This window comes from Ostrea edulis, chromosome 4 (assembly GCF_947568905.1).
Source record: "Ostrea edulis chromosome 4, xbOstEdul1.1, whole genome shotgun sequence".
Classification (NCBI taxonomy): Eukaryota; Metazoa; Mollusca; class Bivalvia; order Ostreida; family Ostreidae; genus Ostrea; species Ostrea edulis.
In genome coordinates, this window is record NC_079167.1 from 22,548,154 (window position 1) to 22,667,813 (window position 119,660).

The 119,660-nt window shown below is 35.5% G+C and overlaps 6 protein-coding genes across 12 annotated transcripts in view; 1 reads left to right on the forward strand and 5 right to left on the reverse strand.

Annotated features, from left to right (window-relative positions):
- The window catches only part of LOC125670054 (low-density lipoprotein receptor-related protein 4-like), a 42,878-nt gene extending 39,641 nt beyond the window's left edge, over positions 1–3,237 (reverse strand). Inside the window, exons 1-2 of one of the 2 annotated variants that reach the window (XM_048904976.2) lie at positions 3,054–3,237; positions 2,724–2,858 (exon numbers count right to left, since the gene is read on the reverse strand). In XM_048904976.2, coding sequence (XP_048760933.2) covers positions 2,724–2,858; positions 3,054–3,135 — 217 coding nt within the window. In that variant the 5' untranslated portion in view covers positions 3,136–3,237. The remainder of the gene's footprint in view (positions 1–2,723; positions 2,859–3,053) is intronic. The other variant, XM_056162245.1, reaches the window with a different exon arrangement.
- A 19,918-nt stretch (positions 3,238–23,155) lies between these two features.
- Positions 23,156–51,592, reverse strand: LOC125670062 (eukaryotic peptide chain release factor GTP-binding subunit ERF3A-like). Of its 2 annotated transcripts, none has more exons than XM_048904996.2 (14): positions 51,260–51,592; positions 43,634–43,720; positions 38,163–38,306; positions 37,462–37,495; positions 36,147–36,224; positions 35,627–35,807; positions 35,290–35,444; positions 33,152–33,298; positions 32,469–32,562; positions 31,989–32,069; positions 30,405–30,506; positions 29,599–29,670; positions 24,563–24,824; positions 23,156–24,272 (listed from the first exon to the last, which is right to left on the reverse strand). In XM_048904996.2, the coding sequence occupies exons 1-14, from the start codon at positions 51,444–51,446 to the stop codon at positions 24,229–24,231; spliced, it is 1,668 nt and encodes a 555-aa protein (XP_048760953.1). In that variant the 5' UTR covers positions 51,447–51,592; the 3' UTR covers positions 23,156–24,228. The 2 variants fall into 2 exon arrangements, with proteins under 2 accessions (XP_048760953.1, XP_048760954.1); XM_048904997.2 differs by having other exon boundaries at positions 51,272–51,590.
- Positions 51,593–55,096: 3,504 nt separating this feature from the next.
- LOC125670069 (luc7-like protein 3) lies at positions 55,097–70,572 on the forward strand. Of its 5 annotated transcripts, XR_007368107.2 has the most exons (12): positions 55,106–55,242; positions 58,947–59,013; positions 60,043–60,082; positions 60,382–60,520; positions 60,615–60,692; positions 63,224–63,319; positions 65,426–65,596; positions 67,759–68,000; positions 68,157–68,467; positions 68,556–69,124; positions 69,780–69,878; positions 70,412–70,572. XR_007368107.2 is itself a non-coding variant. In XM_048905006.2 (11 exons), the coding sequence occupies exons 1-10, from the start codon at positions 55,138–55,140 to the stop codon at positions 68,666–68,668; spliced, it is 1,362 nt and encodes a 453-aa protein (XP_048760963.1). In that variant the 5' UTR covers positions 55,103–55,137; the 3' UTR covers positions 68,669–68,710; positions 70,412–70,572. The 5 variants fall into 5 exon arrangements, 2 of the variants coding, with proteins under 2 accessions (XP_048760962.1, XP_048760963.1); XM_048905006.2 differs by lacking the exon at positions 69,780–69,878 and having other exon boundaries at positions 55,103–55,242; positions 68,556–68,710; XR_007368105.2 differs by having other exon boundaries at positions 68,556–69,878.
- A 3,826-nt stretch (positions 70,573–74,398) lies between these two features.
- LOC130053765 (uncharacterized) lies at positions 74,399–75,178 on the reverse strand. The gene has a single exon (XM_056161321.1). The coding sequence runs from the start codon at positions 75,176–75,178 to the stop codon at positions 74,399–74,401; it is 780 nt and encodes a 259-aa protein (XP_056017296.1).
- Positions 75,179–75,702: 524 nt separating this feature from the next.
- On the reverse strand, positions 75,703–77,211 carry LOC125670068 (uncharacterized). Its single transcript, XM_056161322.1, has one exon. The coding sequence runs from the start codon at positions 77,209–77,211 to the stop codon at positions 75,703–75,705; it is 1,509 nt and encodes a 502-aa protein (XP_056017297.1).
- A 4,106-nt stretch (positions 77,212–81,317) lies between these two features.
- On the reverse strand, positions 81,318–88,461 carry LOC125670053 (protein PFC0760c-like). Its single transcript, XM_048904975.2, has 3 exons — positions 88,429–88,461; positions 88,159–88,229; positions 81,318–84,556 (listed from the first exon to the last, which is right to left on the reverse strand). The coding sequence occupies exons 2-3, from the start codon at positions 88,217–88,219 to the stop codon at positions 81,456–81,458; spliced, it is 3,162 nt and encodes a 1,053-aa protein (XP_048760932.2). The 5' UTR covers positions 88,220–88,229; positions 88,429–88,461; the 3' UTR covers positions 81,318–81,455.
- Between the last annotated feature and the right edge of the window lie 31,199 nt (positions 88,462–119,660).

The window sequence follows — 119,660 nt, forward strand, 5'->3', positions numbered from 1 at the left end:
ATGACAAGGTGTGATATTAAGTAACTTGATATCCCATCAATTTTCAGATATCACGAGTAAGCAAGTCAGCTACTTATAGCTTTTGATTCCTGACAACCTGAAATTTCAAGTTTTTCATATTAAATATCTTAAGAATCTCCTTGTTTGTATTAAATATCTGACTAATTTACAACTGTCCATGTGACCTTATGTTACCTGGAATCAAAAGGTATAAGTAGCTGACTTCCTTAAACGTGATATCTGAAACTTGATGGCATAATAAGATACGTATTATCACTCCTTGTCATATGTGAGATGGTAAATTAATGATATATCTAATACAAACGCAGAGTTCCTTACGATGTGTAGGGAAAACTTAATATTAGTCAGGTATCTAATACAAATACAGAGTTCTTTAAGATATTTATGAAAAACTTGAAATTTCAGGCTACCTAGAATCAAATGGTATAAGTAGCCGACTTCCTTAAACGTGATATCTGAAAATTGATGGCATATCAAAATACCTAATATCACATCTTGTCATGCGTGCATTGGTAAATTGATCAGATATCTAAAACAAAGACGAAGCTCCTTAAAATATTTTCTAAAAACTTGAAATTTCAGGTTACCTGCAATCAAACTGTACAAGTAGCCGACTTCCTTAAGCGTGATATCTGAAAATTGATGACATATCACGATACACAATATCACTACTCGCCATACGTATCGTTGGAAGTTAGTTAAATATATGATATAAACACGGAGTTCCTTAAGGTATTCATACGGATCTTGAAATTTCATTGTACCGATAATCAAAATGTATAAGTAACTGATTTCCTAAAGAGCGATATCTGAAAATTCGTGGCGTACCAAAACACCATCTATCACTTCTTGTCATATGTATAGTCGTAAATTCGTCAGATATCTAATACAAACATAAAGTCAAACATAAAGTTTCTTACGGTATTCACACTTATGTTGAAATTTCAGGGTAACTCCAATCAAATTGTAAAAGTAGCAGATATCTCAAAATGGATGGTATATCAAATGATTGAAGGTCTGAATTCAATCTATATCACTTTTAAAGTAAACACTCAGTTGAAAAAGTTTATTCGTATTTTGCATTGCAACGTTATGTAATTGGGGATAATTGAGCATGAAATTTCATACGACTCCTCGTCCTCTTTAGAAATAAATCTGATAGATAATAATTTTCAAACTCATTAACCGTTATCTGGTAGCGAGCTATCAGTAATTATAACTTTTATATGTTGTAGTAGCTGGCTACGAGTAGCTACCTTTTCTTACTTTTAGTAACTGGCTACTAGTAGCTAACTTTTCCTGGTTCAAGTAGCTGGCTACTAGTAGCCAACTTTTCTTATTTTAAGTAGCCAGTTACTAGTAGCTGGTTACTAGTAGCCAACTTTACCGATCTCCCCTAAATACCTATTATGACAATTTCCCACTTTCTAATCCCTGTGTATAAATATAGTGCGCAAGCGCTAATTGCTAGTCATTTTTGAGTTGCATGTCAACGAAAATCCAAATCCTCCCTCCCCTTCCCATTTTTCTAAGCATACATGCATATCATCGTTGTTGTGTTTTTGCTGTCTCTCTTTGTGTATTTTCAGATCCGTTTTGTCAACGTGACTCGACTCTCCGCATTCACGAAGCGTCATGGTTCTACGAATTTACGAGGTAATAGACAATCGATGAATTTTGCCAAGCCTGCCACAGATTTTGTTGCAGTCCAGGTCCGTGGCCAATATTGGGCTTATTGACATTCAATGATTGATTGATTGATTGACAGATTGAAATGATTGATTGACACATTGGTGGATTGAAATATTGAGTGAATTATTGATTGATTGCAACATTTGTGGATTGAAATACTGATTGATTGAAAATATTGAGTGAATTATTGATTGATTGACACATTGGTGGATTGAAGTATTGATTGATTGATTGAAAATATTGAATGAATTATTGATTGATATATTGATTGATTGACACATTGATGGATTGAAATATTGATTGATTGATAATATTGAGTGAATTATTGATTGATTGACTCAAACATGCATGGACTATTGATGCTACAATATAACTATCCAAAAGTCGTTGTAGATCATGGATTTCATTACAGAGTGTATTTGATATACATACTGATGTTTTGTATTGATATGAACAATGTCGTTGAATTGGAAATATGTTTTTATTAAGTAAAGCCATGACGAAGACTGCCAATACGTGTTATCGTTCTGTTCTATTGAAATAATAAGTGGCGACCGCCAAATTCTATACCCTGGCACCTATCGGCTTCCTTAGGTTTCAGCAAGCCGATGATTGGTTATACAACCTCGTCCGATACCTTCGCTTCCTATTTTGAAATGCACACCTTCGCTTCCTATTTTGAAATGCACACATCTGCATGTTTCATTTTATTTGACCATTTACAATGATATATAGACAGGAAGAGTTGATCATTTCTGTATAAATATAAGAAAAGACGAGACTGAATACATGAAATCAGAGTCTGAGGTTAAAATCTTAAGCTTGAAGCATTTTCGCGTCATGATTCAAAGTGACTTGTCTGACGCACAGGGGCTAAGGGATTTATGGTATTTTTATGGTATATTTATGGTATCGCAGAGTTCGGGCCCAAAACGGGTTTAGCCCCTGTGGTCTGACGTACGGTATCAACTAAATCTGATACATGCAAGAAAAGAAATGAATTCATTTACGACAATTTGCTTCATCTGTTTTATCATCCTCATCTATACAATCGTAGTCTCCGTCACATCTCCAACTCATTGGGATACATCGCCTCATGCATTTGAACTGGTTTTCTTCGCACACAAGGGGTGGTTCAGATTCCGCTGGTTTTCAGATGCAAAATAAAAAAAATTACATATGAAATGTAAATATATAAAACAATGGAGAATAACGAAAAGTCAATTAAACATCTGTGATATTTTGAACATTATCTGACGAGTTATTTTACAAAACATGATACCGGCCAGTGCATGACCGGCGTGGTTACACATAGTATATTCTATAGTATCAAATATTACCTGTATTGGAATACTGAAAGTTTCCTAGCCATATGAACGTATGAAGAAGTATTAATGGAAAGTTGAACAAGTTCTTCATCATGGAACAAACTGTATAACCCTCCCCGTTTAGTCAAAAGAAAAACACTACTGAATGTGTATCTGCCAACCTCGCACGATACAGACAAATTAAAGAAAAGAGTATCTACTTTGGATGATGTCAAAGTTCACCCTTTCCCAGCCCTGAAAAAAAGTCAACGCAGAGAAAACGATTAGTTTAGAAAACCCCGAGCTGCAGAAAAGTTAGTGGGATTACTACTGAATGCTGAACCACCAGAGAAGCATCCCTGTTCAAGTTTCTCTATATCAAGTTTTAAGAAATCCAAGAGGTTTGTACTGCTCTTTATTAAGAGAAATTGTGCAACATTAATCTTAAAAAGGCCCGATTGATATCCTCATCCACATATATCTGAGCAGTGTATGCACTTTACAATGGTGTTCATGTGACACTAAATTGATAATAGATTATCATATATCAGAGAATTTAAACTTTGAACTCATGGTTCAGGCTCATAGGAAATATGAAGCGGTTAGAGTGGGGCCTATATATAACATCGGGTGATCTATCCCTGCGGATTTAGACTAGGATTTGTAATAATCATTAACATCGGGTGATGTATCCCTGCGGATCTAAACTAGGATTTGTAATAATCATTAACATCGGGTGATCTATCCCTGCGGATCTAGACTAGCATTTGTAATAATCATTAACATCGGGTGATCTATCCCTGCGGATCTAGACTAGCATTTGTAATAATCATTAACATCGGGTGATCTATCCCTGCGGATCTAGACTAGCATTTGTAATAATCATTAACATCGGGTGATCTATCCCTGCGGATCTAGACTAGCATTTGTAATAATCATTCATCCAAGCTCCATACAGATGGTTCATTCACTTCCAAATAAATTTCAAATCTTATTACAGAACTCTCATTTATCTTTGCTCCAACTCAGAGGTGTACATTTTTCACTCATATTTCTACTTACTTAGGGATAGTTTTATTTCTACTTACTTAGCGATAGTTTCCGGTGCAGGATGTCAGATTCTTCACCAGACTCTCTGCCCTCTTCCCATGTTCTTATCGCCACTTCACGGCTTAAATGCCGTAGGGATCCGGGTTATAATAGGTCCTCAAGTACGGGGAACTGTGTCAAACGCCTTCTGATAGTCCATGTGTATGCATTCTATGGTCCCCTTTATCCAGTGAGTGTGCCCACTTGTCTAACAATTACAACAGTTGTAACGTTGTTGATCTGCCGGAGATGTAGAGAAAAGTTTGTTACCAGTCCGCCTGTTTCTTATTTCTTATATATGGCAGTTATCTGTGCTTGTTTCCAGTCATTTGGTAGTAAAGTCCGTTCCTCCGTGGATTGGTCAGATAGAATTGACAGTGGTACACTGATGGGCTTTCACGAAGTCTGATTTTAATTAGATTGATGGTTTTTTAATAAATATTTCTCTTAGAAATGGTGGATGTAATTCGTCGAGTCCTGGAGATTTTTCTATGTTTATTGTGTCCTATTTTATGTTCATCTTTAACATTCAATTCTTTAAGAGTCGATGTATCTCCTTCTCCCTCACAAACACACTTTTGAAAAATTTATCTTGGATCTCTGAATTTTCTTGATCATCATGTTTGGAGGTGGGGTTGTCTTAATAGTTCGCCGATTCCATCGTTTACTCTTCCCTTTGAGTTTATGTACATTGTATTTCCATACATTGCTATCGGGTTTCCTTTTGCATTCTGTGATAAACTCTTTTCATATTCTTTTCTTTTTAGCTCTTCTGAGCCGAAGGCTCAAAGAGCTAATCATATGGCCATATGTCTGCCGTGCGGTGTGCGTCAACTTTTTGGAAAAAGGGCTATATCTCAAGAACCCCTTGGCCAATTTTTGTCAAATTTGTCACAGGGTATCCTTGGCCCAAGGGCATTCATTTGTAAATGGAAACAAAAGTAGTGGTTGCTAAAAAATCTTGTTCTCAAAAACCACTGGGCAAATTATCACCAAACTTATGGATAAGGATGAGGATAGATTGTAAATTACAAATTGTTCAAGGCATCATCCTGGGGCAAAGGGTGTGGTCTCAAGGTCACTTCAAAGTTGACCTTAAATTATGTTTTGTTAAAACTTTGATATTTTGCTTAGTATAAGGACTAGGATCATCAAATTTTATCAGTTGATGCATCTTAGGACCTAATATCATGTTGTTTCAAAAGTAAGTCATGGTGACCTACTTTTTGAATTTCACAGGTAATTGTTATTAAATGGATTTTGATGCATATCTTGGACACTTTTGATCCTATGATCATCAAAAGTTGTCAGTTGATGGATCATAGAACCTTGAACTGAGTCATGTGAAAAGTATGTCACCATGACCTACTTTCTGAATTTTATGGCTAATCATTTATGAATATATTTCAGGTTGTTATTTCAGATACCGAGAGGTTTAGAATCATCAAACCTTGTAAGTTGATGCGTCTAGAGGCCTCGAAACATATTTATGCTAAAAAGGAAATTACCTACGTTTTGAATTTTGCAGACATTCAAATTTCACATTTTCAATTTTAGATGCATATTTTGGACACTATGAAAACTAGGATCATCAAACTTTGTCAGTTGATGCATCTTGAGACTTCATAGTTTGTTGACCAAAAAGTAGGTCAGCGTGACCTACTTTTGGAATTTGACGGCTATATTTGAATATTTCAGTTACTATTTGACTTACTATCATTAAACTTTGTCAGTTGATGGGTCTTGAGTCTTCAGAGTGAGTCGACCAAAAAGTAGGTCACTCTGACCTACTTTTGGAATTTGACGCTTATATCTGAATATTTCAGATACTATTTGACTTCAATTATCAAACTTTGTCAGTTGATGCATCTTGAGTCTTTGGAGTGTGTCGACCAAAAAGTAGGTCACTGTGGCCTTCTTTTGGAATTTGACGGCTATATTTGAATACTATTTGACTTGTCAGTTGATGCATCTTGAGTCTTCAGTGTGTCGACCAAAAGTAGGTCACTGTGACCTACTTTTGGACAGTTTCATTTAAATTTTCAGGTACTGTTTGACTTAACATCATCAAACTTTGTTAATTGATGAATCTTGGTTAGTGAGAATTTTTGCCTGTTCTACAATGTATCAGAAGAGCGATTCTAGGCCCATGGGCCTCTTGTTAATTTTTATTCTAATTATTTTTCTTTTTACTGCGTCAGATTTTCTTTCTTTATACATATTTTATTTAACATATATACACAGATTTATAACAATGACTGATCTGCTTATAGTGATCAGTTATCGACTGGTATGCAGTGAAAATTCATTTCAGCCAGGTAAGAACTAATTTCCTTTTTAGCATAATACGTCTGCAATTCTCTTCTTCTGCTGCTTGAAATCTTGTGTTTTTGAAATTTTCAGCGATATTTTGGTAATATTATAGGTAGTCTGGCAGTAGTATAGGTAGTCTGGCAGTAGTATAGGTAGTCTGGCAGTAGTATAGGTAATCTGGCAGTAGTATAGGTAGTCTGACAGTATTATAGGTAGTCTGGCAGTATTATAGGTATAGGTAGTCTGGCAGTATTATAGGTAGTCTGGCAGTATTATAGGTAGTCTGATAGTATTAAAGGTAGTCTGGCAGTATTATAGGTAGTTTGACAGTATTAAAGGTAGTCTGGCAGTATTATAGGTAGTCTGGCAGTAATGGCATGATATAATGATAGTTAATCAACATGATTAATGAAGTATAGAGATACTGTCTGATTGAAGACCTGGAGTAAAGAGCCAGAAAATGGATGATCCATTCCTATATTCCTGAAAAAGAGGACGGATACCACAATATTGATAATAAATTATAGTCAATTCAAGAAGAAAAGATGTAAAAAAAAAAAAAAAAAATGCAAAAATTATAATTCATGTATTTGTTAGAAAAATACCATTCACCGCATATATATTCCTTGAACTTATTCAGGAATGCATATACACTGTAGTAAGTATACGTTGGTAAACTTTTCTCCTTGCTTCGCTCGGCACCAAATCAAGTGGCGAGAGAAAAGTTTAACAACATACTTAGTACATGTTTCACAAGAGTACTTCAATTCCCTGGTTTACAATATAGCAGTGTGAATAACTTATAAATTTTATTAAAATTGTATAATAAAATTCTACTAAAAACATATGCCAAAAACGATGGCAAGCAGCTTTGATTTCATTTAAAGGGACATGGACATGATTTGAGCTGAAAATTTTCAAATTTTATTTCTCTATTTTTATTGTTTACAATGCTTAACTAAAGTATTTCTTATGGTCAACTAAAATTTGAATATCCAGAGCTCACAATTCTTTGTTAAGTAAATAATAGAAAATGGCATGTTTAAAACAAAATGGGATGTACTCAACACTAGAAACTATTTACTTATGTTCAGATTTAACAAAAAACATGACACGAGCCTTGTTTACATAACAACAAATTGTGAGCACTGTATCTCCCATGTACCCCGACAACTGACATTCGAATGTTTGCTGACTATTAGAAATACCTTAGTTAAATATTCTAAACATTGAAAATGGAAAAATAAAATTTTCAGCTCAAAGCGTGTCCATGTCCCTTTAAAGCCTCCTCACATATGTTCGTATCTATGTGTATGTGAGCTTTTGTGTCTGTTGCGATTAGTTTTGTTTGTCAGAAAATTTTCAGCATGTTCAAAATTTTGTGCCGTATAACTATTCCGTCTATCATTCGTTAAAATTCGTTTCAATACGTTAACCAATCGGAAAGTCTTCGTAAAGCGTTCGTCAACTGGCGTTTGAGATCGTACCTTTCATCAAATTTGCATATTGTGATCAGCTGATTTGCATATCAAGCAAAAGAGAACGATCAAAAGACGGATCTTTGCCATAGTTTACGAACTGTAAGGAATATTAGCGTGTTGTAACAGAATAAATCCGACGCATGATAGTGAGAGGGTTTCTTGTCGCTTTGTGAGACAACACACTCGGTACAGAGAGCTCTTGGAGCCAGGCCGGAAGTTAGCTGCAACTCTTACGTCACCTGGTTTCTGGTCCTAAGTACTCAGACCTGCAGTACTGAGAAAACCCTCTCTGTAGTGGTCAGAGAAGAATGTTATGCTATAAACCAGGAATAGGTTGTTGAGGTTATGACAGGGGTAAACCAGGAATAGGTTGTTGAGGTTATGACAGGGGTAAACCAGGAATAGGTTGTTGAGGTTATGACAGGGGTAAACCAGGAATAGGTTGTTGAGGTTATGACAGGGGTTGTCATTATCTAAAGAATGGAACCAGCTGTCTGATGGATTCTTCAAGAAATGGAACTTTCCAAATTGTGTTGGTGCCATTGACGGCAAACACACAGGCATCAGAAAGCCTGCTAGCTCTGGTTCCTTATATTATGCATATGATTATAAATGACTCTCCAGCATCATCTTACTTGCCAATGTGACTCGAACTACAAGGTCGTGTGGAGTGACCTAGGTAGTGAGTATAAGTCTACATAACTTTGCATTTGATATAGTACATGATATTCATTTATTGCTATTTTCAAAACATTTATATGTTTGTATACCGATATTTGTATTTGCAGGGTATAGTTCAACTGGAGATGCCAGGATCTATAATGCATCAGAACTCCTGGAGATGATGCAGGATGATTCCATTGGATTTCCAAACACACATCCCTTTCCTACTGACAACGTCGATATGCCCTTTTTCTTGGCTGGAGATAACGCATTCAGTCTCAGTGAGAACATGCAGAAACCCTATGGACATAAAGTCCTGACCAGAAAGGAAAGGATTCTAAACTACCGCTTATCCAAAGTTAGTTAAATAGCGCCCGGTAACGGTCAGATGCAGAAATACCTTTTCGGAAATATCCGGATGCAAGCGCAAATATCCGAAAAAGTTTGGCATAATTTCTTACCTTTGCGCTCCTTATCGCTAACGGAAATAACGAATATTGTTTAAGGGATTTAACGCATTCTTGCGAATTACAGTAACCATTCGTCACACTTCGTAAATCATTCGTTACACTTCGTAAATCATTCGCAACAAATCTTTCCCCTAGGTTTATCTTTCGTCATATTTTAAAACGATGCAACAAATTCTCAAACAATTCGCTCAGATTTTGCTAGAATAAACAAATTTATCCTATTCGTCAGGCTTCATTTAATGAATTCGCCTATGTGTAAGGAGGCTTTTATATTTTTCATCAACGCATCGTGAATTCCATTTTTGGTTTCTGATCAATTCATTGTAACCCTTCTGTATTTTTTATCCTTTAATCAAAATCATCAGAATTCATCTTGATTGGTACAATTTTATACTGGCTGGTTTTGATAATTAGTACCCCAAGGGAAGTTTACATGTATTCAACAGCCAGATTATGGTCTATGGTGAGTAGTTTTCAAGCATAATTATGGGTTTTTTCTACACATTCACAACATCTTGATTCACGTTTAAAGACCATTTGACAAAAAAACTTACGACTTACGACCAACTTTACATACTAGAATTCTCCCGTTTATTGTAAGATAAATCCGTGAAAACATAATGTTGAAAATTAAGTTTCAAAAACGTTTTAATTCCCTCATTTAAACTAATAAGTGTGTAATACAATTTAATTTTGTAAAACGGGCCCAGGGGTTTATCATCTCTATTTAGTAACCTTTTGAACATTAGTGAGGATTTATTTTCGGGCATGATAGAAAAGGCATGCGTTTCCTTCGTTGAATGAGATATATAACTATTATAAATATACCTAACACTGAACACCTATACAATTTTATACTGGTCATGTAAACCACTCGCAACTTCTCGGGTTGTTTTTCGGATTGCCGGAAAGGCCCGATAATGTGCGATTGCTTGTAGATCTGTAAATTTACAATTTTGGTAAAGGATTACCTGTTTTTCTGAATATCCATTCAGTTTCAATTTAGTATCAAAAGCACTAAAGAAAATGTTATCCAAGTGTTTTACACATAAACACAATATACCAAGTTTGGCTCCGCCCTGGGGTCACAACCTCTACCCCGGGGATCATGAAATTACAATTTTGGTACATGCCTTCCTGCTCTACATAACTGCATTTAGTTTTTCTTAAACATGTACAGTTGTAGAGAAGTGGTTCACAACTTCATTATTCATAATATATACACAGTTTTCATCAAATCTGTTAATCAGTGTAGGCAGGTATATTGTAGACAAATCATGTCTACAGCTGTACTTTGTGGTGGGTATAATTATATACGAGGACACCTGCTTATCTGAGTCGTTATATCTACTCTTGTGGTTCACAAGAAACTAGAAATATGTCCATAGGACATGAATGCCCCGCCCAATGGGACATTTGTAATGCAATATGAAAACAAGAGGCCCATGGGCCACACCACTCACCTTGGCCCATATAAAAAAAATCAATATATGCACCCAGGGGTGCTTAAGTCGAGTTGCATGGGATACATTGTAAAGTCAGGAATGATGTGGCATATTTATAATTGTGAAGAACTAATTTCAGTTTTAAACTTTTCGAGTTACTGTCCAGAAACCATATTTGTCTGAAGTTTTCAATCTATTTTCGGTCACTGTGACCTTGACCGTTGACCTTTTTCCTCCAAAATCAATAGGGACCTTGCTTTGCTGGTATCCAACAATATATCCAAGTTTCATTTGATTCAAATTAAAAAAAAATTGAGTTATCCTCCGGAAACCAAATTTTTTTGGAATTTTAAATCTATTTTCGGTCACTGTGACCTTGACCTTTGACCCATTTTCTCCAAAATCAATAGGGGTCTTCCTTACCTGGTACCCAACAATATATCAAAGTTTCATTGGATTAAATCGTAAACTTTTTGAGTTATCATCCGGAAACCAATTGTTGATGCCTAACCGCCCACCCGCCCGCCCGCATCACCAAACCAATAGCCGAGTTCAATACGGAAGTTCCAAGTTCCCCAAGAGTTATTTCCCTTTGTCGAACTCTTCCGTAAATTATGACGTAAAATATGATGACAGTGGGTACATTTGCTAATTACTATCGTTGTATTATCTCTTAAAAGATGATATCCAGAGTTTCTGAGACCATCCTATCTCAGGGAAAAGGCAACTTTAGTGAGTTTATGAGTATTGGATAACAAAATAGCTCAAACAACTATTGTTAATTGCCATCTTTCTTTGATAAAAGCGTCACTCATGTAGAAGAGGAAACGAATAATGATTCAGTAGTCAATTTGATGATCTTATTCAAACAAATTATGCTTGATATGGCCAGAATATGCATACCAGTGATTGATATAAACAAAAGTTACGCTTTTATTACATTAATCGTACGTAATCGTTATGTACAATGCCAGTCTACAATATAATGTATACATTGTGTACCCACCATACGTCATAAAATGCGAAAGAGTTCGACAAAGGGAAATAACTTTTGGGTAACTCGGAACTTGCGTATTTCGTTGCAACTCAGCTAAAAATTTCCTTATATATTCACATGTAAATTTTTTATCCTTTATTGTGGCCCCATCCTAACCCCGTGGGCCATGATTTTTACAAACATGAATCTGCACTATGTCAGAAAGCTGCTATGTAAATTTGAACTTGTCTGGACTAGCGGTTCTTGAGAAGGTTTTATAAAGAATTTTCCTATATTTTTGTATGTAAAAATTTGATCCCCTATTGTGGCCCCACTCTATCTTCAGGGACCATGATTTTGATAAATTTGAATCTGCACTATGTCAAGAAGCTTCCATGTAAATTTTAGCTTTTCTGGCAGATTGATTCTTTCAAAAAAGATTTTTAAATGACCCTACCCTATTTTTGCGATTATCTCCCTTTTGAAGGGAACATAGCCCTTCATTTGAATCCCCTTCTTCCAAGGACGATTTGTATTAAATTTGATTGAAACTAGTCTGCCTGTTCTGGAGAAGATTTTTGAAATTTGTCAATGTATTTTCACTATTTTGCTATTATCTCCCCTTGGAGAAGGACATTGCCCTTTATTTGAACAATCTTGAATCCCCTTCATCCAAGGAATCGGATGCTTTGTGCCAAGTTTGATTGAAATTAACCAGGTGGTTCTGAAGAAGATGAAAATGGGAAAAATTTACAACAACAATGGAAAGTTTTGATAAGTAAGCTCACTTCTGAGATTCACAATGGAAAAAAGGTTGAATTTTTTCATTTTGTGGAAAAGATTTTAAAAGATAATGAGCCTTTTTCATAAAGAAAATTATGCAGATTAAGCAAGACCATAAGGAGCGATTTCAGGGGAAATATCTTCATATAAAAAACTTTATAGCTTTTCAATGGAGAGAGAAAGTTGCTGCACACTCTTTCATTCATCTTATCAATGAAATGCAGTGCTTTCACAATAGGGAATTCACTTTGTTGTGTTAGTATCAGGGTTTAAATCTTCAGTGCACTTAGTCTGGTGTGGTGCTAGCCTTTATACAGGTAAATCAAGAGTTGTGTTCAAGTCATATCACAAATGTACACATGTATAAAGAGAACCTTTGGAACACTATTAACTCTATTAGCTAAATTGCTACATGGATGAAAAGAGGAGGATATGTACAACAATATTTTGAAATTGAAAATTTTCAAACTTACTTCATTTAGTCAAAAAAATGCAGTTTTAGTAGAAAGTAATCTGAAAACAAGAGTACCGCAAACGGTACATAATACGCCCGTGAAATGCTTACATAGGGTGTTTTTCTTGTGCTATAATTTGTATAACTTTGCTTCAGGTATTATCAGCCATCATGAGGCTGTGACAAACTTCCATATGAACAAAGGGTCTTAACTTAAAAATCTAGATTTCCTCAAAATGGACCAAGTTCAACAACCTGTAATTTTTTCAAAAATGAAAGAAATTCAAAATCCTTCCCCAGATGCACATCTTCAAAACCCATACAAACACTCCACAAAATAAGATGGTCCTCACTTGAAAACTGTGGGAGGAGTAGGGTGGACAAATTATGTACCCTCCATATAATAATTATTTCCAAACTAGAGCAAACTCGTTGCAAAGCAACGAGAGGTCTTCCGTCGGAGCTGTGTGACATAAAAACCTTGAACTTGACCATATGTCCTTGGGTCAGGTCCTAATGCAGCCTCAGTTAACATGAAAATCTGTTGTATGAAATCTAAATGTTTCTTCATTACTTGATATGGCCAGGACAGGGTTTGTATTTTTCATTGAAATGAAGCTATAAAGGTGTACTATAAATTTTTATCGTAAGGTGTTTAATAAATTTATGCTACTCAAGTACGTGCGTGTATGATCTCATTCCACGAATCAGTCTTTTGAGGCGCGCGTGTATGTGGGATTAAATTCTTTCAGCATTTAACTTTTAAGTCCCAATAATGAAGAAAAAATTACTATTTAAATTTATGAAATTTATGGCTCAGGACATACAATAAAAGTTTATAACTGTTACCAATATTTTATCATACAACAAAATTATGATAGCATAATATTCAGACTGAAGAGAATAATTCATCGAGTTTGAATTATTTATACATACAAATCAAATAAATTGCTCTCAAATCTTGAATATTTTATTAAACTTTAATATCTATCTGCGAAAATATATGTAGGTATATTATGTACACAGAAGTCGCGTATGAATTTCACGCCAGGGGCACGTGCCGAAGTTACATAATTTGGACCAGGAGTTCTGAATCAATGTTTAATCAAAGTCATTGTTTTTAAACAATAAAACAACAAATCATTTGAAATGAGACTGGTCGGCCATGGGTTTCTGAATATTCTATACGCATGTTTAGATTTGGTTTAATCATGATTATAAACTATTGATTTCAAAACATGCTCAGAAATAATTCGTTATGTTTGTAAAATGTATCCATTTTCTTTTTCACAACGAAGAATTTGAGTAAAGTTTGTGTGTTCAGTAATCACAGATCGCTAGTCCAGCAGCGATGAATCTCCGATATTAAACATACATTCAATTAGACATGATTGAGAAACAAACTGTATATTAAATTGATTTTAAAATTGATGCCTGACTCAATGCTCTAGAGTTTTGAATTTAAAACAAATCAAACATAAGACCAGGGACGTATAAACAAGTATATACATCCCCGGAAAGACTGAATTATTCAAAAAATCGAATATGATAAAAAACATAACATTCTGTGTTATATCTAGGACGACAATGTTTACTTTGTGAACATGCCCTGGTTCACACGCGATGGTTCCTCGAGGCGGTTACGTAATTGTAAACAAAAATAAACCCCGCGGTGTATGTAAGATGAGTGTAGTTAATGACCGAGTTATTCTATGCTTGAAGGTTTGTTTCTTCAATTAAATATATCGTTGTTTTAATAACAAACGTAGAAGAGATAACCTTTTCCTCTTTTTTTCTTTGGAACGATTGTTTATATTAAAGCTACTAAATAATAAAAAAAGAAAGTTATCAATAGATGATTTTTAAAGGAACCATAGATCACGTTAAAACCTTATTTTAAAAGAATATTAGCATTTCATGAAGTCAGATTTATCAATTAAAACAAGTTTATTTAAGTTATACGCATATTTCTCCCTTCACCTACCTAATGATACGGTTACCTGTTTGCGGGTCAAGCTTTTTACTCATATATAACACAATACTCGAGCAAAATATTATGTTTTTGAGATCAATAAGATGTTAAAGAACAACTTTTCCAGCGAAAGCCTTATCGAAATATTTACTGTTTTTGAGTTATAAAGCAAAAACTTTGAAGATCCCCAGATCCCTAATTTAAGGGGCCAGTCCCTGTTTAGGGATATCAAAAGAAAGCTCTTAACATTTTGCACAACTTTTGTTCTACACGTCTTAACAAAATGTTTTTAGTTTAAAAGATACAAAGGAAAATATGTGTAATTTTTTTGCTCCTTTAGGCTTCCTAATTTTTTAACCCTGTCAACCACCATTTCGAACGCTGTAATCAAAAAACAAAAAACGATGTGCACAACTACAATGCTCCTACTTTTCATTTTCAATGCATTTTCTGCTCAAGCTTATACAGTCTCGGAGCCTTTGTCTGGAAACCAAAGCCCCTAAAATTTCATTCAAAGGGGAATAACTCGTGAACAGAAGGGAATTTCTGAAAGTAGTACATAATTTTAAAATTGTCCTGTAAAGTTTATAAACCGTGAAAATTTGAGCAAAATCCATGCAGAAATGAGCGAGATATGAAGCTTCAAAGTTAGCGTCTAGGAAAAAGAAGAAAAAAAAGAATAATAAGAATAATCTTAACCAGCACAATCAGTAGAAGGTCTTCCGTTGTTACGGAAAACCTTAATAAAGGGGCAAAACTCCTGGATAAAAAGGTCGAAATGGATCAAAATTGCAGTATGATCTAGAGTGACCCACAAAGAAGCTACACAGCAAGTTTCAGCATGATATGTAAAAGGGAAATGAAATCATAAAGAGAAAACCCCGAACGGATGGACGGACAGACGGACGTACAGACATCGCTGTACCATAATACGTCCCGTCTAAAGACGGGCGTATAAAAATGTAAAACATCTGCTGGACTCGAACCCGCAATCTACAGTTCAGTAGTTGACGTGCTAACCTACTGAGCTATAGGCATTAAACTTTGAAATGAATAGACAACTATTGCTGATATTTATATTTTCCTCCATGTTTTAAAAGGAAGTCAGCCATTATGATGACGTAGAGTACCTCTTTAATAGTTAAATCTCAGTTGTTTACAAGCCATATCACACATAAATAACAAGAGACTCATGGGCCACATCACTCACTTGAGTCGCCTTGGCCCATATCTAAAGATTTTCCCTACATATTCCCATGTAAAACTTTGATCCCGAATGTGGCCCCAACCTACCCTCTGGGGGCATGGATTTTACAAACTTGAATCTGCACTATGTCAGGAAGCTTTCATGTAAATGGAAACTTCTCTGGACCAGTGGTTCTTAAGATTAAAAAAAAAATTCCCTATATATTTGTATGTTAAATTTTGATACCCAAATGTGGTCCCATCCTACCCCTGCGACCGTGATGTTAACAAACTGAATCTGCACTATGTGAGAAAGCTTTCATTTAAATGTAAACTTCTCTGGCCCAATGGTTCTTGAAAAGATTTTCCCTATATATATTTGTATGTCAAACTTTGATCACATATTCCCAACCTTCCCCTAGGAGTCATGATTTCAACAAACTTGAATCTGCACTATGTCAGAAAGCTTTCATGCAAATTTCTACTTTCCTGGCTCCGTGGTTTTTGAGAAGAAGATTTTTAAAAATTAATTTTCCTTTCTATTTGTATGTAAAACTTTGATCCCCTACCCCGGGGGCCGTTGTATTAACAAACTTGAATCTGCACTTCAAAAGTATAGGAAAAATAAGATTTTTTCCTCAGTAGGACAAAAATAGGATTTTTAAAATGAAAATAGGACCTTAATTTATAGGACAAATGTGTTAACAATAGTTATAAGAATTTGACAGACTCCACCTCCCCTCATGTCTCTCCACCTTCACTCCTTACTTGAAAATTTAAAATAATTGAATTTCTAAACTTACTGGTATGGTGTTTAGCTCTATCAATGGAAGGTACGGACTTTTCAAGTCATCAAAATTGTGTGTTACATGTATCATTTTTGCAATTGGTTGTTGTCCAATTGAACATGTTTAACTCCTTGATAACTATCATTCCAATTCTTCTCAAATTTGGTATGAAGCATATTTGGTTCAGGGGGGCATAAATTTTAAATTTCAAGATTCCTACATCCCTGGGGCCTTAGGGGCAGGGTAAAAACTGCCAAAAATTTACCAATTTTCAAAAATCTTCCTCTCTACAACCGCACATGTGCTAGAAAAGTGATGTAGAGCAGGAAGGCTACTACCAAAATTGTCACTTTCATGAACCCCGGGGTAGAGGTTCTGACCCCAGGGTTGGGCCAAACTTAGTGTATAGTGGATATGTGTAAAACACTAAAGTAAAATCTTCTTTAGTGCTATTGAAACTAAATGGATATTTTAAAAGAACAGGTAGTCCTTTACCAAAACTGTAAATTTGAGGACCCCAGGGGTAGGGGTATTGGTATCAGGTTGGGTCCCTGGGGCCTTAGGGGTGGGCAAAAACTGTTTTTCATCAATATAGGCACTTTAGTTTTAAGAACATGTCATCTTGTTTTATTAGGCTGCTAATAGATATGTAGATCAGGACTTCTTGGCACTATAGTGATACTTTTAACTAATACCCATGTGACCAATAAGGCCTGTGGGCCTCTTGTTAATTTTACAAAATCAAAGCAAAAGGTTGGCATAGCATTTAAACAATAACTTTCACAAGAATAAATGCACAATTTCATTTCCCTGCTCATAAACATACTTATAAAAATATACATATATCATAATAGCCAATTTTTATAGGTACATGTATTAGTGGTGTTCCAATCATCGATTATAATCGAAAATCAGTCGATTGTTGGCAAATTCTAAGCGCTCGATTATGAAAATTTTATTCCAATTAATCGGTTTTTAGATTTTGTTTTCTGAAGGACTGTAGGATTTGAAGAATATTCCTGCCATGACCTATTTATTAACCTAAAAGTTTTGTTTATTGTAATGACCGCCATGAAAGTATTCATACCCGAGAAAATCGTATTGACTTTTATAAATGTAATTAAAGGATATTAAGATAGTAAATGAATAAGAAATACAAACAGAAAATATTCATTCACACTATCTCAGCACAGAAACAACAAATATAAACATAGATAATATATATTTACACTTTTTCAGTAGTTCAATGACTTGTATTATAAAATTTCTCTATGTCCGATTATAATCGATAATTAGTTAGGTACGGTAAACCAATCATCGATTATGAAATTCTCACCGATTCCCATCACTAACATGTATTTTATAAGGACAAAAATCCCAGATATATGACTTTATAAGACATGATAATTTTCTATAGGATTTACAGGACACCCGTGACCCATGCTTCTCTGGCGCCATGGTTCTGGAGAAGATTTTCCCTATATATTTGTATGTAAAACTTTGATCCCCTATTGTGGGGGCCACCCTACCCCCGGGGGCCATGGTTTTAATACTTAAATATTCACTATTTCAGAAAGCTTTCATGCAAATATAAACTTTTCTGGTCCAGTGCTTCATGAGAAGATTTTCCCCTATATATTTCTATGTAAAACTTTGATACTCTATTGTGGCCCCATCCTACCCCCGGGGGCCATTTTAACAAACTTAAATCTGCACCATGTCAGAAAGCGTTCATATAAATTTGTACTTTCCTGGCCCAGTGGTTCTTGAGAAGATTTTGCCTATAATATATACATGTAAATCTTTGATCCCCTATTGTGGCGCCACACTACCCCCGGGGGCTACGGTTTTAACAAAATTGAATCTGTCCTATGTCAGGAACCTTTCATATAAGTTCAGCTCTTCTGGCCCAGTGGTTCTTGAGAAGACTTTTAAATGACCCCACCTTATTTTTGCGATTACTCCTCCCCCATGAAGGGGGCATGACCTTTCAATTGAATAAGCTTGAAAGCCCTTCACCCAAAGATGGTTTTTTTTTTGGTTATGTTTGGTTGAAATTGGCTCAGTGGTTCTGGAGAAAAAATGTGAAGTTTACAGACGGACAACAGACAGACAACAGATGATCAGAAAAGCTCACTTGAGCTGTGAGCTTAAAAGGAAAACCATTCAAACACTTTCTTCATAAAATCTAATGCACTAATTATATGGCAAAGTGAAGTGTTTTAATAAAAATTGTCACCTTTTCTCAAAATGTTTTTATCTTTAAACTTTTTGACTGAAGTATCTCCCATTCATTTCTCTCTACATATTATTCAAAAAGATAAATAGCAATTTTGCATTGGTTAAATGTTGCCTTGCTATCAAAATGAAGGTTATCATTATTCAAAATTACTTTTAACAAAAGAAAGAAAAAATGCTGATACTCATTTATATACATAGATATAATAAATTGACATGACAAAAACCAATCTAATTAGAATTAGACTTGTATATCCGCTCCTCTACTATATGCCCCGGCCATATTCAGAAAGGGGCAAAAAAAAATTCGTCAATTGCTTCGGAACTGGGCTAACCATCAAATAGGAAATAGTGAGGTCAAGGTAAAACAAATAATGCCACCATTGAATAGCTTCCACTAATATGTATAAGTGTAAGTTTTTATAAAAAATATTGTCAATAGTTGCTTTAAAACTGAGCTAAACACCAACTATGGAAAAGTGAGGTCAAGGTCAAAAGCAAATGTCAAGATAAAAAAATATTGATGCAGTTGAATAGATGATACCAATATGCATCAGTATACAAGGTTTGATGAAAATATCTTGAATAGTTTCTTTGAAACTGAGCTAAATATTATTAAGTGTGACAGACGGATTGATTGATTGATTTGATGTTTACCGCCACACTCAACAGTTTAGGCGGAAGGATCGAAGACAATAACAATCACTATATACCCTCACCATATGGCATAAAAAGTGCACCGCCACGGCACATGATACGCCCGTCACATATCGTTAACAGTATAGATTGTACCCATTAAAACATTTTTTTTTATATCACCTTAATTAAATGTCACAGTGACCTTAAAGTAGGATGCGACACACCTTCTACTTAAGATGCATTAGTTGACCAATTTTGGTGATTCTAGGTCTAATAGTTTTCAAGTTATGAGCCGGACAAGTTTTTGCCATATATGGCCATATCTTCTTAATGAAAAGTCACAGTGACCTGGTTTTAATGTGCGACACACCTTCTACCCAAGATTATCTACAGACAAAGTTTGATGATTCCAGGCCTTGTAGTATTTAAGTTACGGGTCGGACACGAAAAAGCTAACAGACGGACGGACAGACGGATATCTTCTTAATGAAAAGTCACAGTGACCTGGTTTTAATGTGCGACACACCTTCTACCCAAGATTATCTACAGACAAAGTTTGATGATTCCAGGCCTTGTAGTATTTAAGTTACGGGTCGGACACGAAAAAGCTAACAGACGGACGGACAGACGGATATCTTCTTAATGAAAAGTCACAGTGACCTGGTTTTAATGTGCGACACACCTTCTATCCAAGATGTATCTACAGACAAAGTTTGATGATTCTAGGCCTTGTAGTATTTAAGTTACGGGTCGGACACGAAAAAGCTAACAGACGGACGGACAGACAGACAGACGGACGGACATGAACGCCATACCATAATACGTCCCGTCTTAAGACGGGTGTATAAAAAGCTCTTCCATCATGTATTAACGAACTTGAATCCTTATAGTTTGCAAGTTTCATCTTTTTCTGGTTTCTTTCCATCTTTTAAATACACCCCACCCTACTTTTACTATTTGTTACTTATCTCCCCTTTTAAAAGGCTTACTAGTAGTACTAATTCATTTGAACAAAGTTGAATACCCTCTTAAACAGGGATGCTTTGTAGGAAAGTTGGTTGACAATGACCCAGTGGTTCTTCAAGGAAATCAAAAATACTTCAGGGTATGAACTGCACAGATGCACACCTTCCAACACACTTCATGTACAACTATAAATGGATCCATCTTGAGGATTGCTACACCAGAAAAATTTGACATGGGTGAAAAGTGAGGGATATGCAGTGGCGTAGCTTCCATTGAGGCAACCGAGGCACCTGCCTCGGTAAAAAAACCCACCTTTTACGTTGTTAAAATGTCGATAGCTTCTGGGGGGCTGCGCCCTCCAGACCCCCTGCCTCGGTAATATTCGAACCCAAGCTACGCCTATGATATGTACAATATTATTTTGAAATTGAAAACTATTTCAACAAAAAATGCAGTTAAATAGTAGAAACCAATAAGGAAAAAAATTAAAACCCCTGCTGTACTTAAACCAGTGATCTATAGTTCAGCAGTTGATGTGCTAAGCTACTCAATGATATTTGAAATGAATATACAAATATTGCTGATATTTATATTTTCATCCACGCTTTAAAAGGATGTCAGCCATTTTGATGATGTAGAGTATATCCTTAATTAAGGTCTTCCGTAACAACGGAAGACCTACTGATTGTGCTGGTTAAGATTATTCCCCACCCTAGACGCAAACTTTGAAGCTTCATATCTCGCTCATTTCTGCATGGATTTAACTCAAATTTTCACGGTTTATAAACTTTACAGGACAATTTTAAAATCATGTACTACATTTCAGAAATTCCCTTTTGTTCACGAGTTATTCCCCTTTGAATGAGAATTTAGGGGCTTTGGTTTCCAGACAAAGGCTCCGAGACTATAAGCTTGAGCAGAAAATGCATTGAAAATGAAAAGTAGGAGCATTGTAGTTGTGCACATCGTTTTTTGATTACAGCGTTCGAAATGGTGGTTGACAGGGTTAAAAAATTAGGACGCCTAAAGAAGCAAAAAATTACACGTATTTTCCTTTGTATCTTTTAAACTAAAAACATTTTGTTAAGACATGTAGAACAAAAGTTGTGCAAAATGTTAAGAGCTTTCTTTTGATATCCCTAAACAGGGGCTGGCCCCTTAAATTAGGGATCTGGGGATCTTCAAAGTTTTCGCTTTATAACTCAAAAACGGCAAATATTTCGATAAGGCTTTCGCTGGAAAAGTTGTTCTTTAACCTTATTGATCTCATAAACATAATATTTTGCTCGAGTATTGTGTTATATATGAGTAAAAAGCTTGACCCGCAAACAGGTAACCGTATCATTAGGTAGGTGAAGGGAGAAATATGCGTATAACTTAAATAAACTTGCTTTAATTGATAAATCTGACTTCATGAAATGCTAATATTCTTTTAAAATAAGGTTTTAACGTGATCTATGGTTCCTTTAAAAATCATCTATTGATAACTTTCTTTTTTTTATTATTTAGTAGCTTTAATATAAACAATCGTTCCAAAGAAAAAAAGAGGAAAAGGTTATCTCATCTACATTTGTTATTAAAACGATATATCTAATAACAAACCTTCAAGCATAGAATAACTCGGTCATTAACTACACTCATCTTACATACACCGCGGGTTTTGTTTTTGTTTACAATTATGTAACCGCCTCGAGGAACCATCGCGTGTGAACCAGGGCATGTACACAAAGTAAACATTGTCGTCCTAAATATAACACAAAATGTTATGTTTTTTATCATATTCGATTTTTTGAATAATTCAGTCTTTCTGGGGATGTATATACTTGTTTATACGTCCCTGGTCTAATGTTTGATTTGTTTTAAATTCCAAATTCTAGAGCATTGAGTCAGGCATCAATTTTAAAATCTGCAATTTAATATACAGTTCGTTTCTCAATCATGTCTAATTGAATGCGTGTTTAATATCGGAGATTCATCGCTGCTGTACTAGCGATCTGTAATTTCACACTACTTTAACTGAATCATGGTCACATTGTCAAGTTCACTTTTTAGAAAATACAAACCCTGTCCTGGCCATATCAAGTAATGAAGAACATTTAGATTTCATACTTACAACAGATTTTCATGTTAACTGAGGCTGCATTAGGACCTGACCCAGGACATATGGTCAAGTTCAAGGTTTTTATGTCACACAGCTCCAACGGAAGATCTCTGGTTGCTTTGCAACGAGCTTTGTTCTAGTTTTCAAAGGAATTCTCCATTTTATCCTGACATCAGAGTACCATAAAGATTCTCATGACTTCTAAGTAAATGAATAAGCATTTTAACTGCTCTATCTAAAATAACAGCATCAGAGTTTTAGAAACAATGACACCAAGTTTGGTTTTAATTGTGGTGTCAAAGTACACTTACATGTCCATTGGTCCTCGACCACATTTTACAAAAGAACTGACGACTTAGAGCAAAATCTTCTTTTTTCTATTAATGTTGATTAAATTGTGAATTTAATGAGAATGAGCAGAATTAAATTATGTAATTTTATAAAAGTACAATCTCACAAAATTTATTAAGTTGACGAGTTTTGGAACTATGCAACATTTTTAGCCTTTTAATAGTCACAAAATTCTTTTGTAAAACAGGGACTAGGAAAGCTAAAAAGAACAGCATCACTGGTAAGATTCATATGATTTAATCTTAAATAATATACTTATTTCTGTAAAATTCAAGGTGTCAAATTTCTTCAGCACATTTTGCATATAATACATACAGTGACATAGAGAATGATTTCACAGTGTATAAATACAGTACTCATTACTGTAAACCAAACATGTCATTTTTATTTCATGCTTGAGAAATAAAGAATTCAGTTAACCTTCCTAACCATTTCATGAAATGTCATCGTGAATTAATAAAACAGCAATGAAGAGTAAACCATTTTACTTCAAATTAAGCAGTCGCTATCAACAATCTACATCGAAGACTTTAAAATTTCACAATAGATAAGTCAACAACAAAAAAAAAAAAAAAAAAAAAATAATTAAAAAAAAAACACCAATATTCTGTATCATACAAAAAATGAAGGGCGATTTCTAATGTATTTCAGTGAAATGTAATTTGGCATATAAGAAAAAAAAAAATCACAAATCGATCAATTGAATACGTTTCAAACTGACTGTTTTCATATTTAAAATATACAAGTACCCTACACAGTAGTGAAGTTTTATTAGACCATTTAATTTGTTTTACCTAACTGGCAACCATTTCTGTTGTTTCTATAGCAATACCATCCCCTGTGCTAGAATAGACTCTGCATTCATTCTTGTTACTTGCATGCATATCAAAATCTACTACAACCATTTTGATATGTACCACTTAGCAGTAACTTGAAAAGCAAAGACAAATTTTGACATAGTGATTCAATTTTGTAGCAAAATTTTACTTTTACAACTGGCACAAAACCTACATGATCAAAAATTTTCCAAATGATTTTCGCACATTGCATAGTTAAAAAAAAATCTAGAAGCATACTTTATAAAACAATTACTGTTTTAAAAAACCAAACATACACATAATGAAGCACCTTTGCCATAAACCTCCAGAGAGCAGAAATGATCTGCACAATATGTTGCCAGGTTCAAATGATCAATATTCTTTGGAATTTTTATGAACAGACAGGTTTCTGTTGAGCTTGAAAGCAAAACTACATCTGCATTCCAATTTAATCCTCATGAGTGATGCCTTTATGTCTAATCACGGATCTTTAGGACTTTTCCTATTGCAATCGTTTTTCCTGTAATAAAAAGATGATGATAATGATGATAATAGTAACGAGATCTACCCGAGTCATTTGATAAAAGTAAAAGCTCCACATACACTTTTACAATGCACAGAACAGAAATAAGAATGTCCATTATCTTTTCATCTCAATTATGACTTTAATGAGTAGGAAACGATCCAGTATTTTATCTCGATTATGACTTTACAGAGTAGGAAATGATCCAGTATTTTATCTTGATTATGACTTTACAGAGTAGGAAATGATCCCGTATTTTATTGGTTAAACACAGGATAACTCCTTACCTTCATCTCGTAATGTGAATCGTCCCATCTGTGGGAAATCTTTGAATGTCTCTAAACAGATCATTCCTCCGTGGACTTCTATTCGAGCTATTGCGGCCTGATCTTGTTTAACAAATCGGGGTTTAAGTTGGACTTTTTCACCAGACTTTCTGTCTATGATACACAGTAGGGTCTTGATTGTTACTTCTTCCGCACATGCATGAATGTGTAGAATAGCACTATAACCCGCACATATAATGGACTTGTGTTCCAGTATCACAATCTACAAAGAAAATGTGAATCAAATGACAGAGCAAAACCAGCATTAATGTTCTACAACATCGTGAAGGATTCCTGAATATATCACATTAACGTTCTACAACATCATCAATGATTCCTGAATATATCACATTAATGTTCTACAACATCATCAATGATTCCTGAATATATCACATCAACGTTCTACTACATCATCAATGATTCCTGAATATATCACATTAATGTTCTACAACATCGTCAAGGATTCCTGAATATATATCATATTAATGTTTTCTGAATCCACAACATTAATATTTTCTAAATCTACAACATTAATGATTTCCGAATATATTACATCGATGTTTTCTGAATCCACAACATTAATATTTTCTAAATCTACTACATTAAAGCTGTATGACCCGACGTTCATGCATTATTTTTGTACATAATTACTTTAAAGCAGATTAATTACTTTATAAAGTTATTAACTTTCCCTTAATTACATGCTTGAAAACATCTGCATGTAAAAGAAAACAGTGCGAATATTATTTCGAAAGTAAATATAGTGGCTACATATATAAATCATCCCATAATACACGTCTATAAATAGACCCACACGCGTCAGGGGAATCCCAACATGATGTATTAACTATTACGCAACTGTCTAGTTTTAAGGCTGAAAGAGCGTAAAACAACGAATTACTAAGAGGTATTTGATATTTTTATATCTATTAAACTTATGGTACGGCACTGTTATAACAAAATACACAGCTTTACCACAGATAAAACCAGCGATGATCTGAAAGTTTGAACTGGTCACGTGACTGTCACTTGAAATGGCAGAGTGACGCGGTTATTTGTAAACATCGATTTAAAATCAAATTATTTGGGTTAAAACAGGTGAAATAATTTATGATATGTCGTACAGTCTCATAACTACATACGTGCGATGATTTAATAGCGTTTTTATGAGATGGAAAAAATATTGTAATTCGGACCATACAGCTTTAATGATTTCCGAATATATTACATTGATGTTTTCTGAATCCACAACATTAATATTTTCTAAATCTACAACATTAATGATTTCCAAATATATTACATCGATGTTTTCTGAATCCACAACATTAATATTTTCTAAATCTACATTAATGATTCCTGAATATATTAGAATGTTTTCTGAGTCCACAACATTAATATTTTCTAAATCTACAACATTCATGATTCCTGAATATATTAGAATGTTTTCTGAATCCACAACATTAATATTTTCTAAATCTACAACATTAATATTTTCTGGATACATTACATTAATGTTTTCTAAATCCACAACTATGGCACGCCAAATTCACAAAAATGAGCTAAACATAGTTTCACAGTTGATAAACTAGGTTTATCGACTGTAAACTATAGTTTACGGACCGTAAACTATATTTAACGACGTTAATCTATATTTCACATCTGTAAACCATAGTTAACAGATAATCTATGTTTCACAAGCGTAAACTATAATTAACAATGAAAACAATCATTAGCGATTGCAAAACAGTTTATCTGATAAATACGGTTTCACGATTGTAAACTAGTTTATAAGTCATAGTTTATCTGATAAATATAGTATCACAATTTGTGAAACTAGAATTAACAATTGTGAACTATAGTTAACGAATGTAAATTATAGTTTACAAATGTGAATCTAAATAGAAGAGACACAAATCAGATAGATCACATCACTATAAATGGCAGATGGAGACATTCATTGTTAGACGTAAAGACAAGGAGAGGTGAAGACTTCGGGAGTGATCATCACCTAGTTGTCAGTAAAGTGAGGTTAAAACTCAAGAAGCCTGCAAAAAAACAAAGCAGTAGAAAGACGTTCAATATACAAAGACTGAAAGAAAAGGACATCCAAATGAAATTTAAAATAGAACTGAGAAATAGATTTGAGGCATTAGATTGTATAGACAGAACTGAGAACAACACAGGAGAAAACAGAGAACATGAATGGAATGTCATTAAAGACATTTATCAGAAAACATCTGAGTCAGTGTTAGGTGTAAAAGATCCCAAAAGGAAAGAATGGATTAGCGACAATACATGGAATACAATCGAAGAGAGGAAAAAGCTAAAAATGAAGATGATGCATACAAAGTCTAGTAGATTAAAGGAAAAAATACAAAGTGACTATTCGGCAAAAGACAAGGAAGTTAAAACTAAGACTAAACTTGATAAGAGGAAATATATAGATGACCTAAGTAACGAGGCAGAGGCAGCTGCACTTTGGGGCGACCTTAGTATGCTGTACAGAATAAATAGAAAGTTGTGTGGTAAACATCAAAATACAGATAAACCAGTCAAGGACAAGGAAGGAAATGTCATAACATCTCAAGCAAAGCAACTGGAAAGATGGGCAGAACACTTTAAGGAGACATTGAATAAAGTAAATAACTGTGAGGCATTGAACATCCAACCTTTTGGCGAGTCTCTTAATATCGACCTATCAGACATCTCCATAGATGAAATCAAAAGAGCCATTAAGAAATTAAAGAACGGGAAGTCCCCTGGAATAGATTCAATTTGTGCTGAAGTACTTAAAGTAAATGTAGAGTTTACAGCAACTATTATACACCAACTGTTCAATAAGATCTGGAACAATGAAAACATTCCGGAGGACTGGACAAAAGGCATCATCATAAAACTGCCCAAAAAAGGAGACCTAACAATATGCGACAATTGGAGAGGTATAACATTGTTATCCATACCAAGTAAAGTATTCCTTAGAATATTGTTAAATAGAATAAATGACTTAATCGACAAGAAATTGAGGGAAGAACAGTCTGGATTTAGACGAAACAGAGGATGTATTGACCATATATTTACAATCAGAAATATCATCGAACAAAGCTTAGAATGGCAAAGCAAAATCATCTTCAATTTCGTAGACTTCAAAAAAGCATTTGACAGCATTGATAGACATTACATGTGGAAAATACTTTCAGCATATGGACTACCAGACAAAATAGTAGCACTTGTCAAAGCATTTTACAACAACTATGAATGCTGTGTTATCCACAACGGAGAACAATCTGATTGGTTTAATGTACACACTGGAGTGAGACAAGGCTGTATTATATCTCCTCTTCTCTTTATCACGGATATAGATTGGTGTATGAGATCTACCCTCGGAAATGAAAATACTGGAATAAGATGGACATTGGAATCATTTCTCGAAGACCTTGATTTTGCCGATGATGTATGTCTTATCTCTAGCAACAAACAACAAATGCAAAGAAAGACAGCACGACTAGAAACAACTGCACAGTCTATTGGTTTGGACATAAATGCAACGAAGACAAAAGTATTGGCGATAAACAATACCTGTAATACACCCATAAGAATCCAGGATCATGACATCGAAGAAATAGACAACTTTACATACTTAGGTGCCATCATAAGTAAGGACAATGGAACATCTAAAGACATAACATCGAGAATTAGCAAGGCAAGATCAGCTTTTTGTCAGTTAAGACCTTTATGGAGATCTGGAAAAGTTTCCCTTAAAACTAAAGTAAAGATCTATAGCAGTAATGTCAAGTCCATATTACTTTATGGAGCAGAGTGCTGGAAACTCGTTCAGAGCGACCTTAAGAAGCTGTCATCCTTCCATAACACCTGCCTTAGGAGAATCTGCAAAATCTATTGGCCGAAAAAGATCTCTAATAAAGACCTATGGAGTAAGACATCTCAAAAGAGCATCCAATTAGAAATTAAACAACGCAGATGGAGGTGGCTAGGGCACGCCATGAGAATGAACAAAGCATGCCCAGCAAATGTCGCTCTCAGATGGACTCCTGAAGGGAAAAGAAAGAGGGGAAGACCAAAAGAAACCTGGCGAAGAATGATAGATGGAGAGTTGAAAGAGATGGGACTGACCTGGAAAGAAGCGGAAAAGAAGGCAAGAGACAGACAAGTGTGGCGGGAGCTGATTTCAGCCTTATGTGCAGACATGCACGAAGAGGACTAAGTAAGTAAGTAAATGTGAATCTGTATTTATCAGCAAAATCTATTGTTAACATTTATTTAAAGACAGATAAACTTGGATTAGCATTTGTAAACTATAGTTTACAACCGTTAAATATAGTTTTACGGATGAAAACTATAGTTAACGAATCGTTAACTATAGTTTACAGTTCATAAATTATAGTTTACAGTCGATAAACCTATTTTATCAACTGTGAAACTATGTTTAGCTCATTTTTGTGAATTTGGCGTGCCATACACAACATTAATGTTTTCTGAATCCACATAAATGATACTGGTCATGGTAGCTCAATGCTAGAATGTTTGCTTCATAACGGGAAGGTCTCGAGTTTGTGCCCCACTTGTACCATGACCACATCAAATCTAAGACGTAAACATAGGTAATGATTGCTTCTTCATCAAATGTTTGGCATTTAAAAGTGAGAATCATGGGTCTTTAAGATATGACCTTAAAATTGAAGGTCTCGTGTCGCGGCAGGCGTTGGCACATTAAAGAACCCTCACTGTTACGGCCCTGAGCGCTAAGCATACAATTTGTGGTACTTCACCTTCAGCTGATGATGTCTCAATATGAGTGATAAATTCTCAACGGGACGTAAAACAAACAAACACATGGAAGATTGTCAATTTACCAGTCGATGGCTTGGCTCACCAGTTAAAAAAAACACCCAATATTCATGGATTTCATGAGACGTTGACATGTATATTTCTCTGGACAGCAATGTCTATTGCAATCACATGCATGTAAATGTCCTTACCTGAGCATCAAAAGTTCTAGCTGTGTGGCATACGCTGTTTGATGGGCACAATACAAATCCAGGCGATACGTCCTGCAAGAAGAGCGTGTTATCAACAAAATGGCTCAATATTAGGGCTGTCATGGTTCAGGCATTTCTCAGTTCGGTTCAGGAAATAAAACTTTGGTGTTCGGTTTTTTCGGTTCGGTTTCATTTTGTGTGATGAAATTAAATAACTTAATGAATTCAAGAATAATGAGGACCCTAAGTTATTTTTTTCTGTATATCTTTAACACAAATGTTGCCAATCACTCCCACACTCTCGATTTCTTCGCCATGTTTCGTCTGTCAGTCTATCTTCGATATTACGTTAAATTTCATTGGTCAAACTATCAGTGATATAAATAAGAAACCAATCATAGCACGCGTAGCAATCAAAATGTGATATTTTAAAACATAAAAAACGAACTGAAATCCAGAAATTACAAACCGAACCGCAAGTGTTTGAGCTGAGGTTAACCGATTTTTCGGTTAACCGTGACAGCACTACTCAATATCAACAATTGTAATGTCCACAACAACTAAAATACATGTACAAGCTATTTTCTTTCTTGATATAAACAAAAGGCATACTATTCACAAATTTTATCATATTGAATGTAGGAGGAATAGGCATGTTCTTCATATGCATCTGATGGAGAGAGTTTGCATGATCTGGGAAAATAAGCTGTACATCATAGCACAGAACTGAAAACTAATTACAGACAGGGTCTTTCCAGCCTAAATTCTCTTCATCTCCAGCTTAGACTGGTTCTATCTAATGTTACCTCTTCTTCCACTCCTGTAACTTTAAGTTTGAGATTCTCGCCCGGATTTGCTGTTTCTACTTCAATTTCATCCGAGAAAATCTGCATGATTTTGACAGTAGCCTGTGGGATAAAAAGACAGAATTAAATGAAAGATCAAATCCCAAACTCCCACAAAAGATCAACGCGAGCACTGGAAACAGTACATGATAATCCCTATGCGGGTGTTTTTCTTTAGCCATGAGTTGTAGAACTTTACTTAAATTCCTAAATATATGTGAAGAATTTAATTGCGCATAATTAAGCAAGTAGCACCACACGCTGAATAAAATTTGATAGTCATTTTATTCTTATAATGCTGAAATACATGTTGAAACTGTTGATCGATGGACCACACACGAATTCATGATCATGATTTGACATCCATGAGGCATTTCACGATATTAAGTATTCATGTAAAATAAGGAAATCTTTGGTAATTAAGGTAGTATCAGCCATCATCAAGCTGCGATATACTTTCTTTTACATCCTAAGAATAAAAGATTCTACCTTAAAACTGTGACCGGAGGTAGATAGACAAACCAAGAGCTCTGTGTAAAATACTTCCAAAAAATTGACAAGAATTCAACAACCTGTAATTTTTTCAAACATCTCAAAAAGTTAGAAAATACTGTTGACATCTTTGATTTTGTGTCGGATTAAATTTAGACCTCATGTTCACTACATACACAATGAAATTTTTTCCCAACGAAATAAAATAGATCTACAGTACTTGTGAATCAAAATCCATGCAATATGCATATCTTCAATTTCTTTACAATGGTCTCACATGTAGCTAGAAAACTGTGAGGAGTTTAAAGTATCTCCTCAAAACCAACTAAGGTCAAAAACTTGTTTTTCCCCCTTCAAATATTGAAGAAACTCTTGCCACATGCACATCTTCAATACCCATACAAACACAATGTAAAATAAGGTCCTCACTTGAAAACTGTGGGAGGAGTTAGCTAGACAAAGTAGGTACATACCCTCCATATAACATTAATTTTCAAATAAAGTGGCAAAACTCCTGCAAGAGAAGTCAAAATGGATCAAAATTCCACCATGATTTAGAGTGAACCACAAAGAAGCTACACAGCAAGTTTTAGCTTAATATTTGATAAAGAAATAAAAATAGAAACAGAACACACCAAAAAAAACCCCAGACAGATGTACAGACATTGCTATACCATAATATGCCCGATCTAAACAGGGACATATAAAAATGTAATTTAGATGCAGCATCTACATGTAAATAAATGTCATCTTAAGCATAGTTTGTCATGGAGACAAAATGTAGGTCTAAATTAGAGAGACTACCCACTAATCTACACAATTTGTATTCCACTCCTGATAAAGGCGAGAACAGATCTTATCATCTAAACACTGTCCTTAACAAGAGTCACTGAAGCGCGAGATGGTGGGCAGAGTCACCGAAGTGCGTAATGATGGGCAGATGCAGCATCGTAAGTAACAGACAGAAGAATATAGCACTTCCAGTACTCCTCTCCCAACCTTGTAGTAAGGAGCATAAACAAACACATAGTTCACTTCTACAGCACTTCTTACTCTGTTTGGCATAAGCACGAATGTCTGGTTCCGTAATATGCACCCCGACTCCAACTTCCCCAGCAGCATAATACCCATGTCCTAGAAAACAAAAGTGAGTAGCATTTCAGCACTTACTGTAGATTATTAAATTTTGTGAAAGCTCAATAATAGTGGATGCCATGGTTACTCCTATCCCCCGAAATTTCAAACCAAGCAACAAGATACAAAAAATATTTTATGTCTCAATGTATAGAAACCATATTCACACAATAAAATCTCTCTCCCCCCCCCCCCCCCCCCCCCCCCCCCCCCCCAATAACACAGTAAAATCTCAACAATCCACAAAACTTAAGCCTTATGAACTTTAAAAGATTCCACTTTAATCAAAAGTAAGCAGCATATCACTTGCTTGATTCTTTCCATTTTATCCTTAAAATTATTTTCAAACTTGTATTTTGAAGCATTGCCAAGCCAGACATTTCTCGTTGAAGCTATTACCTTGTATCTATCTACTATAGGCATACGGACAGGTAAATCCATGGATCTGTTGAACGAGGGCATTGTGTCGAGGTAGGTAATCAATGATGGTCCTCTGCAAGAATAGAACTACTCTCTGTAAAAATCCTGTCATACACATTTCAAGCTAAGTAAAATAAATTCTATATATACTGTATGTGTAGCTGCCAAATCTGTATTCAATTTTCACAATCAGTTACCAATAGAGTAATGTATTAAAAAATTGTTTATGTCCATACAGAGTGTATAAAATTCCACAACCATTCAAAACTTTAAATTCTGGGCTTTGCTTTGCAATCTCACGTGATCTTGATACTGATGTATGCTGATGGAGAATTTGTGTCAAACCCAAGTCTTCCACATAGCACTCATGAGCCAGTGGGATTGTCAGAATAAACACTATCAAAGTTCAGTCAGAATAAACACTACCAAAGTTCAGGGCCTACCATGATCTAATCGAAGTAATACATTTATTGCCTAATGGTCCTAAACTTACCTGTACCATGATCTTACCAGTGACACAGACTTACTGCCTAATGGTCCTAAACTTACCTGTACCATGATCTTACCAGTGACACAGACTTACTGCCTAATGGTTCTGAACTTACCTGTAACATGATCTTACCGGTGTCATAAGACATACTACCTAATGGTCCTGAACTTACCTGTACCATGGACACATAGATTCCTCAGGTATATCTTTCAGGAATGCCCCATTTAACCCGGAGACAGGTATGAAAAAAATCTCTGTTTTTGGATTGAAGCCACATTTTTTAAGGTATGGCAGCAACTTCTCCTTGCATTCTGTGTATCTGAAGGAACATGTGTATTGATTAGATCAACATTGGTCATATCAAATGTTAAATATAATCTGTATATCTGTAGGAATGTGTGCATTGATTAGATCAACATTGGTAATATGAAATGTTAGATATAATCTGTTTTTGTTAAAAACAAATGTTTCTCCAGCTTCCTAAATTGAAAGTGTTCTAAATTACAACCCCCTCCTCTTAGTGCAAGATGATGTTCTGAACTCATATCCAGAATAGAGTAATCTGTTCCTTGATTTTATTCAATTTGACATTCATAGTACAGATACATCATATCTGAGCATTAATGCTGACAACATGATGCATTGTAATGGACATACAGTTCTTTTCTGAACATCTATGTCACAGCTTGTGTGAATTAGGCCAATATAGTTTGTCTGGAATTGCTGCCCACCTCATTAAAATTATCCCTGCTGGGAAAATTTTATTGACAAAATTATTTATATATATATATTTTGTTTCATTGGTAAAAAAAAAGTTTATAATTTTGTTGTATCGACAAATTACTCATCTTTCAAATATCGGGTTTGACATCCAGTCGGATAAATAAAACGCTTTTTCTTGCAATCTGTAATAAGGCATTTAGAAGATTGTCGTTGACAAGCAGTAGCGACCAAAATGTCAGAGCGAAGTATAAAGCATCCCACTAATGAGCCAAACATTCCTTTGTCTGTTTTTATACACATATATGAGGTGAAAATCAGCAATATAATTTACAGTTTAGTCTTCAAAGTACTTTGAAAGAGATCGCGAGTGAATTGAAAAACTCTGATATGTCAGATGACATGGGCAATATCGGCCAAAGTTACATGGATCTGACGTGTTTGAATTTGAATTGCACTATGCACATAGAGTTTGCATACTATTGCTGACACTGCTAAATACATAAAAGATTTATGCTTTTACTGTGCATCAGCTGATGCCAGTTCCAAAGGACCAAAATTTATTACAGAAAATCTGTGGGGTTCTCCCAGTCCGTGCTGATTGTTTTGTCAAAAAGGGCCAGATATTTTTAAAGAGAAATCTTCTAAAATAGACTGAAGAAATTATTGATAGGAACTGTCACCTTTGTCAGAGTTTTGAAGTAATTTTTTGGGGCTTGATTGTTTCCGAATTAAACAGACAAAATATCTGAAAAACAAATCTGTTTACTGTTTTATGTTGTGATTTTTATCATTAATTCTAAATCCCTCCCTCCCTCCTGGGTCTGAAATCTCCCAAGTGGCAATTCCAAACAAACATTTTTTTAAGGATGGCCTAATGACAGGATTTTGACCTCTCGTAACTAGACTTTGGAATGGCACAAATTTGAGCTCTATTTCAGAAATGTCTTTCATCTCAGCAGCCATATCTCAGAAATACTTAATGATTCAAATCTAACAAATACAATATCTTTGGCATCAACACAACATAAAATGTTTACATATCTAATACAGTAAAATATGTTAATGACGAACATGCTTTTAACACATAAACACTTCTGGTTAAGTAAGATTTTTCCCCTACGCAAGGAAAATACCAAAAATTTTATTGGATGAAAGGTAAAGATAACAAACAGTGAGAAATCTCATAACTTATAAGGAATATAAGATAGAGTGTTGGGCAAACACGGACCCATGGACACACCAGAGGTGGGATCAGGTGCCTAGGAGGAGCAAGCATCCCCTGTCGACCAGTCACACCTGCTGTGAGCCCTATGTCTTCATCAGGTAAACGGAGTGATCTGTAGTCAAAATAAGTGTACCAAGAACGACCTAACAATCGATATGAAATACGTCAGACAGCATTTGACCCAATGAAAGGTTGCATTGGATAAGATGAACTGTTTTTCTTCGACCCTGAAGGTTCATTACAACTGTTTTACTGTAAATGGTTTGAAGGTAAATTTTTCCATGTGCCTATAATTTTTCTAAGACATGAAAGTAAATGCAAATATAGCTTTAAATAAAACTGACTTATGCAGGCATTCTCACCTTTCTTCTGACCACAGCACAGTGGGGTCATCCATTTTGTTGATGACAACAATCAAGTGTTTGACTCCAGCAGTTTTCACTAACATAGCATGCTCTCTGGTCTGTCCCCCTCTTTCAAAACCTGTCTCAAACTCTCCTTTTCGAGCGGATATAACCTGTGATAACAACACTGATATGACACATTCCTACACTATCAGTGTCTGTTAAAACGGTGCGACACCATAAGAAGATTGGTGTGAAAGATGTGCATGATTACAAACTTTCTGACATATACACCTTTGATATACCTAGACATCGATCTCTGAACTACAACACTACATGCTCTGTGTCTACCTACCAGGACGGCTAAATCAGCTTGTGATGCGCCACCTATCATGTTAGGTACAAAGCTTTTGTGTCCCGGGGCATCCAGGATTGTGAAATGCCTATTTTCTGTTTCAAAGAATGCTCTGCCAACTTCCACTGTTTTGCCTTTCTCTCTCTCCTCCAAGTTTGTGTCTAATGCCCATGACAAATACCTGTAAATAACCCGTTCATTTATCACATACACAGGTTTAACTTCTACATGTAAATGCGTTATTCAACATGGAATCATATTTGTGGTACAAATTTTTGTAGCGTGTGAAAATGACAAGTGTATGCTCAAAGGGAATTGATTTCAATTAGTCAGTTACAAGATTGTGGGTCCAAATGCTCCCCCAACCCGTTTAATGTTCTGATTGTTTGCTTCTCATCAGATGTGTGAGCTTTATCGTATTTAATATCCAATGATAAACATCTTGCCACACTCTTTATATAGCTGGAATTTTTCTCTCTCTCTCCCCCCCCCCCCCCCCCCCCCCCAGAAGTTTACCTACCATGTTTCTCTGTTTTTCTCCTTGGCCTCCCTTTCATATTTTTCTAGTGTCCTTTTGTCAACCATACCTGTCAGATACCTGAAATGCAGAATTAAACAGATTTTGTGAACCACAATTACCCAAGTTACAAGCACAGCCAATGGTAGTGAAAAACAATTACCTAAATTATCGTACAGCCAATGGTCTAAACCATTGTACAGCCAATGGTAGTGATACACAATGACCTTTAAACTATTGTACAGCCAATGGCAGTGATAGCCGAATACCCGAGCTATAGAGCAACTTATGGTAGTGATATTCTATTACATGAATCATTGGAAAGACCTGATTATAGCCCTCTCACCACCAATTTCAAAGTTATAAACAAATTCCAAGTGTTAGAAAACTTCCTCAATTCTAAGGTTACAGATTTATCAAACACCATGGTTCTTTTACAGAGGTCTAATAAGGCCAATTCAATTTAATTAGTAGATTATCATCCAGGGTCACCAAAAAGTATAGGGCGGGTGGGAGGATTTTATTTTTAATTCTTATTTTTGAGAAAAATATTTATGACAGACGAGTTTTTGTCAACAGAAGTGCTTCATTTAATGCCAGATGGATATCAATCTATGCTTATTTCACAGACGAATTCCAGGTTAAGCTTAATTTAAAACACAGAAAGATACCAAACTTCTTCAAGACTGCAAGAAACCATATTCTTCATGTGACTTTTCCAATCTCTACCCAGAGTTGTCGTTCCTTGCTCGTATAAGGAACGATAACTCTGGGTAAAGATTGATGGCTTTTCATGTTCCTATACCGGAAATGTAAACAACAAGTGTAAATACCGGAGTTGGACATGAAAATTTTCCGGAAATCTCAAGTTTCGCAAAATAATTTTTTTTGGGACGGGCCGAATTTTGAGGGGCGGGCGGGGATGATAATCAATTAAGTTGAATTGGCCTAACAAGGATCACACTCCCTAAATATCAGTTTCCTCACAAATCAAAACTTATGCCCATTTTTAAAATTATATGCCTGAGGAAGATAGGACAAAGACTATACAGGTGACTCTCGATGGCTCCAACTTTGATCTCTCGAAGTTCTCGGTCTCTCGAAGTGAAATCATGGTCCTGATTTTCCTCTCTATATAATAAAGCCAATTTACTATCGATCCCTTGAACATTTGATCTCTCAAAGTTTTATCAAGGTCCCTTGAATTTCAAGTTATTGAGAGTCACCTGTAAGTCCTCATACATTTTATTACAGTGGGTAATAAAAGCAATATTTCAGATTAATACATGAAGCAACCACAACCTGCAGGAATACTCACATGATGTGTCCCCCAATAGTGGACTTTCCCGCATCTACAAAAGATAAAATACAACCACTGGTTATCATATTCAATGAGGACTAATTTTCGTAAATTTCAAGGGTACCACTAAATCCATTGCAAAAATAGATCTATTTAAAACTGTAAAATCCTGGTTATCCACAGAAAAAAAACTGGCATCAAATATTGAAATAATTCCTTTGTATTGTTTTATTGATTGATTGTATCTTGCGTAACGTCTCGATCAAGAATTTTTCACATGCGGGGCGAACACTCTAACCTATCAGCCTCCTCGGCAGTTTGTATTGTTTGAACTGTACATACAGCAAAACATGGTTACAACATGCTTAATATAATGAATTCATGCTTACAGTGACGTGATTTTTATTCCCTGTAGACTTTTAACATATTATAATCTTACTGAATACGACAAATTACATAAAATTTACAATGAATCCCCAGTTTCATCCCCAGTACTTTGCTATAAACTTTTTTTTTTTTTTTACTGTACTGCAATATGAAATTTATTTAAGTTTGTGTATATACCATCTTCTTATGGTCCCTTGGATTAACAGGTTTTTGAGAGCCATTAACATACCACTCACATTGTGATGAGATCCACTGAGAGTGGAAGCCTGTATCAAAATTTTAGTGTAATGGTCTCATGATTACGGGACTGTTTTATTACTCTGGATACGCACCAACATGACCTATGAAGACTACATTGACATGTTCTTTCTTAGACCCAGAATCATCCGAGACATTGACAGGGGCGGTCTCCTCTTCTTCATCCAGTTCCATTTCATTGTCCTGCACGGCTTCATCCTCCCACTTCTCCAACTCTTCTGTAATTTTAAATACATATCTAGAAATGCTTGTCATGTAAAATGGGATCAGTAATTGATACCAGTGGTCTCTATAAATTTATATGCACTAAATTTCAGGAATTATGGTGTTATCATGATTGTGGGATACTGTCAATTATATTTCATTCGTGAGAACATCATTTACATGTAATTTTGCGAAACTAGCCATTCATGAAAATTACATTTTTGTGAATACTAGAGAAATAAATTAACGATTCACAAAAGTTATGTCTTGTGAATAAATACACCATTGCATCCACACAAAAATAAGGTCTCGCGAAATGGACATGATTTACGGTATAATGATGCTGATCAAATGACATTGTCATCCATGTTGAACAAGAGTCTCATGGGTCACACTACTCACCCAAGTAATAATTATTACAAGAATGATTACTCCAGTATTACAGCAACCAATGATCTTGGAACTTTATAAATGACCATCTGGTCATAAGCTACCACTGTGCTAGTATAAGCAGCTTTCAAATGTCTCTCCATTACAAAGTTATAGTTTGGACAAAATATTTCTTACCATTGACCTGGAGAAATATGACCATCTAATGTCTCTCTGTTACAAATCTACACCCCAGAAGAAAATAGTGGGAGGGAGGGACCGACAGACATGGTAATTCCTGTTCAAACTTGATTTAACTGTCGAAGATAAAATTATATGGGTCGATCATTGTTCAAAATTAGCATCGGTCCGTCGGCCCTGCACCGACGTACCTATCGAAGGACTCGCGAATAATATGACTAAATGGGTCCTTATAATTTTGGGCCAACGAGGTTGCCGGGAATAAAACTTTAAAACGTGCGTTGGTTTATGCATTTAGATTACCTACTTTATATTTATCCAGCATTTTGATTGGATTTGTTGAAATAAATGAACCAATGAGCATCTTTAAAAGAAATTACGTATGAGATTAGTAAAACTAGTTAATTGTATCATGATAGAATCAATCGTGCTTTTCATACATATATATCTAAACAGTATTTTAAATTAAAATCTAATTAATTTTAAACAATTCATGACCATTTAAAACTCTGTTGTGTCACTTATAATGTTTGACTGCTTCATACTGTAAATGCTTGTGAGTTGTGACAGACACACTTCATGAAATGAACTTATTTTACCCAATCTGGTACAGAAAACAATGGCGTTTTTAAAAATAAAAATAAAAATGTGATGGGTAATTTGGGGCCTAAATTGCCTTGGAAGGACTCATGTAGACCCTTTTGCTGTGGGTCCTTTGGTCCTATTGGAAATAATTTTGAATTTCAAACACTGGGGTCGATCATGTATAAGTTTCAACGACAAAGCTCAACATAACATGCTCAAATAGCCCAGGTATACAATTTTTTTTTTTTTTTTTTAAAATGAATAGTTGATGCCAGAACATTATTCACCATATCATAAATCAACTTCTGACTTCCTTGAAACTCCGCTAAAAAGAGGTAAGCTAAAATTTGGAAGGCCATCTTTTGATTTGCAAATATGGAACACTGTGCGATATGCACATAAATTATTCTGGTGGTACAAGAAGAGCATCACCTGCATACTGTAAGTACATAACTCCAGCATTCTGTCTTTCTCAACATTTGTTTTTCACTGTTTTAATTAATATTCATTCTAAAATCAATTAATGTGAGAAATTGTCCTTTTGTTTTAAAGTTTTTTACTTTGCATGTTTTTTAAAATGTTATTTCATTAAATGATCAAAATAAAGAGTTAATTCTCCACCTCTTCTTCTTTGAAGGGGGGCATAAATATCAAAGTCTTACCTCCTTTGCTTTTAAAGATATAGTTTTTGAAAAGTAGGTCAAAGGTCATTAGGTCAAGTCTTAGTACCAAATAAAGGCCTGGTCATGAGGAATCTATATATATATGTGAAATATCCAAATAGTTATTCAGACTTCCGATCCCAATTACAAAATTTTACTGGATGCCCAATTTTTTTCCACTCGCAAAAATGCGACTTAGATATAATCTCTAGTCGCAAAGTCGATTTTCTGATCGCAAATGCGACCGTTTTACTCACAACTTGGAGCACTGATATGTGAAATATCCAAGCCCTTTCCCCCTTGGTTCAAAAGATATAACCAAGGTCAAAGTATTTCCCTTCATGTGTGATGCTGCCTTGACCATCACAAGGGTCACAACATCAGCTCTGAGGACATTTGTCCCAACGAGCTAAAAATACCCGTGTCAATAGTAATTAAGACCTGTGAAATCTGTCATTTAATTGCTTGGTGTGCAGAAATGCCAGATATCCATTATCCATGGCCTATCTTTTGTGTATTGATTTTTACAATTTGTACACATGCATATGGAATGTATTTTGTAGTAAATTATTAAACATCTGCAACCTAGCAACACCACAGTATATTCTTCAGAAGACAAGGCCATGCACCGATTCAGAGGCAGATACAAAGACAGGATACAAAGACAGACTTGAGAGGGATGACAAAAAATTACCTATAAACATGATAAAAATTCCATAAGAAGGACATCATTAATTTATAACATGCAATACAACAATACCCAGAGTCATTACAAGATATTGAATAGTTGAACTGTCTTTTGTGAATGTTAACTCTAACCTCAAACATCTTTTTGACTAACCAATCTTTTTAATTTCATCAGCAAACAAATGATTCATAAAATCAGAACCATTCTATTAGTACAGAAATGATTCATATAAGCAGAACCGTTCTACGACAGTACTGAACCAGAACCATCGCATTAGTACCGAAATGTAAAACCAGAACTGTAGGGGTGAAACGATGCATCGTGACGTGGCCGAATCGCGATATAGAGGTCTCGATTCCATGTTCGATTTATTCCGGGTCTGTTTCAGTTCCATACGGTTCTAGAATCATAGCATACATTGTTTTTGATAACATGGTTTCTGATTGGCCAATGGAATTGAAAATTGCCCAATCAACGTACGAGTAAACTTTGCTGTACCAAAATGGACACAGTCGAGTTGAAAAATGCACCCCCAATGTATAAATCCTGGGTATGGTAAGAGTTCGGCTTTAGGACAAGTGATAAGAGTGTTGCTTTATGTTAAATGCTTTTATATTATGTAGAATTTATTTGCAGAGAGCAATAAATACAATAAACATAAAAAATCTAAGCATAATAAAGAATTTGGAACATGCTATTGCATCGAATCAAAAATCATCGAATCGAGACTAAAGTATCAAAAATTGAATCGAATCAAGAAGGTACTGTATCATTTCACCCCTACAGAACTGTTCTATAATAGTACTGAACCAGAATCATCGCATTAGTACCGCAATGTAAAACCAGAATTGTTCTACAAGAGTACTGAACCAGAACCATCGCATTAGTACCACAATGTAAAACCAGAACTGTTCTACAATAGTACTGAACCAGAACCATTGCATTTACAGTACTGCAGCAATTTTTTTCCTTATATAACGGGTACCAATACATGGTACCATTCCCAATGCCAAAAACCATTGATTTTTCCCAATTTTGAGACTAAAAATTCCCAATTGACTTGCCGAAAAATAGATCGCTGACATCGTAATTTACTAAGTCTGAAACTTTGTACAAGTTAACTAAAATGTCCACTTCCGGTACTAAATCGAAAGTACAGATCATGGCAGTGCGCGTGTTTTGTAGAACTACGACGATTTTAAAACGAGCCTATGACGATTCCTTATGTCTCACAAGAGCAAATATTAGCGTAAAAGAGTTTGTAAAGAGATGACTACTTCTTGTTCTTTTTTCTTTTCTTTTAGTTGAAATCAATTGCCGATACATTGGTAGAAAATTCCCAATTTGTTCGATTTTGACGCTATTTTTCCCAATTGAATGGGTACCGGTACCAGTTTGCAGAAAAAAATTGCTGTACCGAAATGTAAAACCAGAACTGTTCTATAATAGTACTGAACCAGAACCATCGCATTAGTACCGAAATGTAAAACCAGAACTGTTCTATAACAGTACTGAACCAGAACCATCGCATTAGTACCGAAATGTAAAACCAGAACTGTTCTATAATAGTACATAAATATAAAACAAGAACCATCCTACATTAGTATAGAACTAGAGATTGTTTTTATGAAAAACAAATTTATGTCTCCCCAGCTTCCCAAATTGGAAGTGATCCAAATGAAACTTCCTCCCCTTAATGTACTGCATGGTATGGAGGAGAAAGCATAAGATGGAACAGAGACACTATGAACTCCGATAAGCTACATAGGAGAAGTCTCCACAAACTATTTTACACCCTCAACCCCTCAGATTGACGAAAATTTTAAGGACAACAATTGAATCCTCCTGTCCCTGCAATATGCAAATCTGCAAATGACACTGAAGTATCGTACAAAATTTCAAGTCTATCGGATAAGCCATATCGCCGGAGAAGCGTTTACCAGCTATTTTAACATCCTCCACCCCTCTTTGATCCACTATAACTTTTAGGCTCCTGTCCCACCAATATGCACATCTACAAATGGCAATGAAGCATTGTACAAAGTTTCAAGTCTATCTGATAAGCCATATAGGTGGAGAAGTGTTCACAAGCTATTTTACATCCTCCACCTCTCTTAGATCCACTATAACTTTTAGGAAAATAATTGGATCCTCCTGTCCCACCAATATGCACATCTACAAATGGCAATGAAGCATTGTACACAGTTTGAAGTCTATCCGATAAGCCATATAGGAGGAGAAGCATTCACAAGATTTTGCAATGGACAGACAGTACACAAAAACAATGTCTCCCTCTGAAAGAAGGGAGACATTAGTGATGGGCTATCAGTTTAAAATCATAATCAATAATCGTTTTGTAATCAGGAGTAGAAAACTGATCAATTTTCGATTAATATTGTTTTCTAAATTTAAAATATTTTTCATTCAATAATATTTGCACCACCATTAGTTCGAAATATCTTACGTTTTCCTGACTTTCTTTTTATTTTGATATTTACTGTGCCAGGAAAACTTCAGAACTGGCACCATTACGTAAACTGGAAATTTGGAGCTGAAGGCGACATTCTCAAGTCGATTTTAAATACTTGTGAGCCGAATTCAATATTAAACTCATAACTAATCAATAAAACGATGCTTCTTGTACTTACTAATATCTATTAAAAGAAAATATCACTCCAAAATTCGATAACAGAAGCACACATTTGTAGTCAACCGATTTATCACTATCATTTGAGTAAACAAGTCACGTGACTCAAAACAAAGCTCAACAGTTTATTAAAATGTTTTCAAGAGACTGCTTATGTGATAAAAGAAGCCATAAAATCATTATACTGACCCATTTCTGTTTCAGCAGTTTGTGACTTTTCTTCTTGTGGTGGTGGTTCATCACTGTTGGGTGTCTCTTCTGCAGGAGGAACTGCAGCTAAAAGTGTAAGCAAAAAATCAGCTACCAGGGTTTTATCCAGCTTCTAAATGTTACTACCCTTTTAACATTTAATGGAAATTTTAAAAAATGCCATCATGGACTTCCAGGGTAGGGGACGGTGCCTGGGGTCATCTTCAGATTACAATATCTTGAAACAGGCATATTAATTGATTGATTACAGTGATTGGGATAAGCAAATTGCTAAGTGTGACAATGACACGTTACCAGCTAGAGTCAATGTGACATTTCTAAAATGAATGCGCCATATTGAAATTTTTATGCAACATTTTAAAATGATGAATCTGAGAGATCAGTAAATTATGATCTAAACACTACTGACAGACAGTATTGCCATAGGTAACTTTATATAGTTTTATTATTTGTGTTAAATTTACGTTTTGCTAAATTCAGGATTCTCATCGTGATTGTCTGTTTTGACGTGTCCGCGTCATCGTTTCCTTCTGCTCCTACAGTGTCTACTGCCAGTATTGACTTATCATTCAGGTGAAAATTAAAGTCAGTTTGCCCTTCGTCATGCTTAAGAATTTTTATTATGTGGCATCTCCTGTCCATGTGCATTAAAATTGCAATTTAACAGTATTAACCAATCAGATAACTTTTTACTATTTGATAGACACTGGCCAGTCTGGGAAATCTAAGTCATACTTGCGCTTAAAAGAACGTAAAGTTGTACTATTACTAAAGCATTAACAGCGATGAAGATTTTTTAAACACTTAATCGATATAGATTAAGTGGGGGATTAGCTCAAAAGTTGAAAAATTCGTAGATCTACGAAGTCAGTGGGGAAAAGCTTAAATTAGATATAAAATGGATGATATGCGCCACAACGGCGCAGTGTTTCAATATTCTGTGCGCCATTTTTTGATTTAATGCAACTATGGTGCAGGGAGCGTGCTTATCCCAATCACTGTGATTACTGATTCTTATCCACATTGTAAAACCTTGGATGATTACAGAAAATTGCTTAGCATATATAAAATTGATTTTAGCATTAAAATTTATCACAATTTTGTTTAGTTTGTACAACTGGGCCCGGTTTTTCGAAAGCTGGTTAACTTTAACACCGTGTTAACTCTGTGTTAACTTCTGTGTTAAAGTTAACCATGTGATTAACTGTTTTTCAAAATGCGAGTTTGCGTTAACACGGTGTTAACGGTGTGTTAACTTTAATACACCTCCAGTACCTGTGTTAAGTCTGAACACAGTAGTTAAAAATGGCCGCCGACTTCATTTTCTGTCCGCCTCAGACCAAAAATCATGAAAATCTGAAAGGTTTAGACATTCTGAGGTGTGTATTGATGCTGAACTCTGACGGTGTGTTGTTTATGTTGTCATAAATTGATATTTTCGTCAAATCTGATGAAATTTACCCAAGAGACACAGCTAATGGAAAAAACTAGTACAGTTGGATGATGGTGTTACACTTTTCTGTCAGTGGCAATATCTTGCACGCATCTATAGATACTTTTGGCAGAAACTTTCAATAAGGGGGGGGGGGGGGGGGGGGTGTCAATAAAACTCGTATTATATTCACTTATATGAAATCCTGTAACAGGACCCATGCTTAAGATTATAATTTTACCTAATTTTGGCTTCCAAATGTCAAAGTGTATGTAGGCCCTTAGTTCATGATGATAATCTCCATTGAAACACCTACTTTAAAAACACTATCGTCTGCACTGGCCTTGACCTTTTGAAAATCCCTTGTATCATTTACAACTGATTCAAATGAAGATTTGCATACATGAAACGTACATACATGTATTTTCTTTTTGAAGGCTATCTAATATGAACAGTATTCAAGTCAGGCTAATACAGAATAGTTGTTAACACAAACTTAGGAAGAAGAGTTTTTCATTGTTGATATTCCAGATTAATCTCCCTTAGTAGAAATGGAGTGGTGGATCAAGTGTTATATTTAAAATAAAAAGAATATTAAAATAAATAAATGCATAATAAGAACATTGATATAAAATGCTATAGATATGTATATGAACATACTATCATAAGGTAAATTTATTTATCATTTTCTTCATGAATATCTTTAACTGTTTTGGGGAAAATAAGACTTTTAAAGAGTATTAAAAAAAAAGAAGTTAGATTTTCTTAGAAATTTAGAATTTTTTATAGGCTAGCATCGTCGTTAAACCCCTCCCATAAATGTTGTCCAATTATGAATCAAACAATATAGAAAACCACATGTTTTATTTCCTAGTCCAAAACATGTAGCACCTCACCCCCTTATTTCTGACAACATACGTTTACTGTTATTTTTACATGCAAAGTCTGACACCCCCCTTCCCCGCTTTTTCATATCATAGCACTAGTGATTGGTAGTTGAAATGTAAGCTTGAACTGATAAGCTTTTACTGATAAAGGATGAAACCGACCCCCTCCACCATCACGCAACTTAGGATTTTAGGTTCGGCTCGTACAGAACAACTCATTTTAGGGGGGGGGGGGGGGTGTATAAATTATTTTGTTTTGACTTGTCAAGTATTTTCAGACAATTGTGAAGTCAAATTGTTCGACTCCCTATAAACCCCCACTTTGATAAACTATGCAATGAGCCTGCTTTCTACAGCATAAGCGCCGTTTTTCTCAACTAGGCTTCTAAAGGCCTAGTATATATCATTATATCCAATACCTCTATGATTATTCAAATTGAATAGACTAATAAATGCATTTATACAAGTATAAGTGCATGGCTCACAGTCACTGTCATGTATTTTGAAACAAAACAATACATGAACATTTCATCAGCTATCTCCCACAAACAAGACTTTTATTTACTCCTGCATTCTTATTGTTTACATAGGAAGTACATGTGCATTATGGGTAATCAAATGATTAGCAAGTGGTTAACTCGGTAAACACAGTGTTAACTAATCAATGTGTCAAATTGATTTCGAAAAACAGAATTTAACCATGGTGTTAGCTAATCACTTGGTTAGGAGTTAACACTGCGTTAAACTTAACCACTGTGTTAAAGTTAACCAGCTTTCGAAAAACCGGGCCCTGAAGGGAAATTTTTATCCATGAAAGGGAAAATATTCATTTGTTGTCAAAAGGGAAGGGTACCTTTTACTGGTAGCAAAAATAATCTAAATTAATCACTGAGCACCAACACAGCCTTCTTTCCAAGTAAGAAATCTCTGTATCAACACAAGATTTAAATTTACTTTATAATCAATCCCGGAGCCCTTATTATGGGCACACAGAGCTGTCACTGGGGCCAGATTCCTTCAGATTGGGAAAGTTATGAGAAATTTTGGTTCAAATTGGGAATTTTTAATTCACATACACAATCACCCAAGTTTTTCAAATCTGTTGCACTTATAAATAGTAGTTTTTTTTATGGTAAAGACCAAGATAGACTTTCAGTCTACGAGAAAGTCTATAATTTTTACAGGGCAAATGGCCTGGTGAAAAACAAGGGTTTTTTAAGGTCTTGATTTCTAGGACCTTTCCATTTGTGAATATTAATGACATTTGAAAAAAAAAAAATCCATACAAAGAAGTAGGAAGAAAACCAGAGTGCATTAAAGTATGATTGGGCTCCTTCTGGCTTTCAATTTGGTCAAAGCTGACCTCATTCAAATAACCAGAGGCCAAAAAATTACTAGGTTTATTCAACAATTTTGAAGCAAAAATTGTAATATGTGGGCCTGTGGAGAAGATTTTTGAACAAAAAGGCTACCATGCTTTGATTTGTTTTCATTGTTTGCCATGTTTGGGAATTTAAAAGTAAACATTAGGAAATATACCTGCTTTTTAGCATTGGGAATGGGGCCTTATTTCGGCCCCCTACGTACCCTTAAAAAATCCCTGAAAACCAACGGTCTGGTGACTTTCTCAAAGACTGGACTCTCACTTAGTTACATTCATTCTGAAACAACCCCCCACCCCCACCCCCACCCCCTCTCCTTAGGTCAAAGTAAATCAAAATGAAGTGTCTAGAAAAATCTGTATATTGACATTAGGTGATTATTTGAAGAAAGAAATACAACTTACTTGCATTGTCTCGAAAGTAGGAATTTCTAGACTATGAATTGGGACCCCCCCCCCCCCTTACTTTTTAAATTGAGAAGGGTCCTTTTATCTGACCCAGGAGACTGACGGCCCTTGTCTACACTTATATGTCCAGCTAGGCAGCTACACATTAAAGTAGATTAGTAAAACTAATACATTCATTAAATAAACTGTACATATACTGAAATTTGTTCTTCTGAAAAAGATTTTAAATGTAATCAAGATTCAAGCATAGAAACTGTGGAACTCTACAGTATGGGGTTCATTCTGGCCCTGTATGTGTACTTTTATTTGCGTATATAAAATTTGGCATGTAGCCCAAGCTGATGAACATTTTGACAATTATAATAATTTAACGCTTGCTCTATGTTTGATAATGAATATATATATTTTCATCTTCACAAGTCAAGGGTTATTGATTCGTTACCTCGCACTAACCCTTGACATCAGTCGCTATTTAAAAGTTGGGCTCGAGAAGAAGCATATGATTGGTTTGCAGCCTGAAGCTGCAAACCAATCAGACAACGGCTTTTATATCGGTCGAAAACAAAACTAAACAGTAAACACGCATGGCGAAGGCATTATGGTGTAAAATTTGTGGCCAATTAGTACAAGACAGATACCGTCGATTGATTTTCGGGAGTTCGTTTTGCTTGAAGAAACAATTAGACGAGGATTTGGGGTATGATCCGAATGAAAATGATGGATTGTCGAAGTACGTTTGTCGACTATGTTTTAACAAATTAAACAAATTGTCCAAAATAATGCGAACAACTTCGTAAGATAGCGATTTACCACTGCCGGTTTTAGTCCCAATAAAAACATCTTTTCCTTCTCTGATACATGATATCAAAAGCTTTTGGTTTTCAGTCAAATGATCGATTTGATGTTTTTCACATATCTTTTCGTCAACGGACGCCAATTTTTACTTTCTGTTTATTCCCTTACCAAACTTTCATCTGAAACAAGAAATTCCATTGGCTGATTAATTTTAGCGTATTGCGTCACCCTTCTTCTCGAGCCCAACTTTTAAATAGCGACTGATGTCAAGGGTTAGTGCGAGGTAACGAATCAATAACCCTTGACTTGTGAAGATGATATATTTTTTATATTTTTGATAGCGCAACTTCTATTTAGCACTCTTGTTTCATAACCAAAGTTGCTCAAATTTCAATCCTGCTATTAAAAATAAGTACATAATACAATATTACCAGCATTTAGGTTGATTTGTATCATTTGAGCTTAAGGGCTTATTTATTCACATTTCAGACCTTGATTATTGGCCCCCTCCTCTGTTCTGAAAGGCCATAATTTGTATAAGAAATATATCCAAGCCAAATTTGGTTGAAAGCAAAATATGCCAAACCACATACCTTGACAAAGAAAAATTATGCAAAGTTACCAGTTTGAGACAGACATCACACACACAACAGATATTGATTGGAAAGACTTTATACATCGATGACTATGTGAGCTAACATTAAGTTTTGTAATTGCCTGTAATAATAGAATACACTCATGTTCAAAGACAGCAAAGAAATTCTAAAACAAGGTGTATTACTTTACATCATGCTGGTATAATTCAGAGAAAGGACTATTTCACAGCTTTTGTAGATTTCCAAATATTAAACTATTTAAAGCAATATTAGCTGTCATTTTAGTGTCGGAAAATTTATTAACTATTTCAATGACAGAAAAAAAATATTAAGGTTTATAAACTTTCATTATCAATATTTAAGTTAGAAGACCTATTCAGAGGCTCTGAATGAAGCAAAATTACATTAGTGCCTTCTCACACAAAAATTCTATATAATGCTATATATTCAATAGAACCAAAATCTTTATTTTGATAAAATCTTTAAACTTAGTTTTAATTTAATCGATGATTATAGTTAATTGTTTGATGTTTTCCGCCACACTCAACAATTTTTCAGTTATCTGGTGGCGCCCAGTTTTTATTGGTGGAAGAGAGAACTCAGATACAATGTACCTGGGAAGAGACCACCGACCTTCTGAAAGTAAACTGGGAAACGAACCCGCGCCGACCAGAGGTGAGAGGCCGTGTGATTTTGAGCGCGATGCTCTTAGCACTCGGCCATGGAGGTCCCCTAAGAATATAGTTAAAGTAAAGTTACATAAAATCTAATAGTACAGTTTTAAAACAAAATAAAATTTTCAGATTTAGAGCTATTATAGCATTTCTATCACTGGCTAAAAAAAAAATAGCTATGATGTGACCCTAAATGAAATATTGTTCCTTGTGTAACTAACTACACGATTGTTGTGATGTGACCCTGAATGAAATGTCGTTCCTGGTGTGGCTAACTTCATGATTGTTCAATGGGATGTGACCCTGATAATGTTGTTCTTTGTGTGGCTAACTACATGATTGTTGTGATGTGACCCTAAATGAAATGTTGTTCCTGGTGTGGCTAACTTCATGATTGTTGCGATCATGTGATGTGACCCTGAATGAAATGCTGTTCTTTGTGTGGCTAACTACAAGATTGTTGTGATGTGACCCTGAATGAAATGTTGTTCCTGGTGTGGCTAACTACATGATTGTTGTGATGTGACCCTGAATGAAATGTTGTTCCTGGTGTGGCTAACTACATGATTGTTATGATGTGACCCTGAATGAAATGTTGTTCCTGGTGTGGCTAACTACATGATTGTTATGATGTGACCCTGAATGAAATGTTGTTCCTGGTGTGGCTAACTTCATGATTGTTGTGATGTGACCATGAATGAAATGTTCCTGGTGTGGCTAACTACATGATTGTTGTGATGTGACCCTGATTGAAATGTTGTTCCTTATGTGGCTAACTGTGTGATTGTATATGAATGTCTATCAGCCAATGCTGTCCTTGGTTCTAAAATATTTGCACAATAATTCCAGCTTTTCTATTGTGAGAATTTGTATCAACATAGATGACATTTGTTCCATTTTCAGATTGAAGTATTCCTATTGTTTGTGAAATGTTTATTCCAAAAGCAAAATTGGAGAAATTAAAGATATGACATGGACATTTAAAAAGTACAAATAAACAACATACCACCTAGATTAACAGAGGATTTACTAACAATGTAAAAAATTGTATGTTTTCATTGTTTGTAGAATTAGGATTATGAGGCAACAAACCTGCAGAGACAATCTAATATAATATAAGATGGTTTTGACATATGGAGGAGAGGCCATTACAGAGTTAAACATGAAATTTTCCTTTTCACCGTTTCATTATAGCAATCAAATTTTCATCTAAAATTTTTCACACATTCAATTTCACCATACTGTCAACTCTTCACACACACCCTCTCTCTCTAATGATGTGTGATATCTCATCCAAGCAAAATCTCATTGAGATCACACCCTTTCCAATCCACTTTTAAAGCAAACAAATTCGACCAGAAGCTGTCCAGGCTTGACTCTCACTTACAAGTACACATGAACTCGTATCACAGTCTTCTTCTATTATACCTACCAGATTCATTACCTGGAACACTTTTTTGAAAAGAAGGCACAAATTCTGCTGCATAAACGTTTTGCCCCGGCACAAATGCTGGGGCATTTACGTTGAGATTTGACAACTGTGATGCAACATCGCTGGTTTCTTGGGCGTCGTCTTGATCCCAAGAATCTGGGGCTAGGCTTTCGCCGTTTTCGGTCATGGTGTATATGTGATTTTATTCTTTTTTAAATCACAAATTCACTTCAAAATAATCCTTATTGCGACACTGTCTACCGCGTGGATATCCTTCATTCGTGACGTCACTTCTGTCAGACCATGCGCATTCATCAATGCGACATGGTCATGAAAACGCTTAAAGGGCAAATAACTCCTATTTTAGTTTCATGAAAAAATTGTTCTTGCTATTCCCCCCCCCCCCCCCCCCCCCCTCTTTCTTCCCCCGTTTTCATTTTTCTTAATTTACAAAAAACAAAACAAACAAGAAATAAATAAAGTTAAAAATTAAAATAATGAAAATAGAAATTATTCAATTCAATTCAATTCTTTATTGGCACTAAAGCACATTATATAAGAATGTGTTGTTAGCCATACATAGATACACATATATATTGATACATTACAAAATATCAAACTGTTGAAAACTTATTTCTAACATTAAAACAGTCTCTGATGTATAGACAGGTTTGCGGAAAATAATATAGTCCCATATAACGTGAAGTTTTTAAAAGGATATTATTAAAATAATAATTCAAAAAAATATATAGTTTAACAAATAAAGAAAAAATTCTATGGATTATTTCCAATGAGAATGATATGTTGCTTATCGAGCTAGGCAAATTTTAATCAATATTTTTAAAACAAGAAATAGTGCATTATATAACCTTCAAAACAACCGAACAAATATTATAATTATATTAGTCACATGCATATGTCTTATAAGCATTTATTAGATAATCCCCAATTGCTATAATCTTCTGTACTGATTTTCTTCTTTTCTATGTCGTTCTTCACGTGTATGCCCTCAAGGGCCCCAAATTGGTTTCAAGAAATCTACTATCTATCTATCGTTTTGAAATATGTACTTTTCCATCGATATTTGTAAATACAATGAAGAAATTATAATTGCATGCATATAATTCTAGTTTCATATCAACAATGCATCATAAAACTGCGCGTATTGTTAATTCTTCTTTTAAATAAAGTAAACTTTATTTTTAAAAAGTATAGTCACGGGGGAGGGGGATTTTGAATTGGGCCCACAAATCAAAAAATCATGTAATTTGTTCAAGATTATATTTTACAGTGAAATTTGATTTGGATGAAAAGTGTAGGATGTGTACAGCAATATTTTGAAACTGAAGCAATCATCACGCTAATCCACTAAGCTATACTCGGCGAGTAATTCAACATTAGATCGACTCAGAAAAGAAAAACCGAATCTTTGTCGTTTTCGATTTAACTTGTGGGCCCGATTGAATTTTCAATAAAAAGAGAAGAGATTGTTGTTGATGTACCAGGTCCTTTAATCCTTCGAATTTACAAACTTACTAACTTAGAACAATTTGAAATTTCAAACTACCAAAAATTACAAACCAATAATTTACTGATAAGTGCTTTTTCTGGGCACTTGGTAGTAAATGCTAGATTGCAACAGTTGTCATATTGTGTCATGTTATATATATATTAATATATATATAGTTTATATTTACTGGGTTGTGCATTTGATTTTTTTTCCTTCATGTTTTTGTCCATCATCTATATAGTGCTATTGAATCTTTAGAAACGCATACTAGTACTAACCGATAGCTTCTAGATTAAACGTTAAAAAAGGGGGTGGGGGGTAATTAGTACTTGATTAATACAATTCCATAGTATATACATTGTAACACGCTTGAACCAAATCGAGTTTTTCAAAATTGAAAAATTTGAAAGTGTATACATGTGATTTATACGAAACAAAATTACCCTGAAACACTCTAGTAAAGATTCAGAAAGCTTGCACTGAGTGTTCATCCAGCAATTTTTTTGTGTGAGTAAATTTTGTTCATTGGCATTTATTTGGTTATGATTTTACAAACCCTTACATTCCAACCTACCCAGTGATTATGGAGCATTTATAAATAAAGAATGAGTAAAGGAGGACAAGATAGTAAGAAAAAAAGGTGTAACACAACTCTGGCTGCATGATCCTTAAAAGTTAGACCAAGGTTTAAAGCTATAGAACAGCTATATAATGGCAGTCTTTGCATGTAATTTACTAAATTGTGTATACTTGACAATATTTATACATATAGCATCATAAATTTATAAAATTGCATTCTATTATATCTAAGTTGCTCTAATAACTTCCATTAAAAAAAAATTCAACATAGTTGTTTCTTTTAAAGCTAAGCGTTTTGTTCTGACATCTACAAGTCAAATATATATATATATATATATATATATATATATATGTGTGTGTGTGTGTGTGTGTGTGTGTGTGTGTGTGTGTGTGTGTGTGTGTGTGTGTGTAATATATATAATATTTAATATATTTAAGGTGGTAACTAATAAGGTTTATATATATAATATTAGATATATTTAAGGTGGTAATTGATAAGGTTTCTCTGCACATTCAATAATCCATTCAACAATTGATTTTTGATCACCTCACCAAACCCCAAACTTTATACATGTTATAGGGATCGCTGACCATTTCAATTTGAATAATCTTTTATCAGAAAGGGCGGATCCAGAGCATTTTCAAAGAGGGGGGTGGGTCTACCAAAATTTGTAACACCCCCCCCCCTCACCCAGGGGAGGCCCCAAAATGGCAAAAATGATCTTTTTGTTAGAAATGTTCAACCAAAGGAGAACTGAGGTGGTTACCTACATATGCTTTGTTGTCCGATCCTTTTGAGTGGATCAATAAAATATGTTGTGTGGGTTTTTTTAATACCCTCTCTAGATTCGCCATTGATGTGAATCAATGAGTCCAACGAAAACGCAGGTGCGCGCCCCAGTAGCAAATGATAAGGTTCCAAATGTAATTTCGTATTTCAATTTGATAAATTATAAGTTAGCCCTATAAAATAGTAGTTTAATCAACTCAGTCAAAATGGATTACTACAGTAAATCATAAATGCACTTTGAATATATTGAAAGGACCTCCTCATTAACTGTGACATATGGCCCCGATGATTTAGTAAAATATCAAAGTTTGAATTATGCAATTTACAGTGCCCCTAGATGTTCATGAATACAGGCCTAAACTTATAGAGGTTTGGCATTTTATTTCTCTGAAAAGTTCGTTACCATTACCATTTTGAAATCGCGTTTGTATGTTTTCTCTATTGATATTCGTGGAATGACCGGTTTTTAAAGCCTCAAGCATAAGCTTGTCAAGATTTCTCTTTTTTATCATAAGTCGTTTTTTAATGAAGAAAATTATATCCAAAAGGCAAGACTGGACAATCTTGTGCTGGTAATGAAATAAAAAAAAAAAAAAAAAAAAAAAAAAAAATGATAATAATAGATACATTAAAAATCTACAAAACTATACGTTTTCTTTCTACCTCATTTACCTGTATTGACCTTGGGTAGTATAATTCTGCAGTTTTCAGGCAAAGGGTGACAATTCTTTTTAAAAAACTTAGTTTTCTACCATATATTCCAATGTATGATTATCCCGGGGAAAAGACTGTACACTTACTAACTGGAGCACCAATGTTTAATATTTACCAAGAAATATAATATATAAATAAATTTTTCTTTGAAAAGAGGGATGGTAAAAAGGGACCACAAGCTACAGCTAAAGTGGGGAGGTCCAAAGATTTACTCCATGCCTGCCTATTCTTTTGGTTCGGGCTCGTTATTCACTTCCATGCATCAGGCGACTCTTACCAAACGAAATGGCCTCGCATGCGTTAGCACAAATGCTCGATGAGCTGATGGGTCGCGACAGGAACCTAGCTCCAACAGAAAAGCGCGACCAAGTTCATTGGAACGACCCCGAAGTGAGGAAAACTTTTTTCTCTCCATAGAGCAATAACATATCATTTGTCACTAGGGCCTAGACCAGCAAATTCTAAGGGCGCCATTTTGAATTATTGGTTGATCAGTTAGTAGGCCTAGTGATCGTTCTGAACCAGAACGTCTTCCTTTAAAAAAAAAACAAACCCACGCAATTTAATCAGATTCACCTTAGTAGTGATGTAGAATATGTTATTGTGAAGTTCTTGGTTGCCGTCAATTGTGATTTTCTTAAATGTTGCAACCTACACGTTTTCACGACGTTGCGTTTACAGGCCTGACGTAGTCATCCTGCTAATTATACACGAAATTTACTCGGCGATATGCCTACTAATAAATGTGACATGACCTTAGCTTAAAACAGGTTTGGAATACCTCCCCTATAATGAGATTATTTTGCTAAAACGCGATTATCTCTCTTCAGAGAAAGTAAGTTTAATATATATCGCATGTATTCTCTTTAGAGAAGTCGAGAGGCATAGCCTTCATCGACTTCTCTTTGCAAGCATTCATGTTTTGATAAACTGAGAAAAATATACACGAGGCGTGCAAAGTTGTCAGATACTACTGCAAATGTATAAAGCAAAACAAAAGTACTTTGCTTTGGATTTCAGCCTCCTCTCACGCAGCAATGTTGATATGAGATTTCTTGACTGTTATTAATTTTATAGCTCTAGGTAATCCGTGCCACGTTCAGTGTGTATTGCACTTCCTGCATGGGGTTTGTCATTATTTTCACTCAAAACTTGATGGTAATGATTTGTGGTGTTCCAATCATTGATTATAATGGAAAATCGGTCGATTGTTGGCAAATTCTAAGCACTCGATTATGAAAATTTTATTCCAATTAATCGGTTTTTAGATTTTGTTTTCTCTGCGACTGAAAATTTTAAAGAATATTCCTGCCGTAACCTATCTAGTAACCTAAAAGTTTTGTTTATCGTAATGGCGGGCACACGAAAGTGAAAGTATCCATTCACGGGGAATAAAGCATGTTCGCATGGTCAGATACTAAGATAGATGTACTTTGATTCAGCCACATAAACGAAGGATCATTGATCAAAGAGAATCTTGGTACTAACAAATCCATGTGTGAATTACGCAGACAAAATGGTTATCGCTTTTAAGGGCCACTGTTACTCTGCACATGCGTATCGTGTTTTCAGTTGGTGACAGTAGATCTGTTTTATTTTTGTTTTTAATAAAATGAATTTCTTTCCTTATTTTGCTTTGCTGAACGTTAATTATATTTTAATTAAGCCGGATCATCGTCAGTTAATGGCATGTGACTTTGATATACGGGGATATAACTGCAGCAAGCGATATCCGTTTTTGGCGACTTGTATATATGTAATTTTAAGAATAACAAATACACACAGAAAATATTCACTCTCAGCTATAGAAACAGCAAATATAAATGTAGAAAATATTTATTTACACTTTTTCAGTAGTTAAATTACTTTAATTATTATAGAATTTCTCTATGTCCGATTATAATCGATAATTAGTTACAGTAAATCAATCATCTATTATGAAATTCTCACCTCAATTTTCCTACTAGTTCAGTTTAGTCAGTTATTAAATCCCGTTACTTAGATCAGTAGAGCGCTGGACTGTTGTGTCAGAACGACAGAAGTCCATGGTTCAATCCTCAGTGGAGGCATATACTTGACTGTTGCATATTGTGTCAATAAATGTGATTAAACTGCATAGTGTAATGCAAGAAAAAAAAAGAATTAACCAATTGATTTTAAGAGATGAGAATTCCATTGTTAAATAGATTTAAATTTTATCAATCTATAAAGAATGTTTGCAATAAACAATTAAATTTTGCTTTTATGAAATATCACTCTATCCCATTATACAATGTAATGTACAGTATTCCCATTTCTAGTGATCATACTCCCTAAAGTATGTGCACAGCAGGGTTTGACACTAAGGCACATCCGACTGACCGAGTCTTTTAAATGATGGGTCCTATCAGGTAAAATGTCGATTTACTAGTCCGACTGGTCGTGTTGAAAAAATAAACAAGGAACTTTACTTTAAACCGTGATATATTTTATTCTTATAAACTAAAAAAATAACTGTAAAGAGTTTGCAAGCAATCTTTAACCGTGTGATGGCATAATGTCTATTTTTAGTTCTGTTAAATAAGTCGCGGTTGGAAGTGATGTTTTACGACATCTACTCGATGTTAATGTTAAATAGTTTATTATACTGATATATAGGAATCACTGTCTGTCTGTCTGCAGATTCATATCCGGGCCATAACTTCTTTGTTCTTTGACTTAGGCATACCATATTTGGCACACAGGTGGATCACCATGAGACGATGTGTCAAGTACCTTCATGACCTCTATATGACCTTGACCTCAAGGTCAAAATTAAAGGTTTTTTACAATGGATTCATGTCCGGGTCATAACTTCTTTGTTCTTTGACATAGGCATGCCATATTTGACAAATGAGTGTATCACCATGAGACGATGTGTCGGGTACCTTCATGACCTCTATATGACCTTGAACTTTGACCTCAAGATCAAAATTGATTATAGGGTTTTGGCATAGTCATACCATAAGACATGGGTGTATCACCATGAGACTATGTGTCATGTACATTCACGACCTCTTTATGACCTTGACCTTTGATCTCAAGGTCAAAATTATAGGTTTATGCCATGGATTTGTGTTCGGACTATATCTTCCATTTTCTTCTACAAAGGCATACCATATTTTTACACTCAGGAAAGAGGTAGTTTATACCTATTAACAACACCCTTTGGGAGATTGGGGTAAGCGGGGGGTATTCTTAGTGAGCATTGCTCACAGTACCTTTTGTTTGAATTGAATATTAGAAAGTGTTTATCAAGTTAATAAATTATGTCATAAATAGCCTTTTTTCGGTGTTGACAAATATGCGGGAATATCTCTATATTTAAATACGACTTCTCGTCCTCAAGAAAAGATATCCCAAGAGAAAAAAAGAAAAGGTTGGGAAGAAACAAAGCAGGACTTATGAAATATAATTTAAAAAAAACCCAAAAAACGGTTGAGGTCATTCTATTCTAAATGGACTAAAGAATTTCTGTGCTGTGTAGAATTTAAAGAAACAGAAAATGTATTTGAAAATCAAATCGAATGATGAGACTAAAGATATGTTTGAGACAATTAAATACGTTTTGGTTCAAACTTCATGTTTGTCATTTAAATGATGTATCTAAATATGGAGAAACTATCAGTTTTTTCTGGAAAGTTGGCCAGGTCTAGGGAAAATCATTTGAAGTAGCCCAACTGGTCTAGTGCTCAAAAAAGTAAATGTCAAACCCTGCACAGTTTCAGATTTATTTCCACTTAAAATGCACTGAAAATATATGTTGTGGAATCCATACCTAATAACTGATAGATCACGGGTTTAGTCCAGCAGGTTTTTTTTTATACTCAAACTGCATTTTTTGACTAAATAAAGTAAATTTTAAAGTTTTCAATTTCAAAATATTGTTCTTTTCATCCATATCAAATTTCTCGGGTGTAGCATACATCCTTAAGATCGGGGAAGGGGATCATTGTTTGGAATTCGTATTTAGTTGAGTAGGTGTTCAAACACAATTTGCTATGCCATTGTTTTAGCAGGACATGAAGCAATTTGCAATACATGCACATATATAAACATTTTCTGATTATTTGTAGGTATGCAAGCATTTCCTTGTTGAATTTTGTCCACATGAACTTTTCACCAACACAAGAGCAGACTTGGGTAAGTATTATATAATGGGAACAGACTTGGGTAAGGATTCATTACAACTTTACTTGTATTATAGAAGGATTCATTACAATTTTACTTGTATTATAGAGTTTGAAGGAAATCCATGTTCTTCATGTCTCAACTCCCGTATACAAATTGATGAATGAGAAGTTGTAATTGGGTATTTCCATGCCAAGTCCCCACATTAAAGGCTGTTTATCTTTAAAATGTCTAGTTGTACAAATAAAGTGTCTAAACGCATTCACTATTCATGCAGTCATTCTCAATGGATAATAAATGCTAGGATAGGAAATGGGGAAAGAAAGAGTTGGGAAAGTAATGGCAAGGTAATGTGTCGGAGCTCTTAATGCAATTTAGTGATATATGGAAAATTACAATGAAAATTTCATCTGGAACTAAGTATGGTTTCACACATTGCATAGGCTTTTGCTTGTTAAGGTTTATGTGATTAAATGTGAGCTTAATGATAATCCTCATCCAAATTTGATGCACGTACAGTGTACACAGTCTATGCGAAAGTTTTTTGGACCACACAGGACATTTGGTCCTGTGTAATCAATGAATACACTGGACTGAACCAAATTTTGTCAGACCGAAAACCCTAATGTAAAAAAGTGAAACACGTGAAAATGCAAAACCAGGGAAATCTTATTTATTATACTAGTAATACTATACCAGGGATCCCTCCCGTATAATACTTTAGACAGTCCATGCGGTTTTAATCACATTCATTTACGCATTTGGATTTGTGTGCTATTTTTTACTTATAACAAACATTTAAATGACTCCGCATCAAAATAGTAAAGCTCAAAACCGGACACTGAGACATCGGACATTCTGGTCCGGTGTAAAAAATGATGAATCGGACCTGAGGCACTGCACATCGGTCAGGTCCGACGGTCCAATGTCTTTCGCATAGACTATGTACATTGATTGTTTCTAAGAGAAATATCCATTTTATAGGTGAACAAATGTACCAGAGATAAACAGATAAAGTACTCTTTTTTTGTTTTACTATAGGTCCGTGTACGAAGCTGCATGATGAAGCGTTTAGAAAAGAGTAAGTTGAGATGAATACTCTAAGGTCTTGAACGTTTATGCCATATACTGTGTCTGACAAATCATACAGCATCAGTTAAAATATAACCACAATATAACCATTATGAAGTTGGGCTGTCATATGATCAAATCCAGTGAACCCCAAAGGTTCATGAAATATGTAAAACCACTTGGTGGGGTTGAAAACTTTAAAATTTGCTTGCAACCCGAGATTCTGTTGGAGCCTTTAGACTTTTAGATGACATCAGAATTAGTACTAATGTATGTCTGGATTTACTTATATGTAGATTATACTTTTAGGTACAATAAAAGTTCCAAGTCGGGTAAGATGGGATATGAAGATGACTTTCTGCGTTTCTTGCAAGGTTTAATATCCGATGTAGAAAAGAGAATTCGTAGAGGACATCAGAGACTGGCCTTGAATAATTCCCAAGGGAGTGTAAGTATTTTAAAACTGAATAGGTCTTATTCCCAGAGTTAATGCAAAATTTTTATTTCAACTTTGTGAAAATCATACTTGATTTTCTTTTTAGCTGAGTAGCAATTTAAATTCTTTGAAAGATGACAAAATAAAGATGCTGACGGAAAGGATTGCTGATCTTGTACAACAGGTATGAACATTTCCGTATTTAAATAAACAACTGTTTAGGCCCCCCAAAAAAAGGTAAATAGTTTTTCAGCCTCATCCATTGAAAAGGTACCGCTTGAATTTTTTTTCCCCAATTTATATCTGTTTATTTATGTAAATAAATAATATCTTGTGTTATAGATATTTATGTAAACTTTCAGAAAGTTTTAATAAAATTGTAAATATCTTTTTGATCAAGTAATTAATGAATGCATACTCATTTATGTTCAAGTGTTGAGGAATAATAGTATACATGTAAAAGTAAGTAATGTGGAACTATTTTTGTGTGAAAATGAAAATTTCATTGCTTATCCTCCATGTTCTATATATGACAGGGTTCTGGTTAACATTTGAAACCTTAGGGGCCATGTGGGCCCCTGACTTTCAAAAGTTTACGGGCTCACAATTTGATCCAATGGTCGATATTGTATATCAATTATAAGTAAAGAACAAATAAGAGAAGAATTTTTTTTTAGTAACAAAACATTCCGCTTGCCGTTTCTGACAGACACAACTGATTAACAAACCTATTCTGTGAAAACAATCTCGATCATTTGTTCTTACATGTATATTCATGGAAGTAATGGTGTCTGTTAGTATTTCTCTTCTGGGGTTTTGAAACCCTTTCGATAAATCGTCACATTGTTACGCGACTAGTCTGGGTCACATATATGGTTGACATAATCTGTGCCTAGCATCTGCATCTAATCGCCCACAGCAAACATCACTCACATTGGCGAGTGTTTATCCACAACCCTGTATGGGAAAGGAAAGGTAACTCATTCTACAGTCATCATAAAAAGAAAGGTAACTCATGCTACAGCCAATTAAAAAATATAAATAAAAAAAACTAATACCTGTCTGCCTCATCAAAATTGGAAATTTTTGGCCTGAAAAACTATTTATTAATTATACCCCACGCAATGAAGTAAAGTGTATTTGCAAAAAATATTTTTGTTAAAAAATAGATTTACTATGAAATTTAATCAAAATCACAATTTATTTTGTGAACTTAATATCTTCCTTTCCAAGTTTTCAGTATTCGATCACCGACATGAAGTTTGACTTTTATTGGTGTGTGACTTAGCACAATCCTGCATAGTAAATGTCTACATTTCAATCGGTCTGCTGCCTCATCTTAGTCATTTCTCGCCTGCATGATGAGACTTAGCACGAATTAATTTGTCAGTCGATGCATTTGGTGTTGCATTATTTTTATGCCCCCGAGATCGAAGATTGGGGGGGCATATTGTTTTTGTCCTGTCTGTCATTCTGTCTGAAACTTTAACCTTGCTAATAACTTTTGAACAGTAAGTGATAAGAGCTTTGATATTTCACATGGGTATTCCTTGTGACAAGACCTTTCCGTGGGTACCAACATTTTTGACCCCGTGACCTTGACCTTGGAGTTTGACCTACTTTTTGATAACTTTAACCTTGCTAATAACTTTTGAATAATAAATGATAGAGCTTTCGTATTTCACATGAGTATTCCTTGTGACAAGACCTTTCCGTGGGTACCAACATTTTTGACCCCTGGAGTTTGACCTACTTTTTGAAAACTTTAACCTTGCTAATAACTTTTGAATAATAAATGATAGAGCTTTGATATTTCACATGAGTATTCCTTGTGACAAGACCTTTCCGTGGGTACCAACATTTTTGACCCCTTGACCTTGGAGTTTGACCTACTTTTTGAAAACTTTAACCTTGCTAATAACTTTTGAACAGTAAGAGATAGAGCTTTGATATTTCACATGAGTATTCCTTGTGACAAGACCTTTCTGTTGGTATTGAACCTTTTGACCTTGACATTTGACCTACTTTTAATTTTTTTTTTACATTGGTCATAACTTCTAAATGGTAAATATTAGAGTTTTCATATTGTATATGAGCATTTCTTTTGACAAGATCTTTCTACTGGTACCAAGATATTTGCCCTTGTGACCTTGTCTATCTTCGGAATTGGCCATTATCGGGGGCATTTGTGTTTCACAAACACATCTTGTTTAAAATTACATTGGGCTAGTGAATGAGTTACTTTGGTAGTCAACTTGACTTTTCTATGGTAGGTCATGGGTTCAAGCCCAGACTACGACAAATCTGAAATACTGAAATAGCCATTTATCCTTCATCTACCTGTTGGTATCAAAAGAGAATGTGTCAGGTCTTTCCTAAACTCTCTAGATCCCATTTTATGGTAGGTGTTACCTCGAAAAAGAACCACAGTGATGAAAGGGTCCAGGATACTTAATTTTGTTCAAGTTTGTGTCATTCAAGCTGATGATGAATTGATACTAGTGAAAGATTCTTGAAGGGAATGAAAATCCAAACAAATCAATCAAAAATATAATGTACACTGTGGGCATCTTGCAAACATCAGTTTCAGCAACAATTTATAAAAATAGGTCACAACATATCGGATAACTTATACAGAAAATGTTTGTAAAACAGGTTTTGAATGTCTATTTCCTGTCAAAACATCTTGGATAACATACTTTTCCTGTTCCTAAGGCTGAAGAATTGGGATGTGAAGGAAAAGTGGAAGAAGCTCAGGGCATGATGAAGCTTTGCGATCAGCTGGAAGAAGAGAGAAGAGAATTGGAGAGTGTAAGTTCATAATCATTATCTTTATATATTATTACTTGTGTTAGAAATGGTGATGTCCTGGTGTTAGATGATGAAAGTGCAGGGGTCCTGAAATCAGCTATAACTGTGGGCTGACTGTCTCTTGCTGTACATGTGGTACGACATGAGATGGGATTTGCATTGGGTATTCTGATTAACACCAACAGGCTTAAACTTATCATTTTCATCTTAACAATCTTTTGCAGATTTCTCTGTCATCTTGTCTTTTATAACTTCTTGTTAATGGAGAGTGTAACCATGATTGAGCAAATTAAAGTCTTCTGACCAAGTTTAAAGTTTTAGACCTCCGATACATCTTCCTAGACCAAACTTTTATGGAAAACTACAAGACTTGCATTAAATGCAGTGTTAACTTTTTCTATTTGATTAAGTGACAGCTGAAGTTTTAAGCTGCTGCACACCTTATACAAAGTATTGGATTTTATTTCATACAATGGAAATTCTATTTAACAGATATTGGTTGTGATCTACAATATCAGTGACCCATTTAAAATCCTTGTTGCATGTTTTTTCCATAATTTTTTACGCCACACAAAGATTATGCATATTGCATACATCCTGCATAACTGAAACATTGATAGGAAGATGTTTTTGCCGTTGATGACCTTCGATTAGGTGAACTATGTGGGCTCTCTCTATATATAATTGTGTTAGAAATGGTGATGTCTTGGTGTTAGATGATGAAAGTGCAGGGGTCCAGAAATCAGCTATAACTGTGGGCTGACTGTCTCTTGCTGTACATGTGGTACGACATGAGATGGGATTTGCATTGGGTATTCTGATTAACATCAACAGGCTTAAACTTATCTTTTTCATCTTAACAATCTTGTGCAGATTTCTCTGTCGTCTCGTCTTTTATAATTTCTTGTTCAACCAATCAATGGGTAACTCATCTTAATGAAATCAGGGAGAACTCTGATATTAATGAAATCAGGGAGAACTCTGATATTAATGAAATCGGGGAGAACTCGTACTATAGTGGGAAATTCCCAGTTAAAAAATTAAACTTGTCCAATTGTTATGGACAATGCCTTGTACCCAACAAAAGTGAAAATACATCTATAGGAACCCACTCAAAACTATTCGGGCTTCAGATGTTGAATGTGATCCATAAGATTACGATGCTGACTGGGTAACAGTGTTTGGAGGAAGTGAATATTTTGGACTTTATCACATTCCCCAAGTAACTGCAGGCCCGACCTGGACCAAACTGGCATGGAAGTTAAAACTAGAGACTTGGACCCCCATGCTTGTTTTAGATGGAGAGTGTAACCATGATTGAGCAAATTAAAGTCTTCTGACCAAGTTTAAAGTTTTAGACCTCCGATACATCTTCCTAGACCAAACTTTTGTGGAAAACTACAAGACTTGCATTAAATGCAGAGTGTTAACTTTTTCTATTTGATTAAGTGACAGCTGAAGTTTTTAGCTGCTGCACACCTTATACAAAGTATTGGATTTTATTTCATACAATGGAAATTCTATTTAACAGATATTGGTTGTGATCTACAATATCAGTGACCCAGTTAAAATCCTTGTTGCATGTTTTTTCCATAATTTTTTTATGCCACACAAAGATTATGCATATTACATACATCCTGCATAACTGAAACACTGATAGGAAGATGTTTTTGCCGTTGATGACCTTCGATGAGGTGAACTATGTGGGCTCTCTCTATATATAATTACTTGTGTTAGAAATGGTAATGTCCTGGTGTTAGATGATGAAAGTGCAGGGGTCCAGAAATCAGCTATAACTGTGGGCTGACTGTCTCTTGCTGTACATGTGGTACGACATGAGATGGGATTTGCATTGGGTATTCTGATTAACACCAACAGGCTTAAACTTGCGCAGATTTCTCGGTGTGCCGACAGAAGCGTAATGCACTGTGTGCCCAGTCCCTTTGTAATTATGGAATTTAGAGGGAGTATTATCTGTAATGTGTTATATACTTGTAAGAACCCAACTTAAACAATACCCTGGAAAGCAAGTAAAGAATGTGTTAATTTTAAAAAGAAGCAACACAGCCTAGATGAGATAAACAGAATGCCCTCTTCATTTTTCAGAGCAAGCTTTCACAACAATCCAATGAGCCTGAGAAGACGATGGAAGTGTGTCAGGTCTGTGGGGCCCTGCTGGTGGTGGGAGATGTGCAGCAGAGGATCGACGAACACTTAATGGGGAAGCAGCATGCTGGGTATGCCCGGATCAGGGCTTATGTGGAGGACTGGAAACAGGTTTGTACAGCCATTTCCACCCTTTGTACTGTAGTTAACTATGAGCAGGGTTTCCGTTAACACACATATGTGCGTAATTTACGCACAAAAATTTCATTTGACCCCCTGAAAAAAAATTACTGATACTTATCCCAGAGGGTCAAAATGACCCCCTATTTTATAAAAACCAAAAAACACTGATGAGTAGATCTATATCCACTCTTTGTACTGTAGTTAACAATGAGTAAATCTATATCCAGCCTTTGTACTGTACTTAACAATGAGTAGATCTATATCCACCCTTTGTACTGTAGTTAACAATGAGTAGATCTATATCCACCCTTTGTACTGTAGTTAACAATGAGTAGATCTATATCCACCCAGTCTTGTGTTTTACAGTTAGTATAGTCATCCTTGTCCACTCTTTGTCTTTTATTGTATGGCAGTTATACAGTATAAAAATGGTCATAAGTCACAGCCCTTTTTTTTTTATCGAGACTCAATTGAGGAAGCTTGTATTTGACATTAAGATTTCTTGAGAGGGACGTTAAACAATATACAATTAATCAATCTTTGAGATTTCTTAGACCAAAAAATGTGTCAAGAAATGAACTACGGTTATTTGGCCAAGGCCACTGATAAAATGTGTTGTGTTTCCGCTAACCCGACCAACCCTAAATTATAGCCCCGACCCTAGAAATTTTTTCCGCTATTTTGAAGAGAAAAAAAATCGTCATTTTTCCTGAAAAAGTATATTCTTGGTTTTCTTTATAGTTAGACATTGAGATGAAGTCATTCAAATACTTTAACGATGTACAAAATTGCATGGTCAAGCGTTTAAACAACATTGATAATGTTTGTAACTAACAGCATGGCATGATGGTTGACCTATTACTGTACCTCCATGCTTGCCTCACGCAACGGTGCTTTGACAATTGAAGTTAACAGACGGCCGAGAGACTTTGCCAAGTGTCATGTTTCCATAGAAGACTTTCTTTTGTTAAAATTGCCAACTCCTATGGTGTTTTTAGACGGTGGCTATTTATAGCCACTGTCTTGTGCTATCGCTTTAGCGGGCATTGTTTATATGGAGGTCATGATGCAGAGTGATAGACATTATATAGTGCACTTGAATGTCCAGTGTATCAAATTTGTATGCACATCCATGGTTTCTGCTGCAGTTGTAACTGAATACACTATGAAAAAGGCCACAAATAAAGCAGTGAACGCATCCGAGTTGTTGATGGCTGTTGAGAGCCGAGGGGGAAAAGATGTGCAGACTTCTTTTTTTAAAATAAAAATTTATGTCCGGTAAAAAGTTTAGGCTGGAAGAGAGTTGGATCCCATTAGGATAAGTGGGATCTGCCCAGACTGTCTTCCTACCCTTGTTCCATTTAGATTGTGAAAGTACATTCAGAAATGAATTAATAAACTTAAAATATGTTAATGATGTTGATATTTTGGTGATGATTTAATATTTTTTTCAAAATCATCACATTATTTTCTTGTCAAATATATCCAATAGTAGTATTGCTCCGACAACCAATCTAAATGTAGAAGCAATATATCTGGTACTTGTATAGCATAGGGGCATAAAGGAGTTAACTTTAATTTGTGTTTTATGCTAAATGTTTCATTGAAAAATATTGTTTCTTCTAAAACATCTGGAAATAATCCTCAGCCAATAACAGGTGAAATGCTAAGATTGAAAGTTTACTTGCAATGCAATTCAAGCAAAATTTTACATTGAAAGTATAAAATTCAATAGATCATTGAACTTGTTAGAGTTTACAATGTTTTCGCATACTTTGAAAAAATAAAATTTTTAAAAAAATAAAATTTATTTCCTACCTGCCTACCCTATTTTTTTCTGGAACGTTAGCGGAAACTCAACAATTTTTGTCGTTGACCCAAGGTCAATGTCATTGGCAATAACATTTTAGTTGAGGGATATCAGAAGTTCATATAGGGCACGGACGTTTATGATGACCATGGTCACGGATTATTGTCAAAAAGGCAAAATTAGAATTATGGGTAAATTAGAAATATTTGTTTGAGGCTGTAATTTTATAACTGAGAGACATTTGAGTTTAGTATTTGGCTTATAGTGATTCTTCAATGTAGATGTCTGGTGAATGTTTTTAATCCGAGATGATTTTATATAAATAACGATTTTCATTTAGAAAAAGAATCAAACAGATGAAGAAAGAGAGGCTAGGTTGAAAAAGGAAAGAGAAGAAAGGGAGAAAGAAAGGGAAAAGGAAAGAGAAGAAAGGCGACAAAGAGAGAAGGAAAGGGAAAAGGAAAGAGAGGAACGGGAAAAAGAAAGGGAAGAACGGGAAAAGAGGAGACGTGAGGAAAGGGAAAAGGAAAGGGAGCGGGAAAAGGATCGCTCCAAACGTCGAAGGTCCAGGAGTAGAGACAGGTATGAACTGTGATTTTTTAACTGTTGAAATATTTCATTCATAAATTTAGTAAATAATGCTTTGGAAGTACATGTATGTTATGAAGGTATGTTAGATAAACACAGATATTCACATTTGCTGGTTACTTTATGTCATTTTAATACTTTTGTTATCAGACATCGGAGGTCAAGAAGCCGTGGTCGAAGATCTCGAAGCAAATCACGGGACCGTCACCGTTCCCATCGTAGAAGGTCTAGATCCTCTTCCCGATCTCGAACAAGAGATCGTGACTCAAGACGTCGAAGCAGGAGTAAAGAAAGGAGTAAGGATAAAAGATCTCGAAGCAGGGATAGACGTTCTCGGAGTAAGAGGTCCAGAAGTCGTGATAGGTCTAGCGACAGAAAATCCAGTGATAAAAGAGAGAGGTCGTCTGACAGAAAATCAAAGGAAAAAGAAAGTGAAAGTAGAAATGAAGACAAAAACAAAGGTAAAGATGGAGAAGAAAAGCTCACTGTCAAATTATGTTTGTGTTTGATATGACATTTGTGGTAATCATATTTCATGTGTGTGAACAGGAAATGATAGAGACAAAGCTTTGCCTGAAGCAAATGAAGAGACTGAGGGTTTAAGTGAAAATGCCAATAAAGAGAATGATGCAACCAATGACATGGAGGTCCAGAGCAACTAGAAATTGAGGTGACAAAATCTGTGTCATTTGACACCTGAACAGGTAAGTGCCAGTCGCGTTGGAACTCTTCTTATCTTCCTTTCAGGTCCCAGGTAAGAGCCCCACCCCAGCCCTCTTATCAGATAGATAATATTCATCATTTTATAGATAAATTGAAATTTTAGACAGATAGTTATTCTTTCCAAGAGGAGAATATGTGAGTAGTGAATAAGTAAAATCTTAAAATTTGAGATCAGTTATTCCTGTCCTTTATGTAATTGATTTGTAATGGAGTTGTGTCATATAAGGTTGTGATGTTGGGAGTTCTAGACTGTGTACATAACTAACCAGTGTCTTTCTCATTGAGACTAAGAGTGTTAAGTGTAATGTCACCAAAGCAGGGAGCCTCGTGCTTACAAACTAGGATGACCAAATCTGGACAAGACATGATTTTTAGACACAATGATATAGATACAGGTGAGAGTTACAAGCATTTAATGGTAAATTCAGGTGTAATGTAGAGTAAAAATTGTCCTAATGTGTTTGATTCATTACATATATATTCATTTTTTTAATGTTATTTTAAAAATGTACAAGTATCCAGTAGTGTCAAGATCAGAAAGCATAAATATTCCAGAATTAAACAGGTGAGTTTTAAGATTTCAGTCATTTCAGTTACACGGAGGAAAACAAATCAAGGGGCACAGATATGATGATAAAAATGAGGTATTCAGATTGTTGTGTCCAGCAGTTTCTTCAGTTACTGTCACGTCCAACACTTTCTTCAGTAAAGTTGTTTGAATGATATTTTAAATTTGCATGAAACTTATTCATGTTCCGACTTATCAACGTAGGGGGAAAAACTGGCTTCTTATAGCTGGTTTGGGCACAGGAGTCATTTGATATTGTGCAATAGAAAATTAAAGGTTAGTGGAAAATGGTTTTAAATGATCCCTCCAAGAAAATGAGTTCACACAAAAAAACTGAGGTTAGTGAAGGTCTTCCTCTGACGACAGTGGTACGGAAATGTGTGAGAGATATCGCATGTCCAAGAAAATGCAAGGTTAGTGGCATCTGGATGTCAATGTCACTCGAAAACAATTTACATAAAAGATGATGCTTCTGTTTTCAGTTTCCTAGAAACCTTTGCGAAAATAGCTTCATGGTTGTGTAGAAGCTTGGATTGACTATACTGTCAGTGATACTTAAAAACATCTTGATACATTGCCAGGTATGCCTGTAATGAAAGGGACACAGTGTTGGGAGAAAAAAATGGGTTACTTAAAAATCCTTATCATTATATTACCTATAACTTTGTGTTTCAAGTATCAGAAAAGGAAAAACAAAAGGATGGACATTTTTAATTTTTAAAAAAACAGCAACTTTTGATGATTTTTCACAAGACTAAAATGAAAGCAATTATTGACGATGAGAAGGAAATGTTTAATAGATATGATTTTCCTAGCTTATTTGTGGTGAATTAATGGAAAATCTTTCTAGTTATGAATTTAGTGTGTTCCTGCATGGAAGAAATCCGAAATTCTGCGTATGTTAACTTTGAGTATTTCTATGGAAAAAAAAAGAAGAAAGAAAGTTGAAAATAGGTTATTTTTAAAAATGGTTCATTGTTGCATCATCCATCTTGTTGAGTCTGACCTCGTTACATGAGGGTGCCATGATGATTAGATTTAATGATCTGTGCTTATTCCAGTCAACTGTCATTGTGATATTTGTTTTGAAATTCTTTTCTGCTCTGTTTTACAGATAAAAATGAAGAGCAATGATCAATGTTGTGGTGAGGATGATGCACTGAAAAAACTGTTTGAGAGGATTCTCTACGGATGTTGGGAATACATGGATTCATTTGTTTTATATACATTTGATTGTTTGTTTTGGAATAAAGTTTGTACTAAAACATTCACAAAGAGTATTTCTTCTCAGTTCAGATGCTTGTATATGTTCCTTGAATATGAAAGTGATACAGTTATGAGGGCATATGTGGGTAGGGAAGGGGGGGGGGGGGGGGTGTCGTGTGTGTGTGTGTGTGTGTGTGTGTGTGTGTGTGTGTGTGCAGAAAGGACAGTTCCCACACAGCTTTAAAACTGGAGGACAGATGTATTTATGTCCCTTCCCAGTTTTGGTTGGTCAGTTTTTTCCGAGTCACTTGAATGACCTAATTCAATGAGTGACCGTCAGCTGTCATCTTTTAGACATCAACAACTTATCTGAAAGTAACCTTGATTTTGAGGCTTGATCAAGGCGGGTAAATACTAGTAGTAATTGCTGATCTAGGATATTAATTGCTTACTTTTATGGTTCACAAATAATGTATTCTAGAAAAATTAACAATTTTATGTTGTGACAATAATCATTCATATTTGCTGTAATTTTGTATTCGGACTTTGTAACAGTATGGACACTACCAAACTCGGACGTGCAGCTGCAGGTCTCTGAGAAAATATTGATACAGATCCACCCTTGGCTAGTGACGTGGTAGTCTCTCACTTAATCTCGCAAGTCGTGATCAGCCATTGGATGGGTGACCGCTACACGTTACACTGTTGATATTGTCTGTTCTGTTAACAGTATCTGTAGACAATTTATTTCTCAATCTCATTTCATGCAGCAAAGATACTAACTGTACAAAATGTGTAATTAAAATATCTTTATATACAGTCTATCAATTACAGTCAAACCACAAAATTCATATTGAATTTTAACAAAGTAACCATGGTAACAGTGCAGCAAAAGAAGGAAATGCGTGCATACTTTTATTTAGTATTAGCTTCATTATTGTACCAGCTGGTATGTGATTTTAAGAGTTGAACAGACACTACCAGCACTAACAGGAACTTGTCCTTCATTGTTTTGAGAATGAATATCTACATTTATCTATTGTCGTATCCGAGTGTGTACGGAAGAGTATTATATAATACAGGGGTATGTACCGGACTAATCTTGTGTGATACTCGGATAATCGCCATGGCCTCTATCTCCTTGTCTTTAAAGAGGATGTTTCATACGAAAAGTATCAATAAGAGTTTGATGATAAATGTTTGCCTTGTGAGGAAATGTTCTTGTAGTTAGAACGAATCGTGCGATTTTACTGACTAATCAAAATTGCATTTTCTCAATATATATTGTTTTAATTGATGATAGATACACTTCAAGAGTCTTGTTAATAGTCAGCATTTCACAAATTCTATGGTCGTTATTACGATCTTGTTTGCCAATACAATCTGTCATTGGGTCAAAAGCTGTCTGACTTATTTCATACCGATTGTTGGACCGTTCTTGGCACCTGATTTTGACTACGGATAACATCGTTTACCTGATCAAGATATAGGGCTCACGGTGGGTGTGACCGGTCGACGGGGGATACTTGCTCCTCCTGAGCACCTGGTCCCACCTCTTGTATATCCAGGGGTCCGTGTTTGTCCAGCTCTCTATTTAGTATTACTTGTAGGAGTTGTGAGATTGATCGTTGTTCGTTGTCTTCGCCTTTCATTAATTTACGTTAATTGCTGATGGTACTAATAAAACTATTGTGGTTATGCTCTTTATTATTACAACATAATTAGTCCCGTGGGGATCATGGTTACAATAAGTCCTCAGTACTCCTTGTCGTAAGAGGCGACAAAATGGGGTGGTCATTCGGATGAGACCGCAAAAACTAACCCATGTCGCAGCAGGTGTAGCACGATAAAGATCCCTCCCTGCTCCAAGATCGTAAGCGCCGAACATAGGCCTAAATTTTGCAGCCCTTCGCCGGCAATGGTGACATCTTCATATAAGTAAAAGGTCCTCGAGCGGAACGTTAAACTATATACAGCAACATAATTAACTGGGAAACTAAGGACGTTATAGCGATCAAAACGTATGGTGGACACAACTGTGATGTTCAAAATTGTCAACTTCATCGAGGAATTCATGGACCTCTCCATGAAATCCAATTTCCATGGAATTCAGACCTACTCGGACCAAGTAATGGTTATCTTCTAGCATCCGAGTAATATTCACATCAAATAGATGGGCGGTCTTCTGTCACGAGTGCGCGGTGCGCACGTGTGACAGAAGGACCGCCCATCTCTTTGATAATGTAATTTTACGAGGATGCTAGAAGATAACCGACTTGTCACATATTTTAAAAGCTTCTCATTTTACATTTATTGAACCATACATTCAATACAATGGTAGATTGCCATAGATGCATGTGTATATAAAATTTAATACGCTTTACCCGTAAAACAGCAAAACTAACTTAACGAAAATTGATTATCCCTGTCAGTATCAATCACATAGTGGTGGCTTCATAAATAATTTTTCAGGAATTTAATTCTATACATGTATTTTGTACAAATGTTTTAAGAAAACATGTATAACACAAATATTAAAGTAGGGAAAGGATTAAAGACTTGCATTAGCAAACTCTTTATAAAATGAGAGAGAGAGAGAGAGAGAGGTTTAACAAATACTGACGGTCACAGGTATGTGTATATCTGTTACATAACACTTCTCGTCTGCTTTAACGCCCATCATCAATCGGCGCACGCTTTACCCGTAAAACGACAAAACTAACTTAACGAAAACTGATTATCCCTGGCAGTATCTACCGGTATCACATATTGGTGGCTGTATAACACAAATATTAAAGTGGCAAAAGGATTAAAGACTTGCATTAGCAAACTCTTTATGAAATGTGTTAATGAGAGAGAGAGAACTATTTAACATTACTGACTGCAAAAACGGTCACAGGTATGTGTATACATGTATTTGTTACATAGCACCTCTCGTCTGTTTCAACACCCCAGACTTCGATCGGCGCACGCTTCGTCTGTGATACAGCAAAAGTAACTTCACGAAAACTGAATTATCCCTGTCTTGTTTCTATTGTGTAATTCTGATGTTAGTACCGCCCATGCGATAACAAGGTGGGAGGAGCTCGTTTTATCACATATGCGATAACAAAACCCTATTGATGATAACCAGATACAATACCTGAACAACAAAAGAAAATCACTGTAAATATGTGACAACTATGTTTAGCGCTCAGGGCCGTGGCAGTGAAGTTCTTTATCGTGCCAACGCCTGTCGCGACACGGGACATCCGTTTTAAAGGTCAAATATGAAAGACCCGTGATTTTCAATTCTAAATGCGGAGCGTTTGGCGAAGGAACAATTCACAACATATTTCAACGTCTTACATTTCATGCGGCCATGGCACGAGTGGGACTAGAATTCACGCTCTACCACTGACCTATCGCGACGGGTATATTACCATAGAAACCAAGTGTCATTGGATACTTAAATCCTTGATTTTTTATCATTTCTTTGGCAGCCATTTTTAAATTGCGGCTATATTGAAAACTGAGTATGGAAAATATCAATATCAGAAATGGACGTACTGTTCCTGATAGAATTTACAACACAATATCGTTCCTGTAGCGGTAGATGTTCACTCTACCGTCCAGGTTTCCAACCCAGATTATCTCTCCAAACAAGGTCAAAGAAATCGGAATGGAGAAACTGCTCTTGGATGGGATTAACAACTTTGGGAATTCCATTCAGAAGATGAAGAACGTTGTTAGTAGGATCGGTGATAATAATATTGCACTGATCATCAGCGAGAATGTCTGTTGGCAGAAAGTTTTGTTCGAGGTTCTGGCCTGTATAAGCGCTAAGTTTCTGTCCCTCTATACTGATAACGTGAATAATGCCCTGTGTTTCGCTCAGGAAATCAATTACACATAATCATATCGCCGTTTCTTCTCTGAATCGCTCGTCTCGGGAGGGTAAACAACCTGGATTTTCATCCTCTCTATATTCATAATCTCGTGTAACTTCGCCTGACAACGTCATGAGTCTAACCAGTCGTCTGCTTGTGGCATCCAAAGTAAATTTCGTGCTATCATCAACTAATGTTACAAGGATACCACCATTATTTGCCAAAGTTACACCCTCTGGCGCCAAAGGTTTCGTGGAAATTTTTTCTTCATGAAAGTTAGATGACGTACTTGCAATTACTGACATACTCTGTTCCTCTAGGTGTGAAACTATGATTTCATTATGTGGTCCTCTGGTAAATGCGTCACACTCGCGCTTCAGATCCACAGTGTTTAACACTTCTCCTTGAAATCCAATTTGAACTATTTGGGTCCCTCTGTCTTCGTACAGCCAGCATGCAGACTCACTGGAAGCCGCGAGAGAATTTATTGCATCTGCACCAAAGACGAAGGAGGTAACCTCTGAAAGCGTTATTTCGTTTGTGTCAAGCAAAGTTCCCGCCAAGGACTCCAGCATAAGACTGTTGATTTTTTGTGGGGAAACGAGCATAGAATAGAAACAGGACGAAATGTCTTTCCTAGATCTGGGAATGGTCTTCAGAGTATTTTCTAACGAAGAAAAACTTTGCAAAAAACTATAGTCCGTCATGTTGCCCTCGTCTAGAACTTTTTGAGAACACTCCTGGAGGAAAATAACGAGCAAGAAGTGTTGAGATGCCAACAGAAATGTCCCCAGACACCTCCCCATGTCGGAAATGGACCCAGTAAGTCATATCAATCATTTATTGACTTTGTTTTGAGTCTCGTCGAGAATTTTTCACTCATATTGAGAAGTCACCAGCTGTAGGTAGAGTACCACTTTAGATCTATGTTTAGCACTCAGGGCCGTAGCAGTGAAGTTCTTTATCGTGCCAACGCCTGTCGCGACACAGGACATCCGTTTTAAAGGTCAAATATGAAAGACCCGTGATTTTCAATTCTAAATGCGGAGCGTTTGGCGAAAGAGCAATTCACAACATATTTCAACGTCTTACGTTTCATGCGGCCATGGCACGAGTGAGACTAGAACTCACGACCTTCGATTAAGAAGCGAACGCTCTACCACTGACCTATCGCGACGGGTATATTACCATAGAAACCAAGTGTCATTGGATACTTAAATCCTTGATTTTTTATCATTTCTTTGGCAGCCATTTTTAAATTGCGGCTATATTGAAAACTGAGTATGGAAAATATCAATATCAGAAATGGACGTACTGTTCCTGATAGAATTTACAACACAATATCGTTCCTGTAGCGGTAGATGTTCACTCTACCGTCCAGGTTTCCAACCCAGATTATCTCTCCAAACAAGGTCAAAGAAATCGGAATGGAGAAACTGCTCTTGGATGGGGTTAACAACTTTAGGAATTCCCCCTCAGAATTCAGAAGATGAAGAACGTTGTTAGTAGGATCGGTGATAATAATATTGCACTGATCATCAGCGAGAATGTCTGTTGGCAGAAAGTTTTGTTCGAGGTTCTGGCCTGTATAAGCGCTAAGTTTCTGTCCCTCTATACTGATAACGTGAATAATGCCCTGTGTTTCGCTCAGGAAATCAATTACACATATATCGCCGTTTCTTTTCTGAATCGCTCGTCTCGGGAGGGTAAACAACCTGGATTTTCCATCCTCTCTATATTCATAATCTCGTGTAACTTCGCCTGACAACGTCATGAGTCTAACCAGTCGTCTGCTTGTGGCATCCAAAGTAAATTTCGTGCTATCATCAACTAATGTTACAAGGATACCACCATTATTTGCCAAAGTTACACCCTCTGGCGCCAAAGGTTTCGTGGAAATGTTTTCTTCATGAAAGTTAGATGACGTACTTGCAATTACTGAAATACTCTGTTCCTCTAGGTGTGAAACTATGATTTCATTATGTGGTCCTCTGGTAAATGCGTCGCACTCGCGCTTCAGATCCACAGTGTTTAACACTTCTCCTTGAAATCCAATTTGAACTATTTGGGTCCCTCTGTCTTCGTACAGCCAGCATGCAGACTCACTGGAAGCCGCGAGAGAATTTATTGCATCTGCACCAAAGACGAAGGAGGCAACCTCTGAAAGCGTTATTTCGTTTGTGTCAAGCAAAGTTCCCACCAAGGACTCTAGCATAAGACTGTTGATTTTTTGTGGGGAAACGAGCATAGAATAGAAACTGGACGAAATGTCTTTCCTAGATCTGGGAATGGTCTTCAGAGTATTTTCTAACGAAGAAAAACTTTGCAAAAAACTATAGTCCGTCATGTTGCCCTCATCTAGAACTGAACAAGTTTCTGTCAAGCTTTCTGTCTGCTGTTCCAGTTCGGATTTCATTAAATCCAAAGCGGCATTTTTCGTTGATAAGTTTTCCATGAGTCTCTCTTTGTGTCCTTCTTTGATTTTTGCCAGGTTTTTCAAGATTACGTCATGATGCCGAAGCAAAATGGCCATCTGCTCCCTACATCTGTTTGTATTTTCCTTCTTGATATTATCAATGATCTCTATTCGTCTATGTAAAAGTGGAATATACCTTTCCTTGACATCCAAAGAAGTGGTTTTGAGGACCTTTTTCTTGTCGTCTGCTAGCTTCTGCACAGCTTCACATTTGTGCTGGACATGAGACAATCTTGCACAAACAAGGCACAATAAAACGCCGCAGTCTTCACAGTACTGGTCGGTGGTCCTGTTATGTATCTTACAATTGTTAACTGCTATTTGAGCCGTTTTGAAGTTCGATTTATCAATTGTGTGAGCCATGTATTGATCTTCGAAGATCCGAGGCCAAACTACAAATACCTCTTACTGGAGACGAGGAAGGAACATGACGGAGCCAGAAATACCCTTTCTTATTTCCTGGCCCAATTTCCACGTAAATGCGTTTGTGTCATAATTAGAATTTCCTTGTTTTGTAACTGAATGCTTCCATTCCTGTGCAAAATTGCAAATGAAATATTAAAAATGTACTAATGTAGTCACCAGGAAATGATATTCAAATTTGATTTAAATGATTATCCATATAGCGCCCTATATGACTATGAATAACCACTCTAAAGCGCTGCACACAATAAAAATGATACAGCATGTTATAAACGTAGTAAAAGGAAATCACAACAGATGATATTAAAACTATGCTAGCAAAACATCAATAATGTGAAGTAAAATTACTAAAATTTAAAACATATTGTGCATCAAGAAAATTCCACGCCGTACAATCGAATGGTCATTCTCACAGTGTTAGGGGTCCTGAGTCCACTCGTGTTCGTGTCCAACGGACAAGAGTGGACTCAGGACCTCTGCCATTGTGAGGATGTCAAATGATATAAAATTCAATCGTTGAAATAAATATACACTTGAAAAAGTCATGTTAAAACTGATTGTAATGAAACCATAAAAATTTAACCACCTATAATACTAATAATATGCAAGTCTAAAAAGATTTTTAAATGTTTTTTAAAAGTGTTCAAATTCTGACAACGGCGGAGGGTATCGGGATGTTTAAATGTTTTTTTAAAAGTGTTCAAATTCTGACAACGGCGGAGGGTATCGGGATGTTTAAATGTTTTTTTTAAAAGTGTTCAAATTCTGACAACGGCGGAGCGTATCGGGTAGAAAGTTTCTCAGTGTAGTAAATTGCATGCGTTCGTTGGTTCCATCTTGTGTACATGATTTCAGTTAGTTCGATTTCTATTAAAGGACACATCGCATGTTTTTAAACTTTTTAATTTTTTCAGCAAAATTAATTCATTTCATGCCTAAAACTACTTTACATGTGTTTTAAATGAAACAGTTTGCGTAGTTTTCGAGTTTGAAAGCGATGAAATTCAAATCTTGCGATATGCATATTTTCTTCGATATTTTACGCGCCATTATCTGTGACGTCATATGCGACCTCGAGCGAGAAGATTTGAAAACAGTTGTTAGCCATTTCATAAACAGATTAGATTTAATTGACAAACAAACAATTATCACATTAACGGCTTGTAAATAACACTGCATTAGGGTGTTTTGTGCCGTTTAAGGGTGTACTTGCTGTCAGTAGAGACGCTTTGGACTGTGTTTTTTTCAATTTTCGAAGGAAGGTATGAGGGACAAGACGTGAATATTTTTTGTCGGCACAACGATTTTGCCATAAAAAAAACCCAGTAGAATTTGTCCCTGTACTTTTTCAAACAAGCACATGGACAAAGACGTAGATAAACTGCGAGAAAATGGTTCTATCGAAGCTACCCACTGTTACATATAGGCCTACGGCTTATGCTTTCCGTTCTGCTCTCAAATTCAATACACACTCGCACCAACTGACCTTCACCTTGTAACACCATATAGGCAAAACTTCGCTAGCAGTGTCTACCAACTGGTAGTTTTAAAAAAGAAATTTGAAGATAAAAGATAATTGAACTTTCAATTATAAATAATAAAATATGATATTTCCCAACTTTTATAATGCTTTCATTTTTTTTTTAAGGAACACGTACGTGTTTACAACAACGTACAGCACGCCCGCGCTCCCACTTCCTAAGTAACAACGTGTAGATAACAACAACAAAAAATAATGATTAATAAAATTGCTTGAATAAAATAATTTAAAAGTATTGGGATTTTCACCATAAGTTTGATAATTTTTATTATTATTATTTTTTTTTTTTTCGAAATGCACCCGTGACAGTAGGCCTAGTTGTCAATGATACATAATCGTATCATAATTTAGATCTATCTAACTTCTCCAAAATAAATTTAATAATAATTGCACTGTTTATTTTCAAAAAGCAACAACGCTAATTACAGTTGTTTACAGAAATGACATTACCATATTGTGTTTAGACAGTGATCCCATGTAAACATTATTTACTCGCAGATTTCATACTCGCTTTCCTCGCTACATTTGGGCCGCTATTTGTATGCACTGGTGGCTAAAAGATATAAGACTCGGGAAATTTGTTAACATCGAAATAAATGTTATCCATGGTAAATTTATTAGGCCCCTAAAACCCCAGTTTTTAAAAATATCTAACACTACTTTTACAACAAGTTGATCGACGAAGGTCGCATATGACGTCACTGTACCACGTGACTACCTATCTAATTAACTAGGCTTTTTGAAATCGGGGCTTAGATTTAAGTCCGTGTTGTGGCTAATTATCGCAATGCTTCAGCGAACAAACTATTACAATTAATTTCTATAAGCATAAGGAAGACAAAATGCACATAATTTTGTATACTTTGAAAACACGATATGTGTCCTTTAAAGGTTCTAAATTCCTTTGGTTTTGTTTTTCAAAGTAAAGTTCCAATTCTAGAAGACGGTATAAAGTGACACTTGATGGAAAGCGCTATCTAATATTTTTAGTACCTTCTTTGAAATAATCTTCTCATTGACATTGCATTTGCTTAGAATACATAACAATATCGATATTCCAGCAATTTTGATTAATTTATCTTTATACAAAAAAAAAAAAAAAAAAAAAAAAAAAATGAAAGAAAAAAAAAAAAGAACAAAGATACTGTTAGATGTTCAATTTTTATTATAGAAAAGGTCTGCAATTTTGCAGTCAAACTGGCACAAAATACTTATGTATGAAAATCGATCCATGAATGTAGATCTTTTGGAAAAGTTCATTCAGATAGGAAATGTCTTATTGTAGAAACAAACAAGCACTCATTCGGTGTGTTTTATTTTATTTGTTTTGATATTTTGAGGGGGAAACAGGAATGGATGAAAGGTTTTAGGAGAGTGGGACGTCAATTTTGATGTGAAAATGTGTTGTCTTCATAATCAATTAGTGATGATACTGTATCTACATTATTTTTCAGTTACACAGAGATGCACGTGTATTTACGAGCAATATCGTTGGACACAAATACGATAATTACATTTTGTTTGCGGCACGTGATTAAATTGACAGAGCAAAATCCAGAGCTTGTTTTAAAAATTATAGAACTTGATAAGGTAATCCTTTCGACCTCATAAACACTTGACATTTATTTGCTTAAGATTCCTCCTAAAATCATATTTCAAAAAAGTATTTATTGAGTCCTAATTTGAGTTGTCAACCTATCAAGGAATGCGTTTAACAACAAAATATGCTATTGGGTTATAAGATAAATGGTAAATCAGACTTTTTACTCATTTCTCAGTTTACAGGTGTAAGTTATATGTATCACCCAGTGACAGTGGCTAGGAGAGTACACTGTCATGTACAGTAGATACAGTTTAGTGACGTAACAGAAAGACTCCCTTTGATTGCTTCAATTAACTCTCGATGTGTTAATTAGATACACATAGTATAAAGATTCTATTTATTTTGAATAGATTTTTATTCTACATTTGATGTCGGTAAAACGCACATACCTCTAGATACAAAGAAAAATATTAAATGCATGCGGAAGTACAGGTACAATTCAACTATCAACGATAGAAGGTAAAGGTGTGTAATTTCATCAATCTTTTTATTGTTTGATTGCCATGGATCTGGGCGTTTATCGTCTGGTCGGGGTTTTCTTGTGCGTCTGTATTACGCTGCAACCAAACAATGCATGATTTTGTTATTTTTTGTAGCAGTTGTGCATGATTTGATTTTATCGGAATTTTAAACTGAACCGTATTATCAAAGTGTAAATCTATATGTAAATACTAAAAACCAAGAAACGAACACTTGCGTCAGACAAATGACCTTGTTTTAAATAATTTTAAATAAATCAGTAATTGAAGATCTAGATGTGTTACACATCGTATACTAAGTATTCAGATGTCGATTTCACCAGCCACACTCGACTATAGTAGGTTTGAATACGCTCTACTACCTGCTTCCGGTTTTTAATTAGATTTGTGTAATTTTATGATCAAAAACTAATGAATTTCACCATTCCGTAACAAAAAACAATTTATTTATCCACATTGAAATGAAATTAAATAGAATGATAAAATAATAAATAACAATGAAAGTAAACTGAATGCAATGAAGACTTCCTGATTGAAAGAACGCACAGAGAGACACACGTGTCTACTTCTTCTGTGATAACCACGATTGGAACAGTCTTAAGAATGTCTCCAGCTCGTACCGCAGTTTAGCATTTCCATTCATCTTTCGTGGACGTCGAACAGGTACTCTAACAGCATCGTCTTTATCATCCTCTAATGAATTATCATCGACATTAAAGAGCACTACAGGTTTAATTTTATAATCTTTTTCTTTTGATGAATTGTCTTGGTTGTCATCACTCTTACTGTTATCTGTTTCATCGATTATTTCTTTAGACGAAGGTGTATCGTCTGCGAAATTTTGCTCCTTCGAAGATGTTTCTGTGACTAGGTCTTCCTGAGATTTGTTGTCTTCTGCTTTATCATCATATGTCACCTCTTTCGAATCTGCATCGTCTTTTATCCCTAACATATCCAGCGTCAGAGGTATCTCAGTGGAGCCGGTGTCGTCGGCGTCGGTATTTTGACTTGTGTTGTCATCAACAGGTTCCGCTGTTTCCTGACTATTGTCATCGACTAGTTTGTCTTCTTGACTTGTCTCGTCGTTAGTTGGTTCAACATCCTCTTCTTGACTTTTGTCGTCATAGAATCGTTCTGATTCATCATTTTGACTTGTATTATCGTCTGCTGGTTCTACATCTTGGCTGTTGTTGTCTTCAGTTACATCTGTATTATCGTCTGTTGTCTCAGTGTCTGTATCGCGACTCGTGGTGTCCTCTGGCTCTGCACTTGTATTATCGTCTGCTGGTTCGACATCAGTGTCTTGGCTCACATCAATATCTGCGTCCTGACTATTATTATCGTCTGTTGCATCTGCATCGATGTCCTGACTTGTGTTATTATCTGGCTCAGCATCATCGTCTTGACTTGCATTGTCGTCTGCAAATTCAACATCAGTGTCATGACTTGTGTTATCGTCAGATTGTTCCTTACTCGTTTTATCCTCTGTTGAATCAGCATCTATTTCTTGACTTGTGTTGTCCTCTGGTTCGGCGTCAGCGTCTTGGCTTGTATCATCGTCGGTTTGTTTGGAGTCTACTCCTTGACTTGTGTTGTCCTCTGGTTCGGCGTCAGCGTCTTGGCTTGTATCATCGTCGGTTTGTTTGGAGTCTACTCCTTGACTTGTGTTGTCCTCTGGTTCGGCGTCAGCGTCTTGGCTTGTATCATCGTCGGTTTGTTTGGAGTCTACTCCTTGACTCGTGTTGTCCTCTGGTTCGGCATCAGCGTCTTGGCTTGTATCATCGTCGGTTTGTTTGGAGTCTACTCCTTGACTCGTGTTGTCCTCTGGTTCGGCGTCAGCGTCTTGGCTTGTATTATCGTATGTTGAGTCGATTGCAGTTTCTTGACTTTTGTTGTCACTTGTTTCCACATCAGTTTCTTGACTTTTGTAGTCGTCGTTTTCAGGCTCACTTTCTGCTGACATATCCTCTTTTGATGATTCGATTTCTGCATCGTCAACATCAACAGAATTAATTACTTCACTTTCTTTTCGTGAATCATATGAATCGTCATCATCCGCGTCTTTCTCTTTACTATCTATATCGTCTGCGTCATCTATTTTCTCAGAACTTTTTTCATCAGTGCTGTCATCGAATTCGTCATACGAAGCCGAATTATCTTCCTCAGCAGTATATTCTGCGGAGGAAACTTCATTGGAATCATCTTTTCCATCATCATCATGATTATCGTATTCTATATCGTCCGAAAAGTTGTCTTCATCATACGAAGATTCCTTGTTTTCGTCTTTTTCAGATGACGAATTTTCTTGATTTTCAGATGACGACTTTTCCTGATTTTCAGATGACTTTTCCTGATTTTCAGACGACGACTTTTCCTGATTTTCGGATGATGACTTTTCCTGATTTTCGGACGACGAATTTTCCTCTTTCGTTTTATCATTGCTAGTATTATCATCTGCTTTACTGTCTTGATTCTCATCCTCGGATGAGAAATAATCATCGTAATTTTCCGATGATGTAATTTCTGATCCCTCATCTTCGTCTCTGTTTTCGTCTGAATCATTGTTATCATGTGAAGCAGTTGTGTCATCTCCCGACTTGTTCCAATCATTTTCCGTTGAAGTCGTTGTCTCATCAACATCAGATATATTCTTTTCATTTGAAGTTTCTACGTTTTCATCTGATTGATCATCTACATAATTGCTTGAGAACTTATAAGCGGTACCACTGTACAGCTCCTTTGAATTGTCGTCTTCATCGTCATTTTCATTCGAATTAGCCTCTTGTATCTCTCGACTGATCACTTTATTGATCTTATTGATTTTTTTGGAATAGTCATCTTCCTCAGTACTATCTCCATTGTCGTCGTCATCATCATCATCGTCGCCTCTTTTTAATCCCATTAATAAAAATTTGATTAAATCATCATTGTTGAAAAATTTGACAAGAGAATTAGCATTTTGACGTCTGGCTGCAAATTCTGACATCTGGATGACGTCATTTGTGTTTGGGTTGACCACAACTTTTCGTCCGGTGTTTACAGGAGCTGCTTTTTGATGAAAGAATCTTTTTTTCAGTAAATCTCCATTTGTCCCCGCCACTTTTCCCGCGATTCTCTCTTTGTAGATGTCTTCGTTGTCATCCAAATCATCCCAGTCATCATGAATTCCGCTTCTGTCGTCGTCATCGTCTTCGCTCTCCTTCTTTGGGATGGTTTTTGACAACTGAAATCCGAGAGGCAAAGGAATACCTGTTAGTCCTGTTTTTGGAGAGGTCGGCTTTTTTCTGAGGGTTTTACCTTTGCCAGACGCGGTTATGTCGACTCCGAGGGCAGCAGCGTTCGGCAGAACTATTTTTGGTTTCCACGCAGGCCGCTGCTGGACTTGCTGTCGTCTCTTGTAGACAGGCATCCATTTGCGATTTTTTTGGAATTGACGAAGCAAGGGGGCTATAACTGTGGGCGATATCGTGCGCCGAAGGGTATATTTGGGGTTTTTGGAATTCGGTTTTCCTTTAGTTAGTTTGGTCTGGATTGAATACTGAGGTGCTTTTGGGACTACTTTGGACGGTTTTGAAATTCTGGCCCCTAACGACGCCTTGCTCAAAGCTGATACGAGTTGGTTCCATTTTAATCTTTGGTCCACCTGTCTTCCGGCTGGTAGCCCTAAAAAGGAAAACAATACTTGTAAACGATCATAGTTAAAGCGAATGCACATGTAAAAGATTGAAATGAAAGTTATTCAAAATTGCAATAATCTAATCTGGAACTTTACGAGTTATTAGCAATCTGATTACCAGTAATTAGCATAAGCAAAATCAAATTCAATGTATTTATATCGATATACGACACAATAGCATTGTCGATAATCACTTGTGGTTTATTTTAGAATTCCGTAAAATTATGAAGTAAGAAAGGACAAGTGGGACTCCATGATGAATTAGACTGTGAATGGGTGTGATGTATATCAATAAAACTAAATCAAAATACATCACAGCTGAAGATATCAAGACTTACTAGTTATCAATTCAGAAATAGTCGCGCGGTTTTTTATATTGATGGATTACACAATAGATCGATACATTTCTCTTTTCATTGTTTTTTTTTTTTCACAGAAAATATGACGGATGTCTCCATGTCATCAAATATTAATTGGATTCGATTTGGTCAAATAAGAAAAAATCGACACAAGAAAATGCATGATTTAAGTTTTTTTTGGGGGAGTTGGTAGTTTTTCGTTTCATCGCGAATCACCCGCATACAAAGTAAAATTGTTTATAAGTGACAAAACCACAACTAATATTTTAAGTTTAAAATAAAAAAGATGACAAAATTTAACGAACAAATCAAAATAGAACGAAATAGTATGAGAAATACAAGAGTTAAGAAATACCTAAATTCCAACCAAAAAAAATATAAATTGTATTATTTAAGCATTTTCACCAAAATGTCTGGAAGTGACGCACTAATTAATAAATGAATATCATATCAAAAGCTGTCAAATAGATAAAATTTGAATTGTTAATAAAATTTTATTAATTAGTTTCAATCATGAAATCATTTGTAAGGTCATAATCCCTAGAAAATGTCACGAGAGTGTTCCGACAGTGCTGTCTGTACTCGGCACAACGTAGAATTCTCTTGTGTCACGTGATGGGATCCAAATATTATTTACATAACATTTGAAGATCAGTGAAGTTATAATTTTTTATTTAAAAAATTCCCAGCAATAAATATCCTTATGGGTACTTATACATATGCAGCTTATTACGTCTGATAGGTGTACATGTATTTTGCAAATCATAAATTTTGTTCGTCGAAAAGCATAACATACAGTGAAATAGAAAGTACCACATGAAAATTACATTTTGTGTACTTTTCACACACTGTTCTATTGTAGTATCAGAGATTGATATCTAATAATCAATCTCTATTTCGATGAATTTATTATCGACAAAATTATAGTTTTGATTAGGAGAAACGCGCACATCATTCATTCATTACATTCATGACAGGTTCCTACATTTAGTTTAACTCACCAATCTACTTTCAATACTACATATATATATCTATAACATCTAAACTTTTTTAAGAGTCAGAATTCAGGTTATAATTAGTTTTTAAGAACTATTTGATTAATTAACCTTTTTAACTAGAATCCGTGGTTGGGCAATAAATTATTTCTGTTAAGGCGACCTTTTCCATGAAGTGAAGTTTTTCTATTATCTCATTGTGAATAATGAAATAAAACCACGATCTGAAGGTCCTAGAGCGACTTGGTTTTTATTAGATACATCATTATTAAATTTTAAAGTTTCTTTGAATGAATTTCAGCTAAACATTCTAGTTTTACTATGCAAATTGACTCATTTTATAAAGGAATTCATTTCAAGGTTGATGTAGCAATTTCTTCAACAATAATTAAATCTATCTAAACTAAAAACATTATGTAGTATATGCTTATATTACCAAATGCAAGTATGCACAAATCTAAACTACATCATCGGGTATTTGTAGCGAAATACACAATGAATCCATTCAAATTCAAAATGTAGTCAAGCAGATTTGGATAACATTTGATGAATTGATGTATAGTAGTTTTGTTTTATCTGGACATTTCATATCATTTTAAGACACTCTTGACCCGTATCCACGTTTTCAAGTTGACACCGCATGTTTTTGATATCAATATACTTGTACAATACAAAAACTTCACAGCAGAATAAAGGGCACCTGCTGGGCTCAGCAGAATAAAGGACACCTGCTGGGCTCATTTGACTAAGCAGTTTTTTCTGGATATCATTTCTGTGTTGCTGATGGCGAAATATATTTTGTGAATCTTTAGTAAAGTAAGATATTTTGTATTGATTTCGTAGAATTACGAGTTTCTAAACAAATACAACTTTGGAAAAAAGAAAACATGAGAAAAGTAAAAATACAAGAAAAGTAGAAATACGACAATAGTGAAAATATGAGACATCTTTATCTTAAATTGAGAATCTTCTCACCAGTCCCATAGTCGTGCTGTGTAAAAAAAAAATAAAGTATCAAAGGAACACACACATGCTAGCACGCACAATACACTCAACACGCACACACACACACACACACACACACACACACACAGAGAGAGAGAGAGAGAGAGAGAGAACTCGATCACAGATCAGCGTCTTTGAATTGGTGAAATGTGATGAGTGGGAGAAAAGAACTATATGACTGTGATAAGTCTGCTATGTGTGGTTATCGGTGCCAGTGTGGATCAGATGTTGGGTTCAGGACACCACCACCCACCCCCCCCCCCACCCCACCCCAATAATTTTCAAAAAGCTCTTTTAAAAAATACCCTCACTGGTTATTATAACAGAAATGAACCTAAGAACCTGTGTCTCAAAAGTGTAACATATGTACATATTTAGACCAAATATTTATCAGATGTTGTAACGATTTATAATCTGTATCAAACGCATCACCGAGAAAAGGCATGAATTTAGCAGCTACTTTCCAATCAGTCAAAAAATCTTGGGTACAGAATGGAATCCGATTGAAAATCTCATCTACAATTCTCTGGCATCACCACAGCAACAGAATGTCAATAATTTACGATAACTCAATAGACCAGGAAAATGACGGAAATATAGTTTTCCTGTTCTTGGGTATGTATGATTTATATATCACATCCCTGTCGACATATCAATCGGTGAGAGGAGAGACTAACACTAAGGACAGGGTATTAACATTGATGTGTGGTGAAACACCGGGCGTCCTCTTAATGTCAAGGACACCTAATACAAGCCTTAAAAAAAAAAAAATTAAAAATGGATACATTATTTGATATATATGTTTGGATTAGTTTGGTTGTCATAAGTATAAATATAAAATTTCTATTTTTATGAAAAATAAGGAACGTATTCATTTTCATGATTTTTGGGAGAAAATAATTGTACCAAGTGTCGTTTAACTTCGGTAGCTAACAGTGACCTATCACCTCTACTGACCAGAAACACCCCGGCTCCAGGGCGGGTTTTGAAGCATATCATGTATACATTTTGCTCATGAAATGCTGCTAAGATCCATCCGGAATTCACCGAAAATATCCCTGTATCCGCTTGAATACTACACCACTGCGGTATACTCAGCAGCGGGAAGTACTCTTCATATGATATCCTCCAAGTAATTAAGATTTCACTCAATAGCACACGTGCAAAAATTAATTTTTAAAATCCTGCAACACAATGAGAATAAGGCAAAAAAAGGCAAGCCATAATTACCTTCTATTGTAGAGTATTGGCCGAGCACCACCAACGCAACAACGGCAAATACGGCAATCATAGTGAACACGCTGAAACGCAACAAAATGAATATTACATTCAAGGGTGTTTAACTAACTGTAATAAACTACTAAACAATGTATAAAAACCGAATACTGAATTTATAGGGAACATAAAATCTGGAAGATATCACAAAGCATCATAAGTTTGCGCGTGTTCACTGTGCAGCAGAGACTGCACGTGAATGGGTCAAGAGAAAATGAAACTTACAAACGCTCGTTCGCCGTTGTCTTCAATTGTTTGACAATAATATGCGAATCTCGCAGTTATAACACCCATCTTTGAATTTTAATTAACGGTTCGAGGCACTGATGGGAGAATTAACAAAAAAGAAAAGTTAGGTGAATTGCTCAACCATGAACCATGCTGTTAAGTGACATTTTAATAATCTTCTGAATTATTACAGCAAATTAACTTATGAATATAAGACAATCGCATATTGAATATTGAATTAGCATCTATTTCCTACACACGACTGACACATTCAATATCGCAATCACGCGTCCATTAGTATTCCCCGTGCATTCTAGTGATTGTAAGGCTGTCAATACAGGTTTCAAACGATCATTGACATTCTATTTCTTGGTATGTAGAAATTAAACGATTAAGAATATATTTGGTGAACATTCATCGTGAGGGCAATCCATCAGTGTATTCAGTGAACAGTACACGATTTTCAGGTTGAAATTCGGTATTTATGCAAAATTGTATGTGCACAAATGATGCAGTTAATAATTCGTCACATAAATATTAATATAAAATTCTTTTGTTTAAAGAACATAAATAGGTATAGAAATAATTCAGATAAGATTTTTACCTTTATTCAACAATTATAGAAATTATTTAGATCGGGTTTGACCTCTGTTTGGCAGGTGCGCGAATTGCATTTCGACACTCCTTAAAGAGATAACTACTTTTGGGGTATGTCTTTGCAGATTTTTTAAAAAGTTTTTACGCAACTACACAAACCCAACAAATTAACACGGAAGTAGAAAATAAAACAGCACAAAAAGAAGGAAATGTGTTGTCCGACATTGCACACCTACATGCTCGTTTACAGGATACCCTCCTTCACTGTGCCCATGTTTGCATAACCCTTAGCGAACTGTATAAAGTTAATAACATTGTGCAAAGTTCATAAAAAAGCTATTACTTTAAAAACAACTTTCATTAAGTAATGAACCACACACACACATCCTTACATCGAATTCCTCCTAGGGGAAACGCTATTAGAATATAGTGCACACCAAATGAAGACACAATTGTATACTTAATTACGACCTATAACACAGGAACATATCGCACAACAGTTTCTCCCAATTGTTTTTGTGTGGTCAAACTGAAAAGGTATATTATTCCTGTTTTGCATGTAAAAACATGAACGCCCAAAATGATTTAGCAAACTTAACCAGCTGACTATCATTGACACTGGTCTTTTATTTTGGTGAAATAAACATCCTTTTACCAACGTGAATAATAATATTTTTGTAGTGTGCAAAAATACATATCGAGACGTAGGTTAATTTTGTGATTTATATGCTTGTAAATTGTATATATCACAAAGAAAATATTCACTCAGTTAAAAGAATTCGCGTCCAATCCTTTTGTACACACGACACAATATTTACATTTCCAATCGTTTTGCCATTAATATATCAGCAAACTGTACCAATAGCCATTTCTTCATGAATGCGTTGCTGTTGTAAACAATGCGTGCATAAATGCAGATATATATAGCACGTCTATTCTGACGCCCGGGAAATCCGACGGCATTATTTCAAAGTAGGATGTAGAATTCCTTGAACAATTTCACATCTTTTGTGATAGGTAAGCTTCGCAATAATTCTGTTTTCCTTTTTCCGGGTACCTTGACAACGAACGCTTTCACAAGATTAGTCATTGTTTTAATATTGTTTCCATAAATTCAATAAGCATCTATTTTGTGTCTTTTGGTGTCTCATTCTAGCCAAATCTGTTTTATATTTTTTAAGGGGTGGGTTGGGTGTTTGGCTGTTTGCTCTCCACCCCCCTCTCCCCATTTTTCTACATTCAGAACGCTGTCCGCCTTTCAATACATTTTCTAATAAGCGATTCCCAGTAATCTACATACATGTTTGAGAATTAGTCTTACTGTGTGTTTAATCTCATTAGAATTTCATAAAGACAACTTACTTTTGATTGGCTGTATAACAGACTAGCCAATGCTGGTTTAATGGTGTTAACAGCGAGGCCAGGAGACTGTATCATTATGTAATAGGACGGGGGACTGTATCGTTATCTTGAAGGTCGGGGGACTGTATCATTATTTAGGAGGACGGGGGACTGTATCATTATCTAGGAGGACGGGGGACTGTATCATTATCTAGGAGGACGGGGGACTGTATCATTATCTAGGAGGACGGAGGGACTGTATCATTATCTAGAAGGTCGGGGGACTGTATCATTATCTAGGAGGACGGGGGACTGTATCATTATCTAGGAAGACGGAGGGACTGTATCATTATCTAGAAGGTCGGGGGACTGTATCATTATCTAGGAGGACGGGGGACTGTATCATTATCTAGAAGGTCGGGGGACTGTATCATTATCTAGAAGGTCGGGGGACTGTATCATTATCTAGGAGGACGGGGGACTGTATCATTATCTAGGAGGACGGAGGGACTGTATCATTATCTAGAAGGTCGGGGGACTGTATCATTATCTAGGAGGACGGGGGACTGTATCATTATCTAGAAGGTCGGGGGACTGTATCATTATCTAGGAGGACGGGGGACTGTATCATTATCTAGGAGGACGGGGGACTGTATCATTATCTAGGAGGACGGGGGACTGAATCATTATCTAGGAGGACGGGGGACTGTATCATTATCTAGGAGGACGGGGTGGGTGGGTGGGTGGACTGTATCATTATCTAGGAGGACGGGGGACTGTATCATTATCTAGGAGGACGGGGGGGGGGGGGCTGTATCATTATCTAGAAGGACGGGGGACTGTATCATTATCTAGAAGGACGGGGGACTGTATTATTATCTAGAAGGACGGGGGACTGTATCATTATCTAGGAGGTCGGGGGACTGTATTATTATCTAGGAGGACGGGGGGGGGGGGGGGCTGTATCATTATCTAGGAGGACGGGGGACTGTATCATTATCTAGAAGGACGGGGGACTGTATTATTATCTAGAAGGACGGGGGACTGTATCATTATCTAGGAGGTCGGGGGACTGTATTATTATCTAGGAGGACGGGGGGGGGGGGGGGCTGTATCATTATCAAGGAGGACGGGGGGGGGGGGCTGTATCATTATCAAGGAGGACTGGGGGGGGGGAGAGGACTGTATCATTATCTAGGAGGACAGAGGACTGTATCATTATCAAGAAGGACGGGGGGGGGGGGGCTGTATCATTATTTAGGAGGACGGGGGACTGTAACATTATTTAGGAGGACGGGGGACTGTATCATTATCTAGAAGGTCGGGGAACTGAATCATTATCTAGGAGGACGGGGGACTGTATCATTATCTAGAAGGTCGGGAAACTGAATCATTATCTAGGAGGACGAGGGGGCCTGCATCATTATCTAGGAGGACGGGGGACTGTATCATTATCTAGAAGGACGGGGGAGGGGGGGGACTGTATCATTATCTAGGAGAATGGGAGACTATCATTATCTAATAGGACGGGGACTGTATCATTATCTAGGAGGACGAGGGACTGAATCATTATCTAGAAGGTCGGGGGACTGAATCATTATCTAGGAGGACGAGGGACTGAATCATTATCTAGAAGGTCGGGGGACTGTATCATTATCTAGGAGGACGGGGGACTGTATCATTATCTAGGAGGACGGGGGACTGTATCATTATCTAGAAGGTCGGGGGACTGTATCATTATCTAGAAGGACGGGAGATTGTATCATTATCTAGAAGGACGGGGGACTGTATCATTATCTAGGAGGACGGGGGTGTGTGTATCACTATCTAGGAGGACGGGGGACTGACGGGGGACTGTATTATTATCTAGGAGGACGGGGGACTGTATCATTATCTAGAAGGTCGGGGGACTGTATCATTATCTAGAAGGTCGGGGGACTGTATCATTATCTAGGAGGACGGGGGACTGTATCATTATCTAGGAGGACGGGGGACTGTATCATTATCTAGGAGGACGGGGGACTGTATCATTATCTAGGAGGACGGGGGGGGGGGGGCTGTATCATTATCTAGAAGGACGGGGGATTGTATCATTATCTAGGAGGACGGGGGACTGTATCATTATCTAGGAGGACGGGGGCGGGGGGGGGGGGGCTGTATCATTATCTAGAAGGACGGGGGACTGTATCATTATCTAGGAGGACGGGGGACTGTATCATTATCTAGGAGGACGGGGTGGGTGGGTGGGTGGACTGTATCATTATCTAGGAGGACGGGGGACTGTATCATTATCTAAGAGGACGGGGGGGGGGGCTGTATCATTATCTAGAAGGACGGGGGACTGTATCATTATCTAGAAGGACGGGGGACTGTATTATTATCTAGAAGGACGGGGGACTGTATCATTATCTAGGAGGACGGGGGACTGTATCATTATCGAGGAGGACGGGGGGGGGGGCTGTATAATTATCTAGAAGGACGGGGGACTGTATCATTATCTAGGAGGTCGGGGGACTGTATTATTATCTAGGAGGACGGGGGGGGGGGGGGCTGTATCATTATCAAGGAGGACTTGGGGGGGGGGGAGAGGACTGTATCATTATCTAGGAGGACGGAGGACTGTATCATTATCAAGGAGGACGGGGGGGGGGGGGAACTGTAACATTATTTAGGAGGACGGGGGACTGTATCATTATCTAGGAGGTCGGGGAACTGAATCATTATCTAGGAGGACGAGGGGGCCTGCATCATTATCTAGGAGGACGGGGGACTGTATCATTATCTAGAAGGACGGGGGAGGGGGGACTGTATCATTATCTAGGAGAATGGGAGACTATCATTATCTAATAGGACGGGGACTGTATCATTATCTAGGAGGACGAGGGACTGAATCATTATCTAGAAGGTCGGGGGACTGAATCATTATCTAGGAGGACGAGGGACTGAATCATTATCTAGAAGGTCGGGGGACTGTATCATTATTTAGGAGGACGGGGGACTGTATCATTATCTAGGAGGACGGGGGACTGTATCATTATCTAGAAGGTCGGGGGACTGTATCATTATCTAGAAGGACGGGAGATTGTATCATTATCTAGAAGGACGGGGGACTGTATCATTATCTAGGAGGACGGGGGACTGTATCATTATCTAGGAGGACGGGGGGGGGGGGGTATCATTATCTAGGAGAACGGGGGACTATCATTATCTAGGAGGACGGGGGTGTGTGTATCACTATCTAGGAGGACGGGGGGACTGACGGGGGACTGTATTATTATCTAGGAGGACGGGGGACTGTATCATTATCTAGGAGGAGGGGGGGGGTATCATTATCAAGGAGGATGGGGGACTATCATTATCAAGGAGGAGGGGGGCTGTATCATTATCTAGGAGGACTTTTTGAAAACTTTAACCCTGCTAATAACTTTTGAACAGTAAGTGATAGAGCTTTGATATTTCACATGAGTATTCCTTGTTACAAGATCTTTCCGTTGGTATTGAACCTTTTGACCTTGATATTTGACCTACTTTAATTTTTTTTTTTTACATTGGTCATAACTTCTAAATGGTAAATATTAGAGCTTTCATATTGTGCATGAGCATTTCTTTTGACAAGATCTTTCTACTGGTATCAAGATATTTGCCCTTGTGACCTTGGCCATCTTCGGAATTGGCCATTATCGGGGGCATTTGTGTTTCACAAACACATCGTGTTCTCATCTTGAAATATTAAGCCGCTTATTGAAAAGGTGACCTACATGTATCATTGGGTCAAATGCTGTCTGACGTGTTTTATACCAATTGTTGAACCGTTCTTCGCACACTGATTTTGACTATGTATAACTCCGTAAACCTGATCAAGATATAGGGCTCACAGTGGGTGTGACTGGTCGACAGGAGATGTTTATTTCTCCTAGGGACACCTGATCCCACCCATGGTGTGTCCAGGGGTCCGTGTTTGTCCAACTATCTATTTTGTATTGCTTATAGGAGTTATGGGATTGATCACTGTTCGCTATCTTCACTTTTCATGTACATTTCTCGCCTAAAGAAAATCATTGTGTACTAAGTACCATGTATGATTACATAAAAATTCTCTGTATTTTAAAAATTTCCTCAACGGCTTTAAATAGAAGCATCTCAAAATATGCACTATTCTATAAGAGTTTTAAGGATGTTGATTAGCACGACATGGATGGCGAGCGGATGTCTGTGTACCGGTATATGACGAGCTGGTAGTAAATGAAAAGGGTGTAAGTTTGAAAGTTATGAATTGAACCCATTTACCCCCCCCCCCCCCCCCCCCTCTTAGCTGCAATGATGTAGACCTTTCTGATCTTTTTTTTTTATTCTGACGTATATATTAGTTTTTTACCTCTCCCAAAACAAAAATAAACAAGAGGTTCATGGGCCACATCGCTCACCTGAGTCACCTTGGTCCATGTCAAAGACTTTCCATATATATTTGTATGTAAAACCGAAGTCCCTATTATGGCCCCAAACTACCCCTGGAGGACATGACTTGAACAAACTTGAATCTGCACTATGTCAGAAAGCTTTCATGTAAATATCAGCTTTTCTGGCTCAGCGGTTCTTGAGAAGATGATTTTTAAATATTTTTCCCATATATTTGTATGTAAAACTTTGAATCTGCACTATATCAGGAAGCTTTCATATAAATCTCAGCTTTTCTGGCTCAATGGTTTTTGAGAAGAAGATTTTTAAAGATTTTTCATATATATGTATTTGTATGTAAAACTTTCATCCACCTTGTGGCCCCATCCAACCCCCGGGGCCATGATTTTAACAATTTAGAATCTGCACTACCTAATAAAGCTTATCTATAAATTTCATCTTTTCTGGCCCAGTGGTTCTTGAGAAGAAGATGCAACCAAAATTTCACATATTCTTAATTATCTCCCCTTGAAAAAGGGCATGACCCTTCATTTGAACAAATCTGAATCCCCTTCACCCAAAGATGCTTTGTGGCAAGTTTGGTTGAATTTGGCCCAGTGGTTCTGGAGAGAAGTCAGGTTCAGGTGAGCTAAAAAGGAGAAAAGTCGGAGATGGCTACATTATTGCAGCTACTACTACTACTACTACTACACACACACACACACACACCCCATTATAAGAAATGGAGGGATTTTCTCCGCCTGCCCCCCCCCTTCCCCCACCCCCTTTGAATAACGATACTACTTGCCCGACGCTCACTCATTTTAACCTGCTTGATTTCATGTTTACATTTTTTATACACTAGGAAGTGACAACATGGGGAAACAGGTGCGTACTTTTATTCTATAAATTAATTCTTGCGATGCATGATGTGAATTATGCAACTCTAAATTGTATAGAAGATGAATTTCATTTTGTTACTGATTGCCCATTCTATGTTGAAGAGAGAAATATGGTTTTTCCCCCATGATATACGATATCCAAGCTCAATTTTTATGTATTTAACATACTAGGATAAATTTAAAGACAAACCATTAATTTTCAAATTGAGTGAATATCTAGTCAAAACTTTAAGAAAAAGATTTGATGCTATAAAACTGCAAAATTATTATTCATACTTTGGTATAGCACTGATATTATCCATTTACTTTTGTATATATCCGATTTGCAAATCATATATGTACTTATTCCCCTCATATGCTGTATCCACATGTAGTTTATAGTTAATGCTGTAATCCTTTCTGAATTTTTTTTCTTTATCTTATGCGCTCTGAGCCCAAAATTGGAATAAACTTATCTTGCGCAGAAAAAAATTGCGCCATAAATTGAAGGTTTTTACAAGGGGTGGATCTAGCTTTCTGATATATTTCAATTCCCCCCAGAGAGTTAGAGACCTGCAGCTACTTTTAAAATTAGTAAAGATACTTGTGCTGTAGTAAACATTTAGGTTATAGGACTATATCAATACATTCGGTGTTGGGGTGAGGAGGCTGGACACATTCTTACAAAAGAGAGATGGATTATGTTTCATGTACTTTTTGTGATTAGAGTGATCTCCCTTATTAACATTTTTAGCTCACCTGAGCCGGACTCGTCGTAAACTTTTTACATTTTCATCATTTCCAGAACCACTGGACCAATTTCAACGACACTTGGCACAAAGCATACTTGGGTGAAAGGAAATTCATGTTTGTTCAAATGAAGCGTCATGCCCCCTCCAAGGGGGAGATAATCATAAAAATGCAAAAGGGGGGGGGTATTTAAAAATCTTCTCAAGAACTACAGGGCCAGAAAAGCTGAAATTTACAAGAAAACTTTCTGACAAAGTGGAAATTCAAGTTTTTTTTAAATCATGACCCCTGGGTAGGGTGGAACCACAATAGGGGATCAAAGTTTTACATGCGAATGTATAGGGAACCAAACTTGGCACAAAGCATCCTTAGATATGAAAAGTCATACTCGTCTTCATGGGCATATGATAATTTTAAATGAATTTGTAGTCAAGTTTAATAATTAAATTCGATATTTAATGAATTTTTAGTCGTAATTTTTGAAAAGTTTTTTCCTAAACCAAACTGCGTGTATAATGATAATTTTGCTCAAGCTTGTTTCTTGCTAGGAACTAATGCTTAGATGAGCGATGTGGACCATGGACCTCTTGTTAAAGACTTACTCTCATAGACTAATGCATGAATTTTTCTGAAAAGTTGTACTCTTTACTCACCATATCAAGATGTACATGTACATTTCACATTGACATTTTGATTTGACAGAGTCCCCCCTTCTTTTGACAGGTGTTTCTTCAGCTGAATGAACTTTTGTAATGACCTGTTCTCTCACTGAGACAACAAAATAAGTTTAGGATAGAGTATAATGGAATAAGTGTGTCAGTTTGTCTGTCTGTGAATATGATTACATCGGATTATCCCTTGCAAACGAATTTGGGGTGGGGTGGGGGTGGGGTGGGGTAAATTAGAATCCCCTTGTCCGTAGGTCATATTCAACAAGTTCAAGGTCAGATTTTATTTATGACAATACTGGATTATTTCCATTTCTTTGATATCCCCAAACAAACAGGCAGCTTATACATGTGTATACTCATTACTGCATTGGTCAATTGTGTTAGACAATTATATATTGTATTAAATTCTGAAATCTTACGTAGATCATTCACAAGTTTAAAATGGTCTTTATAAAATGTAACATCGATTAGACATTTTTATTCTCTCCTACAAAAATGAATTTATTCAATTGTGGTATTTGCTTTATATCCAGGCGAAGAACTTCTGGTTTTTAAAGTTCTGGTTAGGTAAACATTTCAATTTCGTTTTCCAATTTCTTGGGTTCCAGTCAGCAAAAACTACCCAGAAGATGCGACGCTTGGCGATGTAAACAGTTAAATTATACATTCAAATCCCTCTTCGGAGGTTGTGGTAGAATTGGGGTCCAAAACTGCCGCAATTAAGAATTTTGAAAATCAGTATGAAATTATGACATACCAGAAATAAACGATCCGAGCAATCACAGGAAAAACATTAAAAGTACATTGATATTTATTCTTTTATTTAAAAAAAAATACTGAAAAAAATATTCTGACGATGAATTTAACTAAATATTAAATAAGAGTCCAGATCTATCAAAACAAGAGTCCAGATCCATCAAAACAAGAGTTCAGATCCATCAAAACAAGAGTCCAGATCCATCAAAACAAGAGTCCAGATCCATCAAAACAAGAGTCCAGATCCATCAGATTAAGAGTCTAGATCCATCAAAACAAAAGTCATCCTCAGGGTTTTAGTGTTATCCTAGAAAATCGAAGGACAAGCTCATCCACTAGGTTAGAACGAGTGTTGCATTCAGATTTTGTCCTCTTCGATGTCTCAACTGGGTCGGTGAATCTTTGTCTTTTACGAGATTTCTGAAGAGATAAATTTAATTAATAAACACGGTCTTTTACGTACATTTGAAAAGTTTGCGTCATGTTAAACCTTTTTCTTATCATAATACATGTACTTACTTTTTCTGACTTTGTTTCCTTATGAGACTGAGCTCCCGCTGATTTACTCCCCTTCTTGGACATCTGTTTATAACAGATATATACATGTATATAAAGCCATTGTTAATGTAATCATTTTCATTGAAATTTAATAGTATATAAATTATGTGATAAACTTCAAAGTGTACTTAGTGATTTGAAAATAAACGTAAAAACCGAGCATGACATTTTGCACAACTTTAAGTGTACTTTTCTTAATTTACTGGGGCTAGAGACACAAAACTAGATAATATGAATTTCATTGATAGATGACATCATGTATATTGTCGAGCCTGTTAAAAACAGCAGATGATTCTCTACAATGAAGCTGAAGGTAATAACTCAAGCGTCCCTAACATGCCACAGAATTAATTCCCCATAATTCATCACTCCTAACCCCCTCCCAAACCCAATGTTTTCTGGGAACTTCCTACCCATATAGTCAGTCCAATTGGCAAAGGAGACAATTTTGCAAATTCTCTGATTCGCTTTTTAATTGACTTCATTTACATGAATTCTAGCTGCAGAACTGTAGCTTTCTGAGAAACTATTGGCACTGTCCCAATATTTTGTCACAGAGCTACAGTTCTGCAGCTATATGAATTCATGCTATGTATAAGATATACAGCACATATGCGTATAAAACCTTCTGGTAATATTCTATACAGTTGGGGGAAATGTTCACTATACATATGTAGAGAATCTTTATAGAAATTGTTCCAATGGATTCTATGTAGTAAACCTTTCAGAGAGGATTTCCTAGTTTCGGGGGGGGGGGGGGGGGGGGGGAGGGGGGGGGGCTCACCGGTATAAACTTTGAATACCTAGATTAAATAAGAGTATATATGTAATCCTGAAGACATGGTCCAGGTAAAACAAAAACACGTTCATATTCTACGTACATGTATCTGCTCCACATGGAGGAATATAGTTTGGCGAAAATGTCACGGGGAGACTTGTTTTCTTAGGAGAGGGTTGTATCAATAACTGTAGTATTGCATGCAGTAGTTACTTACGGACTCTCGTATAGACGTCAGCATTGCTGATACATTTTGCTCTATACTGGTCCACAAAGACAGATCCTAAAAGATTAAACCATCTGTGACTTAACATGTATATATGCATAAAACTAGGATATATCAAATCATCAAAATAAAAGAAAAAAGAATTAGAAAACAACAGACCTTTGGATGACTTTTGTGATGCTCTCCACTAGAGGAGCCTCGCCGGCGAATCTGAGACTGCGTCTATGAGTGTATAAATCGAGTAGTTAAATCGGATCATACTTCCTATCGACATATCTTTAGGCAGTTTTTGGTTCGTTCCGATTTCCATAATTACCATGATCCACCCCCCCCCCCCAACTAATTATCTTACAGCATACACAAATGTACATTCACATTCCTGTATTGTACATGAATTTATATGTTTTACCTTTGTTTGTCGGGATCTAGTTTTGTTACTTCTTTTATAATTCTGTGTGGCAACCTACATGATATAGAAAGAACATGAAATTTCAATATTTTATGAAATTCTATAAAAATTTTGAACCTGCTTCAACATAATTATTGTAGTAATTAAATGATCGAACCTTGTTTGACGACAGAGAGAGGTTCCGAAGAGCTGATGTGGCATCTTCGATATCTGCTTCATCAAATTTCTGAAAAGGGAAAACATTCTTCAGTACACATTACTGTGTTTAAATCGTGGACTCGGAAATAGGTCCTGATCAAAACCGAGACTTCCGATAGTGAGAGAAAACAGGAGTAAAACTTTACTTTGGGGTGTGTGATGCTCTAAAGATATCTCATTAAGAATTTTATCACGAAAGTGAACTGTTACAGACATTTTATGAATTAAGACTGGTTAATAATTGTCTACAGATATTTCAAAGACGATTAACCTAGAGTATTTTGGTTAAAACATAACAAAAGGAAATTCTTAGCGATATATATCGTTCACATCGTGGAATATTTACCCTCTTGTTTCGTGAATTTTTCATCTCAGTAGAAATTTTCTTCCCTAATATATACTAGTATTGCACAGCTTAAAAACGTGCCTGTTTCCTCCGTAAGAATGCGTTGGAAACAAGCTGTAACTCTGCAACGTCATAATTGATAACGTCATAATCCATAACGTCATAATCCATTATAGGAGCCAATAGGAAATGTTTACCCGTGGGTGATCATACATTGTACTTCGTTCTACAAAACTCCGACGATGGCCAACAGGTGTATGTCATAAAATATTTTTCTGATTAATAGATAAACAAAATTTAATCTATCGCCCTTCATGAAAATTATAACTGTGTGGAAGGTTTCGCCATTCTTGCACTGTTCTTGAACACATCTTATTGTATAAATACACAAAAGAATATACATCTTGAATGCGAGTTCTCCCTCTATAAAGTTACCCACTAAATAAATCTGATAGGACTAAATCAAATTAAATTATCCACCGAACAGATTATTCAAAATCTGTTACATTTATTAAGACACCACAGAGTCATCCACTTCTGCTTCATACTTAGATATTTTATTGAAAGTAGATATTAACGGCAAATTAAAAACTCAACTTTATGACAAACGGAATGATTTCTGCTTCTCCATCGTCAACTTCCCCTATTTATGTAGCAATATTCCATTATCACCTGCATATGGTGTTTATATCTATAAACTGATTCGATACGCAAGAGCTTGTTCTGCGTATTGTCAGTTTTTAAATCAAATGATTAATCATATTTTGTTGAATTAGCGTGCCACACCTACTGTGACACGGGACATCCGTTTTTGAGGTCATCTCCGAGGACCCGTGACATTTACACCTGATGCCGAGCGTTTGGCGATGGAATTGTCACTACCTATTTTAACGATTAAAGTTTGTTGCGGCGAGATTCGAGCCCCGGCCTTCCGCATGCAGGGTGAACACTCTAACCACTACACTACCGCGGTGGTTTAAAATCGAGACAGGCTGCTAACAAACAAAGTGATGGTACAGGGGTTTCAACAGTCTCGTTTGAAGTCAGCAGTTATCGTTATAACGATCTAGTTTGCCATTACAACTTATCATTGGGTCAAATGATGTCTGGTGTGTTTCATACCGAGTGCTAGGTCGTTCTTGGCACACTGGTTTTGACTACGAATAACTCCGTTTACCTGATCAAGTTATAGGACTCACGGCGAGTGTGACCGGTCGACAGGGGGTGCTTACTCGTCATAGGCACCTGATCCCATCCCTGGTGTGTCCAGGGGTCCGTGTTTGCCCAATTCTCTATTTTGTATTGCTTATGAGAGTTAAGAGATTGATCACTGTTCGTTATCTTCACCTCTCATTAATGGAGTTGTGTTATACATGTGTAATATATATTTACTTTGATTCTGTAAAAATAAAAAAATTAAAGACAAAAAGAAAATGTATTTACTATTATCATTATTATAAATTTTGGGTGTTTTAAAAGTTTATATTTCTGATTGCCGTTTCAGCTCACCTGAGCCGGAGGCTAAAGTGAGCATTTTTGATCGAAATTTGTCTGTTGTCTGTCTGTCGTAAACTTTTCACATTTTCATCTTCGTACAAGTGTATTATAGATTTACTTTAATTATGTAAAAATAAAAATTTGAAGACAAAAAAAAACACTATTTTCTATGATCATTATTTATCTTAAATTTTGAGTTTTCAAAATGTTTCATTTCTGGTTGCCGTTTTAGCTGCTCAAGTGGGCTTTTTTGATCTTTTGTCCGTTGTCTGTCGTCATCGTCGTCGTAAACATTTTATATATTTTCATCATCTCCAGAACCACTGGGCCAATATCAACCCAACATGGTACAAAGCATCCTTGGATAAAGGGATTCTTCAAATGAAGGGCCATGTATCCTTCAAAAGGGAGATAAACACAAAATAGGGCCGGGTTATTTAAAAATCTTGTTCTCAAAAACCACTGGGCCAGAAAATCCTGAAATTTCCATGAAAGCTTCCTGTCATAGTGGAGATTCAAGTATAATAAAATCATGACCCATAGGTGGAGGTAGGGACCACAATAGGGGTTCAAAATTTTGCATGCGAATATATAAAGAAAATCTTTAAAACTCTTCATCTCAAGAACCACCTGGCCATAAATAAGACTGGAGATTTAAGTGAAAGCTTCCTGACAAAGTGGAAATTCAAGTTTGTAAAAATAATGACCCCTGGTGTAATGGTAGGGCCACAGTAGGGGATCAAAGTTTTGCATGCGAATTATCACGTTATTACGAGAAAAGATCAGGAAATTACAAGTTAATTACCCCGAAATTGCAATAAAAAGATTTTTTTAAAAATGGGGCCTCCGTGGCCGAGTGGTTAGAGCATCGCGCTCGAATCCCTCTCGCGCCGGTAAGTGAGGAAGTTTCCCAGTTTACTTTCGGAAGGTCGGTGGTCTCTTCCCAGGTACATTGTATCTTGGTTCTCTCTTCCACCAATAAAAAAAAAACTGGGCGCCACCATAAACATGTAACTGAAAAATTGTTGAGAGTGGCGGAAAACATCAATCAACAATAAAGAAAAATGTAATGATTACAACTTTATTGTTTTTTTCATCAAGACAGCTAAGTGGTAGAGTGTGTGGTGTTTTGTGTAAATCGTCGAAATGCGGAAACAATAGATATGATTACTTACCACCACCACCACCACCACCACCCTCTCTCACCCCTTTCTAGTCCCTATTCTTCATCACCGATTATATTCGGCTTTTGTTGTTGGTAAAATTTAAAGTGCATATTAAAGTTTATTTCACACGGGAAAAGTCCCCCCCCCCCTCAATCCTTGATCCACCCACTGAGCTATTTGATTCAGATTTGCCTTCCTTTCCATTTTTAGAATACACTTTATAAGTTTCGGACGTAGTGGAGATGGGGGACGGGTACTGTTGTTGTTATTGACATGTATGATCGAAATTGTGGCATCTTAATTCGACTTATATATAACAGCTTTTTGTCAGGATTTCAAATGTTGAATTATAACAGCAGATATTGGCAGACAATAGGAAGATGAACCATTCGGATATTAACATTATTTATTTTAATAATATTATTCATCATTAATTATATTTGCACATTATTTATAACTAAGGCTATTTGCACATTATTTATGGCTAATAATATTTGTACATCATTTATAACTAATAATATTTGCACATTATCCATAACTAATAATATTTGTGCATTGCTTATCACTAATAATATTTGCTCATAATCTACCACTAATGACATTATTCAAAAAGGGCATTAGAGTACTAGGTTGGTTTTTTTTTTAAACTCACCTGAGCTGAAAAACTACTGGTCCCGGAAAGTGGAAATTTAGATGAAAGCTTCCTAACATAGTGCAGATTCAAGTTTGTACAAATTTTTACATACAAATATATAGGGAAAATCTTTAAAAATCTTCTTCTAAAAATCTACTGGACCAGGAAATTTACATGAAAGCTTCCTGACAGAGTACAGATTCAAGTTAGTTTGTTAAAATCATGGCCCCGGGGGTAAGATGAGGAGACAATAGGGGGTCAAAATTTCACATACAAATATATAAGGAAAATCTTTAAAAAATCTTCTCAAAAACTACTGAGCCAGGAAAGTTGAAATTTACTTGAAACATTCCTGACATAGTGAAGATTTAAGTTTATTAAAATCATGGCTCCCGGGGGTAAGATGAGGCAATAATAGAGGATTAAAGTTTTATATACAAATATATAGGGAAAATCATTAGAATTCTTCTGATGAAATCACTGGGCCAGAAAAGTTTACATTTACATGAAAGCTTCCTGACATAGTCCAGATTCAATTTTGGAAAAAAAACCCATGGCCCCCGGGAGTAGTTTGGGGGCACAATAAGTTTTACATGCGAATATATTGGAAAATTCTTTAAATGTGAGCCAAGGTGACTCAGGTGAGCGATGTGGCCCATAGGGCTTTTGTTTGAATTTCATTTAGTCAGTTGAGGTGAAGATTGCTCGGGAGAATAAATGGTACGAAATCATGGTACGTGCTGCAGGGCGATTCTTGTTTTTAAAAAAAATATGAAGCATTTTTGTCTACATTATGAAATGATACAACTTAATGTGCATGCGTTGATTTTTTATTCGAATTGTGACAGAATTAATGTAGTCCATTGTCTCGGAATTTCAAGAAAATCAATTGTATAATTTCGATATCTTTTCTCGTAATAACGAACAATAATTTTTTTTTACCCAAATTACTAATCGACTTTCGTTGATATATTTTTCTGTATCAGTGTCCAAAGAGTATGCCTGATATATACATATAAATATATATAATTTATATATATATATATATGAGAGAGAGAGAGAGAGAGAGAGAGAGAGAGAGAGAGAGAGAGCGAGAGCGAGAGAGAGAGAGAGAGAGAGACGTGAACAGTTAAAAAAAAACCCAGATTAAATTGTAATCATTAGATTTGTAAACCAAAAATAGTAGACATTACATGTAAAACTTTGACAAAGTCAACATCCCTCAAGTGATTGTAAAAAAAAACCAATTATTTTTATAATCCCCCATGTAATAAGATATCTTTATTTTTTACTATACAGAAATGTACATGCAATGAACAAGTGAAGATAACGAACAGTGTCCAATCTCATAAATCGTATAAAGAAGACAAAATATAGGAGCAAACATGGACATCTGGACATACGAGATGTGGGATTAGGTGACGAGATATCGTAAGACTCTCCAGTCAACCTGTCACACCCGCCGTGAGCCCTATGTCTTGATCTGATAAACGGGGTAATCCGTAGTCAAAATCAGTGTGCCAATAGCGGCCGAACAATCGGTATGAAACGTGTCAGACAGCATTTGACCCAATAGCATGTTGTACTGTTGTACTGGCAAATAAACTAGATCATTACAACGACCACAGAATTAGCAAAATGCTGACTTTAAACCCCTGTATCATCAACTGCTTTCTTTCCCGTGGGGATCCGAGTTAGAATTGGTCCTCAGTACCGCTTGCTTGTCATCAGAGGAAACCAAATGGGACCAAATGGGGCGGTCTTTCGGATGAAACTGCAAAAACCGAGGTCCCGTGTCACAGCAGGTGTGGCACGATAAAAATCCCTTCCTGCTCAAACGCCGTAAGCGCCGGACATAGGCCTAAATTCTGCAGCATTTCACCGACAATGGTGACGTCTCCATATGAGTGAAAAATTCTCGAGAGGGACATTAAACAATATTCAATCAATTCAATTAACTTGTTTGTCAGTAGAACAAGCTCTTGTGCGTATCGAATAAACACCATATGCAGGTAATAATGGAATATCATTATCAAATTTCGCAGATTTTTCAGTCACTCAAAAAAAATCGTGTTAATAAGCTATGTAAATGGGGAAAACATTTAAAGAAGAGAATTGACCCCAATCTACGGAAATTGGCGTTTTGAGGCTGTCAATAAATCCCGATCTTCTCTTTCAGGTACAATACCATAATTAATTTCATATTTCATTTTAAAAATAAACTTTCACCATATAATAGTGTGCTTTCTATTGAAATTTTTCGTGAAATCATTATTCTGAACTTTTGACAAAATATCACGAGAAGGTTAAATATTCATATGCAAAAATTTTTGATAAGTGGTGTAACAGAGATGTAAAATCTAAAAATACATTGGGAAATTGATATCAAATTGATGTGTGAATACCCCCTGTCATTAGTGACATCACTTCCTGTAACCAAAAAACAATGCTTGAAACAGTGTGATTTGTGATCGTGAAATATTTTAAATTTTGGTAAGTTTGGTTTAATGAGTACAGTTTAAAACAGTCAATGGTGTAACACTGATTTCACAGATAATTTTCAAAATAGAAGCATGGGATGTTCATCCATAGTTCCTATTATAGATCTAATTTAGATGCAGCTTGCTGCTATCTGTATTTAATGACCTCCTAAGGCTACATCGACATATTTAACCTCAATACATCATTGGTGTAACTGTCAGTTGTGTAACAAAGAATAATGTTACACAACTGAGGAAAATTGTAACACCACTGACATATTTGTATTATATGGTAAAATTCTAAATTACCAACAATGATAACTTAATTGATTTAGCTTATTTAGTCACAATTAACATTATTATCTGCAGGTAGATAATTTTGGTCAAATTAAAGCCATCATATGATTATATTAGATATCAGATATTTCAAGTGTTACACTATTGACTAAATTTGTTATACCACTGATATTACAATTTTCTCAAGAAAAGACAATGGATAAATGCTTAATGTTATAACTTTCTACAATTTTTCTTTTGTTTTTCATAGAAATTGCGACCGTTGGGATCATTGCAATGTATATTCCATTTGACAATTGTCTTAGACTATTGAAATTAGCTGTATATTTTATGTAACACCAATGACGAAATTGTGTTTCCATTGACAAAATAACAAGTTATGGAGTTTATTAGAAAATGGTATTACAAATTCTAACTAAGGTCTAGTTTCTTCGATTTTACTAAGAACACTTTTTAGAATATACCTTTCATCAAATTGAAGAGAAGGGAAAAGGGGGTTGGGGTGTTATAGACCATTTGTCCAGGTTATAATACAATTAATACCAAAACTTTCATGAGTAATATGTAAAAATATAATAACAGACACCTGGAAACAATTTCTATAACAATTCCTCATAAGAAATGGTAATTTTTCTATATATTCCTTATAATGATGCAATCGTTTGAGGACCTCAACGTGCTGTACGCCCTTTGTATTGGGGGGATAACTCGTGCTTTATGTGAAAAATGGATTCCATTGGAAAGGTAGTTATTAAAAAGAAGACACACTTAAACAATGTCCATTTGCAAACATACACATGCAATCACTATGACCATTTGATCCCACCCTGATACCACACCCCTACCCCATTTCAAATTTTGGTAAAAGACAGACCTGCTCCTTATAAGTATCCAATTACTTTAAAGTTAGTATCAAAAGCATTAAGGAAAATGTTACTTAAATGATTTACACATACACACTATATGCTAAGTTTGGTCCCCACCCTGGAGCCACTAAGTGATACTGCGACCTTGGCCTTTGACCTATAACCTTGATAAACAATAGGTATCTTTCTCTAATTATAGTAATCGAATGTACCAAGTTGCAATTTGGAATGGTAGTTATCAAGAAGTTAAAATTGTTCAATTGTTAATGTACAACGCATGACAATAGACACAGACCAGATGGGAAAGGGGGGAGGTCAGACCAATTCAGATTTCCACGAGCATCATGATAATATTTCATTTATGAGGATCCGGGTTAGAATAGGTTCCAAATTATCATCAACAAATACATGGTACGCTGTGTAAAAAAGAAAAGTTCACATTTTGCTGCTCCAGTGACCACAAATATCGTAGTTGTGTTCGCTGCTACAATGTTACTGATATTGACACAAGCTTCAAAGATCAGCTGCAAATAATTTGTTTCATTTCACCGACCGTCATGAATTTGTCATTTTTTTCCTCATCATCTCTCCTTTTTCAAAATTATTGGGGCGGTATCTATTACTCCCTTATTGAGATTGCATCTACTTAGACCGGTGTAAGTGGTGTACGTGTACATGTGCATACATCCAATTTATGTACATGTAAATGATTTTATGACCTGTAGAGATTCATATAAAACTTTGTCCTAGGATATAAGATATATCACACATTACACGTATACATTAATCATATAAGCAAAATCATCAAAATTCAGTTTGTTACTTTCGTTTTACATTTACATTGTGCAAAGCCTCTCTAGATTTTTTTTTCAGATAAAATGTAAAATTTAATTGTAAACCACATGTATCTTATAATAGTTATAGTTTAGCATAGTTCAAATTATCATTCAAGGTTGTAAATATACTCAAACTTCACATGTCTTACGAAAATGTGATAATGTATAATTTTTCAAGATTTTAAGGGGGGTGTATTTGTTGTAGATCTGATAGCTTCTAAAATAATACGTCAACATATGATTTTCATGCTCAAATCCTTATTCTAAGATAATAATCTGTAAATCAAAAACAATTTATTGAAGGTTTAGTCCATCAAAATTAGGGAAAAGACCAATATTGACGTGAAATGGTATCTCCTACAGTATTTCCTTTCACATGTTTGGGCTCATAAAGTATACATTGTGAAAATATTTATTCCAATTTATTAGAATAAATGATTACATACCATTAAATAAAGGGTATATAGTATATGTTCCTTATTACAGCCCATTTGTTTGGGGAAATAATAATTAATAAGAAAAATAAAGAAGGAGGAGTGCATTTTCTTTAATGTCGATGGGGTGCTTACTTTTGAGAAACAATAACAACGAAAATAGCATGTCAACATATATATTTTTCAATGTCTATCTATTACTGGAATGTATGTTTATCTTGTAAAGGCAATTTTTTCATGATTGAGTCCATTTAAGGCCGAGTATAGATCTACCTTAAGTATGTTGACACTTTTAGTGATTACCTTTGACATCATTTATTACTGCATATGTAACTTACACAAACACTATCATCAGTGGAGTAACGACAATATAAGTGGTGTAACACACACCTTCATCATTTGTACGTACAAGCAAAACTATTCTTGTTCGATTTCTTTTTCATTGAAAGGAAATGTATGAAATTATTCAAAGGAGTGGTGTGATTAGTTTTTAGCTTTACTGTTAAAGTGTTTGGGTCCACTTCTGTTATGTTTATGTCAGTGGTGTAATTTACTTGTCAGTGGTCAAACACATTTTGTCTTTGGTGTTACAATTTTCTTGATCGCAGACAAAGATGGTCATATATCAGTATCAAACTTTTCTTAAAATAAGATTTAAATGAATCTATTTAATCTGTAATAATATTTTTGTGTCATTTTGTAATAATGCAGGTATCATGTTAAAAAGAGAGGAAGGATTTAAAAATAGTGTCTCAGATATACCATTTTGTGTCAGTTTAATTATAGAATTACTATTTTAAACATCAGACCAAAATATATCAATTTTAATGTGTGTGTTTTTTTGTTGCAATTATTTATACCATTTTCAAAGTATTATTACTTATCCTTTTCCCCCGTTATTATATATTTGTTACACCATTGATAGATTTGTTCTACCTATTCACCTTTGACCCCATTTTTGGCAATGGGGCACATTTCATGTTTGCAAAATTTAATATGTTTTATCCTAATGTTTGATAAACATGTTATGCTAAAAAAAATTTGGAATTTAGAGCTATACATTTCTTGTCATTTCTTATCCTGAAAAATCTGCGAAATTTGATAATGACCCAATATTGCTACATAAATATTGGAAGTTGACGATGGAGAAGCTGAAATCATCCCGTTTGTCATAAAGTTGAGTTGTTAGTTTGCCGTTAATATTCATTTTCAATAAAATATATTGAAGTACGAAGCAGACAGGGAGGGTTTTCTGTGATGTCTTTATTTCGAGTTCACAGGGATATACCGAATCGATACAGAAATGAAAATAATTATTGTTAATAGATAAAACGTCTTCGGTATATCTACAGCTAAATGTCGAGTTGAAGGCCACAGGAAGAGATTGTCTTCTCACGTAGAAGTTGTAGAATGTATACATTTGTCAACTGCTCATTCAGTGTGTGTAAATACATTCACATGTTGACCTTTGACCTTTCTAATCTGCGTCATTCAGTATGTAGCCTTGATCAGTCACGAACTGGACATAGATAGTAAAAACAGAGATGTCGTCTTTAATCTCCAAATTCAATAAACATTGTTCTTATTCAGTGCAGATTTGTCAATCATGAAGGCTTCTATTAGTTTGAGTTAAGCAGACGGACAATTATTATGGCAGGCGAAAATAAAACTCTGTCCATTCCTTGATCATCATTTATCAATTTACATAATTCATAAGTCTTTGTTTGAACGGATGAATACACAGCACGAAAAGTTTGACGTCTTCGTACCACTACGGTTGTTGTGAACAGTAATGAATTTTTTTTTAAAAAATCAAGCACTTTACGAATCATTACTTTGAGAATAGGTTGAGTCTGCACTACATGAGGATACTTTCATATTAATCAAATAATGTTAATTCTCCAATTTACTTTAAATCTATCTTGTGGCCCTATCTTAAACCCGGGATCTTAGTACAGAAAAATCTACAATAGAAGTATTTGTTTGTGTATTCATTTGACGTCTAGTGCCCTATAACCTAACTCAAATCACCATGTCGGGTTCATTTTGACAAGGGTTGAACAGAAAGTCTTCAGTACATAATGAACTGGAATCCTCCCGGTAGATTACCTGGGTAGGGAGGGTAGAATCCCCATTTCTTATCCTGTCCTTTTGTCAAAGACTCGGGGATAAAAAAAGAGAAACATATGAAAAATAAATCCAATCACAAAATATGTGAGATTTTATATATACATTCCTTAACTGCATCTATCAATATTTTGTATGAGAAATGTTTTCCATGTTTACTAATTAGCAGATGGAAGAACAGGGGGTCAAAAGAAATCTTACATGTATATCAAATTTCAATACCGGATCATAATAAAGTAATGGTTTTCTAGTGGTTTATTCAAGAACAAAACCCTGTTTTTAAAAAAAAGATGGAAAAACACTTATTTTCTTTCTTTTAAAGATTCTCTTACATGTATTTAGTCAGCATGATGATTTGATATTCAACCATTATTATCTTTTGTGAAATTAAGTACATTTGATAACGGTAGAAAAGAAAAAAAATTAACACACCCTCCAATTTGGTTTGATTTGGCCCAATCCGGTTTTTTGGATTGTGTATTGACCTTGGCAGAAGAGCAGTCTAACATTTAACATTATTTGTAACAACATTAGTCCAATGCGGCGAACGTATTTATCTTATTTATACAATTTTCATTGCAAACCAACCAATAGTGACGTGAAAAATGTCAAATGCCTTTGGAATAAAACTTATCCAAATTATGTTATTGAAAGTTCAACCAAACGAGTTTTAAAGGTCACAATTCTCATGCATCACAAAAGTGCAAAGACTAGAGAAAACAATTCATGAAATCGTCCAAAAATAGTCGATATATGAATTATATTCTCGAAGCAATTAATGTTATGTGTAACCTTTCTCCATAGCATTCCCATGAAAGCAGAAATATGCTTTTCATCATTTATAGATCTAGGTTAAAGTCTAGCAACCCGAAACAGAATTTAAAAAAAAACTAATGACCTTCGTTTTCAAATGTTAAAGATCTAGATTAAAATTAAGCTCATCCCCTACCCAAAGCAATGACCTTCGTTTGATTAGATTTGTAAAATCATGATCTATCCTAAAAGTTTGACAAGTTTAATCAATAAATAAATGACTCATTGAATAACAGCCAGGTACAGAAAAGGACATCGATATAATTATGGAAATTGATATAATTATACAATCAATTTACTCGGCGCTATCCCCAGTAGTTTTTCAATCCTCGAGTCTAAATTTTTAGAAACCAATTGATGTTATACGGCGATGATCCAATGCGACGTGTACAAAGAATGAGAACGCATTTAGCAGACCGCTTAAAAGAGGATACTTAGAACACCGCATCCAAATGAAAGCAATTTTTGAAAATCGTGTTAGTATACCGACACTTTCTAAAAAAAACCAGTTCGGGTATTTTGTCTATTGTGACTTCTTTGCTAGTTTTGTATGTTATGTGGTAACTATTGTGACTTCTTTGTTAGTTATGTGGTAACTATTGTGACTTCTTTGTTAGTTTTGTATGTTATATGGTAACTATTGTGACGTCTTTGTTAGTTTGGTATGTTATGTGGTAACTATTGTGATTTCTTTGTTAGTTTTGTATGTTATGTGGTAACTATTGTGACTTCTTTGCTAGTTTTGTGTGTAATGTGGTAATTATTGTGACTTCTTTGTTAGTTTTGTATGTTATGTGGTAACTATTGTGACTTCTTTGTTAGTTTTGTATGTTATGTGGTAACTATTGTGACTTCTTTGTTAGTTTTGTATGTTATGTGGTAATTATTGTGACTTCTTTGTTAGTTTTGTATGTTATGTGGTAACTATTGTTTGTTTGATATTCGTAGGATTGGTTAACTATATATCGTTAACCGAATGGTGACTGTATTATCTGCCATAATACTATCCATCTCATTGCGATCCAGCCTCACCCTCCAACACCTCCCAAATGCACCAACATAGTGAAGTTGAAGTGTGTTGTAGTAACATACATATGCTCCGTATGGGACGTATGGGTTGTCCCATGGTTTAAAAATTAAATAAATATAAATAAATAAGGACCATCGTGTACCAACACGTCTAATGACTGTGGTTCTGTCTTTTGATGGCCGGACACATACATGTGGTCATATGTCATAAATCATAATGAAATAAAGAAGTAACTTATAAATGATTCATAAAATTGATAAAGAAAATTTAATATAATAATTTTTATTTGATTTGATTTATTTAATAATTTTAATAATAATTTATTTATTTAATAATTTTAATAATAATTTCTGTTTAATATATTATAATTTTTTATAAATAACAGAATATTTAATATTTATTTGGATTTGGATTTTAATAGAAGGTAATAATTAGTAATATTAGTAACAGGTAAAAGTAATAGGGATGTACATGTATGTATGTAGGTATGTATATACATGTGAAATAACTAAAATATATACAGAAAAGAATTAGGGTAGGGTCGCCAAAGAAAATTTTGAAAATAGAGTGCTACTAGTTATTAGTTATTAATTATAAATTATGCCATACAACAATTTTGAGATCGTCATTAGGCAAGAATTTTGAGGTCGTCATCAGGTGCTACACCTCATACCCTGTACCATGTTTCTGTAGCTAGATCCAGCTTATAGCACGACATGGCTCCCTAACTCTTATTCGATAGTATTTATTATGTATGTAAACTAAAGATGTATATCGTAATAAAATAATAAAGTAAAAAAGGTTAGTGAGTTAGTTCATATAACAAATTAGTATGACATAGATTAAATTAATGACTATATCAATGGCTATAATAATTGATTTTAAAATAATATATAACCGTGATATTACAGCATAATAATTTACATATAAACACATAAACATACATTTACATATGCACAGATATATACATATAATATAACCATTGTGACTTCTTTGTTAGTTTTGTATGTTATGTGGTAACTATTGTGACGTCTTTGTTAGTTTTGTATGTAATGTGGTAACTATTGTGACGTCTTTGTTAGTTTTGTATGTTATATGGTAACTATTGTGACTTCTTTGTTAGTTTTGTATGTTATGTGGTAACTATTGTGACTTCTTTGCTAGTTTTGTATGTTATGTGGTAACTATTGTGACTTCTTTGCTAGTTTTGTGTGTAATGTGGTAACTATTGTGACTTCTTTGTTAGTTTTGTATGTTATGTGGTAACTATTGTGACGTCTTTGTTAGTTATGTGGTAACTATTGTGACTTCTTTGCTAATTTTGTATGTTATGTGGTAACTATTGTGACTTCTTTGTTAGTTATGTGGTAACTATTGTGACTTCTTTGTTAGTTTTGTATGTTATGTGGTAACTATTGTGACGTCTTTGTTAGTTTTGTATGTTATGTGGTAACTATTGTGACTTCTTTGTTAGTTTTGTATGCTATGTGGTAACTATTGTGACTTCTTTGTTAGTTTTGTATGTTATGTGGTAACTATTGTGACTTCTTTGCTAGTTTTGTATGTAATGTGGTAACTATTGTGACTTCTTTGTTAGTTTGGTATGTTATGTGGTAACTATTGTGACTTCTTTGTTAGTTTTGTATGTAATGTGGTAACTATTGTGACTTCTTTGTTAGTTTTGTATGTTATGTGGTAACTATTGTGACTTCTTTGCTAGTTTTGTATGTAATGTGGTAACTATTGTGACTTCTTTGTTAGTTATGTGGTAACTATGTGACTTCTTTGCTAGTTTTGTATGTTATGTGGTAATTATTGTGACTTCTTTGTTAGTTTTGTATGTTATGTGGTAACTATTGTGACTTCTTTGTTAGTTTTGTATGTTATGTGGTAACTATTGTGACTTCTTTGTTAGTTTTGTATGTTCTGTGGTAACTATTGTGACTTCTTTGCTAGTTTTGTGTGTAATGTGGTAATTATTGTGACTTCTTTGTTAGTTTTGTATGTTATATGGTAACTATTGTGACTTCTTTGCTAGTTTTGTATGTAATGTGGTAACTATTGTGACTTCTTTGTTAGTTATGTGGTAACTATGTGACTTCTTTGCTAGTTTTGTATGTTATGTGGTAACTATTGTGACTTCTTTGTTAGTTTTGTATGTTATGTGGTAACTATTGTGACTTCTTTGTTAGTTTTGTATGTTATGTGGTAACTATTGTGACTTCTTTGTTAGTTTTGTGTGTAATGTGGTAATTATTGTGACTTCTTTGCTAGTTTTGTATGTTATGTGGTAACTATTGTGACTTCTTTGTTAGTTTTGTATGTTATGTGGTAACTATTGTGACTTCTTTGTTAGTTTGGTATGTTATGTGGTAACTATTGTGACTTCTTTGTTAGTTTTGTGTGTAATGTGGTAATTATTGTGACTTCTTTGTTAGTTTTGTATGTTATGTGGTAACTATTGTGACTTCTTTGCTAGTTTTGTATGTTATGTGGTAACTATTGTGACTTCTTTGTTAGTTTTGTATGTTATGTGGTATCTATTGTGACTTCTTTGTTAGTTTTGTATGTTATGTGGTAATTATTGTGACTTCTTTGCTAGTTTTGTATGTTATGTGGTAACTATTGTGACTTCTTTGTTAGTTTTGTATGTTATGTGGTATCTATTGTGACTTCTTTGTTAGTTTTGTATGTTATGTGGTAACTATTGTGACTTCTTTGTTAGTTTTGTATGTTATGTGGTAACTATTGTGACTTCTTTGTTAGTTATGTGGTAACTATGTGACTTCTTTGCTAGTTTTGTATGTTATGTGGTAACTATGTGACTTCTTTGTTAGTTTTGTATGTTATGTGGTAACTATTGTGACTTCTTTGCTAGTTTTGTATGTTATGTGGTAACTATTGTGACTTCTTTGTTAGTTATGTGGTAACTATTGTGACTTCTTTGTTAGTTTTGTATGTTATGTGGTAACTATTGTGACTTCTTTGTTAGTTTTGTATGTTATGTGGTAACTATTGTGACTTCTTTATTAGTTTTGTATGTTATGTGGTAACTATTGTGACTTCTTTGTTAGTTTTGTGTGTAATGTGGTAATTATTGTGACTTCTTTGCTAGTTTTGTATGTTATGTGGTAACTATGTGACTTCTTTGTTAGTTTGGTATGTTATGTGGTAACTATTGTGACTTCTTTGCTAGTTTTGTATGTTATGTGGTACATGTAATTATTTTGGCTTCTTTGCTAGTCTTGTATGAAAATGTGCCACAGTTTTCTTCCTCATCATGTACAATATAAAATGTATTTTAATAGAGTGACAAACGGATATATGGACTTTGATTTCTCAGGGAAGTTAACATTACTTAGTGCATGTCACAATAAATCGATCTTCCTAAACTGAATCCTGAGGTATAAATATAACTCATAAAATTGATACCGTGGGATAGTACATGTACGTGAGATTTGTCACAGACTAATCCAAAAAAAAAGTCAACTTAAAATGAATAGTACATGCACGCGCTATTTCTTATCCAACTAATCCAAAAATCCAAAATAAACGTCCACTGAAAATTTACTTATATAATGTCAAAATCAACTGCACAAGAGATGCACCAATCGGAAGCCTTGCAGTGTACGGCAGTTCCAGGTTATGCACCAATCGGAAGCCTCGCAGTATACGGCAGTTCTAGGTGATACACCAATCGGAAGCCTCGCAGTATACGGCAGTTCCAGGTGATGCACCAATCGGAAGCCTCGCAGTATACTGCAGTTCTAGGTGATACACCAATCGGGAATCTCGCAGAATACGACAGTTCCATGAGATGCACCTGTCGGAAGCATCACTGTATATGACATTTCCAGGTGCTGCACCAGTCGGAATCATCACAGTATACGGCAGTTCCAGGTGCTGCACCAGTCGGAATCATCACAGTATACGGCAGTTCCAGGTGATGCACCAGTCGGAAGCATCACAGTATACGGCAGTTCCAGGTGCTGCACCAATCGGAAGCATCACAGTATACGGCAGTTCCAGGTGCTGCACCAGTCGGAAGCATCATAGTATATGGCAGTTCCACGTGACCCCCACCAATAAATGAAGTTCTCCTTCGCGAGCACAGGTAATAAATCCATGGCCATATGCCTCGTCAAATATAATTTTTTCTCGGGATATAGATTTCTCAAATAACCTTCTGACACATTAGGCCAAGACAAAATTTTCATTTTGATATATACACATTCTTACACTTTCCTCGCGTTAGTTTACTGACAATCAATTCTCAATTCTCTGTCTGTACGTCTACCACCAAGTCCCGGTGCGCTTCTACCAAACTTGCTTTGAAATGATCCCATTTAATTAAAGAAAATATAACGTATTTCTAACTAAACCGGTAACTTCTTAAATATATGCTTATATTGCACAAGTTAGCAAATCGCACTGCAACTTTGACTATTAAGCTTCTTATCGACCACAGGAGCAGTGCGTATTGGGAAATGAGAAATCATCTTGCATTTTTTCGGAAGTTTTTACAAATACTCCCCGGAATGGCAGTGTGTAAAATATAGAAGCAACTCATTATGAGTTTCCAGTATAGATAAAAGTTATGTTGTTTAAATATAGTACATCTCTCTCTCTCTCTCTCTCTCTCTCTCTCTCTCTCTCTCTCTCTCTCTCTCTCTCTCTCTCTCTGTTTATGTGTGCGTGCGTGCGTGTGTTGTTTCGTTTAAAATCCGCGACGTACACATCAGATATCCACAGACTAGCCAGTTCAACAAATCCGGGGTATGCCTTGGCATTGGATTCTATTTATAAGCTAAATAACACATTAAAAGGACTGCTTCACATTTCTTGATAAAAATATTTTTGATTTTTCAAAATATAACTCATTTAATGCTGACAACCAAAATTTTGACCTTCTGAATGCAAAATTAAAAGCAATAGGATAGACATAATAAACTTAGATCGACATCCATTTCTTTTGAAAATTTCGTAAACAATTACATACCGCAATTTTTGTTTAGAAAACAAACGATAAACATCTGTGATGATGTACCCTTAATTTTTTTGTGAAAGCATTACACAGGAAATTTTGATCAAACATTTTGGGGGAAATAGTGAATTGTCCCTCTGATCATTTCGGAAGCATGTTGCAATCTATTGAAACTATAATAATTTGCATACCATCTTAATGGTACTTACATTTTCTGACAAATCAACATCTTCAATGTAAATTACGTTATAAGCTAAGCATGAGCGGATTTAGGATTTCAATTTAATTTAAACAGTACATGTATTTATGACAAATCATAGCAGGGTCGGACAGCAGGCACTGTGTATATAAGCCCCCCCCCCCCCCCCCCCTAGAAGGTACAAGGTCATACAAGCATTAGAAGAAAAAAAAGAATATAAACACACACAAAGGATACGATAATTTAAACGTTTCAATTTAGAGGGGCGTGGGAAATAGTCCCGAGATTGTCATGGAGGGGTTGGGGGAACCAGTCCCCGGAACGTCCCGTCTTTAACCACGGGTTTTTGTTTCATTCTATTTGTGAAACAGAATAAAACAATAACTGGTTTGCGATGATGTAATGAAATCACTTGTAACACTAACAGAATTTTCAAGTATGCATGTTTCAATTTTTAAACTTCATCTAATTATGTTTGATAATCAGACTTGGGTGACATCCGTATTTATTTTATACGCTTTCTCTGAACTTCCTCGATAAACCTGTTGCAGCACTTGTTAGTTTAAGATCTTTTGAGGTACACCTGCTGATATCTAAGTTCTGCTGGAATTCTAACCGGACACGTCCAATATTGAAACCTAAAATTATGGATAATTCATAAATTTATAACTAAAAATCAAATCCTCTTGTAAGTGCTCTTACATAAATGATAACACATGTATCAATGCCCCCCTCCTTTTTTTTAAGTAAGTGTTTCCTGATTTTGTTTCCAATTTCAAATAAAATATTTCATATTACACTCTCCGTGTGTTTCTTTGGAATATTCAAAAGTCTAGCGGCCAATTATGGCGTGTAAAACTTTGTAATATATAGATACAAGTCTTGATTTACATTCAATGATCTTGTTATTCATATGCGAAAATCTTGATATACATGTGTATATTCGACACAGGTAATTGTATCACTTGGGTTCGAATTTACTCTTTAATAGTAAATTCGAACCCAAGCGATATAATTGCCGTGGTATTCGATAATTTTGATATTTATATGCAAACATTTTTATTTATATGCGATAAATCTTGACTTATATTTGATAATCGTGTTATCTACATTCGATAAATTTTGATTTATATACGATAAACATTGATTTAGATTCAATAAATCTTGATTTTTATTAGATTATCTTGTTATTGATATTCGATTATCTTGTTACATATGTATTTACTTTCGATGATTTTGTTATTCATATTTGATAAATCTTGATTTATATTAGATAATCTTGTAATTTATATTCCATAAATCTTGATTTATATTAGATAATCTTGTTATTCCTATTCGAAAAAAAAATAATGTAACTTATATTCGATAATGCTGATTTGCACGCGCTAGATGTAATAAACAGAGTTCTTTGTAAAGGCATTCAAATTTTTACTGACCATTAGCAATACCCTACTGAAGCATTCTAAACATTAAATGGAAAAATGAAATTTGAAAATTTTCATCTCAAACCGTGTCCATGCCCCTTTAAAGGGACTGATTCACGATTTCCACCAACATTTTCTTTTTCACTTTTAATGATCAAAATCTACTGTCTAATGTGTTTAAAAGAGTTCACATAAAAATTAAGGTTATACATTATCACAGAAGCTCATTTTAGAGAGTTCATTATTTGTTTTGTAAACAAAGATATCGATTGCGTTATGTTATTGTTTACGAAATGTTCAAAAGAAATGGATATCGATCCAAGTTTATTATATATTTCATATTTCAAGCATTTTGGGGGTAAATGTGTCAGCTAGAGGTTAAAAGTTGTGACTATTCAAAATTAAGATGCTTTATATTTCAAAATCAATATTTCACTTGTTATTTTGTATACATAAATAGACTCGAGTCTTTGTTTACATAACACAGATTTAAGGCTAAAATATTGCTTTAATTCTTGCATTCAAAAGGTCAAAAT

Bases quoted from the DNA above. Each gene is read 5' to 3' on its own strand.
- LOC125670062 (XM_048904996.2), bottom strand. From the start codon at position 51,446: ATGACCGAAAACGGCGAAAGCCTAGCCCCAGATTCTTGGGATCAAGAC. The intron at 43,721-51,259 runs GTAGGTATAATA...TTACACTTTTAG, and splicing joins TGTTCCAGGTAATGAATCTG to CTGCAGTTCCTCCTGCAGAA. The intron at 35,445-35,626 runs GTAGGTAGACAC...TTGTTATCACAG, and splicing joins AAGCTGATTTAGCCGTCCTG to GTTATATCCGCTCGAAAAGG.
- LOC125670069 (XM_048905005.2), top strand. From the start codon at position 55,138: ATGGCCTCGCATGCGTTAGCACAAATGCTCGATGAGCTGATGGGTCGC. The intron at 55,243-58,946 runs GTGAGGAAAACT...GATTATTTGTAG, and splicing joins TTCATTGGAACGACCCCGAA to GTATGCAAGCATTTCCTTGT. The intron at 68,001-68,156 runs GTATGAACTGTG...TTTTGTTATCAG, and splicing joins AGGTCCAGGAGTAGAGACAG to ACATCGGAGGTCAAGAAGCC.
- LOC130053765 (XM_056161321.1), bottom strand. From the start codon at position 75,178: ATGGGGAGGTGTCTGGGGACATTTCTGTTGGCATCTCAACACTTCTTG.
- LOC125670068 (XM_056161322.1), bottom strand. From the start codon at position 77,211: ATGGCTCACACAATTGATAAATCGAACTTCAAAACGGCTCAAATAGCA.
- LOC125670053 (XM_048904975.2), bottom strand. From the start codon at position 88,219: ATGATTGCCGTATTTGCCGTTGTTGCGTTGGTGGTGCTCGGCCAATAC. The intron at 84,557-88,158 runs GTAATTATGGCT...TTTCCTTTTTAG, and splicing joins CCAATACTCTACAATAGAAG to GGCTACCAGCCGGAAGACAG.